The sequence below is a fragment of the Calidris pugnax genome, unplaced genomic scaffold, assembly GCF_001431845.1.
Source record: "Calidris pugnax isolate Ruff unplaced genomic scaffold, ASM143184v1 scaffold125, whole genome shotgun sequence".
NCBI classification, from domain to species: domain Eukaryota; kingdom Metazoa; phylum Chordata; class Aves; order Charadriiformes; family Scolopacidae; genus Calidris; species Calidris pugnax.
This window is the reverse complement of record NW_015090906.1, coordinates 1,267,397-1,371,619: the sequence shown is the minus strand read 5'-3', so window position 1 is coordinate 1,371,619 and position 104,223 is coordinate 1,267,397. Positions and strand designations below refer to the sequence as shown.

Genomic DNA, 104,223 nt, shown 5'->3' with positions numbered 1-104,223 from the left:
AGCTCTGTGAGGGTCCAGCTGCTCAGTGTCAGAGCCAGTGTGCTCAGTGATGGAACCCCCCAGCCATTAAATGCCACACACGCCGGGAGAGGATTTTTACTAAAAAATGGATTCTGGAACGGCGGTGCTGGTGTCACACAAATAACATACTTGATATTCAGAGTTGAGTTAAGAGAATACCTTTGAGTAGAGCTAAAGAATGTTGCTTCGTTAGGGTTGTGTGTGGTAATGACTTATTTTAGAAAACAACCATTTAATTAATGCATAACTTACTGTTCTTTACCTAATTTTCTTGAAATACTTAGTGTTGCTTTTTAAATCTAAATATTTACTAAAATGGGCACTAAAGAAGATTCATACAGTGATGTTATTTTTTAAAATATTTTTCATGGGTCTGGCTAAAATATAAAAGTGAATATTGCATGTGGTTCTGATCTGCCATGTCACACGGGGTACAGTGGAGTTAAAAAAACACTTGGGAAAAGGCACCAGGGAGAGATATCATTAGGTAGATATTAATGTATAGAAAGAGATATTAATGTATAAAAAGAGATCCTAAAAAAATAAGGATTCTTTGCCATGAAATATGCCAAATGTCTTTTAAGTCTTCATCTCTGGAAAAAAGTGGATAAGCAATGGATAGTCACTTTTTCTTTGTACTGTAAGAGGGAAGGGGCAGTCGATGGTATTATTAAGCAGCACCTGTAACTCAAAGTTTCTGAATAAATGATTGATACAGGGGAAGAGGGAAATACAGAATGATATTTCCCCCAAAGAAGGGCTCCTGTCAGAGCTGAGGTGTGAGGACAGATCATTTCCTAGGCTGAGCAGCCGTGGGCACACGGTTTCTACTGCTCCTCATCTTCCCCTCTCACCGGTTCTTGTTGAGACTTTACAAGTCTGCAGTGGCTAAAAGGTTCATTAATAATTCTCTTGAGAAGTTTCTGAGGGAACACTGCTACACATGAGAGCAAAGTTGCACTGAAATGGAACAGAATTGGAAGGAACTGTAAGCTGATTCTCTTCTGAATCTCTCTGGTGGATATTGTGACTTAACGTCAGAAAAATTGTGCATTATTTATGACCCTTGCCTGACCGTGTGAAAGGTGGTGATGAAGTAATTTAATGTGGCCTGATTGAATATTAAACTTGTAAAATGTGTCCTTACCCAAACTTTTTTTTCTTTAAGGTTCCAACTTGAGAGATGTGGAAAGTTTGATCACCTGGTAGTTCTAGTTTCTTAATTTTCATCTGAATTTTCAACATTTTGGGTTATTTTAAGCTTTCAATATCTTCAGCTAGGAGAAATTTTTCAGGTATTAGCTGAAGGACAACTTAAATTTCAAAAAGTAATCTTTTTATAATGCTGTGGCTCCAAAAGGGTGATGTGGCAGAGTGTTTCTGTGCTGAGATGGTTTTCTAGAATATACACTTAGGCAGTGCAGCAGAGGTGGTGTATGAAGTGGAATCACCCTGTTTGAGTTGTGTACAGTTGGGAGTTGACACCTTGGTGACATTGCACCAGTAGGTGAGTTGGCAGAGTTCAGCATCTTAAGGACGTGTTTGTTTTGTTAAGAAATGGTTTAATCCTAAACTTTTGTGCTCTTAAATGGAGTCCAAGAGTTACCGGCCTCTGTGGACCAGCAGCATCTTTCATGTGGTCTTCAAAATTAAACTTCTGGGGAAAACGTGACAGTTGAAGCACTGACAGGAGTAAACAACCAGGGAGAAGATGCTTCTTCCGTGTGTGTTGACGTTGAGTGTTCACATGGTTTCACAAAAATATTGGAAGTGAAAAGCTACACAGGTTTTTCATGCTGCCTTCAAAATTACAGATTTTAACACAGCAGCCTTCTTTTGTGAGGAGATAACGGTCTTTGTTTTGATGATACCTGTACTGGGTTATACGTGTTTGAAGAGTTATGAGAAAGGCTCCTTATAGGTCAGAAACCTTTCAACAGACCTAGTATCTTCAGAGCCTCCTTCTTGAGGAGAGATGCTTGAGTGGCAATGCTATTAATTCTTTTTTCCCCGTTCAGGTACTTTGATGGAATTAGGTATCTCACCCATCGTGACGTCGGGTTTGATCATGCAGCTTCTTGCTGGAGCCAAGATCATTGAAGTTGGGGATACTCCAAAAGACAGAGCCTTGTTCAACGGAGCTCAGAAATGTAAGCGCTGTTCCGATTCAAAATTAATAAGCATGATTTTATTCTTGGGAAATTTGGCCTGCCTAAGTGATATTAGATGTGAGATTTCTTTGGTAGGAGATTTCAGCAGATTTTTTTTTTAAAGGATTTGCTTTCTCTCTTGTTTTAGTATTTGGGATGATTATTACCATTGGGCAAGCCATTGTGTATGTTATGACTGGAATGTATGGAGATCCTGCTGAAATGGGTGCTGGAATTTGTCTTCTTATTATAATTCAGGTTCGTAATGAGCTATTTTGTGTGTAACTGAGCCTGGGTAGATACAGTATAGCTGGAAGGAAAAATCCTTCTGTGACTGGTTGCCTTTTATTTATTTCTTTTTCATGCTATAAGGCATCATCCTTTATATCTGTCTGTCTATATGTGAGAAATTCTAAATATTCCATCCAGGAGGAGAAAGCTGGGAGAGATAATATCAAGAATGTTTCAGATAGGAGTGGCTGTTTGATTCAAAATACAGGAATTAGTAGACTTTGGAAGCAGTAGCTGCTGTTGGGCACCGTGGAGGACTTCTCACTAAAGGGCACGGGTGCCGCTTGGAGACACTGTGCTGTAGAGCAGAGCAGTTAAATGCACAAACTTAATAAAGAACTTTTTTTTCAAAGTAATGTGTTTGGTAGCGTCAGTGTTGGGCAGTCACAGGGCCCATTGCCAGGTGAGATGCGCAGGCGTTTGGACGTGAGAGGGCAAAAATACTGCATGAGGGATATTTAGATGAAAAACTTAACGATCACTCTCCAACGTGATGAAAATACCAAAGCAGGGAATTATTACGTGATTCTTGACTTGATTTATTCTTCTTTCTGCTCAGTTTTGTGTCTTTTCCCCGCAGCTGTTTGTTGCTGGTTTGATTGTGCTGCTGTTAGATGAGTTGCTCCAGAAAGGTTATGGCTTGGGGTCGGGTATTTCCCTCTTTATTGCTACCAATATCTGCGAGACCATTGTCTGGAAGGCTTTCAGTCCCACCACCATCAACACTGGCAGAGGTACGTCTGCGATCACAGTTAGTGATGGCATCTCCCAGTGGATGTAAACACAGAAACTATCAGATATTTATCAGATGACTCTTAAAAAAATGTTTTCATGTGTAATGATTAGATTCTAAAGTCAATTGTCCGATATTAAAGATGAGAATGTTTTCTGACTAACCTGAAGGTTAATAACCTACAAGTTTGCCTTGGCTGATGTGAATGGCAGTAGTTAAAATGGGACTTGAGGCCCCTTGGCTGATGATTTTTGGATTTCCAAACTGAAATAGTCTTGTTTTAGCATCATTCAGTCCATAGAAACAGAGAAAATAAGGAATTCTCTATGTTCAGAGAAGTTGTTTGTGGTCCAAGTGTTGTTTGTGGCTACAGGATACTTTTATAGATGGTGCCTCCAAATTATTTTCACCTAGTTTAGTTCTTCAGAGATGTTTATCTCTTAATTCCTCAGCCAATATTTGACAATGTCTGTTGTCCCCTCGAAATGCCAAGTTAAGACACAGCCTGTTTGCATCAAGAAGTTAACTAGTTTAATGCATACATTTGAAATCCTGACCCATGTTTTCAGTTTGCTTCCATTTTCACCTGATTTATAATAGTTCTGTCTGTTGCATTTTATTACTGCTTTTCTAAAGCTATTTTTACAATACAATAGACTATAAGCTATTTTTCTCCTCGTTTGATATTTCTTCCTTCCAATCAATCTCCTGCCAGCAGAAGAGAAAGAAAAAGAGTATTTTTTTTACCCTTTCTTTTTTTTAACCAGGAATAATGTTTTGATTGCTTATTCCATGTTCTGTAAGCTAAACTAGAATCCTCTATTGTGATACATTTGTTATAATAGATTTTATGTCCTATTGTCTCTGATTTTATGTTTCACTTTTAAACTTTCCAAAAGAATGATTTTTTTTTTAATGGTTTTTAATTTACAGTTTAACATTTCTTTTACTCGTTTGCTTCATGCAGGGACAGAGTTTGAGGGTGCTGTGATTGCATTATTTCACCTTCTGGCTACACGAACCGACAAAGTCCGGGCTTTGCGGGAGGCTTTTTACCGCCAGAATTTGCCCAATCTCATGAATCTGATCGCGACAGTATTCGTCTTTGCTGTGGTCATATATTTTCAGGTAAAACCAGAAATTCCTCAAAGTAGCTCTGCAGCTGCCTAGGTAATAGCTGTGGAAAAATGCAGAAGTGAAACTAGAGTAACCCAAGTTGCTCAGCTTTGAGGAAGGAACTCTTTTTTTATTGCAATATTTATTAACGTAGCTCTGTGAGGGTACAGCTGCTCCGTGTCAGAGCCAGTGTGCTCAGTGATGTAACCTCACAGCCATTAAATGCCGCACGCGCTGGGAGAGGATTTTTACTAAAAAATGGATTCTGGGACTGTGGTGTTGGTGTCACACAAATAACATACTTGATATTCAGAGCTGAGTTAAGAGAATACCTTTGGGTAGAGCTAAAGAATGTTGCTTCGTTAGGGTTGTATGTGGTACAGATTTATTTTAGAAAACAACCATTTAATTCATGCATAACTTACTGGTTTTTTCCTAATTTTCTTGAAATACTTAGTGTTGCTTTTTAAATCTAAATATTTACTAAAATGGGCACTAAAGAAGATTCATACAGTGATATTATTTTTTTAAATATTTTTCATGGGTCTGGCTAAAATGTAATCTTTACTATTATCATTATTATTATTATTTTAAGCTGTTGAGTCAGAGTGCTGGCAAAAAAAGTTGGAATTATCTGGTTTTCAAGTCCACGTGGCTTTTCTTGAGTCTCCTCAGCTGGGAGCCTGCCCCAGAAACCAGGTGCCTTGGGCACAAAATTACACAAAAACTGGCTGCTTAAGTTAAAAGCCATTAAAGGTTTTTATCAAACCCAATGCTATAAAGTGTATTTTAGAGGTGAGAGATAGCAGATGAGAGATAATATTTATGTAAAAAGAACGTAATGCAACTAAGCAGGAACCTTTATAAATCCTTAAAGTTTGTAATTCAGAGTGTAGCAGAAAGCCTTTGGGTTTTAGTGCCTTGGACCTTGCGCCCCTTGTTTATCTGGCAAAAACCCTCTGGTCAGGAATCACCTTTAGGCATCCCGAAGGACGTGTTTGTTTTGTTAAGAAATGGTTTAATCCTAAACTTTTGTGCTCTTAAATGGAGTCCAAGAGTTACCGGCCTCTGTGGACCAGCAGCATCTTTCATGTGGTCTTCAAAATTAAACTTCTGGGGAAAACGTGACAGTTGAAGCACTGACAGGAGTAAACAACCAGGGAGAAGATGCTTCTTCTGTGTGTGTTGACGTTGAGTGTTCACATGGTTTCACAAAAATATTGGAAGTGAAAAGCTACACAGGTTTTTCATGCTGCCTTCAAAATTACAGATTTTAACACAGCAGCCTTCTTTTGTGAGGAGATAACGGTCTTTGTTTTGATGATACCTGTACTGGGTTATATGTTTGAAGAGTTATGAGAAAGGCTCCTTATAGGTCAGAAACCTTTCAACAGACCTAGTATCTTCAGAGCCTCCTTCTTGAGGAGAGATGCTTGAGTGGCAATGCTATTAATTCTTTTTTTCCCGTTCAGGTACTTTGATGGAATTAGGTATCTCACCCATCGTGACGTCTGGTTTGATCATGCAGCTTCTTGCTGGAGCCAAGATCATTGAAGTTGGGGATACTCCAAAAGACAGAGCCTTGTTCAACGGAGCTCAGAAATGTAAGCGCTGTTCCGATTCAAAATTAATAAGCATGATTTTATTCTTGGGAAATTTGGCCTGCCTAAGTGATATTAGATGTGAGATTTCTTTGGTAGGAGATTTCAGCAGATTTTTTTTTTAAAGGATTTGCTTTCTCTCTTGTTTTAGTATTTGGGATGATTATTACCATTGGGCAAGCCATTGTGTATGTTATGACTGGAATGTATGGAGATCCTGCTGAAATGGGTGCTGGAATTTGTCTTCTTATTATAATTCAGGTTCGTAATGAGCTATTTTGTGTGTAACTGAGCCTGGGTAGATACAGTATAGCTGGAAGGAAAAATCCTTCTGTGACTGGTTGCCTTTTATTTATTTCTTTTTCATGCTATAAGGCATCATCCTTTATATCTGTCTGTCTATATGTGAGAAATTCTAAATATTCCATCCAGGAGGAGAAAGCTGGGAGAGATAATATCAAGAATGTTTCAGATAGGAGTGGCTGTTTGATTCAAAATACAGGAATTAGTAGACTTTGGAAGCAGTAGCTGCTGTTGGGCACCGTGGAGGACTTCTCACTAAAGGGCACGGGTGCCGCTTGGAGACACTGTGCTGTAGAGCAGAGCAGTTAAATGCACAAACTTAATAAAGAACTTTTTTTTCAAAGTAATGTGTTTGGTAGCGTCAGTGTTGGGCAGTCACAGGGCCCATTGCCAGGTGAGATGCGCAGGCGTTTGGACGTGAGAGGGCAAAAATACTGCATGAGGGATATTTAGATGAAAAACTTAACGATCACTCTCCAACGTGATGAAAATACCAAAGCAGGGAATTATTACGTGATTCTTGACTTGATTTATTCTTCTTTCTGCTCAGTTTTGTGTCTTTTCCCCGCAGCTGTTTGTTGCTGGTTTGATTGTGCTGCTGTTAGATGAGTTGCTCCAGAAAGGTTATGGCTTGGGGTCGGGTATTTCCCTCTTTATTGCTACCAACATCTGCGAGACCATTGTCTGGAAGGCTTTCAGTCCCACCACCATCAACACTGGCAGAGGTACGTCTGCGATCACAGTTAGTGATGGCATCTCCCAGTGGATGTAAACACAGAAACTATCAGATATTTATCAGATGACTCTTAAAAAAATGTTTTCATGTGTAATGATTAGCTTCTAAAGTCAGTTGTCTGACATTAAAGATGAAAATGTTTTCTGACTAACCTGAAGGTTAATAACCTACAAGTTTGCCTTGGCTGATGTGAATGGCAGTAGTTAAAATGGGACTTGAGGCCCCTTGGCTGATGATTTTTGGATTTCCAAACTGAAATAGTCTTGTTTTAGCATCATTTAGTCCATGGAAACAGAGAAAATAAGGAATTCTGTATGTTCAGAGCAGTTGTTTGTGGTCCAACTGTTGTTTGTGGCTACAGGATACTTTTATAGTTGGTGCCTCCAAATTATTTTCAGCAAGTTTAGTTCTTCAGAGATGTTTATTTCTTAATTCCTCAGCCAATCTTTGACAATGTCTGTTGTCCCCTCGAAATACCAAGTTAAGACACAGCCTGTTTGCATCAAGAAGTTAACTAGTTTAATGCATACATTTGAAATCCTGACCCATGTTTTCAGTTTGCTTTCATTTTCACCTGATTTATAATAGATTTTTTTAATATATATATATAAAATAGTTCATTACTGCTTTTCTAAAGCTATTTTTACAATACAATAGACTATAAGCTATTTTTCTCCTCGTTTGATATTTCTTCCTTCCAATCAATCTCCTGCCAGCAGAAGAGAAAGAAAAAGAGTATTTTTTTTACCCTTTCTTTTTTTTAACCAGGAATAATGTTTTGATTGCTTATTCCATGTTCTGTAAGCTAAACTAGAATCCTCTATTGTGATACATTTGTTATAATAGATTTTATGTCCTATTGTCTCTGATTTTATGTTTCACTTTTAAACTTTCCAAAAGAATGATTTTTTTTTTAATGGTTTTTAATTTACAGTTTAACATTTCTTTTACTCGTTTGCTTCATGCAGGGACAGAGTTTGAGGGTGCTGTGATTGCATTATTTCACCTTCTGGCTACACGAACCGACAAAGTCCGGGCTTTGCGGGAGGCTTTTTACCGCCAGAATTTGCCCAATCTCATGAATCTGATCGCGACAGTATTCGTCTTTGCTGTGGTCATATATTTTCAGGTAAAACCAGAAATTCCTCAAAGTAGCTCTGCAGCTGCCTAGGTAATAGCTGTGGAAAAATGCAGAAGTGAAACTAGAGTAACCCAAGTTGCTCAGCTTTGAGGAAGGAACTCTTTTTTTATTGCAATATTTATTAACGTAGCTCTGTGAGGGTACAGCTGCTCCGTGTCAGAGCCAGTGTGCTCAGTGATGTAACCTCACAGCCATTAAATGCCGCACGCGCTGGGAGAGGATTTTTACTAAAAAATGGATTCTGGGACTGTGGTGTTGGTGTCACACAAATAACATACTTGATATTCAGAGCTGAGTTAAGAGAATACCTTTGGGTAGAGCTAAAGAATGTTGCTTCGTTAGGGTTGTATGTGGTACAGATTTATTTTAGAAAACAACCATTTAATTCATGCATAACTTACTGGTTTTTTCCTAATTTTCTTGAAATACTTAGTGTTGCTTTTTAAATCTAAGTATTTACTAAAATGGGCACTAAAGAAGATTCATACAGTGATGTTATTTTTTAAAATATTTTTCATGGGTCTGGCTAAAATATAATCTTTACTATTATCATTATTATTATTATTATTTTAAGCTCTTGAGTCAAAGTGCTGGCAAAAAAAAATGGAATTATCTGGTTTTCAAGTCCATGTGGCTTTTCTTGGGTCTCCTCAGCTGGGAGCCTGCCCCAGAAACCAGGTGCCTGGGCACAAAATTACACAAAAACTGGCTGCTTAAGTTAAAAGTTTTTATCAAACCCGATGCTATAAAGTGTATTTTAGAGGTATATCATGTAGCAGATGAGAGATAGTATTTATGTAAAAAGAATGTAATGCAACTAAGCAGGAATCCTTCTAAATCCTTAAAGTTTGTAATTCAGGCCGTAGCAGAAAGCCTTTGGGTTTTAGTGCCTTGGACCTTGCGCCCCTTGTTTATCTGGCAAAAACCCTCTGGTCAGGAATCACCTTTAGGCATCCCGGGAATACCTGCTGCCTTGGGGATAAACCTGCTGCTTCTGTGTTCTTTCCCCTAGGGATTCCGTGTTGATTTACCCATCAAGTCCGCCCGGTACCGGGGGCAGTACAGCAGCTACCCCATCAAGCTCTTCTACACCTCCAACATCCCCATCATCCTGCAGTCGGCCTTAGTTTCCAACCTCTACGTCATTTCCCAGATGTTGTCTGTTCGGTTCAGCGGCAACTTCTTGGTGAATTTACTAGGGCAGTGGGCGGTAAGTGTCGTACTTTTTTAACTGCATAAATCCATTTGGATTATGTGTTATTTCATTGGGAAACTCTGGTATTTATGCCGAGTGGCTGAGGGAGCTGGGGGTGTTCAGCCTGGAGAAAAGGAGGCTGAGGGGAGACCTTATTGCTCTCTACAACTACCTGAAAGGAGGGTGTAGAGAGGCAGGACGTTGGTCTCTTCTCCCAAGTCACAGGTGATAGGACAAGAGGAAATGGCCTCAAGTTGCACCAGGGGAGGTTCAGATTGGATATTAGGAAAAATTTTTACACTGAAAGGGTTATCAAACCTTGGGATGGGCTGCCCAGGGAAGTGGTTGAGGCACCATCCCCGGAGGTATTTAAAAGACAGGCTGACATCGTGCTTAGTGACATGGTTTAGTGATGGGTTTTTATCAGAGTTGGGTCGATGGTTGGACTAGATGATCTTAAAGGTCCCTTCCAACCCAGACAGTTCTGATTCTGTGATTCTATTTAAGCAGCAGAAGATGGGAATGCTTACTTTCTAACATCTGGATATAAAAGCTGTTCTAAACATTGAAGAGGAATTCCTCTGGAAATAGGAGATAGGAACGCGAGACATCTGTGAGAAATAATTAATTGCCTTTTTCTCCCCTCTCACAGGACGTCAGTGGCGGTGGCCCTGCTCGCTCGTACCCCGTTGGTGGCCTGTGCTACTACTTGTCCCCTCCAGAATCCATGGGTGCAATATTTGAGGATCCTGTCCATGTGATAGTTTATATCATATTCATGTTGGGATCCTGTGCGTTCTTCTCAAAGACTTGGATTGAGGTGTCCGGTTCCTCAGCAAAAGACGTAGGTGTTCTGATAAACGTCCCTACATATTTCCAAACGCTGCCCTTAATTAAGAGCTGACTGGTTCCTAACTAATCAGTCATTGCTCTGATTAAATAGCGGGTGACTATGAAACGCGGCAGCAGTTGTCAGAAAATGCTGGTTTTTGCAGGTTGCCAAGCAACTCAAGGAGCAGCAAATGGTGATGAGAGGCCACAGGGACACTTCCATGGTTCACGAGCTCAACAGGTAAGGGAAGGCTGGCTCCTGGCGGGGCTGGGGGGTGGGAGTGCTGGGAGTGCTGGGGGGTGTCAAACACAGCAGACATTCTGAGAAAAATCTGAGACCCGTTTCCAGCACAAATACCAAGATTCCTCCCATTCAGCTCCTTTCCTAGGAACACAGAAGATGTTTATAGCAGTAGGTAAGAGATGAACCGGCTGAGTCTTTTGTTTAAGCGACATAATGAGGAAATTTGGGATGAGTCCCCTCCATGTTTGTAAAAGGAAGATACCTTGATTTTTCCCAGGTGTTGAATTTACCGTTACTGAACTAAGATGACACTACAAAAGCAGTATTTTATGCAGTAGGCAAAGCCTGAAAGGTAGATTCATCCCTACATATTTAAATCAAAGCAGTTCTTCTTGGTCCTGCGGAGGCTACAGAGCATGCATAGATATAAAACTGTTATAATTTCAATTGCAAAGCTTTGCCAGTGCTGAGTTATTCACACAGTTTTCCAATCAGTGAATATTTCTCTTAGTTTCTTCTTGATACAAACATGGAAGATGGGGAGAGCTAATGGGAGAGCTGCATTGCAACGCCAGCTTTGTTGCTCCATATTGTAGCTGGTTGTTTTAATAGTTGATGTATTGTCAGAATCCTTGGGTGAAAATTCCTGGTTATGAATCCCTTGTTGTTGTTGTTGGCACAGGTACATCCCTACAGCAGCTGCCTTTGGTGGTTTGTGCATCGGTGCCCTGTCGGTCCTGGCTGACTTTCTGGGAGCCATCGGGTCGGGCACCGGCATCCTGCTCGCCGTCACTATTATTTATCAGTATTTTGAAATCTTTGTAAAAGAACAGGCTGAGGTTGGAGGAGTAGGTGCATTATTTTTCTAGATGTCCAAATATTTCATGGTTTGTGTGAAAGGGAAAGTATTTTGACGACACGTGTCATTTAGTCCAATAACGCTATTTCCTTTTGACTTGTTTTAAAGTGCTCCATGTCCCATGACTGTAATGGGCACCGAGCGATGCCCGTGCGCAGCGTTAGTACCAGCTGCCTTAAGAATAAAGTTTACATTCTCTTGTTTAAGTATTATCTAGTGTTGCCTGTAATGCTGGAAACCAATTCATCTACCTTGCTGTTCAGACACTCCAGGGAGATGGGAAAACGGAGCAGTTGGATAGAGGTAAACATTTTTGCACACAGCATTAAAGCATTAAAATTATTTCCCTGTCCTTAATAGGAAAAGAAAAAAAAAAAAAAAAAAATCTTGAGTTCCGATTGCCACGTGCCGATGTTCTCGACAAAATTTATTTGTAGCCTGTATTTTACATTCAGTTTTTTATACTTTTTTTTGTTTTTAACTGGCATTTCCCCATCACTGAGCTCGGCGCTCCTTGTTCCTTTGTGCTGTCTCCACCCTCTGAGCTCTGAGGGTGGGAGGGTGAAGGTTTTACCGGGCACCGATTCTCCTCTCGCCCCTGAAGCGGTTCCGTGGTGGGTTTGCTGCATGGGGGGCCCTGGGCACCCCCGGGACACAGCCCGGTACCCGCTGTCGCGCTCACCAGTCAGCCCAGTCGTTTTTTGTTTCAACACGTACTTGTGAGAAATCTTGAGTTCCGATTGCCACGTGCCGATGTTCTCGACAAAATTTATTTGTAGCCTGTATTTTACATTCAGTTTTTTATACTTTTTTTTGTTTTTAACTGGCATTTCCCCATCACTGAGCTCGGCGCTCCTTGTTCCTTTGTGCTGTCTCCACCCTCTGAGCTCTGAGGGTGGGAGGGTGAAGGTTTTACCGGGCACCGATTCTCCTCTCGCCCCTGAAGCGGTTCCGTGGTGGGTTTGCTGCATGGGGGGCCCTGGGCACCCCCGGGACACAGCCCGGTACCCGCTGTCGCGCTCACCAGTCAGCCCAGTCGTTTTTTGTTTCAACACGTACTTGTGCAAACTGTGCCACTGAAACTCCATCTCCACTTTGCTTTGGTGAGTCCCGAGAAGGAGGCCTGGTTCCTCGATGGGCGTTGGGAGGAGGGAACGGGGAGGGGGAACGAGGAGTTCCTGCTGAAAATTTATTTATGTTGTCGCGCTTTCCAGCGGCAATGTAACAACTGTAAACGGTAGACAATAAACTTATTTAATTAAGCTCTCTCCTGTGTCTTGTCTGTGCAAGATGTAATTCATATGCAAATTTTGATCGCTTCTGACATGCTTTGTTAGTGAGGTAGGTCACAGAATCAAAGGATGATATGGGTTTGGAAGGATGATCTGGAGATCATCTAGTCCAACCCTCCTGCCAAAAGAGGTCCACCCAGAGCAGGTTGCACAGGAATGTGTCCAGAGAAGGAGACTCCACCACCTCCCTGGGCAGCACGGTGAGCTCTGTCACCCTCAAAGTGAAGAAGTTCCTCCTCATGTTTAGGTGGAACTTCTTATGTTCCAGTTTGTGCCCATTTCCTCTTGTTCTGTCCCCGGGCACCACTGAAAAAAGACTGGCCCCATCCTCCTGACACCCTCCCTTTAATTATTTATAGGTGTTGATCAGATTCCCCCTCAGTCTTCTCCAGATTAAAAAGCCCCAAGTCCCTCAGCCTCTCCTCATAAGGGAGATGCTCCAGGCCCCTCATCATCTTTGTAGCCCTCTGCTGTCCCCTCTCCAGCAGTTCCCTGTCCTTCTGGAACTGGGGAGCCCAGAACTGGTCCCAGTGCTCCAGATGGGGCCTCCCCAGGGCAGAGCAGAGGGGCAGGATGACCTCTGGAAGGCTCTTTTTTTTAATCTTTATCCTTTCCAGAATGTAATTCTGATCAGTTTTTAACAGCCTGAATTAAAGAACAAATCTCAAGGTTCTTCTCCTTAAAAATCATTGAGCTTTTCCACTCAGCTGTAATCAATGGCTCTTTCCCTTCAATTTCACACTTCGATCTTTTCTGTCTTCTCTCATGTTTTGCTTGAAAGTAACTCTGTGTGGTTGGTGAAGGTAAGAAAATCTTCAGCAAGCTTTCTGCTTCATGGCTGGGCTGGAAAAGTCTTTTTAATGATGCGTGCTCACCCAAATTCATTTCAGAGCAAGGCTCTGACATTAGTACATGGTTATTGCAGCTCTTAGACCCTAACCTTTAAGCAGTGGTGGTTGGTTACGGTAGCAGAAGCTGTGGACTGGCTGCAGATACCCTGCAGGGCTGTTTGGTGAAAGACATACCTAGATGTGATGAGAGCTGTGTCCTACACCCTCTGGTGCACACCAGCGGAGGGCTTGTCGTTCTGTCATCATCCTCCTCCTCACAGTCATTATTTTCTTAGATCAAACAAACCCATTCTCACTTTTCCGGATAGTTTAGCTGGGGCTGAGAGAAGGCAGCAACACCTTCAGGTCTAAATCACAAAAGGAAGCTCCTGGGGCTGCTGTTCCAAACCCTGCAGCCTGGGCACGCACCACACACCCTGTCCCTCGGCACCTCTCGCTGCTCCTGCCATGGAAAACGTCCTGCAGTTCTTCAAACGCTGCTGCTTGTGAAGGAGAGAAAAGAGGGCTCTTCCTGCCGGCCTCGGCTCGTTACACACCTCGTTACACGGCCTCCCTCCGCTGAGATGTGAGTGCAATGACAAATACAGTGAGAAACGGGCCACTCTGAAAATTAAGCAGCGTTTTTATTATGATTATTCTGTCAGGACTTGATAGACCGAGCAGTCAGAAGAAATGCTTTTTGATAGTTACATAATTCCAGATAAAAATATCAGAATCATTCCTACAAATGCTTTTTTTTTTCCTTGCTCTACAAGTAGAGCAGAGGACCTTTGTTACAAGAAGAGTTAGACTTCTAAGCCATCTGAATTAGGCAGTTTTCAACTCGATTTCTCCTCGTCCGGTTCTAGAACTTCATGAAAGGGACTTGGAGCGGTTTTTCTGCCGCACGCTTCAGGGCCAAGGCGTAAGTGTAGACCCTGGCATCCACTGCAATGTGCTCTTCTGCTATGAGTTCTGAAAATTAAAAAAAATAAATCAATGATGAGATGTTGTTAGAACTTCTCTACGGAAATGTAAGTCCTTTACTAAAACGAAGCATTCCAGGTGACTTTTTAATGCTAACACCTAATGCTGTCACGAACTGAGACCTGGCCAAGTCTCTCTCAGCTTTTTGCTGGAGGTGATGCAGTATTTTGGGATGAGAAATGCTGTGAGGAGCTACGAGGTGAGAAGCTAAAGGTTTCTTGAAGCTCATTTTTTATGTCAGAAAGCTCTTACCGTCAATCCTTTGCAGCAGGTCGTTCTTCGGAAGTGAAATAACTTCCACAAATTCTAAGAGAGAAGAAAAATAAATGTATGCACCTTAAAATTAGTGACCAGTAGAGGAAGTAAATCGACTTCAGCGTCCTGTTTCTTACAGTTCAGAAGGGGAAACAAACTGGCTTAATGCTCATCACCATCCCAAAGCTGGGAGCCTTCATGGATCGCCACAAAGGCCAATTAAATGGGGGAAGGCAGTGACCAGGGTAATTAAAAAACAGGTTTGGCAGAAAGAGCTGGGGAAAACGGTGTAACTGACAGTTATGGGGGATAGTAATCCTGAGAGACCTCCCTCCTGAGTGTGGAAAATACACTGCTGAAGGGGACTTGGGGTTGGCTTATATTGTACAGGGATGGATTGATTGTAGATGTGTTTGAAAACCCAAAGAGCACTCAGAGAAATGAGTTTGTCCCTGATGAATGTGTGCTGGCTCACACTGCCCCTGTCCCTCTGCATCCCCTGGCTTTGGGGCTCCATCCACAGCTGTGGCGTATTCGGTCATTTGTATCATCTCCTCAGGTACCGGGGCCATGGGGACAATACCTGAAGTGACAATGCCCCTCAGGAATTTCCACCTCTAAGCTAAAGCCAATCTCATGCGTGTATAATTAGGGTCAGGATATTAACCAAACCCAAATAAAAAAAACAGTTTGAACTGACATTTTCTAAGTAAAACTTGCCATGCAGAGATCACACTTGACCTTACTGTCACTCTGAGCCAGCTACGTAACGTACCTCCGTCATCTGTAATGAAAACCAAAGAAGCAGTAAGTTAAGGATTTTGAAATACATGTGAGTTTACAACTCAAAAGCATCTTGATAGGTGACTGATTGATTGACACTAATTACTCCCAGCTCCAAGCCACAAATAAGAGGAATTTCTAGGTTCACAGTGCTTATGGCCCCCACTGAAGTTTGGCACCTAAATTTCTCATTCTGGGCGTGCCAGCACCGGACACAACATCCAGGCCTCCCCAGTGAATTTAGCAAAGAAACAGGGCTCTGCTCATCTAGAGTGATTTGAAGGACGTATGGCATCTAAGTCAGCTGGGAGCAAAGAGACTCAGTGGTAGGGATAGTTCTTTTAAACCCCGTCTGTCATTATTTTTAAATATTTTAAAATTTTTAAATAAATGCTACAAATTTTTAAATAAATAGTACAAAACTCACCGAGTTTTTGCTTGGGTCTTGTATTCTCAGCATCATCTCCGTTAATGGTGACGCTCACGATGTGTGTCGAGCTGTTTGACAACCCTGGGTCCAAGCAGAGAGCTGCCAACAAGGACAGGAAGAGGGTTATTTTTCAAAAGCAGAACTCGGGGACCTTGATATTTTAACAAAAGCCGTCACAGAAATATACCTGATACAACAGGAGAACATATATTTGGCGTATATTCATGCTGGAAGACTTGTGCAAAGTTTGCTTTCACAAGTTCTTAAAAGTAATGTTTCTGTAAGATTCCTCCTAAAACTTGTTTTCAGCGCCAAGGTTTGCTTTCCATTCCATAGACTGAAGACTAAACTGTAACCTATATATACTTATATATATATATTTACATACCTTATAGACTTTCTCAGCCCATTACAGTCTAATTCTGCCCTCACCAGTCTCCATCTCTCAGTCCCCAGCAAACATCTGTACCCAAGATGTCCCAGTCTCAGCTGTAATGACCTTTACTTGAAATCCTATGCAAGTTCCTCACCTTTCTGCCCACCTTCTCACATTTTCTTTATGGTTCTCCTTTTGCCTCCATTTTGCTTTATGTAGGAAGCACTGGATTGGCAACGGCCACATTCCAAAGGATCTCTGGATTTACTCCAGTTATTCTCTCCTTCCTCCCTTCTGGTTGGAGAACCCGTGTACTGTCACCTCCCCACGGCTGACGTGAAGGTGGCCTCTGCTCAGACTGCATCATGCAGCTGGTTTTTCTCCCTAAGTTCATGGATGTTGTTCACATTAATTTAGCAATTTAGACTTTTATACTAAAATGCTAAATCCCAGCTTGAGTAGTTCAGTTTTGTGTAAAGTATCTTAACTGCAAAGTTTTCCCCTACAGACATCAAGCTGTTGCTCTGGCCCTGTGTGTTTAACAGGAGCTCAGGCTCATTGGGATAGTGCTCCCTGCTGACCTGTAGACTTTTCTGCATAGATTTTTCCTGGAGTTTAGAGCATTTTAGACATTTAGAGTACCCATCAAAGACAGAATTAGTTTGGAAAAATAAAATGAAAAAAAAAAGAGCAAAGACCTGGAGTACATTCAACGACTTCCCCCTTGTACCCGGTTTCTTCCTCCAGCTCTCGCAAGGCAGCGCTTTCCGCAGTCTCATTTTCCTCAATGAGGCCTGGGAGAGAAATATTATACAAGAACCATTTACAAACCATCACCACTTACCCCCCGTGCCCATCCTGAGGTCTAAGCCAGCTTTACAAATGAGGTGAAACATTGTGTCACTGCCCTATTTCTACAGAGGGATAAATGGAGGCATCCAGAGGGATTCCAGCTGCAGGCTTCATCACGCTGCTGCCCATGTCTTCAGCTGGTTATCCACGGAAGCGTGTGGCCTTTCCCAGGAAATGACATTGATTTTCTCATGAGGGAAAGAAGCCAAATGCTTCAGCTCTTACAGAAAGGAGGTGTGGAGGGAAATGCAATATTCTACCAGCAGGTCACTCTGCAAAATGCCTCCAATCTGCTAAAAGCAACTATGTTTATTTTGTATTCTTCATTATCAAATACTCCTATTTCTGAATAGCACACTGAGCTAACAGAGCTCACCGCAATCTTCTGGTTAGAGCTACTTCATCAACCGTGACACTCTGAGCACATCTAAAGACACATTTCAGTCACTCACCTGCAGGAAATTCCAGGCAATAGCCGTTAATTGGGGGCCGGAACTGTTTCACCAGGACGATGCAGTCGTAGTGCAGAGTCCTCTGTAGCACCGCTATCACTGCTACACCTACACACAGCCAGGGAAGACACAAGGACATAGAATCTGAGTAGAACAGAAAGTGAGTATTTAGTGCTAGATCTGGAAAGGAAGCCAAGCGGTGTTACTCTGAGCATTAAATGTTTAGATGCCTCCTCCAGAATCCTGAGCGATGAGTTTAAGCTCCTTATATCTTGCATAATGAGAGATAAAAGCCCAAAATGGGGTCTTCAAAATACCCCAGCAAACGAGAGGCACATGTACCAAGCAAGACCGAGCCTCAGCTCACCAATCCCTAGGGAAGGGGGCTCTTGCCTGCGGAGACCGTTTGAAGTCATATGGAATCCCCTCCTACACTCCTTTCACAGCTAAACCATGTCCCTCTTTTGCCCAAAGAGAAGTGTATCCCTTGCCCCTACCAGCAGACCCAATTCACCCGTCTGTGAGCTGCTCTCTATCAGGGCAACCATCACATCTTTGAAATCGCTCCGTCGTTCTAAAGTGAATACAATGATCTTGGTAAAAAAACACTCCTTCCAGGGAGGCTCTGGTTCTTCAGCCCTGAAGTCAGCATTCCATTAGCCCGCGCTTGCTCAGGGGCACAGCAACCTCTGCTGAGCTATTTGTTCTGCATCCTCATCCATCCAGAAACGGACGGGCTCTAACGCTGCGCTGAGTTTATGAGAAGAACTCTCACAGGAAAAAAATCAAAGTGAAAAAAAAAGTCACCAATGTCTTACCATCAGCTGAAACGCCCTTCTTGTTGCCAGTACGCTTTACAGTTTCCCAAGTTCTGTTTAACACAGTGAAAAGAACAAATGAATACATTAAAAGGAACAATATCTACTTGTAAGTCTTCTTCTACCCTTGCTTAAAAGCAAAATATACCATCACACAGTGAGGCCCAGTAAGAAGGCAGCTGGCCTTAGACAAGCCCTGGCATGTGCTGGCACTATAAAATGTCTGTAGTAGAATTTTGTTTTGCCTACCTAAAGGAAGGAGAGAGAAAGACATAAATGATTGGCACAGAACAGACAAGTCTTATAAAAGCGATTCTGGAAAAGCGCAAAATAAAGCAATTTATATATTAAACACGTCAGATTTTGAAAGACAGTTTTGTAACAAGACCATGCGCATTCTATCTTCTATCTTGCTTTTGCATAAGGTTTATAGTGAAAGTCACTGTGAACTCTCAGCTCGGTTACTGCTGCAGATGAGGAGCACAAAGGCAAGGAAGAGGAAAGCTTCTCTCGCAAAATAAGCAATGGGATGAGTAAAAAACAAAAATCCACCAGCAGTAGAAATCCTTTCACAAAAGCTCCAATCTTTGCTATTTTTTAGAAGGCTACTTTGCTGATGAACTGGGAGGCACTAGAGAAAGCAAACAGTACAGAATCTAATAGATTAAGGGGGGGAAGTAAAGCCGTGGTGTCACATCTAGATAAATACAGCAAAACTGAAGCACAGAGAAGAACCGAACGGGTGTGACAATATACAACAGGCCAGTAACTTGTCAGTAGTATGCAAGATCCAGCACCATCAGCAGGGAAAAAAGCCCTTAATGAAGAAGCAGAAAAGCCACAATGAATTCTCTGATCATCACGGTCTATTTGCAGAATTAGAACTTGCTTCTGCGCAGCCTCTTGACAAGGGACAGAAACTAGTAAGTAAACCAGGGTCCAATGCCCAAGAGACTTGGGAGCCAAACTTGAGCCCACGCGCTGGTCCAGCTGCCAGAGCAAGACTTTTTTTTTTTTCCTCTGAACAGTACGAACTATAAAGGAATTGCACAATGAAGAGATCTCATCTGGTGTTGAGCAATAGGTTTGTAACACTCACATTCTCCAGCCTGGGGCTGGCCCGCACAACTGGGAACCATTACAGGAATCTGAAATGCCAGAGGGCAATTACCTGGTTTTACCAAAGGGATCAGTGTAAGTTGTTTCTTCAAGCTTCAACCATTTTCTTTCTACGATTACCTAAAATAAAGAATTCTTTGTTATACACATTATAAGATCAATCCCAAAGAGGTTTGGGGCTTAAGGAGAGAAACAACACAACTATTTTTGGATTCTTTTGAAGACAAAATCTCAGCATCAGAATACATGCAGGACTGTGCAACAACATTCCTGTAGCTAATATGGAAAAAAAAATACATTTACTCCTAGTCCTTGAATAGGAATAGAAATTAAGTCCTTTTCTTAACTTGACTTTTATAATCAAGTTTCAATGAATTCAGTGGAAAATCCTCATCTTTTCAGAAGGATTTTACAAAGGTCATGTTTCAGCAGAGAAAGAAAAAGGGGGCACTGGTCTGCCCGGACTTTAGCTACGCTGGTGATCGCGAGCACCCACTTATCAGAGGGCACGGCCTAACATCTAAACATGCAAGACCAAAAACCAAACTATTTTGAAACTTTTCTTGCCAGGATGTCAGGCTGTGCCCTTGTGTAAACTGCTGTTTTCTGTAACTGCGAGCAGTGATACATACCTGCCCTTTTTAGGAGAGCTGCTGATTGAGTGCTTGGCATTAACATTATTACAAAATGTCTATTCTGAGCTAAATGACTTTATTTTCCCCGTGATGTTTCCTCATCTTTTACGTAATTACTTTAAAAGAGAAAAATCCCTAGGTATTAGCCCAGCAGTTCACTTCTTTTAATGTAACTTGTATTTTAAGCTTTGCTAAAGGTATAGGCAGACAAGAAGCTCGTCTCCAAAATTTTGTATCAAGTTGGCCATAGGTCTGACCACAGAAATCAGAAATAATCAGCAAGATAATCAAATTACTTCCTATTGTCTAACGAGACACGCTGCTGACAGCAACAGAACAAGCATAAGCAAGGGGAAAAGAGGATCTGGGAGAAAACCCACAACATTAAATTGTAGCAAAGGATGAAGTCCGAGAGGCCATTCATGTAGTTGGACACTACAATCCTCTGACACAGGACAAGGGCCCGTGTGGCCGTGTAGATCTTGAAATTAACAGTGAGAGACTCACCAACTAAAAAAAGAACAGAGAAATGAAATGTACTATATGATGCAGCTATAACTGGAGTACAGAAGCGCAGTCCAGCATCAGCTGGAGGCAGAAGGCAAATCAGAAGCGATTCAGGTGTCCAGTAAATTATAACTGAGCTGGATGAACTCATGTAATTCTTAAAATGTGTTCTTCAGAACAATTCTTTGGATAGGCATTTGAAATGACAATCGCACTCCTATGGCTGTAAACACAGCTTGTAATCACAGTTTTGGCATTTATTTTGGAAAGTATATTTCCACATAAGAGGAATTGGCAAAGGAGAGCTATGTGTTCTGAAAGGGGCTTTCTAATGGCTCTGTGGTCACAAAGCCAGAAAAGAGAAGGAAAGAAGAAGATGAACTATATTATGCTGATTGGGGGTTGGACAAGATGCTCTCCAGAGGTCCCTTCCAACCCCATGTGATTCTATGATTACAGGTACAAGAAGTAATTCCCTTTGGAAGCATTCAGGTGTATTTAAAATAGCTTTGCATCCACTCCTAGATCAGTGCAGAACTAAGGCACAGGAAGATTCAAAATGGAAACAGATGAAAATCGTGTTCCATTGGTTATTCAAGGAGAGGAATAAATATACTTCAGTTAAGTAAACACAGCCAGACATTTTGTGTTAATGAATTTTTTTTAAACATCACAGAGAACACAAAGGATTAGATTATTGATCGTGGTCCCTTACTGCTGCAGCATTCAACCGAACTGGCAGATCAGATCATTACCCCTGTCATCAAGTTACCATTTGCTAAGAAGAAAGGGGAAAATGGTTGAAATTAGAACCATACCATGGTCCCCAGGAATCCTGGAGGAAAAAGAGATCCCTAGTTTGTAAGAAATTAGACCTATTCAAGCTCCAAAAAGACAAAATTAAAAAAAAAAAAAGAAAAAAGAAATAAGTAGGTTTTAAGTGTACAAAACAAACCACCTCACACAAAGTGTCTTATTTTAATCAGATATTCTTAAGTTTTTGGCCTCTACTGTCACGGAGCAATAATTAAAAAGTACTACAGGTCATGTAGCATAAATATTTACAATGGAAGTGTTCCACAATCCTCTAAAGTTAAGTCAAACCCTTGCTGCTAACAGCCTGCAGGGTGAGAAAACAGAAAGTTGTCACGTTTCCCTAGAAAAAACTGAGAATTTTGTCACCTGCCTTGTCGGATGCGCAATTAAAACCTGTGGAAGCTGGCCCAGAAGTGTAACTTCTGCTTTGCTAAATCCTCTACTTAGGGCCTCAGGACACTTTGCAGGATGTGTTGCACTTACCATACTCAGTTTTAGAATGATTTATTTTTATTCCTTTACCTATTACTTTGATGGGCAAATAATATCTGCTTTTGCTTACAGCAGCCTGACTGTGGGTTCCCAGAAGCAGGAAGAAGGAAGTAAGATCAGCTGCTACTTTCATGAAAGAAGATATTCCAACATCAGACCATGTAGTTACTGAAGAGTCACAGAACCACTTTCAATATAAGGGCCATTGGCAGAGGCACGGTAAATACTCTCCCACATTAATCCCACAAAATGACTGAAAAAACTAAGTAGCTTAAAATATGTAAACTCTAGTTACAAGTTTCCAAGGACACCAAAGAGTAAAACATTCCAAAGGAGAAGGACTAATAGGTCTTAATAGAAAACCCCAAAAGCTTACAAAAATTAACTTCTTTATGCTTGAGAAATATTCATAGTAAAAAAACCCCAAGGGGAAAAGTCATAAATATACCCCAATAATGTGAGTCTCTTCTTTCTGACAAAGTTTTGTGCCTTGAAATTGAAAGAAATTACAAGACTATGTTCATTTCAAGGAAAGAACACTGGATAAAAGAAACTACACGTGTGCTATAACAGCGTTGATGCTGTTTCCAAACCTGCCTTTAGCACCATTCATTTAAAAGAGAATAGAAACAATATTTAGTAGTTTAAATTAGGGTGCAAGCGCTCCTAATAAGCACCCAGAAGTAACTCCAAATTCCCTCCTCAGGACTGAGTATTTTCTGATTCTGTGAGCGCAATATTTTTTGAAAAAAATCTTACCACTTCCTTACTAATGTCTTTAGAACAGCAATTACCTAAATTCAAACTCTTTCAGAAAGCATCAAAGAAGGTACAATCCTAAATGTTAAGGTAACCCTCAGTGGTTCATCCTAAAGGAAAGGAAACAAGGCTGAGCTTCATGATCCACTCGTTTCCACAGTCTCTCGGAGGTATCAGCATTATTTCTGAACATTGAAATCGGCTTGAACAGACAATACAAGAAACAACTGCAAAATTCTAAAACAAAAGCAGCTTAAAATAGTGCAACACTGTAGACTTCTCTCTCCCCATAGATACTTCGTATGATTATTTCAACAAAGAGAAATGTCACCTATTTTAAACTCTCTGACCATCAGGAAGAAGTATTTTGTCTATTGAACAGATTTTACAAATGTACAGCATCTATAGCATTTCTTACTCTGCACCCACAAGCATTCTGACCAGTCTCAAGTAATTGTTATTTAACAATTAAACATGTATCAAACCCCAAGCATGCTATACCTCTTCTTTAAGGACGAATTGTCTAGCAGTTTTTGGAACTTCTGTGGATGTCTCAGCTGCCATTTTCAGGAATGTCAGGCTCTTCCCCCTCCTGTGCAAAGTCCAGATTACTATGAAACAAAGTCAATATTTGCTTTCAGAGTAAAGTTAAAAGGTTCACTTCTGCATTGTAAATTAACAAATAAAACTTTCTGGAGAAAGTCAGGGCATGTGATGGCAAGTGCCATTCACATTTTCAGCTTCACCTGATGGTTTCAGAGTCAAACAATTCAAAGGAGAAGCGGAAGTTTGGGTCAAATCCTTGACTTACATAGATGTAACAGCCCTATCAGCTGCTGAGTAGCTGTGCTGGCTGAAGACACCCTCCAAAACTATTCAAAGGGCAGACACACACAGGGACAGAATTGATCTAATTTAGTCAAATCGTTTCATTCTGATCTGGGTGAAGTGTTCTGTCAACACAGCGTTACCACAACAGGACTACGGACTCCGCTGTGAAAGTGGAAAAAAATCTTGCATTAAGCAGAGTTCGGGGGTAAAAATGACCCACTACTGAGAAAGAACCAGAACTAGAAACTACCTCCACCTTACACACATCACAAATAAACAAGTAAATGACTCAATCCTTCTCCCAAAAAAACAAGGTCAAAAAGTCACCCCTGTGTTGCAAGTCTAGGTGGCACGTGGAGGTAGCGTGACCAAAGCACGTCAGTCTCTCCTACTGGGAAGGAGGTGGCTAACACCATGCGAAAGGCAACTGAACTCTTAGCATTGATGGTCATAAACTTTCCATAAAGTCAACAGGAATCTTTCCGTTGACTTCAAATGGGATTTCAGTAAGGCTCTGGGGGGGTCTCCAGCAATGAACAGTACCAGAAGTGTGTGATCACCTTCCCTGTTGTACTCAGTTTTGGCACTTTCATTTTTTACTTCACCTTTATCCTTTTATGGTAACATCTGCTGCACCTTTGTGAAACATGTAAGAACATGCACCAACATGAGCTTCCTTACATATAAGATTTGCATTTAATTCCACAAAGTAGTTAAGAGGAATAGGTAGTACAAAATATTTCTGCTCGTCAGCAGGATCAAATCTAACTTCCTCCAATAAAAATCCATAAATCCATTTCCTAAAAATGTACACAGTGCAGGCTCTTTCTTAAGTCTTAAAACAGTCTTGTTGGATGAAATAGGTTACAGTGATCAATCATTCCAATTATCTTTCTGTAACAAATCCTAAAAAGGAACCCTGACTTATTAAATACAGTTCTGTTCTTTTAAAACCTGTTACATCATCCTTTCTTGAAGCAATGAAGCTCCATCTTAAAACCACATAGGTTTACTATCCACCTTATTACTACTTGATGAAAAACTGTTCTAGAATCTCACTTATCTTCCATTTTCTATCCCCCATTAGTTCAGTTAGCCGTTACCCATTTGCTCTTGAGCCAGCAATGTCTCAAACTCTTTTCACTTAGGACTGGAGAATGGCATGGCATCTTGCGGTGCCTCTAAAATACAAGATCAGGCTTTCCATCAAACTCATGCAAAAGAAGCACAGCCCAGCTCAGCAGTTCCAAGAGGTTCCTGGTCATCCAGAGGAAACAGCAAAGGAGGCTCTGTGTGATACCCGAAGTATCCAGCTTTAAAAATGTAAAACCCTCACATACCTAGTTACAAGAAATTCACCTCCTATGTTTGGAAAGAATTGCAACCTTTTTGACTGACAATATAAACATATCAAGAGTGTAGATGGTGAACCATATCCTTGTTAAACTTTGGTTTGGGTTATTTTTTGATCAGGCTGACTAAGTCTTCCTCTTCTATTCTCCCCTCACAGGAAATCCTGTTCCATTGATCATACTAATCCTTCCACATGAGCTTGCAAGTATCAGTGTATCTTTCTCAAACACGGATTACCACAATTGAACCCTAAATCCCACAAGCAGCTCTAGTAATGGTTTGTACAAGGGCATTAAACTTACCTATAGCAGTTACAAGTACATACTAGAACCTCATCTCACAGTGAAGCTCTTCTCAACGTAGCTTGCTCTCTTCTGCAGCAGAGAGATTCGAGGGTGGCTTGCGACTTAAAATAACAAAAAATTACACAGCTTCAGTGGTTACAATGATCACTAAAATCTAAAATAGGTGAAAACGAGAAGTCTATCTCAGCTTCTGCAGTTTCCAACTCCTCCACAAGTGGGTGCAATAACTCTATGTATGAGCGACATTTTCAAAAGTTCCACCAAAAAGTAATTTTTTCCAAATTCCGCTGACTGTACTGAAGCGAGAAGTTCTGCTGTTAGAAAGCTGAAGTATCTTTTGGTGAAACGGAGGCTGCCATTCTGGTATCTCACATTACTCACACTGCCAAGGGTGGCAACACCTTTTCTTCATAAGATTAGCTGCAACTGAAAATTAAACTTGACACTACAATGTTAGGTCTCTCAAGCCCCATGTTAGGTTTCAGAATAGACCTTGTCTCGCAGCCCTCAGACAGAAAAGTTCTTCCATCTCATAAAATTACCACAGCATCATTGGAGTTTAAAAATGCAACGCAGCTCCCACAGCAGCCTGGGAACCCAACTACTCGACTTAACGATTGCATACTCAGGCCTGAAAAAGGAATACCATTTATATAAGGTGTAACTTTATTCCTGTTGCTTATTCTTTTATTGTACGGCTTTCTTTTCAAGGCAACGTCCAACCTTTCTACAGTTTCCAAACTATCCTTCCCAGGAGTTAAAATCCTAAGCCAACTGAGGCCTGTGAATCAGCTTAGAGCGCTACCAAGCTACCGGGGCTTTACATTAAACTATCCAAGTCACGATAGATGGATTAGCTTCTCTAAATCGCTTCTCAAAAGGTATTCTCTGATCCAAACTACACATCCCAGCTGAGAGCGACCAGATTTAATGGAAGCTCAGCAATGGTGTCCTAAGCCAAGCTCAAGATAAAATAAAATAGCAGGTTTCTAATGAAGAGTGTGCAAAATGGACACCGGCAGTGGTTTATGCACAATTTAACCAACAGCACGCTGAGATAGGCGTCCTGAAGACAAACATCACTAAAAGCTCCTAAGTCACTTTAAACTTGTTACCACCAGTCAGCATGCTTGCATTTCACAGAACTGTATGATCACCCGATTGAAAGGGACCTTTAAGATCATGGAGTCCAACCAACACTGCCAAAACCACCACTAAACCACGTCCCTCAGCACATCTGCCCGTCCTTTAAATACCTCCAGGGATGGTGATTCCACCATTTCCCCAGGCAGACTGTTCCAATGTTTGACAACACTTTTGGTGAATTTTTATTTTTTTTTTCTTCCTAAAATCCAATCTCAACCTTCCCTGACATAACTGGAGGTCATGACCAGATAGTTCCCTCTCCTTTGTGAAGTGGAAAGCCCAGAACTAGACACACTACTCCAAATGTGGCCTCACCAGGGCACGGTAGAGGAGGAGGATGACCTCCCTCGACCTGCTGGCCATACTCTTTTCAATGCGCTCCAGCAGACCACTGGCTTTCTTAGCCACAAGAACACATCGTTGCCCCATGGACAACTTCTTGTCCACCTGGGACTCCCAGATCCCTCTGCAGAGTTGCCTTCCAGAAGGTCAACCCCTAACCTGCACCAGTGCATGGAAACCCTACACAAGCACATGCAAAGCAAGAAAGGAAAGCCCGCTAGGCGGGGAAAAAACACCTCCAGCTCCTTTAAAACCACCCGTGTTCTCCAGGTAACCGCCTAGGAACGTCCCCCCCCGCCCCGGCTCAGGCCACGCACACGTACGAGGCCGGGAGAGCGGTCCGGCAGCTGAGGGGAGGCGCTGCCGCGGGTGGGTGAGGTGAGATCGGGGACGACCGGGACCGAGGAGCGTTGAGGCGTCGGTGTCTGAGGTGAGCTGAGGCGAGGGGACCGTGTGCAGCGCTGAGGCGGGGCCGTGTAGCGCCGCGCCGTGCCGTGTGCAGCGCCGATGGCGGGCCGGGTGGCACCGAGAGCTGAGGGAACTAAGGTTCCGAGCGGAGCGGGAGCTTCCGGGAGCGGTGTAGCGGGGTGGGGGTAAACGGGCCGCACCGGGGTCGAGTGAGGGGGAGGATGAAGAAGGAGCAGGTGGTTCGCTGCCAGTTCTCCGTGTGGTACCCGCTCTTCAAGGCCGTCACCATCCGCAGGTGAGGGGAGGGGTTTGGGGCTGGGGGTGGCTGGGCCCTGGCGGTGTGGGGCTGGGCTGGATGTAGGCCTAGGCCGGGAAAAGCAGGGTGTGTGGAGGGGTGTAGGTGTGTGGGGGGGTGCTGGGCTGGGTTGGAAATGGGTTTGGGTGAGATTAAGGGGACCTGTGTGGTACAGAGCTGGGATGGAGGTGAGGAAGGCTTGACCAAACTGGAGTTCCAGGAGTTGGGGGCTCCTTCCTACACCCTGAGGGGGTGTTTTGGGCAGGCCAGGCACCCCTGCCCTCCTGGTGGGACTGATAGCCACATCATTGTTCATCCCACTTGGTTGCTCAAAGCAACTGAGGCTGAACCCACCTAAACCAAGTGGCTGACTTCATCTTTCTATGTGTTTCTGGGAGGTATAGCAAATTCTGCAGTCTCTAAGGTGCTGCTGCACGTCATCACGAGATGTTTGGGAGAACTGCTGGTAACTCGGGAAAGTCAAGCTCAGGATAGTTGGTCTGTTGGATCAAAAAGTGCTGACAGCAGACTTTAGTAATCAAAGCATTTAATATTTTATGGCTTTTAGTGTTTGACACGTGTGTATTTTTTGTAAGTTTAGTAATAGTCCTGTGTTTTCAGAACATTTGGGTGGTATAGGCATATTTTGGTTTGTATATTACAAGGGAAACATTTAGTTAAAGCAACATCTTGTCTTCTTCCGCTGGCTGGACATGCCAGTTCTTTGAATGTCTCAGAGCTTTGAAGGAGTGGGGTATTTTTGTGCATTTCATGTAAAATTTTTGCGTCTTTCTCCTCTACTTCACTGGAGGGAAAACGGGCATTGCTTTTTGGGAAGGGATGAGAGGAGAGAAAAAGAAATAGATTTTTTCATAGATACTGTTATTGAGGTATGTTTATTAAAAAAAACCCACAAATTATTTCTGTTTAACTCTTTTTATTATTTTAACAAGTAATATTAATATAAATTATTAAAGAAATTCTCATGTTTCTTCCAGTGTCATACTTCCCCTGCCAGACAATGTGAAAGAATATTTGCTGGATGATGGAACGCTTGTGGTTTCTGGAAGGTAAAGAGTGTTTTCCTCCCTCCCTCTAAGTATTAATGCAGTTTTATGTTCACAGTTCTATTTTGTATACACATATTATATTTTACATAATGAGTTTTTAAAATTTGACCAGTCTGGCTGTAGTAAACCTCACGCTATATGAACATGTGAATGGGCTGAGTGTTGCTGTTAGTAAAAGGACTTGCTGGTGCCTGATGCAGATCCTAAAATACATGTAATACTTTTCATTCTAAACCAAGTGGAGACAGTTCCTTCATTTTTTCTCCACCTTTCCTTGTGAAATCTACAAGTCTCTGGGGTGCACAGCCTGCTGGTTTGTGTGTGGTTGCTGTTATATGGGTAGCTCCAGCTCAGAGGCTTTCCTGTCCCATGCCATTCACTTGCCTGCTGCCTTATCCAGGGGTGAAGTGACACTACCTGAGTTTAATTCTCAATAAGATACTGTATATGTAAAATCCTAGTAAAGACTGAGTTTGACTTATCATTTGCATACATATAATCCATGCGTATGATAAGGGTGAATGTCCTGTATGTATACCTATGCCAAGATTTTGGATATGGGTAGCTCCAGCTCAGAGGCTTTCCTGTCCCATGCCATTCACTTGCCTGCTGCCTTATCCAGGGGTGAAGTGACACTACCTGAGTTTAATTCTCAATAAGATACTGTATATGTAAAATCCTAGTAAAGACTGGAAGGTAAAGAGTGTTTTCCTCCCTCCCTCTAAGTATTAATGCAGTTTTATGTTCACAGTTCTATTTTGTATACACATATTATATTTTACATAATGAGTTTTTAAAATTTGACCAGTCTGGCTGTAGTAAACCTCACGCTATATGAACATGTGAATGGGCTGAGTGTTGCTGTTAGTAAAAGGACTTGCTGGTGCCTGATGCAGATCCTAAAATACATGTAATACTTTTCATTCTAAACCAAGTGGAGACAGTTCCTTCATTTTTTCTCCACCTTTCCTTGTGAAATCTACAAGTCTCTGGGGTGCACAGCCTGCTGGTTTGTGTGTGGTTGCTGTTATATGGGTAGCTCCAGCTCAGAGGCTTTCCTGTCCCATGCCATTCACTTGTCTGCTGCCTTATCCAGGGGTGAAGTCATACTACCTGAGTTTAATTCTCAATAACATAAGCTATATGTAAAATCCTAGTAATGATTGAGTTTGACTTATCATTTGCATACATATAATCCATGCGTATGATAAGGGTGAATGTCCTGTATGTATACCTATGCCAAGATTTTGGATGGAGAAGAATGAGGTGAATAGATAGGAAAAACAGTCTTTATTCTTTGCTTTCTGCTTAGAATCTCATTGTATGGCTTCCTTATAAATGATAGATTATTGCATGCATACGTCTTGTTAATGATCAGAAATCAGTCCACACTCCATCATTTCCTAACCAGTAGTTTGCATCTCACAGAGCAACCAATTATGCTGTGAGAGTAAGGGAGTTATGTCTAAATTCTGAGGAATAAATTTATATAAAATTGAAGCTGTTTCTACACCTTATGAAGACGAAAGGTCTTTTTAAATTTAATTTTTTTTTTTAAATTAAAGATATATAGAAAATTGGAATTGTTTTTTAAACCATTTTGGATAAGAGACAATATTCTCACCTGCTCCTGCAGAATTGTGCAACGTATTTTAGCAGCAGCCACTTGTTTTTTAATAAGCTTTCAGAAAAGCTGAAACTGAGGGTTTGATGTTACAGCTGTGTCATACAAACAATTTCTGCTGTTTTCAATGGAGTAGTGGACAGCTGTATAATTGACTTTAATTATATTTTTTTTAAGATGTTTTCAATTTAAAATTCCTTTTAGAAACCAATTTTTCTCTGAGTTGAACTTTATTAGCTAGAAGTGAATGTGATCTTGTAGTCAAGGCCAAGATTGCTTTTAATCTGCAGTCAGATATCTGACCTCTAGATCTCAAAAACTGAGTTGGTATTTTAATCCCTATGGAAGTGCATTAAGGAGCTGCAGAGACTTGGCTTGTTAAGCGTTGATTTTTGTCAGGGTTGCACATTTGAACTTACCCTGTTTGCAATGCTGACTTGTTGTGAATAATAATCTTTTCCAAGAGTTTGGTCTTCTCCTTTCAGATCTTCACACTTAGTTATATTGGCTAAAGAACTTGAAAAACGACCTAAAATTTCAAGGCAATATTTGCAGTCAAGTGCTTTCTCCCAGATATGTTAGTGTCACAACAGCGGATTTCATACGTGCAGAAAAAGAAACTTTTCAGGAAGAAGATAATGACTATGTATTCATAATAAGTAGGATCTTCTTTTCTGTGTGTGGACATTTTCTTTTCGGAACCAGAAATTCACAGGTCAATGTCTGAAACCCACAATTTACAAATTTTTACTTGGAAAAGGAGTATGGAGGTAGAGCACAATTTAAATGGAACTTTTTTCTTTTTTTTAAAGTTTGTTTAATTTGTGCTTCTGTCAGAGCACAGTAAAGTTGGAAAATAATAATTAATGGGGTGCTGAAAAGCTTCAGTCATGGCATTTTCAGAACAGAAAGTGATCTGCTAATTTGAAAGCAGCAAAGTGTTTTGGGAAGGGCCCAAGTCTAATGTCAGGGGATTCAGCCTTCAGTTTTCTATGCTGGCTCACTGATTTTTCTCTGCCAGGGTTTTTGAGTCTTAATCCCCTTACGAAACTGACAGCTGGTAGATGCTGTGGAAATGTAATGTACATGGTCAAGTAAAACTCCAGTGTTTAATTTTTTTTCATGCTAATTTTTTGTTTTAGAGATGATCCACCGAGTCACGCTCAGGAGAGGAGCGACGATGCAGAGGAAATACAGGTCAGTTTACGATGCGACTTAATGCCAAGTATCTTGAGAACAATATGAACATGTAACCTTTTCTGCATAATTTATAGGTGAGGAGAGTAGTTCACAAAAACAATAATCTCTGGTAGTTGCCTTGAAAAACTTAAAAACTTTATTTATACTGTGACATTAGGGAAGGTTTAAAGTGTTTCTATGTTCTTTCACAGAAGAATTTTTTTACTGTTATTTCTTGGTAATTGCATTTGTAATAATGAGTAGGGAATGTTGAAGGATGTTGCAATTGAACTTAATGCTGTTTCATGCCCTGAAAAATTAGAAGCCAGAGTATATTTGGAGGAGTTATTTCAAGAAACAATGAACTTTTCTGAGGCCATAATAGCTCAGAAGAGTATTCTAGAAGAAAAAGGCTGGAAAATGTAAGCACGAGGTGTCAGGGGGTAGAAAAAGGTGAAAAAGAAATAAAAGTGAAACTAATGGATCATGGGTGTAAGGATGAAAACTCTGGAGCTGGAGACAAGCTTTAGACAGGGAAGACTGAGTTCTGAAATGTCCAAGTTTGTGATATAAATCACAATTAAAATATTGTCTTTTATCCGTACTTGAGAATGGTACTTCTGATGAATATATAGTATTTTTCCTGTCTTAATCCAATTATTAAGGTTGTAAATTATGGTGATGTCATGCTACAGGAGCTCCAGGGCAATCATTTAATCAACATGTTGTAGGAAGGCATATTAATTCTGATGTTTTCATAAATTATAAAGGATGTCTCAGGAAACCAGTAACCTTTGATTTGTTCTTATTTTTAACAGTGGTCGGATGATGAGAACACTACAACACTTAAGGTAAAAGCCTAACGTGGGTTTGTCAGCAGTATCCTTTCCACAACCTTGTGATGTTGCCAGTTAGAGATATTTGTCGCTGTGTTTAACGTTTTTCAGACCATTCTGGAGGGATGGCAGTACACTTGTCTGTAACTTTAAAAAACTCTTGCTGGCTTTATTTTATTTAACTAAGAAGAAAATACTTTTCTTTATCCGCAACAATCACACACGTGTCAGACTATAGGAAGTGAACTGAAGTATGGCTCTAAATATAGCTGTCTTTCATTTTCACCACTCTGAATATCCCAATTACTTAATCAGACTGGATGCAGAAGAAGCGAAGCCCCTGCAGCTCAATTTTCACAGCTCTTCTCTTACACCTATGACATTATTTCCTCCAAAGTACATACTTTATTAGCTAGAAGTGAATGTGATCTTGTAGTCAAGGCCAAGATTGCTTTTAATCTGCAGTCAGATATCTGACCTCTAGATCTCAAAAACTGAGTTGGTATTTTAATCCCTATGGAAGTGCATTAAGGAGCTGCAGAGACTTGGCTTGTTAAGCGTTGATTTTTGTCAGGGTTGCACATTTGAACTTACCCTGTTTGCAATGCTGACTTGTTGTGAATAATAATCTTTTCCAAGAGTTTGGTCTTCTCCTTTCAGATCTTCACACTTAGTTATATTGGCTAAAGAACTTGAAAAACGACCTAAAATTTCAAGGCAATATTTGCAGTCAAGTGCTTTCTCCCAGATATGTTAGTGTCACAACAGCGGATTTCATACGTGCAGAAAAAGAAACTTTTCAGGAAGAAGATAATGACTATGTATTCATAATAAGTAGGATCTTCTTTTCTGTGTGTGGACATTTTCTTTTCGGAACCAGAAATTCACAGGTCAATGTCTGAAACCCACAATTTACAAATTTTTACTTGGAAAAGGAGTATGGAGGTAGAGCACAATTTAAATGGAACTTTTTTCTTTTTTTTAAAGTTTGTTTAATTTGTGCTTCTGTCAGAGCACAGTAAAGTTGGAAAATAATAATTAATGGGGTGCTGAAAAGCTTCAGTCATGGCATTTTCAGAACAGAAAGTGATCTGCTAATTTGAAAGCAGCAAAGTGTTTTGGGAAGGGCCCAAGTCTAATGTCAGGGGATTCAGCCTTCAGTTTTCTATGCTGGCTCACTGATTTTTCTCTGCCAGGGTTTTTGAGTCTTAATCCCCTTACGAAACTGACAGCTGGTAGATGCTGTGGAAATGTAATGTACATGGTCAAGTAAAACTCCAGTGTTTAATTTTTTTTCATGCTAATTTTTTGTTTTAGAGATGATCCACCGAGTCACGCTCAGGAGAGGAGCGACGATGCAGAGGAAATACAGGTCAGTTTACGATGCGACTTAATGCCAAGTATCTTGAGAACAATATGAACATGTAACCTTTTCTGCATAATTTATAGGTGAGGAGAGTAGTTCACAAAAACAATAATCTCTGGTAGTTGCCTTGAAAAACTTAAAAACTTTATTTATACTGTGACATTAGGGAAGGTTTAAAGTGTTTCTATGTTCTTTCACAGAAGAATTTTTTTACTGTTATTTCTTGGTAATTGCATTTGTAATAATGAGTAGGGAATGTTGAAGGATGTTGCAATTGAACTTAATGCTGTTTCATGCCCTGAAAAATTAGAAGCCAGAGTATATTTGGAGGAGTTATTTCAAGAAACAATGAACTTTTCTGAGGCCATAATAGCTCAGAAGAGTATTCTAGAAGAAAAAGGCTGGAAAATGTAAGCACGAGGTGTCAGGGGGTAGAAAAAGGTGAAAAAGAAATAAAAGTGAAACTAATGGATCATGGGTGTAAGGATGAAAACTCTGGAGCTGGAGACAAGCTTTAGACAGGGAAGACTGAGTTCTGAAATGTCCAAGTTTGTGATATAAATCACAATTAAAATATTGTCTTTTATCCGTACTTGAGAATGGTACTTCTGATGAATATATAGTATTTTTCCTGTCTTAATCCAATTATTAAGGTTGTAAATTATGGTGATGTCATGCTACAGGAGCTCCAGGGCAATCATTTAATCAACATGTTGTAGGAAGGCATATTAATTCTGATGTTTTCATAAATTATAAAGGATGTCTCAGGAAACCAGTAACCTTTGATTTGTTCTTATTTTTAACAGTGGTCGGATGATGAGAACACTACAACACTTAAGGTAAAAGCCTAACGTGGGTTTGTCAGCAGTATCCTTTCCACAACCTTGTGATGTTGCCAGTTAGAGATATTTGTCGCTGTGTTTAACGTTTTTCAGACCATTCTGGAGGGATGGCAGTACACTTGTCTGTAACTTTAAAAAACTCTTGCTGGCTTTATTTTATTTAACTAAGAAGAAAATACTTTTCTTTATCCGCAACAATCACACACGTGTCAGACTATAGGAAGTGAACTGAAGTATGGCTCTAAATATAGCTGTCTTTCATTTTCACCACTCTGAATATCCCAATTACTTAATCAGACTGGATGCAGAAGAAGCGAAGCCCCTGCAGCTCAATTTTCACAGCTCTTCTCTTACACCTATGACATTATTTCCTCCAAAGTACATTTCTTCCCTCTTTTTTTTTTTTTCCCCCCCTTCTCCTGTCTTTATGCTGCCCTTTCAACGTGCCTTGCTTAGAATCAGGATCATGATGGATACAAACCAGGCTCCCATCATCTTTTTTACATCTTTTTGGAAACTTGCTGTTGCTCTATCATTGTCAGAGTTAATATACTCACTTCACTTGTCTGCTGTTGATACTGTTCCTTCAGTCCTGTTGGCTCCCGAATGTTCAACATCGTGTTGTATCGCTCATGTTGGAATAGGTGCTCACAGCCCTGCTTTGAGTTGTGCATGTGCCAGCATGGAATTTATAGCCTACATTTAAAAACTAATACATGCCAAATCTGTGCACATCAATAGTTTCAGTTCAGATATCTCAGCTTTGATAAAGTAGATGCATTAGATTGTAAATTATACGGAACAAGGATTTTAGTATGTATCTTACCTTCTGTGAAGCTCGTGTTAATGTTGCTATAATATCAGACTTTTGGATCGGGTTTCATTATAATGTACAACACGGTAAGGAAATACATAGTCAAGAGGTCTGATGCCCATCAGAAGGGTATAGGGCGAGTGATTTCCATTTAGCTGGGGAAGTATTGTGTACTGTGTATGGATGGCAGCTTTACAGCTCTTTACTGTCTCATAAATTTGGTAGAGGATTACTCTGAAGACTCCATCCATGGCAAATCTGCTTTCTTTACCTGAAACTAAGGACTACTTTGAGGCCAGTGAGTGAATGGAAATAATCTTCTGTGCTTTTAAGTGTTGCCTGTTAACACTTTGACAGTGATGAGGAGAGTGAAGGAACAGCCTGCGTAGAACGCAGAAGGGTGGAGAGCTTCATTTGGAGTTGCCACAAGAGATGAGAATGGATAAGTAGCGATGTGGAAATTGAACAGGGAGAGACACGAGGGAACATAATGTGTATAGAATAGTGGGACAGGCTGGAAACGTGGTTCTGCACTCGCTGTCAGCCTAGGGCATTTGTATCTTGCTAATGATAAATCCCAGGTTAATTCTCTATTGGTTTCTTAGCTCAAGGAGCAGTAAGGTGGGCTGTGATTGTGATTATTCTGAGTTGATGACCCACCTGAGTTACCTTGTCCCTTCTTTATTCTGAAGAAGAATTATACATTATAGAAAATTCTGTGTTTAAAAAAACATGCATTAATATCGATGGTTGCAAAACCAGGCATTCAGAACTTAGGAAATGTTAGAATCTAGCTTGGTTTTGCAGCCTTAAAACCTCTTGTGTATATTTCTTCTCTAGTATTAAGCAAATGACATGATGGTAACATTTCCCCGGGGGGGCTTAGCATGTGGTGGTATTACATACATAGTATTACTCCTGACTTCTGTCAAAACAAGAGGAGATTGGATCAGAATGCAGTGGATGAAGAGTTTTATTTCTTGCAGGAACAATTTCTAGAATTGACTGAAGCTCTAAAAATAAAGTAAAACAAGATAAGTGCTTTTCCAGTTTTTCAAGTGTAGTTTCCCATGAAGACTAGGAAACCTACTAAGGAAAGATTCGGAATGTTTGAACTGCAGCCTAAGCCACTGCGCTAAAATGTGAGAGGGTTTTTCAAAGTGTCTGCATTTGGAGGGGCTGCAGAAGGAGGATGGCAAAATGGATGAACTTTTTGTCATCATTTGTGTGGTTTTGAGGGCTTTGTTTTAGAGACATCGACTATCTTTACCCAACAACTTATCTTTAAGTCTTTGAATTGAGTTTAAAAATTCTCAGGCAGAAATAGTATTCTTATATCCTTTTTGCGATAAATCCTATTATATGAAGGTGTTGTTTTAGAGACATCGACTATCTTTACCCAACAACTTATCTTTAAGTCTTTGAATTGAGTTTAAAAATTCTCAGGCAGAAATAGTGTTCTTATATCCTTTTTGCGATAAATCCTATTATATGATCCTAAAGATATGATATATATCTTTGATATAGCCCTGAAAGCCTTTCATATTATTTTAAAGGTCCGCAATCTGGTTTGTTTTTTTTCTGTTGCACCACATTCAGAGTGGAGTTTACAGCATCCTGAGAAGGTGTTTTCCCCCTATCTTTTGTTTACATATTGACAAGTTTTTCTAGTTCAACCCATTCCTTTGCAGTGTATCTTCTATTTGATTAAATATATTATTAAGGAGCTACTTCAAGAGCTGATTAGTTAAAGTATTACTAACAACATTTCATAAAACTAAGGCTTAAGTGAGGAGCTGTCACTCAAATTGCCTGTTTTATTTATTTACTTTTGCTCTTTTACTGTACTCCTAAATGCAACTAAGCAGTTATTACAAAACAGAACTGGTCTCTTGCTACCTTTTAATACTTTGACAGAATGCTACAATATTTGTATTTTAGGTTTTTTAAAGAGGTGCTTAATTCTAAACAAACTGGTTTTGAAAGTTTATTTTTAAATCCGCTTGGATCTTATTTGTATACAATAATCTACCATCAGGTATAAAACAACAGGTCTGTGTTTAAGGTCTGTTTATTTGACTTGCACGTTTGCTAGCTGTTGCAGCTTTCATGATGAACGTTATGAAGTTTTGTTTTCCCTTAAAGTTTGTGAAATCTTGCTAGTAATGAGAGCGAGCACTGGAAATGTATTTTCAATTTTCTCTGATTGAAAGAATGTCAGAGTTGATTCTTTAGTTATTTCTAAAAATACATTATTTTTGTGGGGTTCCACTGGAAATGTATTTTCAATTTTCTCTGATTAAAAGAATGTCAGAGTTGATTCTTAACTTATTTATTTCTACAAATACGTTATTTTTGTGGGGTTCTTGGTTCCTGATTTTGGACACGTTTATTCTTTCTACAATATGTATTTCTAATGGTATTTAGAAAATGGCTACACTTCACTATTAAATGTATTGAAATGGGGTTATTTTTGTTTTTTGTTCAGGCACCAGAATTTCCTGAGTTCACAGCTAAAGTGCAAGAAGCAATAAGTTCCTTGGGTGGTAGTGTTTTTCCTAAACTTAACTGGAGTGCTCCGAGGGTAAGAATGCTGACTCCCAAAACTTGTAACTGATGTTATCACAAGGATTTTTTTAGTTAGTTTTATCTTAATGCGTTGGGAAGTAGAAGATGCTAGTGGTTCTGATGAAAGAAGAGGTGATGGATATCAGTGAAGGGTTTTATCTTAATGCGTTGGGAAGTAGAAGACACTAGTGGTTCTGATGAAAGAAGAGGTGATAAATGAGATATCAGTGAAGTATGATACAGCAAATTGTTCTGGTGGATTAGAGCTGGCTGGTGGGCTGTTTGATGGGGCTGATGCAAGACAGCACTGTTTTTCTTACATAAAACCCTGTATTCTTGTCACAGATAACAGTATGATGATCAGACTCTTCTCATTTAGGATACTAGTTGAAAATGTTGCCTGGGATAAAGATTAAAATCCCCACATTTAAAAAAAAAAATAAAATCCAAAACCAAGTAAACTTCCCTCCAGTATGATGATCAGACTCTTCTCATTTAGGATACTAGTTGAAAATGTTGCCTGGGATAAAGATTGAAATCCCCACACTTAAAAAAAAAATAAATCCAAAACCGAATAAACTTCCCTCTGGTTATTTTTTAGGTACTTTATCTATGCCTTAAGGATGAATGCACCCAAATGTTTTATGTTGTATTCTCAAGGGAAGCTTGTGTTCAATCAAGCGTTCCAAGAAAGTGCCTGGAAGCAGTAAAGCAAAACCTTTGTCTTTTAAATGGATTTGCTCTGCTTTTCACAGAGTATTTATAAGAAAAGCAGTAACTGTTGTGTCTCTTGTTACAGCTAATGAAGTTTTCCTCAAAATAAAAAAAAAAATTTCTGCATGTATTTCAAATGTTGCATAATATTTAGATTGATCTGCAGCTTGCATTCCCTCCTGCTGATAAAGGTGCATTTTTGGATAATCTTTTTTTTTGTTTGTTTGTTTAGGATGCCTACTGGATAGCAATGAACAGCTCTCTGAAATGCAAAGCTCTCAGTGACATCTTCCTCCTCTTCAAGAGTTCAGACTTCATTACGCGTGACCTCACTCAGCCGTAAGTAGATTTCTAGCAGACAATCTTATTTATACCCAGTCAAAAAAAAAAAACCCTACCCCTCAGAGGGTAACTCTTCAGTTCTTTTGAAAAATCTTACTTTTTACTGTACAGTAACAACAATCTTATTTATACCCAGTCAAAAAAAAACCCCACCCCTTGGAGGGTAACTTTCCAGTTCTTTTGAAAGATCTTACTTTTTACTGTACAGTAATGAAAAAAAAAAAACCCTACCCCTCAGAGGGTAACTCTTCAGTTCTTTTGAAAAATCTTACTTTTTACTGTACAGTAACAATAAATACCTGATACAAAAATGCATATTCATGTTTGAAAGTTGTTCAGGTGCAGTTATCAGTTGTTCTTTGAAGCTCCCCTTACCCCTTCCCTCCTCCTTTGTCTCCCTCCACCGTGCAAAAATAAATGCCAGATCCAATTTAGCACAGAGAATCGCGAGGCAATTTATCTTCACTGTTACTTACTGTGAGAGTCTTTCCCAGTAAACCAGAATTGTTTACCTTCCTTCAGTCAAAAAACAGAGGAGCAGCCTCCATTTAATTCTTATATTAATTCACTTGATTTTAATATGCAAACGAGTAAAAAGCAAAACAGGAAGATATTATATTAAGGTAGTACATATAAAATTCCACTGTGACTAAGACCGTTTTTATCGAGTTGCTTTTTGGAGGAAGTGATGTTTTAATCTTGGGGGTTTTTTGCCTTCCCACCCCTCTTGGCATTTACTTGTTGTTACCCACTGTATTGTTGCCACTTCTCATGGTAACAGCATGACATTACCGTGTCCCTTTCAAATTTTCAAGCTGTTGAAGTTTGCGTGGTTGCCTGGAAAATGCCTGAGACTACTACTAACATATTCCTAAAGCTCCTTCTGAACCTAGTTCTTGTAGCACTTGAACAAATGCACTCCAGGAACTGTGACTAGGGATAATAGTTGTGGATAAAGCTACAAAAACAAGGTGCTTGAGGTTTATTTTATCTGCTCACATGAAGAGAGTACTTAATTGTATGCGAACAACTTTCTCCTGTAGCACCTGCATCTAAGTCTTGTTACTCATTTCTGAAATACAGCCTCTTTCTGAAAGAAAATAAAATTATTGGAATTTAATGTTCTTGTTACTGTTATTGCTAGCTTTTTTTTCAGAAAAGAGGAATGTCAAAGCAAAAGGGCAATGCATGGCTTGGTACCCAAGAGATTATTTTCCAGTAATTATTCAATGCTTATTTATATTACTGCAGTATTTAGGAGACTCAAATCATATGCAGGGCACTTGTGCTACGTGCTTTGTAGAAGATTACAAAGCATAATAGTCCTGTGTTAAGTAGCTTATGACCCCATAAGAATTGTCTTGTCTAAAATTGCATTAATGCTGTGTAACTGCTGCCTCTTTTTTTTTAATTTTTTTTTTTTTAATTCCTGCAACTTTAATAACACTCTTTACCCCCAGTTTGTTGGTACATTAAAAAATGACAGGTAGCAACATCCTCATCCTTATCTCTGCATTTATGGAGTGCTACCAATGCTGTCAGTCCAATTTTGGTGGTAGGGTTTACATTGTGTCTAACCTACAGTGTTATGAGGTGCAAGGGAAGAGACTGAGAAGGAGGGGAGATGATGTTGGAGTCAGAAGACTGTTTGAAAAATGTGTTGGACTATAGGGAAATAATTGTAAGCATTGAGAAATCATGATTCTGGAATCATAGAGAATGAAAGGGATGGAGGAGATGAAAAACCTATAGTTTACATTTCAGAGATGAGTAAATAGTGATTCTCAGAAGAATTTGGTGCCTTAATCAAGAAGTTTTTCTTCTCCTGGTTTCCCCTGATGGGAGGCTGGGTGACTTGCCCAGGTGTCTTGAGGATGGCTTGCTCAGAGCGTTGAGCGCTGAAATTTAATGTATCCTTTGTTGGAACTGCTTTCAGGGTTGAGTCTTGTGGGTCTGAAAAGAACTGTACACTTTGTATCATCCCTCTGTGAATATTAAATAATATTGTTCTTGTATTGTAAAAAGAGGTTATAAAGAGGTTCAGCAAAAGGTACCCTGAGCTCCTTGGAGAATTCCTATTTGGTTTACCACTTTTTAATGAGTTTGGGACACAGTCAATCAGTGCATTTTCTGTCAGGTTTTATCTTGTATCAGGTAAAGGTAGTGTCTTAGCTCTTCACCTTGCCCTCTGCAGACAGCGCTGACTTCGAGGTAGAGGCAAGGAATGCCTTGTAGCTCCTACGTTGTGAGATTTCACAGCATGGGTGTTAACTTGAACCATCAGTAATTTCACCTTAAGTTCACACCAGACTAAGGACAGTGGTGGCTGGGCAACCTGTAGCAGCCACACTCTCATCTGCTGACCCTGCTGGGGGAGAATAGCCTCTAGCAGAAAGGCAACACCTCAAATCACAGTAGTCCAGTCCATTTAGACTCCTTTTCCAGTGCAATAAGAACATGCGCACCGCCAGATCACACAGCTCAGCTAGTGAGTGGTAAATAAGCAAACCTTGTGACATGATGGTGGGATCATCACCTAATCAAAAGTTAAGTTTTATTCAAGAAGTGTTGTGTTTATTTCCCTTCCTATAAAATCTAATCTAATATTGGTATAAACTTGGGTTATGGGCTTTGTTGTTTTGATAAGGCAAAGTTAATATGGGCAGTGGAACCTCGTGGTTTCCATGACTTTGGATGGAAGTTGTACTTAAGACTAGGGGAATATGTGTAATGTGTAAAATCACTCTGGTCTCTATATATCTTATATTTTGTGAATATGTTGATATTGATTGAATACTTGATTAAAGCATGTATTATTTTCTGGTCTGTGCATGGTATTTCTAAATTACTAAGTTATTTGTACGAAATGGCCCCACTCAAACAGTGAAACGATTATTGCTGAATCAGAACAGTAGTCTTCCTTAATTATACGATTGATTAGCTGCCAGTACCCTAGTCCTTAGCAAGCAGAAATCAAAAATGTAGCAGGCATAAGAACCAGAAGTGCTGAACAAATGAAAATTGGATACGTAATACATCCAGATCCCTCAGAAGGGCTACTCAGAGGGAGGATAAGTGCACTATATTTCTACTTCTTTCATTAATACTCAATATGGTGTAAAAGTTACTTGCCCTGTGTAAGTAACAGCTAAAATGTAATATACTTTTTTGTGTGTGTGTTTTGTTTTCTGCTCAGTTGTTTTAACTGGGTCATAATATGGAAGAGACTTTCCAATGGCAATGTGAAGATCTGTTTCTTAATCCATTTTTGCCAGTGGTGTGGGACTTAAGGCAAATCACTTTCTTTGCCTCTTCCTTCCTCTCCCATTTCCTATCTGCTTATCTGGTATCAATCTATATATTGTTCACGTTGGGGAACTGCCCTTGCTGTAATTCTGAACTGTCTCAAGTTCTGAGAGAACTTCAGGTGTGTAATACTTCAATACAAACCATTGAAATATATGGCCTTACTGCAAGTATGCTGAGCATAGAATCATAGAATGGGTAGAGTTGGAAGGGACCTTAAAGATCATCAAGTTCCAACCCCCCTGCAACGGGCAGAGACACCTGACTAGATAAGCATGGCTAGATAAGCTTTGACTATTTTAAATATTTGCATTCTTTCATGATGTTGACATTTTGTTTGGCTGGAAAGTTCAGAATGAGTTAACGTTCCTCCTTGTTAATTTTGTATAAATTAACAAAGACTTCAGAGCAACGCACTTGTTAATGCAGTCAATGTTGTTTCTGCTTCAAAGCATTGCATTTTACTTAGCTGAGTTCACAAAAAAACTCGTGGGCGGTGTGATCTTCAACTTTTCAGGTTTTAATGTAGGCTTTCAGAAACCTAGTGTTGTGGCTGTGATAAATATCCCTTTCTAATTGGGATTTCTGCTAAGTGATTAAAACTCCTCTTTTGAACAAAAATCCTTTTAAAGCCCTGTTGAGTGTATTAGTTCAGAACAGTTTTCTTCCTTATTGTTAGAATGTGTGGACTGTGTTTTGTTAAGACCTGATTTCCACCGTGAGACTGGTATAACTATTAGCAACAGTTCTAATGATATGATAAGGCACTTTCAATTATAAGATAAGCTTGTTCTATCATGCTAGTTAATGAATCATGGAAATTTTGTCAAACTTTGGAGATTGTTCTTCTTCTACAGGGCAATACTGGATATTTTAAATCTGCAGATGCTACTGTTGGGATTTTGAACGCTGAAGTGTTCTTAGTTTTCCAGTTGTTTAATAACCCTAGCGATGAAATAAGAAGTCAACGTGTTGAAAAGCAACCAAACACAGAGAACAGCTTTTGCAGGGATTGCCCTTCGAGTTATAATAAGGGGACAGTAAGAGTCATTTGCAAGAATAGCTGTTTTCTGATGGGCACTTAAGTGTTGTAAACTGGTTTTCAGTATTTTATTGGACCAGGTGGTGCTATAGTCCTGTTCATTCCTGAAAACTTTGAGAAAGGAAAAGTCTCATGATGTATTAATGTGCAAAACACAAAGGAACATGAGGGGAGATGCAATTTTTTTTATTTAGGTTTTTATAAGAGGGTTTGATTAAAATAGAAGTGCCTGTTTCCAAGAACAATTGAGAAAATCTGCTCTTGAATGAGGTTTAGCCCATCAGGCTCATGAGCACATTGTGGACTTTAAAACCTAGCTGATGTTTCAGTCCTTTTTGGTTTTTTAAATAGCATTCTGACTACATTTTTGATACCAGACTTAATAGTTCAAAATATTGAATTACAAATTATAAAGAAATTATAAAGTTTTTCTGTTATGTGGAGGAGTAGCAGCCTGTGTTCTCCTGACAGAATGTAGGAGGCAGTGTTGGCTCATAAAGATGTGACTGCACTCAGGATACCTTTTGCAAGACCAGTAGCTGTTGGTTTAGGCTTTAGAATAACCTATTTCAAGGTAGACAGTTCCACATGAGACTATGTGGAAAATGAGGCCTTTGATATTTTTTCTTTTTTTTTTTTTTTGGTTTTACTCACATCCCATTTTTGCTAGCAATTTACAGTGTAGTACAAGATCCTCTTTTGAATGGTGCATGAATTTCCTATTTCTATAGTCCTTAATGTTCCAGCAAGGTGCAGCATTCAAGAAATAAAGTTGCAGTTCAAAGGCTGTTAGAAGTTTTACCTTTTTTTTTTTTTTTTTTTTTTTTTTAATTAAGGTTTAAAAATAAACTTTTTTTTTTTTTTTTTTTTTAATTTTATTAAGGTTTAAAAATAAACTATGAGATGGTAGCAAGTGTACCTGTCGTGTCAGGTACAGAATAACTTTTACAATTCTTATTATGTCCACAATATTTTATTATCCACAGAATAATCTCAGTGATTTGCAAATGGGTTCATCGCTCTCTTGGCAGGATAAGTACTGGAGGTCTTACAAACCTTCGTAAATTGCTTTTTTCAGTGTTGAAAACTGAACTGCATAATGGCTTTAGGTGGTGTGTCCTGTTGTCAGGTGTATGCATTCAGAGATTAACATACAGCTGCTACACAGAAAGAGACCTTGATCCTTCTGTTCTTGACATCCAAGTATAAATCTGTAAAGAAGCTGACCCCTGCACAAGGACTATTAGCACTAGAATTTAATTCCTTCACCCTTAGAAGTATTCAAAATGACAGTTTTCAAAGGCTTCATAAAAGAGAGCCCAGATATCTCACAATTTTGGGGTCCTGAAGTCTTTCTGATTGTTCTTTCAGGTACCTCCAAACCTGAATTGGATGCATGTTAAAGAAATCCTGTGTAGCCTTCTGCCTCTGATTGTAATAGGCTAATTCAGCTGGGTCTGAAAAATGAATGCTACAATCAATTGGGAAAAAATAGAATATTGCAACTACCTCAAGTTGCCTAAAATTTACCCCCCAAAAAAGGGGTGATAGTAATGTCCCATTGTTGACAAAACCTTACGATACTGTTTAGAAGGAAAATGAGACTACAAAAACCTGAGTTTATTTTGTCTTTTGCTGTGTTCTCCCATTTTTTCCTCATTTGTACTCAGTTCTGTGTCATTAAGGTCAAGCAAAAACCAGTGTTACTGCGTCTTGCAGTGTTTTTGTCTGTACTCATCATTTTACCTCTTTGCTTGATCTGGCAGCAATACCTGAGCGGTCCGTGTGGCTTGGGGTGGCACCCAAGGATTTAGTTTTCTGACTTGCAAGGAAATTTATCTTTCCCTACCATAACTCTCACCCAAAAGGGGTGAGGGTTGAGCGAGGAACAGTTTTGATTGTTCATAAGGGTGTTTTTTTTGACTGCTGGAAAAGACCACATGTTATTGGAATGAAGCAGATTGCAGGTACCCCCGTGTCAGGTATGAAGTCTGTGAGAGGTAATACAGGTCCCAGTGTGCAGAGACTATAAACTCCATGTGCTGGACCTCAGCTGCCTTTTTATAGATAGTTTATGATTGGTTTGGTGTGGGATATTTTCTTGAGCATGGTAGGCATATATGCTAGCAAGGGAGGAATTTTGAGACTAGCAAAACTGCAAGCCCTCATTGAGTTTGTTTCTATTGCTTTGACAGATCTTAAATTGTGGGGAATATAAACTGTAGTTGATGGATGTTATCTGTTTACATAGGCTTACAGATATATACGATCTGTTTGATTACAGTGCTTTTGGGAAGCGTGCCTGCTATCGCCCTTCTCTTCTGCGTGTAGTGGATATTCAAGTCTAAACTAAACCGTGTGGAATTTATTTCTGCTGGCTGCATGCTGAATGAACTCTTACAATAGCTCTTCGCTTCAAACCGAAGGCCGGGCAGCCCCGTCTTACAAACGCAATGCTTATATTAGAGATGTTAAACTTTTGGATTGCTTAACTAAGTTCAGTGCCAAAGGGAGATAGTATAAATGTTGCCATTTAAGACTATTGCTCAGCAGTGACCCTTTACACAGTTCTGTGCATCCCAGTAGTTTGTTGCCAATAAGGTCAGGGAGTAGACTTGGAAAGAAAATGCGTGTTCTTTTGCTAATTCCCTTTTGAAAGTGACAGGATTTACTGCAAGGTTTGCTGTAAAACAACAAAAAGATACATAGAAGTTGTTTTGGGTGTAGCTGCCTCCATTCTTTCTAGCTCCTGAGAGGTGGCACGCAGTCAGCTACCCACAAGGGGCACAACCTTGACATCTGCTTGCAGTTATGGAAATAGTTTTGTTTATTCCCACTCTCAAGAGATTTTTAAGAGTATTTCTTAAGGCTCTTAATTTAGAAAGATACCGTGCTGTGGAATCGGAAGTGCTGAGTGGCGCTGGTTTGCATCCTTTATTCATGGAAATGAACTGCTGTAAGGCATGGTGATGTGTCTCTGTTGTGTGGTTTAGGAAGTTAAACATTAAAAGTACTAGGGAAAACATGCTGCAGTGAAACTGGATTAGATTGCTCGAGTTTATCTGGTTTTTTGAGAATCCAGTTATGCCAACATAACAATAAAGAGGAAAGGAGCAGCACTGTTGATTCAAACAAAAAAACATCAACAATGAATAAACACGTTTTAGCCATGTCACTTCAAATGGAAGTGCTTCCAAATAACACTGGACGAAAAGAGGAGAATTTTTTTTTCCTTCCTTCCTCCCCCCAAATAATTGTCAAGAGGAGGTTTGTTAATGAGGTATTGGATTGTACATCTTGGAGATAATTTAACAGTAGCTTTTGTGATTCACAGTTTAGGGTTATTTTTCTCACTATAGCTAAAATATTATATGTAAAAACAGATCTTGATGCCTGTGCCTTACTTTTCCAGATTTATTCACTGTACTGATGATTCCCCTGATCCTTCCTTGAACTATGAGGTAAGTCTCTTTGCATGAGTTCTAGGTAATTTCAATTAATAGCTCGCAGGCAGGCTGCCATTTGTGCTTGGGTGGTTGCCCATAACATTTGGTTTATTTGTTTTAATTGTGTTGCTTGGGCAGCGTGGGGAAGCCTGGTTAAGCGCTACAGGTCATAAGGAGTTCATTTAATTACACATCAGAGATGAGCTAAAGTTCAGACTTTTGGAGCTTCCTTACAGTTTCCTCTCATGTCTCTCAGGTTTTGCTGCGAGCTTCCTTACAGTTTCCTCTCATGTCTCCTCTCAGGTTTTGCCAGGAAGGACCAGTTCAGTAGCTGAAAGTCATATATTCTTGATAGTGTGGTGCTTGTGAATATCACACCTGGGGTTACTAAGAGAGAAGCTGGGGATGTCCTGAACTCAAATGGTCTATGGTGTCTCGTTTCATATGCTCGTTACCAGATTAAAATGTTAAGTTAGCAACGTAGATACTAACTGCTTTAAACTGTTCATATGATGCTATCGCTTCTAGGGTAGCATCTAGTCGTGCCTCTAATAATAATTTTTATGTAAATATAACATTTGTCATCCTCCTGCAGACTTGAAGAGCTTTAGAGAAGTGAGTGAACCCTGGTTTGTTTGGGTTTGTTTTTTTTTTTAAGCACTGCCTTAATGTACTTTAAAAATACACGACATCTGAAAGCGGAAACAAAGAGTTTCATGTTTACACTGTAGTTAGGAACGTCACCTTTGATTACTGAGGTTTTTCTGCTGTGGTTGGTAGGAGTTGGGAGTTTCCAGTACCCATGAGCAGTAATTGAGGCCCTCAAAATAATGGATCCATCCGGATACTTCAGCTTAGGAAATACAGAAACTTGAGAAAGTGCCAGAGATATGTTTTAATTACCAGGCAGCATGTCCTATTGACTATAATAGTTTGGTTACTATTTCTATCCCATGTCCTTATTTTAACTGATTTGCTCCTTCAAAGGCGTCATAGAATTCTGCTTGGGTGTATACCAGAATAGAGGTTGATTTGGTTAAATTTAATTCTGCTCATCAGCTCTTTTGACTAGAAGAGAGCAACTTTCTGCCAATTCCATGACACATTTGTTGTGTTGTACAGCAGGAGTTTTTGCTTTCCGTGCTTTATCATTAATGCAACTTTGAAGTTGTTTCCTAAATGATTTCACAGCTATAAATGCTGTACAAAGTGGAAGATCATAAGGTAATTTAAGGTGGGAAGGGGCCTGAGGAGGTCTCTAGTCCATTCCCCTGCTCAGAGCTGGGTGAGCGATGAGATCAAATCGGGTTGCTTGACATTTTATCAAATCTGGTCTGAAAACCTCAGAGGATGGAGGCTGCAAAACCTCTGTGAGGGAGCTGTTCCGATGCTTGACAGTCCTTGTGGTGAAAAAGTTTCTTCTTGCATCCAGTCTGAAGCTTTCTGCTTTAAACTAGTTTGGACTAGATGCTCCTTAAAGTTATGGCTGCAAAACCTCTGTGAGGGAGCTGTTCCAATGCTTGACAGTCCTTGTAGTGAAAAAGTTTCTTCTTACGTCCAGTCTGAAGCTTTCTGCTCTAAACTAGCTTGGACTAGATGCTCCTTAAAGTTGTCTTCCAACCAAAAGCATTCTGTGATTCTATGAAATTAATATTAAGTCTAATTGCTTTGAAGGATTTGCTAAGATGATTATGTGAACTGCAGATTAAGATCGTTTTGTTTTCTTGTATCAGGAGTAACTTCAGAGGGCATCTCATTACAGCAGAACTGTAGACCTGCAGACAAAAAGTTTCCTGTTACCTTTCTGAAACAATACTTAGTCGGTTTTTTTTCCCCCTCTGTAGCTTGTTCTTCGCAAATGGTGTGAACTAATCCCTGGTGCAGAATTCAGATGCTTTGTCAAGGAAAACAAGCTCATAGGTAAGAATTTTCTTAAAGATAAAATTATTAGGTGAAGCTCATAGGAGTTTCTCTGATTCCTTGAATCGGAGCTAAATCTGAAGACAGTTCTTTGTTATCACACTTCATTTCTGGAATTAATGGTTTCTTCTTTCTGTAATTTAAAACGTGCCATGCCACATTTCTGTTTCCACTGTATTTGAAAGCCTGACAGCTCTGCATACTCAATAATACAGTGGGAATATTCTTAATTCTAATTGCTAACTCAGAAACTTCACCCTAAGGCTGTTTTGTAGGTGACTCTCTTATATTCAGGAGCAAATGGCATCCTAGCCAGCTTGCAGAATGAATACAGAGGCAGTTGGAAATTATGCTGATAAAATGTGACCACGTGTGGATATTATATGCAGGAAGCTGGGGAGGTCAGAACGTGTCCACGGGTTTATGAGGTGTCTGAGCTCTAATTCTGTTCGGTGTAGCTGAGTCAGAAAACCTGTTGATCTGTTACTCTGGTTCAGAAAACTAAATGTAAAATATTTCAAGTGGCACTGAACAGGTAGGGTAATGACAGTGTGCAAAGAGCTGGTGGGTCCATTGGGAGACCTCTGACAGCTGGAGGACAGGCAGATTGTGCTAAAGCATGTATTTTAGGCAGCTCTAGGGTAAATTTAGCTGAATTATACTCCTATAGATATATTGACTATTCTCTGCTGATTATAACAGGAGCTTAGACATCTAGTGCATATACAGGTGTTTGAATTGAGGGGTTTATTTTCAAGCTAAATACTATTCTGGAGTTTGAATTTGGGTTTTCTGTGGTCTACTATGGAATCTTTAAAGATGAACAGGAAACGTAAATAGCACAGGATTGATGCACATTTGTCCTTAACAAGATTGAGTCATTCTGTCTAAACTCTTCCAACAAGGAAATGTTATAGCAGTGACATAGCAGAGCTCTAATCCACACTTTATAGGAAGGAAGGTAATTTTTTTCACTTGAAAATAAACTCAAGTTTGCTCCTTTTGTCTGTTTTGTACCTACATATGCACAAACACCAAGATGCATATATACAACCGGTCTGTCCAGGATTCCTTGTGATAATATGGAAGTGAAGGGATAGTAACTAGCTACTCCTGGTTGTTTCTCCTGCCTTCTCAGCATGATGACTCTGTGCTTGGTTTGGATGTGGCTTTTTGTACCTGTTTGGAGCTGTCAGCAATTTGTCCTCTCTGTTCTATCCTGGCTCTGTGAATCACTGGGAACGAACTCGCTGTTCTTGGTTTCCTGGTCTGGGTGTCCTATTGAGCTGTTCCTTCTGGTGCTTCCACACTCATCTTCTCATTCTCTCTCCGTTCATGCTGTTAGAGTTCTCTGTAGCAAAGTTTATCTTGCTAACAGCAGAGATTCTGCATTAAGCTGCTACTGTTTAATGAGTACTGACATAGCTTTTTGAAGGGGAAGGAGCTGAATCCTGCCCTGTTATGTGCTGCTGGAACACTGCAACGGCCAGAGATCTGCATCTCTGTAATAACCTCTAAAACATTTGAATATAGATGTATTACAGAATATATATAGTGATATTTACTTTCAAATACTACACAAATATAAAGTATTTGTGCACTGCCTAATTAAACACTCTCCATTCCATTACTAAGTTCTTAAACCTACTAGATCTACCAGTATGTGGAGGTTTTTTTTAGCTAACACTCCGGCTGCATTTCTGAGGATAGTTCAACATTTTTCACAATATGTTCCGTGATATTTACTTTCAAATACTACACAAATATGAAGTATTTGTGCACTGCTTAATTAAACACTCTCCGTTCCATTACTAAGTTCTTAAACCTAGTAGATCTACCAGTATGTGGAGGTTTTTTTAGCCAACACTCTGGCTGCATTTCTGAGGACAGTTCAACATTTTTCACAATATGTTCCAATGCTCTTAGAATTAATAAGCCTGTCAGTCAAGTTAAAGAGAGATATTGCACAGTGTAGTGAATGATTTTCCAGTTACGCATCTGCATCCCCTGAGATGCCACCATCTCTCAGTTTATGTTTTTATACCTGAGTTAAGCTTTGCGGTGGTATTAATAATTCAAACTTCCACTGACATCATAAACTTTATATAAACTTTTTTAAAAAGCACATGTTTGGAGGTAGTCAGCATTGTCTAATAGTAAAACTTAATTTCTCTGTTTTATACGTGGTTAAAACAGCAAACTGCCATTATTGGTGCATCTTTCATGGAGGATTCTGGCTTTTTCTTCCCCAAAATATCATGATTTACTCCTTCTGCTTTGAAGGGGCAGGTCTTGATTTGATGTTGTCCAGCAGGGTGTGGCAGTGGCTTATTTGACATATTCTGTATGAGAACTGTCACTTAAGATGCATGCAAGTGTGTAATCCTGTTGATGTCAACTTAAACTATTGTCTTGTAGACAAACAAATATCTGAAATTAAGAGCTTGTGATGTAGCTGGAATAGTTTATCTCATGTCAGATATGCAAGACAGCCCTTTAGGATGGCTAATGGAAGAAATAAGGTACTCGACTGTATGCAATCCCATTGATTTTAGGATGTAAGGTTTCAGCTGTAGTGCTGTATCAAGCAGGTATGCTTTATTCCATGCTTAAAAAGTCATTTAAATGAGAATCTGTATGGTACGCTGGGATCTATCACCTTTGTTAATGTGCAAGCCTGGCCTCTACTTCTTTGATTTCATGGTTCCAAATTCTGGTCCCTACATCTGATGTGCAGAACAGAAAAGGTTTTTGACCATGGGGAATAAAACTGAAAGGAAAAGGCAGGAACTGGAAGCTTAAATGCAGGCAAAGGTTCCTTCTGAAATTCACTTGAAAAGAGTCAAAGGGTGTACATAAAAAATGAGGTTCACAAAATGTAGGGCAGAACCGTTCAAGGAAGAAAATCCAAATGGAAGTGCTTGAAGCATTGGAGAATAAAGCTGAACAGTAAGTAATTCTTAATGGTTGAAACTTGGGAGAACCCCGTTTTCTGAAATACAGGTAACATGCATGACTGATAACTGCATTTTGTCTGGTTGGGTTTTTTGCATGCTTAACACTCTTCATAATCAACTAAAATTATTTACAGGTATATCACAGAGGGACTACACTCAATACTACGATCATATCTCTACGCAACATGAGGAGATCTGTAGATCAATACAGGAGTTTTTCAAGAAGCACATACAGTATAAATTCTTGGATGAAGACTGTAAGTATCTTAAGGCTTCAATTAGCAAGGGGGGCATGGGGGAGGAAAGGAGAATGTTTATGAAGATTTTAAAATACTTATCGCACACATAGTTACAAAGACTTAAAAACAGAAATGAAGGGTTTGCCTCTTTGAAGTTCTTTTGCAGAGTACTGGGAGGTTTGAAAGTGCAAGGGCTTGCAGGGCAAAATCCTCAGAAATGAGACCTGTCCTCCTGCCCCCTTGCTGTTGGCTGAGCCAGGCTCGTTTCCTCCACAGCGCACTGAGTTGCAACATGCTAAATTCCAGTTTCCTGCTGGAGATCAGTGGAAAAACATCATAAATAATGGCATCTCCAATATTTTAAGTCTGTAGATATGCATCTCTCTCTTCATAGCTGTTGCTTTCACAGGACTTGGTTCTTTTTAACTTGGGAGAGTCTTATACCACTCGTGGCTAGAGCATGCAGAGCAATGTAGTTTTTGAAGAACTATAAAATCGGGAACAAAAAAACCCTGAAGGAATAGGCTGGAATTTCTCAGAAAAACACAATGAATGAGTGAAAGATCCCTTCAGGAGGCATAATGATTTTTTTTTTTTTTAAGACATTTTCCCCTTATATGTGTTTTTAATTAAGAAAAAATCTACACCTGAAAAGTGAGGAAGGAAAAGCTTAACAAAAGACATTCAGTAGTAAGAATGCTTGTTTATAAAGATATTGTCAGATGTTTGCTGCTAAATTATTGATGTACTCCTTGAAGAAAGGATCCGTAAGTTTCTTTTCAAGAAGTTATAATAATTTCTCCGAGAATATTGATGCACAGCAGTTCAGCTGCTGAAACTTTTGAATAAAGGCCATGCATGGTATTTGATACACCGAAGCAGACCAAGTAAATTGTCTTGTTCTTTAAACGTGGAGTCCTTTGCAAATCTTATTGGAAATGGTTTCCTGACATGGTTTAGTGAGAATTGAATAGTGCTCTGTGGTGGTGGGTGAGCAGGAGTGGAGGAAAATATGATGAAGAAATTAAATCGGGTCTGGCATGGGCCAAAACTCAGTTTAGTGAAGTACGTAAACATAAGAATTTTCTGCCAGCTGTATTGTCTTCTGTAAAGCTTTGAATATTTAACCTGTGGGTGAGTTTCTAACATGGTTAATTGTTTTGCTGAGCCACAAAAGCGGGCAAATAGATCTGTCCTGTCTGACTTGGGGAGGCCTTATTGTTCTCTACAACTGCCTGAAAGGAGGTTGTAGCCAGGTGGGGCTCAGTCTCTTCTCCCAAGTAACAAGCATTGACAAGAGGTAACAGCCTCAAATTGCACCAGGGGAGGTTTAGGGTGGATATTAGGGAAAATTTTTTCACTGGAAGGGTTGTTAACCAGGGAAGTGGTGGAATCACCATCCCTGGAGGTATTTAAAAGGCGTGTAGATGTTGTGCGAAGGGACATGGTTCAGTGGTGGACTTGGCAGTGCTAGGTTAAGGGTTGGACTTGATCTTAGGGGTCTTTCCAACCTAAACGATTCTATGACTTGCTGAAAAAGATACCTTCTAATGCCAGTCTTACTTATATTAAAATTTTTAATAATTTGACTCCGCAGGGTTTCTTTATTTCAGTCTAGAGAAGTTCTCAAGGATCACTCCTTAGAGAAGTTCTCAAGGATCACTCCTTAGAGAAGACTATTAGTCTGGAGATCAGTATGTGAACGTAGCCCTAATGTTTTGAAGTAAGATCAGTCATATAGATCTGACATTCTGATTACTGTCTTAATTTTCCTCTGTGTTTCAAAGTAATTTTAGCTGGTATGTAATCAACTGATAGATAAGAATTCGGGGCACTATTTTTGGAAATTGATGCCTAGATTTAAGCTCTGAAACTGCTGTCTGCTGAACTGAAAGGTCTGAAGTGTAATCTTATGTAAAGGACATAAAACTGTGCCATCTGAGTTACCTTCTGGGAAAGGAGGTTTCAGGGTGACCTCTCCTGGGTTGGCGGTTTGTTAACCTTTTTGTTCTTAGGCACTAAATGCTGGTGACTTGTCATTCTGCAGAGAAATGCCATGCAGAAAATGTTTTCTGTTTGTATTTTTTTTTTACCACCCTTCATTCATCCCCCAGCTTGATCCACTGTCTTGTAGCATATGTGTTGTGAACAGTAAAAATCTGGGTTTGCTTGTTTGTTTGCTTTGAAAAGGAAAGGTATTACAGCTTTTTTCCTGACTTCTTGTTTCGTTGGGGATTTTGATGCTGTTTGCTCTGCTTTTTCCAGTTGGTCTGGTAGCATCTCCAGATGGAAGAGTTGAGTCAGAGCAGCTGAAGCATTGTAGAGTCAGAGCAGTAGGATAACAGATGGGTGAATGCTTTATAAATACTTCTAAATGATGGTAGAACCTTCTAAATGCCTTTCATAAGAGCCCAGTAAGAACAGTATTGTGGAGATACTGATACTTACTGTAGAGTTGAGCCTTGGCTTGCCCTTCATATGAAGCAGTTGCTGATAAAGGCTTATTACAGTCTCACTGGCACATGACACTCCTGCTCTGAGGTGGTCCCTAAGAAGAGGGAACAGTTCATTTTTCTTCTCAGTTCAGTGTTTGTGAGTGTCCCAAGCCAGTCACCAATGTGCAGTCAGTCTTAACGGGGACATAAATTCCTCTAAATGCCATTGGCTTCAATGATTGCCGTAGGCTTGCTTTAAGCTGACAGGCTTCATTTTGCAATAAAGCTCAGATGCAAGTTTTCCATTAATAAAATATGACTAATGACAGCTCACAGTACAGGCAACAGGTTCAGTTGAACAGCTGGAGAAGAAACTTAGGGTTGCTGTGCTCCTCTTTACATTGATGACAGCCACCGAGGGCTTGTCTTCTCGAGAGAAACAGCACTTAATTCTGGAGTGATATTTTAAATTGACGTAACTGAGGTTGTGCAAAAAGGCTGTGTGGATTTTTAGCATATATGGTCAAAACCAGTTACGTGATTGGCTTTGGTGCTGTTGAGTTGTGGTTTGCCCTTAGCCCAGCCAACTTCACATGAAATGTTAGATTAAGCTGGTGAGTAGCTTTACATGCATGAAGGTGATCCATCAACATCCCTGTTCCTGACGGGCAGCTTCCTGAGAAGTTCCTGAGGCTCAAGTGTTCTTCAGTCATATCCTGAGTTTAGTTTATCCCCACATGTATTGGGAAACCTCTAAGCTGAAATATTCCCTTCCTTATTAGTGAAGGAAGTGACAAGACAGCATTTGTCTGTGTTTTTTCTAAATCTGGCTTTTCTTTTTCTTTCTTTCTGCTAAACTGGTACAACTTCTGCATGTAGTCATGCCTGAATACCTATCTGTCTATTTTCCTAGCTGAATAGAAAGACAAAGATTTGTTTAACCGTAGAGAACAGGAGCTAATAGAAAGATGCATGTACAAAGATTCACGCTTAATTAAGTCAAGGGGAGGGACAACCATGGAGCAAGGCAGATTTGCGTCAGACAACGAGTAGCAAAGGGTCTGTTTGAAAGAGTTGTTAATCAGCAGTAGGTGTGTGGTATCTGCTCTGGGTTACATTAAACATAGCCATTTCACTGCCACCTCCTCCTCAGCGCCCAGCGACCCCTTTGTTCCCACAACCTGTTTGTCTTGTTACGTGCTGAAGTCCTCATCTCCATGAAGCAGGAACTTTCTCTTATTAAATGTTTGTGCAAAGCCCTGGCACGGTGGAGACTTGATCCTCCCTTGAAATTTCTCCTGTAAACCAAAGAGTGGTAATGTCAAAGATAAGCTTCTCTTTGGGTGTTTGTCCATGTGAGTTTATCAAATGTTCTTCACTGGGGGTGGGGGGGAGGGGATCAACAGAAAAAAACCAGTATTAAATGGTAAAACTGGGCAGCCAATCTCTCAGTGCATTAACAGTAATTCTTGAAATGTTTTAAATCCCTCTTGGAAACGAACCTAATTCTGGCTTGCAGTTCTTGAGGCATATTGACTTTACAGTTTATGCTGCGTACACAAGTATCTATTCAGATTTAGATCTCCTATTCTATTCAGATTCACATCTTCTGTGAAATTATATATCTTTTGAGATTAACATATGTTTCTTTTCTCCCTTTCAGTTGTATTTGATGTGTACAGAGACAGCAGGGTAAGTGAACAATAGGTTCTATATGATTGTTTATTCTGTGGAAGCAAATAATAGCTTCATCTTCTTAGAACTCATCCTGGCAAAAAAAAAACCCCAAACCAACCAAACAAAAATCATAAACAAAACCCTACTTGATGTTATCATTCTGTTCCCCAGGTCTTTTTCTATGTGAGATGCTGTCTGCAGGAGGATAATAATAGGATTAGGGGTGTAAAAACGTCTGTGCTGGTGATGTAATTATTTAGTAAATATCTTCCAGAGTAGTCTGTCTTCAAACACATAACTTTGGCTTCAGCTGCAATTCTGTCAGTTCTTGGAATCTACTGGAAGCAATTTAGTTTTCATTATGACACGGGGAGTCTTTGCTGAAATAATTTAGAATAGAACAGAACCATTTCAGTTGGAAGGGATCTACAACAATCATCTAGTCCAACTGCCTGACCAATTCAGGGCTGACCAAAAATTAAAGCATGTTATTAAGGGCACTGTCCAAATCCTTCATAAACACTGACAGGCTTGGGGCATTTTCTTTTAAGATAGGCACTTAATAACGTGCAACATTACTAAATTGTTTTAGCAGAGCACTACGTGTTGCTAAGGTTCCCTCTGCATAGTGCTTACTCTGAGCGCTTTTGACAGAAATGTATCTGGACGTTCAGCAGGAATGGTTGTGATATTTCAAAAAATAAGGTGGGGATGATATTTCTCTCACTAAAAAAAAAAAATAATTTGGGCAATTTTTATTAAAAAAATTGTTCCTTGGGCTTTTTTTTTCCCCTGTAATGTTTTCCCTTATAGCATCTGAACTTCTCAAAATGAATCATTAATAGATTATCCATGTGAGGTTTGAAAAAGATAACTTCATATGTGGAAGTCTAGGGTCCAAAGGGATGGTTGTCAAATGAGTATATGAATGTGGCATTCCCAGTTTGTGACAGATAGAAGCTATTTTTTTTCTTTTCAAACTGCTCCAGCTGTGTGTGGTTGTGAGTTCTCCGATCAGAACCCTGAACATCCAGATAGGGACAGAGTGGGGAGAAATGTCCCATCTGAACTTCAGGCCCCCCTGTCAGTTAGTCACCTTGACCTCTCCTAGTGTCAATGGAGAGAAATAGGTCAGATGAATTGTGCATGGAAGGCACATGTGTATTGTTTTAAAAGCAGCTGCAACCAAAAATGCATTCTGCAGCCTTCAATCTCACAACCTGATTTTGGGAATCACGTTAGTGCATAGAAAGTAAGTCTTTGTTTTAGCTTAAATTCTTTCCAAATATTAAACCGGAAATGGAAAAAAAAATGGCTGTATACTTTTCCTGCATACATGAGTCTTACTGTTTGACTTGTTTACAGTTAGGGGCTGGAGAAGGTCTTTATTTGTGTTGAGTACTTGTAGTAAGTTCTGATTCTAGCTTTGAATGTTGCTAAAGTATCTTGTAATTCTGTAACAGTCAATTCTGTAATCAATCAGTTTACAAAACAGAAACTGAACAGGAATGTGTGTCATGTGGAAAACAACTGTTGTGCTCTTACTCAGCACAACTTTTAGCGTACTTATCTAAAATCAGGCTACAGGCTAAAAACAGCTGTGCTGAACGGTAATGAAAATGACCTGCCCAGGTTCAGATCTTCAGACTTCAGGATGCTCTTGGGCAAAATGAGGAGCAACACTTCAGTGTTGAAGCAGGTCCTGCCATTGGGAACTCTGCCTCCCAGCTGAGGCATGAAGAGGCATTATTCAAGTGAAAGGTTTCAGCCTGTGTAATCTCAAATGAGCAGTGTTTCTTCTTCTGTCAAGATAAAATATATCTGTTTGTAGATATCTCTTGCTGCCTTCTACCCTCAGGTCTTGTAAACTGCTAGATAGCCCTTTGTGTGTCAGATCCTCCTCCTTTCACACATACTTTTGTGGTTTTGCAACTGTATTATTCATCGCTCCTTTGTATGTGAGTTACAGGCAGCTAAAGAATATTGAGTGTTGCTGAGTGTGATTAATTTCCAGAGCCCGTGCTCCTCCTCGGGCTGGTTGCACGGCAACCTCACCTACAGAATGAGAGAAATGTCCAGTGTCTGCTTATTTTAAATTATTTCAACCCTGAATACTCAGCTTGGAGAAGCTCATTCTTTGGTATGGTTGTGAATGGGAGCAGCCCCTTCCCCAAGTAACTGAAGCGAGCAATTTTGGTTACTTGAGAGGCTGCACGGAGCAGGCTGCCACAGGTTGGAGGGTGACATAGAAGCAGCGATGGCAGGGTGGAGAGCAAGCTTTTATGTGTCTGCTTTTCCTGTTACGCTGTCTTTACCCAGCTCATCTGAGCGAGTGCCTGACTTTGCAGACAAGTCATCTTTTTAAGGAAGAAACACTGTCACACAGTCTTCTTGATGATGTAGAGACCCAGTCCCGAGGGGGTTATGTTGCAGGACTGGTAGCCTGTTTTCATTTGGATCCACTCCTTTTTTTATTTTTTTATTATTTTTTTTTTTTAGCTGCTAGCAGTTCACAATTGTTGTGCAACAGCTGATGAGAATCAGCTCTGCTGTTGCTCTTTGGGTATCTCCCAGGTATTAACAACTTGTGACCGTGTTCAAGGCGAGTCACTGTGGTAAGACAAAGAAAGGTGGTGAGTGGCTCCAGAGCAGCCTCACAGCTGCAACCAGTTAACCTGCAAACCCGTGCTTGTGTCTCTGCCTTGTGAGCATTGTCACCGGGCATGGAGGTGCAGCTGGAGCGAGGGGGATGTAACAGTTCTGTTTGCATTTTATCTATCTTTTAACTTCCTTTAAACAGTCTTTGTCATCGACGCTTCCTTTCAGCAGCACGTTGCCTAATGCTTTAGTAAAACAAAGCGTGAAGTTGACATGATACAGTGAATCTGTTGGTTCCCGTATTAGGATGAGGAAAAAAATAAATAAATTATGTAATACAGGTTGGTGGGTTTTCTTTCCCCTGCAGATATGCACAACTTTGCTTTCCTGGCTTGTGCATTTCTGTCCTCTCATATGACAAAGATTATTAATATCAGAATGTGGCAGATAAATAGTTTTACTGCTGCTCTTTAGATACTCAGTGTAAGTCGCCTGAAACTACATTTAAATCATGACATGGCGACAAAGATTATTAATATCAGAATGTGGCAGATAAATAGTTTTACTACCACTCTTTAATACTCAGTGTAAGTCACCTGAAACTACATTTAAATCATGACATCGCATGTAAGACTTGAAAGAGCATTTAATCTTAAGAAAAGGCAGTTTGGTTACTGACCCAGAGTACACTCCCTTTAATGAGTCCTGAAAAGGGATATTTAGTTTGTTTTGCCATTTCCCATCAATTTGCAGCTACCAAAGCTCAGTGCAGATTTGAGACTGTCTCAAGGAAGCAGTTGATGTTGTGGATGGTGTACTGCTGTCTGCAGGGAGGGAGAAATACACAAAGCACAGGTGTTGCTTTCGGTAGCCTCAAAACCAATTTTCAGTTTTTTCCATTTCTTCTCTAGAGAAATGATCTTGAGTTCCTGTGAAAAAGCCGCGTTTCGCGTATTTGGGGTGAGGAGGAGTCTCTGTGAAAGCCTTTCATGGGGAAGTCCTTTGTTGAGCATAAACGTTTCTGATGCAAGGAAAGAGTCTCTGAACTGCTGAATGAACTTTGCCAGCCATTGCTTCTGTCTGGATTAAATTGGTTCATTAGCTTGTTTTTCTAGCGTGATAGAATGAATCTAAAATTACAGATTCCTCTTCCTGCTGCCTTGGAGCTAACAAGATGTCCCCATTAGCAAAAGTAAAACATCACTTATAATGAGAATTTGTGACTGCCTTTTGAAGAGGAGCAGAGATGGAAAATGATAGTAGAGCTTGCCCCTGCTCACTCTCTGCACTGCTGGTGTCAGTATTGATGCAGAGGTGTTGCAGCTGAGCCACACAGGTTTGTGCTTCTTCACCCTTCCAAAACAACTAAGAAACCACTCGGGTCTGTGTCCCCACAATTTGCAATTTCTTTTGTAGCCCTCTGATTTTTAGTACTGCTGTTGTGGTGCATTGGCTTCTTCAAATGCGCTCTGCGAGAGTTGTACCTCGTGGATGTGCCCCGAGAGAGAGACCTGTGAAAGCCTGTGTGCAACCACACGCTCACCGCTCAGGCTGCTGGCTCACCTCCAGTCTGCAAGTAATAGCATTGGTTTCATCTGTGCTGGGACTGCCCCTGCCTGCACGGGTAACTGGATCTGGATGATAACAGACCAGCCAGAGCATTTCTGTCCTCTGTTGTACAGGTTTCCATGCGTTCCCTATTCTGAAGTGCATCAGGGATTGCAGGGGGGGTGGCTGGGGTAGCGTGGGTGGGAGAGGAAGCCTCCATGTCACTCTGTGACTGAAGGCTTCAAAAGCATCCCTGTAAGTGAGGGACCAGATGGCTGTAGCGTAAATCGTGGAAGGTATTTGCTGTTTGTATCAAGATAGGGAAGATCTTTTAAAGAAAGAAGATCCTTCAGGAATGAGGGGAAGAAAGAGAAATGAAAATAAGTTAGTTTTGTGGTGTGGGGTTTTTTTGGGTTTTTTTTTTTTTTTTTCAGTAGCAGTGCAGTCTTCAGGCTTGGCTTCCAATTCCAGTTGATCTTTATAATAAACACAGTAAAACCCTTCAGTCCTGCTTATGTTACAGCAACCTTTTTTCTTTCCATAATTATAGATCTGATTTCTTCCAGATGTAAACCTTGTTTTGCAAATTCTTACTATCAGTTGTAGTCTTATTTCATTATAATTTATTATGTTTTGTTTTATTGGAATAGATGACACTTTCTGGGGTAAGAAAAGATGGCCCTGTGCTGGGGGTTATGTCTTGAGATGATTCAACGCAAACTATTTCTTGCTCCCCTACAGACATCTCTCTTAACTTTAATATGTCATGTTAGTTTCTCTTTTTCAGTTTCTTCAGTTGCTTTCAGTAGCTTTCATTTTTCAGTTATAAAACAGGCATGCAGTTGTGCACACTACCAGAACTGTTTGGAACACAAATGTGTTAAAGATGAGGCAGAAGAAACTAGTCTGGACTACTATTAATGACTATATTAAAAATGCCTTTAAGTTATTCTGTATTTATCTCTATCTGTGCAGCTCCTTTCAGCTTTCATGATGTCCAGTAGCATTTTGGCATGCAAGTGTGTAATCCTGTTGATGTCAACTTAAACTATTGTCTTGTAGACAAACAAATATCTGAAATTAAGAGCTTGTGATGTAGCTGGAATAGTTTATCTCATGTCAGATGTGCAAGACAGCCCTTTAGGATGGCTAATGGAAGAAATAAGGTACTCGACTGTATGCAATCCCATTGATTTTAGGATGTAAGGTTTCAGCTGTAGTGCTGTATCAAGCAGGTATGCTTTATTCCATGCTTAAAAAGTCATTTAAATGAGAATCTGTATGGTACGCTGGGATCTATCACCTTTGTTAATGTGCAAGCCTGGCCTCTACTTCTTTGATTTCATGGTTCCAAATTCTGGTCCCTACATCTGATGTGCAGAACAGAAAAGGTTTTTGACCATGGGGAATAAAACTGAAAGGAAAAGGCAGGAACTGGAAGCTTAAATGCAGGCAAAGGTTCCTTCTGAAATTCACTTGAAAAGAGTCAAAGGGTGTACATAAAAAATGAGGTTCACAAAATGTAGGGCAGAACCGTTCAAGGAAGAAAATCCAAATGGAAGTGCTTGAAGCATTGGAGAATAAAGCTGAACAGTAAGTAATTCTTAATGGTTGAAACTTGGGAGAACCCCGTTTTCTGAAATACAGGTAACATGCATGACTGATAACTGCATTTTGTCTGGTTGGGTTTTTTGCATGCTTAACACTCTTCATAATCAACTAAAATTATTTACAGGTATATCACAGAGGGACTACACTCAATACTACGATCATATCTCTACGCAACATGAGGAGATCTGTAGATCAATACAGGAGTTTTTCAAGAAGCACATACAGTATAAATTCTTGGATGAAGACTGTAAGTATCTTAAGGCTTCAATTAGCAAGGGGGGCATGGGGGAGGAAAGGAGAATGTTTATGAAGATTTTAAAATACTTATCGCACACATAGTTACAAAGACTTAAAAACAGAAATGAAGGGTTTGCCTCTTTGAAGTTCTTTTGCAGAGTACTGGGAGGTTTGAAAGTGCAAGGGCTTGCAGGGCAAAATCCTCAGAAATGAGACCTGTCCTCCTGCCCCCTTGCTGTTGGCTGAGCCAGGCTCGTTTCCTCCACAGCGCACTGAGTTGCAACATGCTAAATTCCAGTTTCCTGCTGGAGATCAGTGGAAAAACATCATAAATAATGGCATCTCCAATATTTTAAGTCTGTAGATATGCATCTCTCTCTTCATAGCTGTTGCTTTCACAGGACTTGGTTCTTTTTAACTTGGGAGAGTCTTATACCACTCGTGGCTAGAGCATGCAGAGCAATGTAGTTTTTGAAGAACTATAAAATCGGGAACAAAAAAACCCTGAAGGAATAGGCTGGAATTTCTCAGAAAAACACAATGAATGAGTGAAAGATCCCTTCAGGAGGCATAATGATTTTTTTTTTTTTTAAGACATTTTCCCCTTATATGTGTTTTTAATTAAGAAAAAATCTACACCTGAAAAGTGAGGAAGGAAAAGCTTAACAAAAGACATTCAGTAGTAAGAATGCTTGTTTATAAAGATATTGTCAGATGTTTGCTGCTAAATTATTGATGTACTCCTTGAAGAAAGGATCCGTAAGTTTCTTTTCAAGAAGTTATAATAATTTCTCCGAGAATATTGATGCACAGCAGTTCAGCTGCTGAAACTTTTGAATAAAGGCCATGCATGGTATTTGATACACCGAAGCAGACCAAGTAAATTGTCTTGTTCTTTAAACGTGGAGTCCTTTGCAAATCTTATTGGAAATGGTTTCCTGACATGGTTTAGTGAGAATTGAATAGTGCTCTGTGGTGGTGGGTGAGCAGGAGTGGAGGAAAATATGATGAAGAAATTAAATCGGGTCTGGCATGGGCCAAAACTCAGTTTAGTGAAGTACGTAAACATAAGAATTTTCTGCCAGCTGTATTGTCTTCTGTAAAGCTTTGAATATTTAACCTGTGGGTGAGTTTCTAACATGGTTAATTGTTTTGCTGAGCCACAAAAGCGGGCAAATAGATCTGTCCTGTCTGACTTGGGGAGGCCTTATTGTTCTCTACAACTGCCTGAAAGGAGGTTGTAGCCAGGTGGGGCTCAGTCTCTTCTCCCAAGTAACAAGCATTGACAAGAGGTAACAGCCTCAAATTGCACCAGGGGAGGTTTAGGGTGGATATTAGGGAAAATTTTTTCACTGGAAGGGTTGTTAACCAGGGAAGTGGTGGAATCACCATCCCTGGAGGTATTTAAAAGGCGTGTAGATGTTGTGCGAAGGGACATGGTTCAGTGGTGGACTTGGCAGTGCTAGGTTAAGGGTTGGACTTGATCTTAGGGGTCTTTCCAACCTAAACGATTCTATGACTTGCTGAAAAAGATACCTTCTAATGCCAGTCTTACTTATATTAAAATTTTTAATAATTTGACTCCGCAGGGTTTCTTTATTTCAGTCTAGAGAAGTTCTCAAGGATCACTCCTTAGAGAAGTTCTCAAGGATCACTCCTTAGAGAAGACTATTAGTCTGGAGATCAGTATGTGAACGTAGCCCTAATGTTTTGAAGTAAGATCAGTCATATAGATCTGACATTCTGATTACTGTCTTAATTTTCCTCTGTGTTTCAAAGTAATTTTAGCTGGTATGTAATCAACTGATAGATAAGAATTCGGGGCACTATTTTTGGAAATTGATGCCTAGATTTAAGCTCTGAAACTGCTGTCTGCTGAACTGAAAGGTCTGAAGTGTAATCTTATGTAAAGGACATAAAACTGTGCCATCTGAGTTACCTTCTGGGAAAGGAGGTTTCAGGGTGACCTCTCCTGGGTTGGCGGTTTGTTAACCTTTTTGTTCTTAGGCACTAAATGCTGGTGACTTGTCATTCTGCAGAGAAATGCCATGCAGAAAATGTTTTCTGTTTGTATTTTTTTTTTACCACCCTTCATTCATCCCCCAGCTTGATCCACTGTCTTGTAGCATATGTGTTGTGAACAGTAAAAATCTGGGTTTGCTTGTTTGTTTGCTTTGAAAAGGAAAGGTATTACAGCTTTTTTCCTGACTTCTTGTTTCGTTGGGGATTTTGATGCTGTTTGCTCTGCTTTTTCCAGTTGGTCTGGTAGCATCTCCAGATGGAAGAGTTGAGTCAGAGCAGCTGAAGCATTGTAGAGTCAGAGCAGTAGGATAACAGATGGGTGAATGCTTTATAAATACTTCTAAATGATGGTAGAACCTTCTAAATGCCTTTCATAAGAGCCCAGTAAGAACAGTATTGTGGAGATACTGATACTTACTGTAGAGTTGAGCCTTGGCTTGCCCTTCATATGAAGCAGTTGCTGATAAAGGCTTATTACAGTCTCACTGGCACATGACACTCCTGCTCTGAGGTGGTCCCTAAGAAGAGGGAACAGTTCATTTTTCTTCTCAGTTCAGTGTTTGTGAGTGTCCCAAGCCAGTCACCAATGTGCAGTCAGTCTTAACGGGGACATAAATTCCTCTAAATGCCATTGGCTTCAATGATTGCCGTAGGCTTGCTTTAAGCTGACAGGCTTCATTTTGCAATAAAGCTCAGATGCAAGTTTTCCATTAATAAAATATGACTAATGACAGCTCACAGTACAGGCAACAGGTTCAGTTGAACAGCTGGAGAAGAAACTTAGGGTTGCTGTGCTCCTCTTTACATTGATGACAGCCACCGAGGGCTTGTCTTCTCGAGAGAAACAGCACTTAATTCTGGAGTGATATTTTAAATTGACGTAACTGAGGTTGTGCAAAAAGGCTGTGTGGATTTTTAGCATATATGGTCAAAACCAGTTACGTGATTGGCTTTGGTGCTGTTGAGTTGTGGTTTGCCCTTAGCCCAGCCAACTTCACATGAAATGTTAGATTAAGCTGGTGAGTAGCTTTACATGCATGAAGGTGATCCATCAACATCCCTGTTCCTGACGGGCAGCTTCCTGAGAAGTTCCTGAGGCTCAAGTGTTCTTCAGTCATATCCTGAGTTTAGTTTATCCCCACATGTATTGGGAAACCTCTAAGCTGAAATATTCCCTTCCTTATTAGTGAAGGAAGTGACAAGACAGCATTTGTCTGTGTTTTTTCTAAATCTGGCTTTTCTTTTTCTTTCTTTCTGCTAAACTGGTACAACTTCTGCATGTAGTCATGCCTGAATACCTATCTGTCTATTTTCCTAGCTGAATAGAAAGACAAAGATTTGTTTAACCGTAGAGAACAGGAGCTAATAGAAAGATGCATGTACAAAGATTCACGCTTAATTAAGTCAAGGGGAGGGACAACCATGGAGCAAGGCAGATTTGCGTCAGACAACGAGTAGCAAAGGGTCTGTTTGAAAGAGTTGTTAATCAGCAGTAGGTGTGTGGTATCTGCTCTGGGTTACATTAAACATAGCCATTTCACTGCCACCTCCTCCTCAGCGCCCAGCGACCCCTTTGTTCCCACAACCTGTTTGTCTTGTTACGTGCTGAAGTCCTCATCTCCATGAAGCAGGAACTTTCTCTTATTAAATGTTTGTGCAAAGCCCTGGCACGGTGGAGACTTGATCCTCCCTTGAAATTTCTCCTGTAAACCAAAGAGTGGTAATGTCAAAGATAAGCTTCTCTTTGGGTGTTTGTCCATGTGAGTTTATCAAATGTTCTTCACTGGGGGTGGGGGGGAGGGGATCAACAGAAAAAAACCAGTATTAAATGGTAAAACTGGGCAGCCAATCTCTCAGTGCATTAACAGTAATTCTTGAAATGTTTTAAATCCCTCTTGGAAACGAACCTAATTCTGGCTTGCAGTTCTTGAGGCATATTGACTTTACAGTTTATGCTGCGTACACAAGTATCTATTCAGATTTAGATCTCCTATTCTATTCAGATTCACATCTTCTGTGAAATTATATATCTTTTGAGATTAACATATGTTTCTTTTCTCCCTTTCAGTTGTATTTGATGTGTACAGAGACAGCAGGGTAAGTGAACAATAGGTTCTATATGATTGTTTATTCTGTGGAAGCAAATAATAGCTTCATCTTCTTAGAACTCATCCTGGCAAAAAAAAAACCCCAAACCAACCAAACAAAAATCATAAACAAAACCCTACTTGATGTTATCATTCTGTTCCCCAGGTCTTTTTCTATGTGAGATGCTGTCTGCAGGAGGATAATAATAGGATTAGGGGTGTAAAAACGTCTGTGCTGGTGATGTAATTATTTAGTAAATATCTTCCAGAGTAGTCTGTCTTCAAACACATAACTTTGGCTTCAGCTGCAATTCTGTCAGTTCTTGGAATCTACTGGAAGCAATTTAGTTTTCATTATGACACGGGGAGTCTTTGCTGAAATAATTTAGAATAGAACAGAACCATTTCAGTTGGAAGGGATCTACAACAATCATCTAGTCCAACTGCCTGACCAATTCAGGGCTGACCAAAAATTAAAGCATGTTATTAAGGGCACTGTCCAAATCCTTCATAAACACTGACAGGCTTGGGGCATTTTCTTTTAAGATAGGCACTTAATAACGTGCAACATTACTAAATTGTTTTAGCAGAGCACTACGTGTTGCTAAGGTTCCCTCTGCATAGTGCTTACTCTGAGCGCTTTTGACAGAAATGTATCTGGACGTTCAGCAGGAATGGTTGTGATATTTCAAAAAATAAGGTGGGGATGATATTTCTCTCACTAAAAAAAAAAAATAATTTGGGCAATTTTTATTAAAAAAATTGTTCCTTGGGCTTTTTTTTTCCCCTGTAATGTTTTCCCTTATAGCATCTGAACTTCTCAAAATGAATCATTAATAGATTATCCATGTGAGGTTTGAAAAAGATAACTTCATATGTGGAAGTCTAGGGTCCAAAGGGATGGTTGTCAAATGAGTATATGAATGTGGCATTCCCAGTTTGTGACAGATAGAAGCTATTTTTTTTCTTTTCAAACTGCTCCAGCTGTGTGTGGTTGTGAGTTCTCCGATCAGAACCCTGAACATCCAGATAGGGACAGAGTGGGGAGAAATGTCCCATCTGAACTTCAGGCCCCCCTGTCAGTTAGTCACCTTGACCTCTCCTAGTGTCAATGGAGAGAAATAGGTCAGATGAATTGTGCATGGAAGGCACATGTGTATTGTTTTAAAAGCAGCTGCAACCAAAAATGCATTCTGCAGCCTTCAATCTCACAACCTGATTTTGGGAATCACGTTAGTGCATAGAAAGTAAGTCTTTGTTTTAGCTTAAATTCTTTCCAAATATTAAACCGGAAATGGAAAAAAAAATGGCTGTATACTTTTCCTGCATACATGAGTCTTACTGTTTGACTTGTTTACAGTTAGGGGCTGGAGAAGGTCTTTATTTGTGTTGAGTACTTGTAGTAAGTTCTGATTCTAGCTTTGAATGTTGCTAAAGTATCTTGTAATTCTGTAACAGTCAATTCTGTAATCAATCAGTTTACAAAACAGAAACTGAACAGGAATGTGTGTCATGTGGAAAACAACTGTTGTGCTCTTACTCAGCACAACTTTTAGCGTACTTATCTAAAATCAGGCTACAGGCTAAAAACAGCTGTGCTGAACGGTAATGAAAATGACCTGCCCAGGTTCAGATCTTCAGACTTCAGGATGCTCTTGGGCAAAATGAGGAGCAACACTTCAGTGTTGAAGCAGGTCCTGCCATTGGGAACTCTGCCTCCCAGCTGAGGCATGAAGAGGCATTATTCAAGTGAAAGGTTTCAGCCTGTGTAATCTCAAATGAGCAGTGTTTCTTCTTCTGTCAAGATAAAATATATCTGTTTGTAGATATCTCTTGCTGCCTTCTACCCTCAGGTCTTGTAAACTGCTAGATAGCCCTTTGTGTGTCAGATCCTCCTCCTTTCACACATACTTTTGTGGTTTTGCAACTGTATTATTCATCGCTCCTTTGTATGTGAGTTACAGGCAGCTAAAGAATATTGAGTGTTGCTGAGTGTGATTAATTTCCAGAGCCCGTGCTCCTCCTCGGGCTGGTTGCACGGCAACCTCACCTACAGAATGAGAGAAATGTCCAGTGTCTGCTTATTTTAAATTATTTCAACCCTGAATACTCAGCTTGGAGAAGCTCATTCTTTGGTATGGTTGTGAATGGGAGCAGCCCCTTCCCCAAGTAACTGAAGCGAGCAATTTTGGTTACTTGAGAGGCTGCACGGAGCAGGCTGCCACAGGTTGGAGGGTGACATAGAAGCAGCGATGGCAGGGTGGAGAGCAAGCTTTTATGTGTCTGCTTTTCCTGTTACGCTGTCTTTACCCAGCTCATCTGAGCGAGTGCCTGACTTTGCAGACAAGTCATCTTTTTAAGGAAGAAACACTGTCACACAGTCTTCTTGATGATGTAGAGACCCAGTCCCGAGGGGGTTATGTTGCAGGACTGGTAGCCTGTTTTCATTTGGATCCACTCCTTTTTTTATTTTTTTATTATTTTTTTTTTTTAGCTGCTAGCAGTTCACAATTGTTGTGCAACAGCTGATGAGAATCAGCTCTGCTGTTGCTCTTTGGGTATCTCCCAGGTATTAACAACTTGTGACCGTGTTCAAGGCGAGTCACTGTGGTAAGACAAAGAAAGGTGGTGAGTGGCTCCAGAGCAGCCTCACAGCTGCAACCAGTTAACCTGCAAACCCGTGCTTGTGTCTCTGCCTTGTGAGCATTGTCACCGGGCATGGAGGTGCAGCTGGAGTGAGGGGGATGTAACAGTTCTGTTTGCATTTTATCTATCTTTTAACTTCCTTTAAACAGTCTTTGTCATCGACGCTTCCTTTCAGCAGCACGTTGCCTAATGCTTTAGTAAAACAAAGCGTGAAGTTGACATGATACAGTGAATCTGTTGGTTCCCGTAGTAGGATGAGGAAAAAATTAAATAAATTATGTAATACAGGTTGGTGGGTTTTCTTTCCCCTGCAGATATGCTCAACTTTGCTTTCCTGGCTTGTGCATTTCTGTCCTCTCATATGACAAAGATTATTAATATCAGAATGTGGCAGATAAATAGTTTTACTGCTGCTCTTTAGATACTCAGTGTAAGTCGCCTGAAACTACATTTAAATCATGACATGGCGTGTAAGACTTGAAAGAGCATTTAATCTTAAGAAAAGGCAGTTTGGTTACTGACCCAGAGTACACTCCCTTTAATGAGTCCTGAAAAGGGATATTTAGTTTGTTTTGCCATTTCCCATCAATTTGCAGCTACCAAAGCTCAGTGCAGATTTGAGACTGTCTCAAGGAAGCAGTTGATGTTGTGGATGGTGTACTGCTGTCTGCAGGGAGGGAGAAATACACAAAGCACAGGTGTTGCTTTCGGTAGCCTCAAAACCAATTTTCAGTTTTTTCCATTTCTTCTCTAGAGAAATGATCTTGAGTTCCTGTGAAAAAGCCGCGTTTCGCGTATTTGGGGTGAGGAGGAGTCTCTGTGAAAGCCTTTCATGGGGAAGTCCTTTGTTGAGCATAAACGTTTCTGATGCAAGGAAAGAGTCTCTGAACTGCTGAATGAACTTTGCCAGCCATTGCTTCTGTCTGGATTAAATTGGTTCATTAGCTTGTTTTTCTAGCGTGATAGAATGAATCTAAAATTACAGATTCCTCTTCCTGCTGCCTTGGAGCTAACAAGATGTCCCCATTAGCAAAAGTAAAACATCACTTATAATGAGAATTTGTGACTGCCTTTTGAAGAGGAGCAGAGATGGAAAATGATAGTAGAGCTTGCCCCTGCTCACTCTCTGCACTGCTGGTGTCAGTATTGATGCAGAGGTGTTGCAGCTGAGCCACACAGGTTTGTGCTTCTTCACCCTTCCAAAAACAACTAAGAAACCACTCGGGTCTGTGTCCCCACAATTTGCAATTTCTTTTGTAGCCCTCTGATTTTTAGTACTGCTGTTGTGGTGCATTGGCTTCTTCAAATGCGCTCTGCGAGAGTTGTACCTCGTGGATGTGCCCCGAGAGAGAGACCTGTGAAAGCCTGTGTGCAACCACATGCTCACCGCTCAGGCTGCTGGCTCACCTCCAGTCTGCAAGTAATAGCATTGGTTTCATCTGTGCTGGGACTGCCCCTGCCTGCACGGGTAACTGGATCTGGATGATAACAGACCAGCCAGAGCATTTCTGTCCTCTGTTGTACAGGTTTCCATGCGTTCCCTATTCTGAAGTGCATCAGGGATTGCAGGGGGGGTGGCTGGGGTAGCGTGGGTGGGAGAGGAAGCCTCCATGTCACTCTGTGACTGAAGGCTTCAAAAGCATCCCTGTAAGTGAGGGACCAGATGGCTGTAGCGTAAATCGTGGAAGGTATTTGCTGTTTGTATCAAGATAGGGAAGATCTTTTAAAGAAAGAAGATCCTTCAGGAATGAGGGGAAGAAAGAGAAATGAAAATAAGTTAGTTTTGTGGTGTGGGGTTTTTTTGGGTTTTTTTTTTTTTTTTTTCAGTAGCAGTGCAGTCTTCAGGCTTGGCTTCCAATTCCAGTTGATCTTTATAATAAACACAGTAAAACCCTTCAGTCCTGCTTATGTTACAGCAACCTTTTTTCTTTCCATAATTATAGATCTGATTTCTTCCAGATGTAAACCTTGTTTTGCAAATTCTTACTATCAGTTGTAGTCTTATTTCATTATAATTTATTATGTTTTGTTTTATTGGAATAGATGACACTTTCTGGGGTAAGAAAAGATGGCCCTGTGCTGGGGGTTATGTCTTGAGATGATTCAACGCAAACTATTTCTTGCTCCCCTACAGACATCTCTCTTAACTTTAATATGTCATGTTAGTTTCTCTTTTTCAGTTTCTTCAGTTGCTTTCAGTAGCTTTCATTTTTCAGTTATAAAACAGGCATGCAGTTGTGCACACTACCAGAACTGTTTGGAACACAAATGTGTTAAAGATGAGGCAGAAGAAACTAGTCTGGACTACTATTAATGACTATATTAAAAATGCCTTTAAGTTATTCTGTATTTATCTCTATCTGTGCAGCTCCTTTCAGCTTTCATGATGTCCAGTAGCATTTTGTAGATGCAGCTCTGTATTTTTAGAGTTCCTTCCAAGACCAAGAATAGCAATTCTTGCAGACTGCTGAATGTGCAGCTGTGTTGAGGTGGCTTTTGATGGAAAGCAAAATCCCTGTTTGGGTGGAGTTTTTTGTTTGGGTTCTGGTGGTTCCCCCTCCATTCCTTGTTCATGCTGTTTGGGGATCTTGGGGGACCATGGGGATTAGATAGAGCTTCTGTGGTCTCATCTAAAAGCACCTTGCATAGAACTGAAATCAGTTCATTTGAGCTCTTTCTGGTATTCTGTTTTTTAAAAAAAATAAAATAAATTAGTAAGTCATAGCTTGCTTTGTTTTAAACCTGTGTCTAATGTAAAAGATGTTAGAATATTTTAAGTGCTTAAAACCGGGTGATAGTAATTTTGACATCTTTTTATCTGAGGACCAAGCATACTCCAGTAATATATGTGTATTTGGATTTTTTTTTCCTTTTCTGAATTTTTGTTTTAATTCTGTGGCTTGTTTTAATTCTGCTGTTGTTCCATTGCAGGGTAAGATCTGGTTAATAGATTTTAACCCGTTTGGCGAAGTAACAGACTCCTTGCTCTTCACATGGGAAGAACTGACCTCCGGGAAAAACTTGAAGGAAGACCAGAGCGAAGGGGAAGCAACAGAACAGGTACAGCCCTGTGCTGAGGGAGGCTGGCTACCAGATCAACAGGCCTTATGGCCTTTTTCTGTGGTTATTTTTTTTCTTTCTTTTTTTTTGTTATAATCAAATTGTGATTGTGGGGGTGTTGGTCGACTGTCGGCTGAACATGAGCCAGCAGTGTGCCCAGGTGGCCAAGAAGGCCAACAGCATCCTGGCCTGTATCAGGAACAGCGTGGCGAGTAGGGCCTGAGAGGTGATTGTCCCCCTGTACTCGGCACTGGTGAGGCCTCACCTTGAGTACTGTGTCCAGTTTTGGGCCCCCTAACATAAAAAAGACATTGAGGTGCTGGAGCGGGTCCAGAGAAGGGCGACAAAGATGGTGAGGGGTCTGGAGAACAAGTCTTATGAGGAGAGGCTGAGGGAGCTGGGGTTGTTCAGCCTGGAGAAGAGGAGGCTGAGGGGAGACCTTATTGCTCTCTACAACTACCTGAAAGGAGGGTGTAGAGAGGTGGGGGTCGGTCTCTTTTCTCAAGTCACAGGTGAAAGGACGAGAGGAAATGGCCTCAATTTGCGCCAGGGTAGGTTCAGGCTGGATATTAGGAAAAATTTTTTCACTGAAAGGGTTATCAGGCATTGGAATGGGCTGCCCAGGGAGGTGGTTGAGGCACCATCCCTGGAGGTGTTCAAAAGACGGGTTGATGTAGTGCTGGGAGGTATGGTTTAGTGATGATGCTCCTTGTTTGTTGTGTGGGTGTCTATTTTTGTCAGTTAGGTTGACGGTTGGACAAGATGATCTTTAAGGTCCCTTCCAACCTAGAAGATTCTGTGATTCTGTGATGAAAATCCCATTGAAGTAAATGGATGTCCTTAACTCATGAAATGTAAACTATTTGTAAGTGGAATCTACCTTATTAGAGAGTAGTTAACCTCAACAGGTATTGCATGCTGGGTTTAGATGCCTGCAAGGGAATTTCCATTTCAAACCAGTACCATATCACAGCTTTGACCACATTGCGAAGAAGATGCCCTGAAACTTGATTTTTCTGTGCTCTTTTCAATTTCTCATAAAATCTGTTACTTTTCTATTTAATCACCTAAAGTTCTGCTTTGTTCTGTCATCCGGTTTCCCAGAGCTCCAGATTGATGTTTGGGGGCAGGCAAAAAGGAGCTTAACTTCTGTCTCTTCCTCATATCGAAATACCCTCAGGGAAGCCTTGTCCTCTGGTTGAACTCCCTGGACTTGCAGAGCAGGGCTTTTCTATCCCTCTTCCAAGCTGCACTGCCTTTGTAAAAACAAATAACTTCCCGTTAATACAGAGAGGGAGGAATAGTCTTTATTTGTACTCCAGCTTGGTTTTCTTCACTGTGTATTTGAGACCGAGTCCTCACATCTTAATGAGTCCTTGAACAGCTGGATAGAAGATATAATGTAAGATTTTACTTGATCTTGGGAAATGCTTGGCAGTTGGCTGAGGAGAGATGGCTAGTCAGATAGCATGGGCTTTTCTTCATTTTCTCACCATTAAATTGCATTAGAAGTAACTGAAATGAGGTGCTTTATTGAGCTGATTTTAACATTTGAGGCTGGCTTTAGTTCTGTCGCCGTTTTCAGCAGACATTGAAAGGGAAATACACCACTCTGTGGGGTAACATTCCTGCCGTTTTCTCTTAGTCTCACCGCGTGGTTATTGTTGTATGAAAATCCGTTCAACGAGCCTTCCTGCTAAAAGCTGTCTCTCCTTTGTTAAAACACACTCCTGATTCTTGAGCTGTCCCTGGGACACACGAATTTTGTTTTAAGGGTTTCTCTTTGCTCAGTGCCAGACGCTTTACACAGCTTTCCTTGGCATAAGCCTGAATGAAGAGCAGACCAGCTTGTCCTCATGCTTCAGCTTACATCCCGTCACGGAATCTGATGTGAAGTCACTGGACTTCTGTCTTTAAAACAAAGCTGCCTATTGCCATACAGTGGGCAATTATGTTGCGTGTCGGTGTGTTAAATTGAAAAATATATCAAGTTGCCCAAAACCTTTTGCTACAATTGAGTGTTTAGAGGGTTTTTTTTTTTTGATATTTTATAGAGGTATTTATTCCTTCAATGAGTAAATCAGTTGGAAACCTTAGATCGTAATTTTGGTTATGTTATATTTGCAAATATGGGTTTAAACAAGGAATCTGTGAAGACAAGTTTAGAGATTCTATCGTAAAAATTATCATAGAATCATAGAATAGTTTGGGTTGGAAGGGACCTTTAAAAGTCGTCTAGTCCAACCCCCTTGCAATGAGCAGGGGCATCTTCAACTATATCCGGTTGGTCAGAGTCTCGTCCAACCAGACCTTGAATGTTTCCAGGGAATGGGGCATTTCCACCTTTCTGGGCAATCTGGGCCACTGTTTCATCACCCTCAGGATAAAAAATTTCTTCCTTACATCTAGTCTAAATCTACCCTCTTTTAGTTGAAAGCCAGAACCCATTGTCCTGTCACAACAGGCCCTGGTAAAAAATCTGTCCCCATCTTGCCTTTAGGCTCCCTTTAAGTACTGAAGGTACTCCCCAGAGCCTGCTCCTTTCCAGACTGAATAACCCCAGTTCTCTCAGCCTGTCCTCGTAGCAGAGGTGCTCCAGCCCTCTGATGATCTTCATGGCCTCCTCTGGACCTGCTCCAACAGGTCCACGTCTTTCCTGTGCTGGGGGCTCCAGAGCTTCCAGATGGGTTCTCACCAGAGCAGAGGGGCAGAATTACCTCCCCTGACCTGCTGCCTTCAGCCTCTTGGAGGGAGGATACAGGATCCTCTTGAGTTTTTCTTGGTGGTTGTTCTCATTTCTCTCTCAGGGAGGGCAGAGCATGGTTCCACCAATCTATCTCTTTCTCAGACTCCCTGATGCTCCTTAACCATCCTATTTCCTGCTGTAGCTCTGCCACCAGGCTGAGCAGATGGTCCACCTGGTCACACCTCACACTGCTGCTCTCACTGCTCCATCTGGTACCAGTGAAAGGCTCTGGTGCTCCCTGCAGCCCCAGGCCTGGGTGGCTGCATGTTCTTGTGGCAGCTCTGTCTGGGTTTCCACATCCTTTCTGCCAAGAGCAGATGACATGACTTTCTGTCAGGTGGATACCATAGTTGTATTCCTTCTGAGAGGGTGACGACCACCAATTTTTAAATTTTATTTTATTTTTCCTTTAAAGATTTTCTTTATCCTCATATTTTTATAGATACTAGTGCCCAAGTTCCTTATAGCCCCATTATTACAGCAGTGTTATAAGTGTATGTATATTAAATGCATTAATAAATGATACATAGTAGGAACTTTAAAGTGAGGGAATGACTGCCTTCAGCTGACTGTTATTAACATTTTAACTTTTTGCTCTTAAGTCGGCAGAGATTTTAATAAGAAAGGTACAATTTTTAGAAGGCGCAGGTTTAGTTGAATGAATGCCAAATAAACTTATTGGCAAAGTGGCTCAGGCAATGTCACAGAGGAGTTCAAGAAATGTTGGAAGCTTCATTCACATATGCTATTCTTGTCTTATCCAATATTTTTCCCAAAGGACTATCCGGTTTTCCGTTGTACAAACAGTAAAGTTACTGTCCAGCCCAGTCCATACCTGAGTTACCGACTGCCGAAAGATTTTGTGGACCTTTCTACAGGAGAGGATGTTCACAAATTAATCGACTTTCTTAAACTGGTAAGAAGTAGTAAAAAAACCTTCTAACCTTCCATGTCTGTGAAATGGGAACATCAAAGTGCCTGGAATTGTGCCTTTGTAGTTAACATAGGTTATACAATTACAGAAAAAGTAATGTATGAAGCCATCATACAATGTATTGTTGGCTTGATTTTATATATAGATATATATATTTATTTTTTTTAGGTCATGAAGAGCAAGCTTTCATACTGATCTCACTTTTTTATCTTGGGGGGAAGCAATGAATGAAGTTTGACAAATCTTACTGAAGGACCTACTGTTTTCTTTCTTAAAATACAAATAAAATATAAATGTAGTCTAAATGGAAATGTATTTTTTTAATTACTGAAGCTAACACTTTTAAGAACTTTTTAAAAGATAGAAGGTAAGTATATTAGGAAAAAACCTTAAACGCTTGGTCCTTTTTCAATTCAGTTTCTTAGTTCCTTTGATAAGTGACACGAAAACTTGAGATCTCTGTGAGCCAGAGTGGGGAGGGCAGTTTGCCTTCGTCTTGACCAGTGACTTCTGCCGCTGCCATTGTGTTTTCTGGTTCTCATCTAGTCTATTGGCTAATATACAGGGCCAATGTTGTTCTTTACTGGAAATAAAATCCTAAAGTTTGGGATGGGGGAGAGGGTTATGTTGCTTTGTTCTGTCTGCTGGAAATATTATTATACTCTTACCGTTCAAAAAATGGCTTAGAAATGCAGTCATTGTCTAATATCCATTGTATCTGGAAACACTTGTCATGTTTTATTAGTGCTCTTATTTCAGATAACTGTGTCCTAACATTGTGAATTCTCCTGTTCTGTTGACAGAAAAGAAATCAGCAAGATGATGACTGAGGTATCAAGAAGCATTACGCTGAATTACAAGCAAGAAAAGTGGCAGAAGCTATATTTATCATAACTATTAAGCTATTGATTTAAAGAAAACCTGCTTTTTATAGTCAACGAAAGAACTGAAGAGCTGTTCATCCTGTGTGTCGGTTGGTTTATATAAAAGTGTAGAAAAGTGTTTTCAGGGAACTGTAAAAGGTCAGGGTGAGTTCTCACTGGATTCCAGGTTAAATGCAACTTTTCCATGGTGCAGGCAACAATCTGAGTGCAACTGAACGACTGCTTTCCCATGTCATAATGTGAAGGTTGATGCCATTGAAGTTTGCCATCGGACTTTTCTGTGATAAATATGACAACATTTAATGCTTGTGCAGTTAAAACATCGAGCATTTTCTGAATTCAGGCACAGTCTTACTTAAAATATAGTATAGTCACAAGGAAAGAAAGGAATGTACATTTTTTTTTCTGTAGTAAGCTTTTAAAATTGTAAAATAACTTTGTTTTGGGAGCACTTCTCATTCTTCCTTGATGTAAAAAAAGAAGAAAAAAAAGTGGAGAAAGTATGGGTTTTTTCTATGTTATGCAGGCTACTACTTCATTTCGGAGAACAGCTGTAGCAGACTACTTAAGGCTTGAAAAAATTGCTTTTCAGAAATTTGAAATTCTGAAAGCATTTCAAGTAAAGTAGTATTTTCACAGGAGCTAAAGCTATGAAATTTGTTAAACTTCACCAAATTTCATTTCTTTTTTGTAGTAAAGCTTTCTTGAAACTTACTTTTTAACATCATTGCATACCAGACATCAGCTTTCCTATAAATAGTTAAAGATAACATCAACCTGTAATTTTATATGTGGACTCAGTCTTGTTTCTTTTGTATCATGTCTCTTCACTTTGAAATGATTACTCTTTCAGCTTGTAAAATTCTGTATTCATTTGGTACGTCTTCATGTTCTTTGTATAAAAGGAAGCTTGACTAAATTTGGGGAAACAGAAGCTCTTGTTACTGTTTGCTGTTATTGTAGGGGGTGGGAGGGCAATTTCAGACGAAGAACCAACTACCTTGGATATAGGGGTTTGTGTGGCATCAGTAGTTTGCTCACAGTGTGCATAATTCCCATGAAATTAAGGGATGTGTGGAGGTGTTCATCACCTCTGGAAATTGGTTCCTACTTTGAACCAGTTATGTGATACTTTGTGTGTGTGTATATAAAGCTGTTCAAGTTTCTTTGCCTTGCTTTTGCTGGCAAATTGATACGGTGCTCGGTTACAATCTCTTCTTAAATGTTAAATCTGAGCTTAGATGTTAAATTATTACTTACTCTCTTTATTTGGCTTCAGTTTTGAACGAATGCTTACTCTGGTTAAAGATTATGCAAATCAAGAATCCAGTTCTACCCAATACATTGATGGAACATCACAGATAACTCCTGGAGTCTGAGACTACATGATCTGCCCTACACTTCTGAAGCAGTGGAATCTCCTTCTCAATAGCTTTTTGTACACAAATGAGATGATCGTTAGCTCAGGGTTGGGCTACACCTAATCACAGAATCCTGCCATAGTGCAGGTCTTTGGATGAGTTTTCCTCACTCTTATCAGAGAGATTATTTGAGTATAAATGTCTCTAAATCAGGTAGGAACTTCAAAATGTAAAAAAGCTTTCATTTTTCTTATGGCTTCTAGCCATAGTTTAAACTATTGTGGTGATCTAACCACACTTCCTTTACACAGATAACGCCCTGGAACTTCCAGCAGCTTCATAAATGCTTCTGAACGACAGATTATTGTCTTTAAAAGAAATACTGAGTCTTGGGTTAAAGCTGTGAGAGAGTTTCCTACATTTTTTTTTTGTGGTCACCACTAATTAGTTTACCATTATCACAGCTTTCTGTGCTGGATATTCACCAGAATTTATATGGTATTGGGACCAGCTTGATGAGACCCTGTACACTCTAGGGTGTCCCTTTAGGTGAGTGGGCTGGCGTGGTGGCCTTTGAACAGTCTTTTACGCTGGCACAGGTTGCCCAGAGAGGTGGTAGATGCCCCATACCTGGAAACATTCAAGGTCTGAGCAAGCGGATCTAGTTGCAGATGTCCCTGCTCATTGCAGGGGGTTGGACTAGACAAAACCATTAAAGGTCCCTTCCAATTCAAACTATTCTTTAATTCTATGACTTTATTATTTATCCTGCAAATGGTGTTGCCAAGTGCACTGACTATCTGCTCCTGTCTCCTACGCAGTGCCCTATGGCACAGCCCACCCCTTCATCCCCCGTCAGTTTCAACAGCTTTTTAACATACTCAAAGACTTCTCTTTATAAGTGAATTGAAAGTTTGGTTTTCTGCCCTATGATTTGCTAAGAGATGAGCAATCTGAATCAATGGTCTGCTCAGCCGAGCTACCAAATACTGACAACTAACTTTATTTTGGAATTGAGGGAACTTACGCCACTTCCTATGGGCTTTGTCTTAATGAAGACTATAAAAGGTAGCAGAGCACAAATACTAGTCCCACGTTCAGGTTCTAATACAGGAGTCCTCACTATCAAAATCTGTCCTACGTAGTCAGATTTCCCAAAATACACCATATCCTTAAAATTAAATAGATACTTTGTTTACTTTGGTGCTTTCTCCAACTTTAGGCCACCAGATGTTGATTTTTTTTCCTTTGCCTGCTAAAGATTCCTCTTCAAAATGAGTTTTCATTCCATATGACTTTTTGATCTGCGAGGGTAATTAACAAATATGTTCCTCTTGGTGAGGAGAGGAAGCTAATGTTGATACAATAAAAATGCTTCAGATAAGTTTTAAAATGAATAGTATATGACAGTGTTTTAATTCTATTTCAGGTCATCATAAAATCGGTTTCTGCCTCTAGACATCATGCAGAAATTTGAAGATACAAAATTCCAGTTGTTCAGGTCCTTGTTCGTGTGATTCAATGATATGGTCACCACTTGCTGAGTAAGAGCTAACTATATGCTATATATTCTTTGTTATATGCCTAAAACATTATATAAAGATACTCATAACCTCACCTAGATAACGAACAGAAGTTTTAGAGGGATGTAGCATGCAGTTGTTTCATAGGGATCATACTCTTGCCAAATTTTTAAGAAGTCTGGCTGTGTCTAAAGTGTAGTGAGGCTCAGTTCTTGGACCACAGTTGTGCCAGGAGCGCCAAAGAAAAGTCTCCCTTGTTTCACAGCCAACACTTGCAATTCCAGTTGTTCAGGTCCTTGTTCGTGTGATTCAATGATATGGTCACCACTTGCTGAGTAAGAGCTAACTATATGCTATATATTCTTTGTTATATGCCTAAAACATTATATAAAGATACTCATAACCTCACCTAGATAACGAACAGAAGTTTTAGAGGGATGTAGCATGCAGTTGTTTCATAGGGATCATACTCTTGCCAAATTTTTAAGAAGTCTGGCTGTGTCTAAAGTGTAGTGAGGCTCAGTTCTTGGACCACAGTTGTGCCAGGAGCACCAAAGAAAAGTCTCTGTTGTTTCACAGCCAACACTTGTGATATTTAATCTCCCAGATGCATAGTGAGGATCAGAATTCCGGTAACCCCATCAGTAATAGTTATTAACGTGTACTGGCTTAGTTCAGGTTTTGGTATAATGCTCCTCTGCTTTTGGGCTGCAGACTGTCTGTACTGTTTGTATTCCTTTGACTCCTGTTTCTTCAGACTCCTTCTGACTGTTGTCCTCATCATTCTGTGTTTGTATTCCTTTGACTCCTGTTTCTTCACTGTTGTCCTCATCGTTCTTAACTCACCACTCTAATTTTTGGGTGAATGGTAAGAAAGATTTTGAGTGGTGCTTTAGAATATCTGAAAAAAAAACCACCAAAAACCACCTTAAAAGCGGCCAGCTCTGAGTCTCAGTAGATGGAATACCACTTGTTGGAATTTGGTCATAGTGTATGGCTTGTAAAATCCTCATGTCTGCATCTGATGGTCTTAGATAGAAATTTCATATATATTACTCGTGTTGCTGATGTCCAGGATGCAGTGCTGGCCACAAAAAAAGATACCCAGTGAGATGCTGTTCAAATGTCCACGCTGCATCTGATGGTCTTAGATAGAAATTTCACGTATCTCACTTGTGTTGCTAATGTCCAGGATGCAGTGCTGACCAGAAAAAAGATACCCAGTGAGATGCTCTTCAAATGTCCACATAAGCAACATAGACTATTAGACTAAACTGTCATGGTTTCAGGCTTTCAAGAGAGCATTGCTAGATGAAAAGATTCCAAAATACATCGTTGGTAGCATGGAGATGGGTAATAGCATGGCACAGACCTGTGTAAAAATACATCTGGTACCTTTGTGCACAACTGAATTAGTTTAGCTTTCACAAACTGTCCCAAAACTGCAATGTCAAATAGCTGGAGAAGACCAAGGGGAATCTGTCAGTGAGTGTAAATGAGCAAATCAACCTGACAACTGGTAAATAATTTCAACCTTAGAGGCCAAGGTTACATCTAGATAGCAAATCTATCACTTCAATAAATAATACTGAACTAAAATACATATTGTTGGCTAAGAGAAAGTGGGCCTTTAAGTGTAATACTGAGGCAGACCATAGTGCTTTTGATTCATGATGGATGTGGTGGTGCTGGTATTTAGAGGCTTAATAAATCTGTCTTAACAACAGAAGTTTGCCTGGATATTCCATTAACAGTGTCTTTCTTTCTGTTTGAATTTCATGACCACTGCCAAGAGAAATTCTCCAACTTGTGGTCATCCTGAAATTATATAGAATTAAAATAAGACTCGTTGCCGTAACTGGGCTATTTTGTGCAGACCTGAGGCTTTCTCAGAGGTATGGAGTCCTTAAGCAGTAATGTTTGATTATATATATGTTTGGGTTTTTAATAGTAATAAAGACATTGGTGCTCTAAGTAAGAGTGGGGTGTTTTGTGGGGGGGAGAAGAGGAGGTCTGCCATATTTCTGTGGGAATTGGTGCTCTAAGTAAGAGTGGGGTGTTTTGCGGGGGGAGAAGAGGGGGTCTGCCATATTTCTGTGGGAAAACTATTGTAGCAATGTACTCCCTGGAGAGTGTTTTGTCTGCTCTAAGGTCCTCTTATCAGCTGACCTGCCTTCTTCCAGTGATGTGTTTTGGCAGATGGTAGGGAAAAGTTGGTTGTCTGGTCAGTCAAAAATACTGATTTCTCAGAAACTTTCTCCATGGAAGTGTGCTAGTTACAAATAACCTTTCAGAAGAGATTTGTGACTCCTAAACAGCATTTCTAGCCAAGAGAAACAAAACAATCAATGTTTGTTATTTCTAGCCTGTAGGGCTCAAATCCACATGGTAGAGAGGGTTGAAATTTTGGGTCGTCTTAGCTTCTGCTGTGAAACACTGTGTCCTGACAGACTGATGTATTTCATTGATGTGAATGAATTATTCAGGGGAGCTGGGACAGGAGGCAGGAGAGACAATGGAACAACATGTTAAGCTAAAATGTCTGTACACTGGTGTGAGGAATACGCTGGAGGAACTTCATGTCAATCTGCGTCAAAAATGGTTGATGGGCATCGCAGAGACTTTGGGAGTTAAACTGCAGCACTGAAACAGAGACTTGTGGTTCAGGAAGGGCTGGAGGCACGAAGCAGAACGTTAACAGCGTTTGTATTTCCAAGGCTTGGGAATCCTAGAATGGTTAGGGTTGGCAGGGACCATAAAGATCATCTAGTTCCAACCCCCCTGCTATGGGCAGGGACACTTCCCACCAGACCAGGTTGCTCAAAGCCCCATCCAGCCTGGCCTTGAACCCCTCCAGGGATGGGGCTTCCATGGCTTTTCTGGGCAACCTGTTCCTGTGCCTCACCAACTTCATAATGATTTTTTTTTTCTTTAATGTCAATCTAACACTACTCTCTTTCAGTTTAAAACTGCTGCCCCTGTCACTACAGGCCTTGGTAAAAAGTCTCTCTCCATCTTTCTTTATGCCCCATTTAAGTTTTGAAAGACCACAATAAGATCTTCTTGGAGCCTTCTCCAGGCTGAACAACCCCAACTCTCTCAGCCTGTCCTCACAGCAGAGGTGCTCCAGCCCTCTGATAGTGTTTGTGGCCTCCTCTGGACTCACTCCAACACGTCCACAGCAGAGGTGCTCCAGCCCTCTGATTGTGTTTGTGGCCTCTGGACTCGCTCCAACAGGTTCATGTCATTTTTATGTTGGGGGCCCCAGAGCTGGACACAGTTCTCCAGGTGGGGTCTCACCAGAGTGGAGCAGAGGGGCAGAATCCCCTCCCTTGTCCTGCTGGCCACGCTGCTGGGGATGCAGCCCAGGATGCGGTTGGCTTTCTGGGCTGTGAGCACCCATTGCTGGCTCATGCCCAATTTTTCATCCACCAGTATCCCCAAACACTGAAGTCTGGTGGAAATGGAAAGTATTTACTACTTTGGTATCTGTTGGGAAATTACCCAACATGGGAGGACTTGAAAAGACAGAATTAATGGATTTTTTTTTTTTCCCCCCCAGAGGACAGGAGTTTTGTTCAGAAGGTACAGGATGGTGCTCTGGGGTTGTCTGCTCTGGATTAACAGTCAGGCTTATTAGAAGTGGTGCAAAATCTTGAAGTCAGAGATAATTCAAGTGAAAGTGTCTGTGGAGCTGGTGTTTGGTGCTCTTGAGAGGGTCCCTTTGGGAGGTGGTGGGTGGGATAAATGAAGAGAGGTGCTTCTTTTAACGGCCCAGCAGCAATCTCCTAATGTGAAGGAAAAAATGGCATAGCAAGGACATGTAAGGATCAATCAAAACAAAACTGCAGAAATTGGAAGGAAAGGCACATGATTAAGTGTGAAAAGATGAGGAGATGGAGAAAAAAATGATGGATGATTCAGAGAAAACTGATGCATTTAATGTTTTCTTTGCCTCACTATATCCTTTTTACAAGCAAGAGAAGGAAAAGAACTAAATTACCACAATGTAGCAGAAAAATTGCACTTGGAATAGTTACTGGTATATAGCCAGAGAGGTATTTTGAGTGGGACTGCTATACATTTTGTTGTAGGGCCTGTATTTTTCCACAACTTAATTAACGAGTGGAGCAGTGAAATGAATAGCCCGCATAAAAATCTGCGGTTGCCACCGACTTGAGAATACACGCAGGCACTTTCCAGGGCTGTATCAGACTTTGAAATGGCTGTAATACAGAGGGGAAAAATGGCCTGAAATAACAGAAAGAAATTTGATAAAGGTGAGCACAGAGTGCTGCAGTTAGAAGGAGAAATCATCCGTTCGAGCACAAAGTGGGGAAAGAGCTGGCAGAGCCAGCAGTGCAGTGGGAGTGGGTAAGTTACAGCAGAGACCATTAAACGCGAGGCGATAATAAGCTGCTGGGGGAGGAAAAAGGCAGGTGTCATTCTGGGCGAGCAGGAGAGAGGGGTGGAAGAATGGAGAGAGATGATTTTGTTTGATGTGGGGATGGTGTACTGCGGCGTGTCGTTTTAGGCACAATATTGCAAGAAATACATTGGTCATTGGGGAGCAGCTGAAGATTGAATGATGGAATTGTAGGAGATGGTTGAGGGTAGAAAGGCTCTACAGAGGGATCTGGAGAGGCCAGATTGATTGGTGTGAGAATTAACAAGGTGTATTAGGTTAGCATGGCAAGGTTTTGGTAGCAGGGGGGTACAGGAGTGGCTTCTGTGAGAAGCTGCTGGAAGCTTTCCCCGTGTCTGACAGAGCTGATGCCAGCTGGCTCCAAGACAGACCTTCTACCGACCAAGGCCGAGCCCATCAGTGATGGTGGCAGCACCTCTGGGATAACATAGTTAAGAAGGGAAGGAAAAAACCCTGCACCACAGCAACAGTGGCCGGAGAACAAAGGAGTGACAATATGTAAGAGGAGACAGTGGCTTCTGTGAGAAGCTGCTGGAAGCTTTCCCCGTGTCTGACAGAGCTGATGCCAGCTGGCTCCAAGACAGACCTTCTACCGACCAAGGCCGAGCCCATCAGTGATGGTGGCAGCACCTCTGGGATAACATAGTTAAGAAGGGAAGGAAAAAACCCTGCACCACAGCAACAGTGGCCGGAGAACAAAGGAGTGACAATATGTAAGAGGAGACAAACAGCTCTGCAGACACCAAGGTCAGTGAAGAAGGAGGGGGAGGAGGTGCTCCAGGCATCAGAGCAGAGATTCCCCTGATGGTGAAGACCATGGTGAGGCAAGTTGGAGTCCCTGGAGGTCCGTGGTGGAACAGAGATCCACCTGCAGCCTGTGGAGGACCCCATGCCAGAGCAAGTGGATGCCCGAAGGAGGCTATGACCCCATGGAGATCCTGCTCTGGAGCAGGCTCCTGATAGGACCTGTGGAGAGAGGACCTCAAGCTGGAGCCACTAAGCTTTATGAACAGGACAAACAGAGCAGGAGGTGGCTGCGAGGACTTCTTGTCACAGCAAGACTTTGGATGATGTCCTCTGCTCACAGGAGCCCTGGGGAGGGAGCATGGTTTGCAGAAGGAGTGCCCGAGCCCGGTGCTGAAGGGGGTCTCCCTCGGTCCTAGAGGGAAGGGCCACACTGGACTCCTCCAAGCCAAGAGCACTGACAACGTTGCCCTCAGCTACTGAGCTACCTGGCTGCTTGTGGCACAGCAGTAGAAGCTCCTGGTCAAGGCCAGGCTGTGACCTAACTCTTGACCTTGCCGTGGTGACGCCGGGACCCTGCTGCACAGGGTCACAGGGAGGGAGCCCAGCAGGCTGTCCCACTGTGCCCAGGCCCATGGCCACCACGGGCAGGGCTGTTCTTGCAGCACGAAGCCAGCGTGGGTGCCCCGGATCCCCTGGAGCTGACGCTTTTTAGCAATATCTACATTCAGTAAAAGTGGAGTTTTCTCCTTGATCTGTGTTCTGTGTCCTGTGTGTGCTGGTCTCTGCCTGGGAGCCTTGACCTGCAGCTGTGCTGTCAGCAATGGCGTGTATGCTCACACCACGGGCTTGGCAGAGCCCAGAGGGTTGGTTGGTTGGTTGCCCAAGCACTAGCCTGGGTCACAGTGCAAGGCACGTTCAGCTGTGGCCTCCTGGCCACTCAGCCTCAGGGATGTGCTGAGAGCTGCCCTTAAATCGACAGTTTATGGGATAGTTCATTGTTACCACAAGAAAACATGATTGATTAGAGAAGGCAAAATCCGAATCCTTCAGTGTGGGACTAGATGCTGAGCAATTTGTTGTTTCTAAAAGGATAACACATGGCAAAGATGAGCACGGAGAGATCTCAGGGGAAAAAAATATTCTGATCCCAGCCCTAAGGCAAGTGACGAGGGAAGTCTGGGGAACCTGCAGGAATAATATTGCTCACGCTCAGCCTTACTTGAGACCCTTCCTCACTCTATTTCCTCAAGATGTGGTGAAAATTTCGGCCTTATCCAGTGCGAAAACGCCCCTCCAACTTCAAATCTTACCTGTGGGAACCACCTGCTCTTTCAGAGTTGTATCTGTGCTTGAGTTCACCCATTTCAGATGGAAGCCCTTGGTGTTGCCCTGTGTGCACGTGGCTGCCACCATCTCCTTTGGGAATGTGGTGGCCCTGCCCTTCTCAGCATGTGGGGACGAAGAGGAGGGGGAATTCAGCTCCAGCACAGGGGTTGGGTTTGGGGTTTTGCCCTTTTCCAGGAGGTGATGGTCCACACTAAATAGTGAAGTCAGCCAGAATCTGGGAATAGCAGCAAGTCTCTCATAGAAACTCTTTGACTGGTGTCGCTGAGCTGCAGAAAGACCTGGTGGGCTTGATGATAGATTTTGATTTCCTGGAGATAGGTTTTTCTCTCTAATCTCACTGCAAGGGGAAGAAACCTCATCTGCTGTCTTTTGTACTCACATACATCTGGGAAAGGGATAGCAGCTCTTTTGCAGAGGACACATAGAATGGGATCAGGCACATAAAAGGGAAGGATGTGTAGTGTTGGAAGCCCTCTGTCTCAAAGGGTTTACTTTGCAGGATTGGGTGGGTTTTGGTGAATACTCTTAGTAAGGAACAAAACAAAGGCAGCATTAATACTATTTGCTGGTAACTTTTAATTGTAGAAAATAATGTGTGGTGATGCTCTGTGTGGGTATGTTTATTGCTCAAATCCTCTCCATTTTTAACCTAATTTGATCAAGAGCTTTCTTGAAAATATCGAATGCCATGAAAATAGCTAGATGGAGAGAAGGGCAAGAGCGAGATGCTCTGAAACCCCCCTCCTGAAGGAAAGGCTGCAGCAGGGGTTTCTCTAACAGTCAGTAGTGAATCTGTGAGAAAAACCTATCACCAACATCCCGAGGGCAGGAAAACCTTCAGCCTGAGTTTCTTTTGTCAGTCACTGGAGAACCCAGCCCCAAGAGCCAAGTCTGGGCAAGGCTGGCCTGTCTTCTCCCACCTGGAGGATAGATTGCTTCTGAGTTTGAGTCAGAAATGCTAGACTGTCAAAGAACTTTGGTTAATCTAGACACTTTCAACTTGCTTTTGAGGACCTTTTTCCATAAAAAAGGACTTGAAAATAAGTGCTAATGAGTGCTAATTGCTGCTTTTTTACCACTTTTTTACCACATGGCTCTAAGCAGTGATTGATGACTCTGTGTTCCATCTTAGAGTTGTGAGATTTATTGGGTTAGCCGTTAGGGAAGTGAAGTGGATTTCTGAACAAAATACCTGACATCTTAAATGTCTTGACAGTCAGTAAAAGAGCCACCTTTTACTTCTCTCTCCCCAGATCATGCTCAGCGTGCTTCCCTCTGCTTTAGGGAGAAGGACCTTTTCCATAAACCCGTGAACATCCAAGACCCTCACTGAACACACCACGTGCATTGAAGGGAGAAAGCAGAGCCCTGCCCAAGGGTGGTGGCTGCTCCACGCTGGGTGCTCAGGGTGCAGCACAGGACCTGGTCTGTCATATTTGAGCACCTGGTTCTCATTTTTCTTATTCAGCCTGAGATTCTTGTAGGTATGGAAACTGTTACTCCACTTGATGTTAATTTCCTAAGCAAAAAATTATCTGCTTCTCTTTAATATGGACACATAATTTCTTAACATCAATTATGTTGTTTTAATACATATAGCAAAGATAATTCTCCTTAATTATTACCTTGAGCACATGGCTGCAGATGCTGTTTACATATTATTTTTTTTTCCAGCAGGAAATCTGCATTAGTCCTAAATATTGAAGTGTTTTTCATTATCGAGGGTGCTAATAAGTTATTCAGCCTACACCTTTCATGTGTCAGGAGATAAGGGCTGTGGTGACTTCATGGTTGCAAAGCCCTCTTTAAAATTAACGTAGGGGAAAAATAGGACCCAGCCCTGAAATAAATGAACTGGAGTCATTCCAGACACCTGCAACCGCCACGTGTAACCATCAGTCTTGTGGCTGACATTTATAGCTGGAGAAACTGGTTTGTTTGGAATGGCATTAACCAGCTCCTGGGAACCTCTGAAGCCTGAGAAGAGTGTTGTGTGCTGCTGCCGGTGATACATTTTCTTCTGAGGTTTCTTCAGCAAGGACTTCTGGCTGCAAAAGGTCCTCCCTGGGCAGGAGGTTCTCCCTTGTGCCCTGTGGCCATCACAGGGATGTCCGTCACGAACAGGATCTTCCCCAAGTGGTCTTCTCCCATCCATCCTGAAGCTGGAAAGAGAGTGGGGAAGGGAAGGAGGCATGTTGGCAGGACAAGTGTGTCACACTGAGATTCATGGAAACCAGAGGCTTTCAGCCCTTCTCAGTTCACAGAAGCTTCTGCAGCAGAAGTGCAGAAGCTTGGATGGGAAATCTGTGCTGCTTGCCTTCATCACCTCTTACAGACACCTAAGTATGCACCCATGACCTCCAGGGACTCCACGGTGATGGGCTGAAAAGCACAACTACACAGTGCTCCTTCTTCTGTGGTAACCCATTACAGGAGTCAGGACTTCCAGTACACGCCTTGCACCCAGGCTGTGCAGGCAGAGGATCTTTGCGGGGAAGAACTGCAGGACTAAGCATCTCTTATGGAAGAAGGACCAGAAGAAGCTGAATTAGATGGTAATACAAATAAACACAGTCAATTTTTCTGCCAGCAGTAGGAAACCAGTCTGGTTTCCAAAGGCTTCACATCCCCTGTGTCCACAGAGGCTCCCTGACATCCCTCCCATGTGCCCTCTTCATCCTCAGACTTCTCTCTTGTGTTCCTCGGCCATGGCCAAGGCAAGACACGACCTCCCAGGGCTTTGACATAAAAAAAAAAAATTAAAAGGAAGCAGAAAATGTGCCTTATTGCTTATATACTTGTAATCATGTGTCTCTAGGGTAGCGTAAGGTGACTCTTTGTTCCAGCTTGAGTGTTTTAGCTGTGCTTTGGGTATGTGGGTGGAGATGCTTTATGAATGTGTGTTTAGCTTCATGCACAGGTATGCAAGAGCATGTTTCTTAAACAGAGGAATCCCAGGAAACACAGAGAGATTGCAGCTGCCCTGCCCCGGAGCACCCAAAAACCTCCGCAGAAACCTCACACCTTCTCCAAGATTCAGCCCCGAGGGAAAACGAGGAGAAGGGAGCAGAGTTACACGGTACCGTGCTCTGTGGTCATAATGAAAATTGCAATAATCTGATTTATTTCCAACAGCTGGTCGGGCTGTCCGTGAGATGGAATCATCAAGTCTAAAGGCTCTGGGAACTGACCTGTCCTTGAGGCTCCTGGGTGCAGCACTCAAAGCAAAACCCAGCATGTTGGAGCTCCCCAACAGACTGCTCCTTGAAATTGGCTTTTAAGAGTCTAGCTTATTTTATTGAATATATAAGCCAAAAAAAAATCCCCAAAAAACAAAACCACCCCCAAAAAAGGCAAGAAAAGTGAGCAAGCAAAGTATATTGTCAGTCTAAATTGATAGGATGAGACCAAGGGATGGATTTGGCTCTCAGAACATCATCTGTGCTTGATCAGGCACAGTAGGTATGTGTGGAGCCAACTCCTGCTCTGGGCAGTGATGAGAGAGGAAGCCGAAGGAGCCAGAAAGCCCGATGCTCAGGTTACAGTAACGAAGGCCAGCTAAGCAATTAGCTACATCCCATCAGTCTGTCCTCTGCTGGAAGAGGCTGCTAAAGAAAATATGCTAAGGGGATGTGTTTTGAACCTCTTTCTGCAGCTTTTAACAGTCGGTATCAAGGCTCCTGGCTTGGACTGGCCCAGGGCCTGCCTGCAGGGTGTTTTTTTGGGAGGACATCAGAGTCTGGGTCTGAGGTTGCTCCACAGCAGGATGACTCCAGCATTTTGGACACCCCGCGTAGGTTTGTTGCTCCTGCAGAGTCAGGTGTGGGCTGAGCCCCTTGATGTGGGGCGTTGCGGCGTGGCCGCTCACATCAGAGCAAGGCAAACCACATCATCCTGGAGCAAAGCCGCACGCTTGGCACAGTCTGCTGCTCTGTGGCTTCCTCTTCAGCACCAAGCCTGTTTGCAAAGGTCTCAGGTGTATCATCAAACCAGTTTTTTACCTCTACCATTCCTGTCCCAGCTCCTGGAACATATTTGGGAACCAATAACTTAGCGCAGATATAAGCTATTCCCCAAAACAAACCAGGGGAAGCAGATAGATATTCCCTGCTGGCTGTTTCTAAGGTTTGTTTGAAGACTCTGCAAGTCCTTACAATTTCATCTTTGGCTTTTTCATGCTCCGAGGCTGCACACCTCCCTGCCCTCCTTCCCCCCCTTCCCGCCTTCATTCATTTCCTTCCACAGAACCATTTCCGTCCTCCAAATGTGAGCTTTATTAAATTGCATTCATAGCTCATTAGGGCCTGCCAATTCATCTAAGGGAGCACAAAAGCCAATATTCCTTGTGAAAAGCTATTAAAGCCAGAATGCTGAAGAAGAAAGGCACCCACAGGCCTGCTCACCGGCTTTGTGATGGGCTGCAGCAGAGAAGCCCACCTGAACATGACAGACTCCTTCATTTAGTGAAGCTTTGCACCAGCAAGCTGTGCAGACTGTGCAGGGCCAGATTCGTATGGGTCCTGAGCACCACTCTAGTGCAGAACTCCTTGAAGCACCTTTACAAAGCCACATTCTCACTTGTTTTTAAGGGATCTGCCAGTCCAAAGCACTGAGGGGGGTGACCGTAGGGTTTCTCGCTAGAAAACCAGGTTTGGGGCCGCAGAAGGTGCCCAGGACCTGGACCAAGGTCTCAGCTTGGGATGCAACAATCTGTGGGGTCTTAATATTTCCCACAAACTTAAATCTTGGTATCAAAAGATGGGTTTGCACTCCCAGACATCCTGCCAGGGCAATTCTGCCTCCATCTCCCTCTTTCCCACCTCCATGACGCCTTTAGTGTAAGGTCTCCAGCTTGGGCATTGCATGGGGACAACCCATACTGTGGTCTTCTGGTGTGCCCAGGGCACATGGTCCCATGTGGGATGAGGCGGGGGGGTGCTCAGTTTGCCCACCCCTGGTCTGGCAGCACATCCTCACCGCAGGGAGAAATCACAGCACAGCACTCATAGCAGAGAGGGCCCATCAGCAGATTGTGGAAGTGGAGATTTCAGTTGCAGCTGGAATCATAGAATCATAGAATGGTTTGGGTTGGAAGGGACCTTAGAGATCATGGTATTCCAACCCCCCTGCCGTGGGCAGGGACACCTCCCACTAGACCAGGTTGCTCCAAGCCCCATCCAGCCTGGCCTTGAACACCTCCAAAGGTGGGGCAGCCACAGCTTCTCTGGGGAACCTGTTCCAGTGTCTCACCACCCTCAGAGGAAAGAATTTCTTCCTAATATCTAAATCTCCCCTCTTCCAATTTAAAACTGTTACCCCTTGTCCTGTCACTACACTTCCTGACAAAAAGTCCCTCTCAGGCTCTCCTGTAGCTCCCTTCAGATACTGGAAGGCTGCTATGAGGTCTCCCTGGAGCTTTCTCTTCTCCAGGCTGAACAACCCCAACTCTCTTAGCCTGTCTTCATAGGAGAGGTGCTCCATCCCTCTGATCATCTTTGTGGCCCTCTGCTGGACCCGTTCCAACAGGTTCATGTCCTTCCTGTGTTGAGGATTCCAGAGCTGGACACAGTACTCCAGGTGGGGTCTCAGGAGCGCAGAGTAGAGGAGTAAATGCAGAGTAGAGGAGTAAAGAGTAGAGCTGAGAGTTCGCAAACTCGCTCCCAGCTTTTATAGCAGCATGAAAGTTTTCAGATGAGTGTGGGTTTTTTGTCCTCATGATATAAATGAACATAAGTATAATGACGTTGTACCGTTGCGCAAGTTGTACTACGTCTCTCTCTGAATAAGGCCTATATCACTAAAGCCATCACAGGTTTTAGATACTCGGAATCCAATAACTTTTTTAATAAAAGCTTCTAATATAACAGCTATTTCTGCATCAGTCCGTCTGGAGGCTGCCTCAGTTATGGTCCTCGAGCTACTAAAGCTTCATCATTCCTGAGTTCCTAAAGCAGCTGGAAAACTTGACGGGAGCTAGAAAGAAGTATTATTCTTTGTCGGGCAAAAACCCATCACAGTTTCCTGGGGCTGCAGGGATGTTAGTTCCGGAGCTCTGGGTACGCAGCATGTCTTGATGAGTGCATGGCCAGCTCCGGCAGCCTCGTCGCTGTCAGGGAGTAGGTTGTGGGGTTTTGTCATTTTATTGACCCTGCTGTGAGAGCTGGGCACCCAGGAGAAAGGGAAAAAAACAGCTTTTTGACTTTGCAGTCAAGAATGTAAGAAACGAGTCATTAATTCACATTTTCAGTTGTGCTGGGAAAGAGGGAAGAACCAATGTTTTCTTATGGTGAGATGAATAAATTGTTATTTTATGCATTGGGAGAGAGCTGCCAACAGGCCTTTAGACTTTCTGCCTAAGCAGGAATAGTTGTCCTTTCATTTCAGCCACAAAAGTGGAAACAAATGTGCTTCTTATCACATCTCTTCTCTCATTCAAACAAAAATACAAACCCAAAGAACCACATTCTCTGCTGATAGAAATCAGCACAGCTCCAAACTTACGCTGTCTGAGATGCTGACCACAGCTTTACGGGCAGAAGTGATTCAAAGAGTAGTGCTGGGGCTCTTTTACCAGAGTGGGGAAGGTGCAGGAGCTGTGGTTTTGGGAAACAACTCACGTTTCTCTCTGTGCCACCTGGGGCAGCTTTCCATGCAAACCAGGGCTTTTGCGTAAAACGATGTACCTTAGGGATGCCTTAACCCTCCCACCGAGCTGCTAAGCAATCTGAAGCAACGTGAAACAAACTCCGTGCTGCATTCAAACAACCTGCTTAGGATCCATCACTTCCCCACCTGGCCCTGGCATCCCCTCTGCTGATGCTGATCCCCGACTGCTTTCTTTTGGTGCCAATGCACGGTCAGGGTGACACTGGGACCATAGCTGTTTGCTCATGCTTTCAATTTATCTATGTAAAATTGAAAAAAAACCCAATAATTCCCTTATTATTATTTATGTGCAATGCCATCTGCCTTCTAAAAAAAGCCCGTTGTCCCTATCTTTCCTCCTTCTTTTATGTGCTGGTCAAAAAGGTGATGCTTTTCCCCCAAGGCGTTTCCAGGCTGAGACAGGGGACAGCAGGACATACTCAGCTGTGAAATTAGTCTTGTAGCAGTTGCAGCACAGGGGGCCAGGGGGCCTGGAGGCAGGATTTGGAGGCAGCAGGATTTGGGAATGGTTTTTGGGAGCATCCCTCCTGCGGGATAGGCAGGGCAAGGGAAAACAAGTGCTTGGCTTCTCAATTCAGCACGGGGCACATCAGATGGAAAACCAGGCTGTGTGAGAGCCCTTCTGCAGCAAAGATACTTCCTTGGCTCCAGCTTCGTTTTGCCAAGGCTGGAAACAGCCCGACCAAAGAAACTCATAAAGGTGAAAAAGTGCGATACTAGAGAAGGAGGGAAATGGGTAGAAAAGTCTTCCTGTTAAAGCTGCTTGTGGCAGTGTGACTTCTGCTCCCAAAGCCCTCAACGGCAGGACAGCAAAGGTGAAAGCTTTTGAAAGGGTGACAGGGTATCTGCAGAGCTGTGCATCACCAGTCACTGGTCAGCAATGGAAGAAATGCTGGATTCTTTCCTAAGAACAGTATTTTCTTACTAGATTTTAACTGCCTTTCACAAAATGTGGCTTATTCATATACAATGCCAGTAGGTAAAGAGTAGCACTGATTCTCAATATCCCTAAAATTTCCCTTTATTTAGGTCCCTGCGCTTCTACAAATTCCCCCGTGGCAAACTGGGAGTAGCTGTGTTTCCACTGACAGTTGAATCCTCCACTGGAGTTTTACCAGGATCACCCTGTGTCGACCTCAAACTGATGTTGGAGAAGGGATGATGATGGTGACGTGCCACCTTCACGCTTGTCGGTCGCCGCTTGGCACTTTGAACGCTGAGGTAGGGAACCATCAGGCACAGTTGGATGAGATCAGGAAATTTTGATGTGAAGTTGCCCTGTATTAAACTGGCATGAAAACTGCCTCGGCCACCAGTCTGTCTGCTCTGGTTGCTGCCTTGGCTTTGGGGAAGCAAACGCCCTGGGATTGCCACAAATAAGCCCTGTGTATCCACTTAAGGAGAAGTTGGCAGTACAGCATCAGGAGCAATTGAATCTTCCTATATTTTTCATTCTCAGCTTCTTTTCCTATCCGATAACCCAAAGTCTGTTATAATTACTAGATTATGTATATAATACTGTAAGGAGAAGTGGTCCCAAACTGATACCTACAAGATCTGCCCCTGAATCAGCAGCTCGTACACCCGTTCTTTCCCAATCACAGCCACCCTATAGGAGTTTTTAAATAAAAAATACTCCCTAAAAGGAAAATACTCCCACTCTTCATACACCTGCCTGCCCACATGGCTATCAGCCTGGCTTTTCCAAATGATCCCAGACTCCCCTTAAGGAGAAGGCAAAGAGACCTTGTTGCTTTTTTTCTTAGGGCAGTATGGAGGTGGATGGGGGGAGGAATAGTAAGAGAAATGCAGAAAAGAGAGAAAAGAAGAGGAAACAGCCCTTTATTCCCCCTGTAGCATATACTCTGCAGACAGCCATTCTCAGGCAAACAGGAGCTTTTCTTCTGGCTGGGAGGTGATTTTTAAGGAGAGCAAGGCATCGTGCGTGTTAGTGGAGGAAGAAGCGGCGCGGAGCAGGGGGATGGGAAGCAGTGGTGGGGCGGATGGGGTCGGATGGGGTTGTTGTGCTGGGAGGTAACAGGAAAAATAAATGAGCCTGTGCTGGGTCGAAAAACACCACAGCCGTGGCTATTACAGGCTTGCTGGTGTGGTGGTTCCTGGAAGAGAGCTGTTTGTCTGAACAGCCGTCCTGCGCGCTCTAGCCCGTGACAAACACAGAGCAACCCAGGGTACAAGAAGACCCATGTCACTGTGCTATAATAAGACACGTGGCATCAAGAACAGTATTACCCCTTCCAGGAGAACGGCAGGCATTTCTGGAATAGCCCTTTTCACTAACTAAAGAAGCTCTTGTTGGAAAAAAAAAAACCCTGCTGAAATCTTAATTTTCCCATTTGATGCATAAATTCAGCATCAAATAGGCTGGGTCAGGCAGACTCTTCCCATCCGCCTTCTGATGCAAATAATCAAGGCTTTAAGGAAAAGGCAGTACTGCTCAGGTATTAGCACGGGGTCTGGTTACGATTTGTTCTCATGTGAGCTATGATTTTCAGTTCATTACCTTCGCTAGATCCACTTTGCTTTAACAGTCTGAAACTGCCTGAGCATTGGCAGTACTGGAAACCATCCACCTGTCTAACCTGCCCTGATGGTGGTGGGCAAGGGGACAAGAATCCAGTTGGCCTTTTAGGTGTGCAGCAAGGGAGGTTTTTGGATGGGTCACCTTTGATGCCATCAAGAGGTGAAGTGCTGAGCCAGCAGCTCAGCTTTGCTTCTCAGTGAACGCTGAACAATGGACACCTCCATCCCCTTGGTAGGTGTTTGAGGTGGAGTGGATGGACCTAAGCAAGACAGCAAGCTCAGAGGTGGTGTGTGTATTTGAAGGCTGAAGGTAGACGAGATGAGTCCAGGTCTTTGTCAAGGGCTTCTAGGGGGAGTTGCATGGTGTTTTTTCCAGGCCTTTATCCACAATACAACTGCCCCGTTGAACCACACTGGAGAGGAGCAATGGCCTTGTCTGCACAGTGGGTGCACCCAAAACCTAAGGGTGAAAGTGGATGCTGCATGCACAATCTTCAACAAGTCTCAATCTTTCTGGACAGTCCCTGCAATACTTGGTGAGGCTTGTCTGTTTTCCCAAGTTAGCAGAAGGTTGGAAGCAGCTGTGGAAGGGCAGGAAGAGCTCAGGCTAACTCTAAGGCTTTGCTCACACTAGTGAAGTCATCTGGCCATAGACCCGTGACTGTTTGTGTTACAGTACCTCTGCCAGATCAGTAAACTCTTCTGTCACCTCCTTGCCATTTGACCCTGGCCCAGGGTTCTTAGTTAAGGCTAATTAAGACTGTAAAAAACAGTTGTATAACATGCCTGTGGTGCACACAATCCAGCTGGGTAAGGAGGTATAGCATTTCCAAGGGTCTGCATGCTGCAGTCTGGTGCATCATTGGTCTTGAAATAAAAAGAACACGAGCATGGCAGTTTACATGGGAGCTACACTGGTGGACACCATCACTTTTCTCTATTTTTTAAAAATATAAAATCATTGCAATGGCATTGGGTTTGCACAGGTAGGCCTGGCAAGTTTGCCCTAATAGTTACTAGGATTTTTAGGACAACTGGATTGTTAACAATCAATGCTCAACCTGTTCATTGACTTCTGAGCATGGGAATGAATCAACTCATACCAGTGTTGCAAAAAAACCTGAAGCTGACGGGCTCTGATACTTGAAGAAGTTGGACAGTTGAGGTTCATGCTTTGGTTGTACTACAGAACATCTGCCAGAGTCCTTTCAGAAGGGACACTATCACTCAGCTGGTTGAAGTCTTACTATGGAGATGGGACAAGACTTGCTCTGGAGCAGTCAAGCTCTAAATTGTGGTTGAACAGGGATAAAGCAAAGGCCATGTAGGGCAAAAAATATTTTTGTTCAGGGAGTGAATTTACATGGAAATGCTCAACGAGGAAGATGGTGGTGCATAATGTAAAACCTCACACTAGCTGGTGTTTTCCTGCCTGCAGAGCCCTGATTAGATCTTATCTGAGCACAAGCGGCACAACCAGTGGGCACTGGAAACACGTGGACACAGCAAAACAGCGTGGTCCAACTCAAAAAGTGACTCATGGGAAGAAAAAGTGGCTGTGCTGGGAGATGCAGTGTGTGGAGAAAAGCCAAAAGCAGTGACTTGGTTCGGGAGAAGAAGGAATGAGGGTGCTGCTAGAAGGTGTCACTCATGGGCATAGCAATGTGGTGGGAACACGGATTGAATGCTTTGTCTGGCAGATACTTTTGGGGCAATGGCAGCCTGGGGGTTGTGGGGAGCTGGCAGGAGGTTGCTCCTGCCCGATCATACCTGGCTTTTTCCGAATTGTTGCTTTTGTGCTCATTTTCCATGAGCTCTGGCTCACCTCTCCTGCACAGAGCCAGGAGGCTCCAACTATGGAGCCTCACAGGCACATCACACAAACCGTGGGGAGACATGGGGCACTGCTTAATTAGTCTCTGGTCCAAACTATTATCAAACCTGAGTGAGACTGGAGGAGCACCTGGTGAGTGATGCACAGCTCCTGAGCTGTTTCTCCCACCAGGCTTTTGTTTTAGTTGAAGACATTGACCTACTTTTGGGTGCTGAATTGTAGGTGTCTGTGAAGGGTTGTTTTAAGGTGTATGAGTTTCAATGAGACTCAAACCAATTAAATCACACCAGTGACATGGATGATCAGGCCAACAACGGCTTCTCTGCACCTCAGTTTCCCCCTCTATACTGAGGAGGATGATGGTGCTTATCAAACAGCACGCAGCAAGGATAAATCAAAACAGGAGCCTTGATGGCAAATAGGACAGAGATCGCTGTGTTCCAGCAGAAATCACTGCAAAGTCGAGGTGAGGAGCCTCTTTTGCCAGCTGCTGGGGTCTGATGCCACCGTAGAGCAGATTGTCACAGCAGTCTCTGCTCGTAGTCCTGTGCATGTGTGGGAGGCGAGGGAAGGCAAGACAAGAAGAGCCCATGAAGGGCCCATAATTGGCCTGAGAGAAGGTTTGGCAGCTTAATGGTGAAGGGAAAAATGGATTTTGCTAAATGAAAGGTGTAGAGTTCGGTGAAGCACCCTGGCTTTCCTTGCTTTCTCTGCCGATGCAAATGCAATTAAGGGAGAGTGCCTAAAATATGACATTCAATTAAATAAGTTTTCAAAGGGCACAAACTGAACTTCAGTTCCACCAGAAAAAGCTACCTGCGTTGTGGCAGAAGGCTTAGATACGCCCGTTTGATTAAACACCACGTAACAACCTTTGTGGGGCTGTACCTTTCATATCAATTAGATGAAAGCACATTTTCCCAGCTGAGTTATAGAGCTCTGAAAGATGAGATTCGACCTTCTACTAAAATCCTTCCCATCTCCACCAAACTCTGCATCACTCACCTTCTGGAGATCTTTTCACAGTCTGCTCACATCCCAGCAGACATGAATTTGGACAGCTGGAAGAATTACACTGGCTGTCTGGTGGCCTGAAAGTCGGGAACTCCAGTTAAACTTTCCAAAAAATATCTGCTTTTGCTAAACACTGGCAACTTCTGTTTTCAGCTCTGGCAGTGAATGATACTTTTGGCTAAAACTGCAAAATTGGACCCTTTCTTTGCTTGGCAACTCATCCGGTAATTTTGTTGTGTAAATGGAGCATGGATTGCAAAGAGCAGAGGGCACTGATCTAGCCCTTGGGCAACTTCGGCTCAACTCCATCATTTGTTTGCTGGTGGGGCCTGTGCAGAGAGAGACAGTGTTTAAGCCTAGATCCAAAAGATCATCCCACTGCTCCACACCAACTTTGAATAATCCTGGTGTTGTGAACAGGATTATCACCTGCATTCGTTGCCCTCTATCAACCCAACTGGGTAAATGGAGCATGGATTGCAAAGAGCAGAGGGCACTGATCTAGCCCTTGGGCAACTTCGACTCAACTCCATCACTTGTTTGCTGGTGGGGCCTGTGCAGAGAGAGACAGTGTTTAAGCCTAGATCCAAAAGATCATCCCACTGCTCCACACCAACTTTGAATAATCCTGGTGTTGTGAACAGGATTATCACCTGCATTCATTGCCCTCTATCAACCCAACCAGTAGCTTCAGGTTCCCATATTTACCCTCTATGTAGGAAGAGCTGAGCTTGGAGCACAGCCTGGGGTAGTCTTGATGTCCCCGTTCTGAAGGAATGAAGCTCTGGTGCTTTTTCTAAAGCATCCAGTGAATTTGGGGGTTGTCTGCCAGGGAGCTCTGGGGCATGGCCCGAATCCAATGCAAAGGCATGTTTTATGTAAACAAAAGTTTAGATTTGAGCAAGCTCATGCTTACGTGAAATTCTACGTTTCCCTTCCAAGTAGGTGAGACCCATTTCTCCTTTAGGTTCTCTTCACCCATTAGCTTTTTTTTCCAACCCATGGAACCCCAAGCTTTTAATGGATCCCACCCTGGATTTGGGGATGTCCAGTTTCCCGTGGGCTGCTAAGGTCCACCCAGCTATTGCAGGGCTGGAAGAGGCCAGGATATGCCCAGCACCATTTCCTTCTCCTTCCTACCACTGCCCCTGCAATGCAACCCTGTTGCCAAGGAGCTGGTGCTAATGGCCCAAGTTTGCCTCATGCAGGCCCTCAGGGCATGAATAACATGATGGAGAGGAAAATGGGGTGAATAAATGTGATTTCAGGCTGTGTCAACTGCTTCCCAGCTTGCTGTCCAGTTAGCTGGGGATGCTGGTCCTCACCTGGGGCTTTCGCAGGGGGAAGGGGAGGAATGTATTCCCCAGCAGATCTCCCTGCTGGCAATAAGCCTTCCTTCTACACATGGAGATCTTTTTGTGGGAGATAAAAGTGCTGCCAACTTGATTTTTCCACTGCCTGCTCCAAGGCGTTCATTTGTTTTCTGGTAGCCAACACCTGGAGTGAAAGGCCAAGGGGACAATCTCAGCCTTCATTTCATAAAGGCAGCAAGTTCACGTAGAAAACCAGAATGGAGGGACTGCTCCAAATGTGTATTTCTGTGTCATATCATGGTTGAAAATAAAGATAATAATTTTAACCTGGAATCCTCTGATGCGTAAAAAGAAGTGGTAGGAAACCACTGAAAGGAGGCCCAAATAATGTGTTGGGACAAGGAATCTGCCCATCAAGAATGACTAAAACCCCTCAACTCTCATCTGGGTCGGTTTGGGCAGCAAAACTCAGCTCTGGCTGCTGTCTCATGTGCTCATCCCCTGCCGATGGCACAGCGATGCCTCTTGCAAGTGAGTGTAATGTCTGCCTGGGCTTAATGCGGCGGCTGCGGTTAATTAGCAAAGCTCCTTCTCTCTTCGTTATTCAGCAACGTTAATGTCTGTGGAAGGAAAGAACAAAATGAGCCAAGTTCATTCCAGTTTTGTGAGAAACACGGGAAAACAGCAATGTTCGCCAAATGGGAAAGAGAGAAAATGAAGAGATAAAAAAAAAATTAATTTCCAGCTTCTAAGAGGACTTTACCAATAACAATATAAAAGATAGCTGAGTGTTCTGCTTAAATGAAAAAAGTGATTACTTCACAGGCAAGTGAATGGCTTTCCATATCTTTTTTCCCTGCCTGTGTCACTTAATTTCTTTTTCCTCCACTCTTCACTTATTATTTGACTCCATTGATGTGGTGAGATGGTGCTGGAGGCTGTCGACATTTCTCCTGGGTGCAAGCAGGGGAGACATCCAGAATAAGTCACCTCCTTTGGAGGGGATGACTCTGTCACCCCTGGAAGTGAGTTGTGTTGATGCAACATCCTCGTGGCTCAGATAAGCACGTCAAGCTCAGGAAGATGAAAACTCATCGCAGATGTACAGCCTTAACAGTAATATTGCATGAAGCTAAGCAGTCGTGATCCGTCCTCAGGGTGAACACGGACCCAGTGCAAGTGTGGGCCGGGGTGGAGGGGCAGGAGAGGCTCTTCCACAGTGTCTGTCTTCATAGCTGCCACCACTGCCTGCTTCACAGCCAGTAGGATCTGGCCTCTACATGTTATTTTGAGGTTCACAAGCCCAGTTCAATGATGGATATGTCCATCAGATGAAAGAGCAGTGTCATGGGCAGCTAAACCAGTGGAGGCCGGTGTCCTTGCATCCTCTGTAGCCCCCCAATGGCCAGCAGTGACCGAGATTATAGGGTTTTTTTGTGTGTGTATGGTTGGACTTGGTGACCTCAGAGGTCCTTTCCAACCATGATGATTCTGTGATTGATTCTGTGACCTGTCTCTCCGGGAAGGGAAAACTGGATCTTTTCTCTCTCTACTATGCCTCCTCATTCACAGAAAGCTCCTCTTTCCTGCAGTGGTGTTATATGTGGTTGGAACTGGGGGTGGAGGAGACCAGCAGGCACGTGCACGGAGGTGGTGCAGAGAGGGTGTGATCAGATAAACCTCTCTTCCTCAGGGCACGGGCTGAAAACCCCATGTGCAGACCATAAGGTTGTAAAGTCAAGCTCTCAGGAGCTGGGAAACGCCAGAATTAAGCAGCCTGCACAGCCACAATTCGGGTCTTTGTGCGCAGTGGAGGCGATGCATCCTTTAATTATCTGATCACCTATCATTTGGGGTTATTTTAATCCGGTGAATTGCTCTAGGCCACATTAACACACGCGGTTCAAACCACACGCTGAATTCAGCATTCATTTCCTTGCGAGCGCCTCCATAACGCTTCAGCATCTGATCAATATTAATGCCTTTATCTTCACAGTGCTCCCGCGATATCACCAGCTGGTGAACCCAGGCACAAAGAGATTAAGGCCACGATGATCAAACGCGCCTGCTAATTTTGGGTGCTCAATTTGCAGCGCCGGGGATCTGATCTTCCAAAGCACTCGGCATCTCACGGCACTTGGTGTGCCCGAAGCACGGCTCCCGTTGACTTGTTCCTGACTCCCAGTGCAAATCCAGCCTAGGTGTCCTACAGGAGACACAACTACCTGAAAGGAGGGTGTAGAGAGATGGGGGTCGGTCTCTTTTCTCAAGTCACAGGCGACAGGACAAGAGGAAATGGCCTCAAGTTGTGCCAGGGGAGGTTCAGGCTGGATATTAGGAAAAATTTTTTCACTGAAAGGGTCATCAGACCTTGGAATGGGCTGCCCAGGGAGGTGGTTGAGGCACCATCCCTGGAGGTGTTCAAAAGACGGGCTGATGAAGTGCTGGGAGGTATGGTTTAGTGATGATGCTCCTTGTTTGTTGTGTGGGTGTCTATTTTTGTCAGTTAGGTTGACGGTTGGACAAGATGATCTTTAAGGTCCCTTCCAACCTAGAAGATTCTGTGATTCTGAGATCCTCATGGACACCTTCTTCTCTGTTACAGCTGAAGTCCCTATGCTACTGTTCATAGCAAGGGACAAATCTTGGGGGAAAAAACCCCAACCCCAATCCCAACCCCTAACCCATGTAAACCTGTATTATGATATGGAATTTGAAGTCTTTGGACAACTCATTTTTTTAATATTTTTTGCAGTTTTTGAGTCCTTACCTTGTCACATATTATGATATGGAATTTGAAGTCTTTGGGCAACTCCTTTTTTAATTTTTTTTGCAGTTTTTGAGTCCTTGCCTTGTCTCCTAATGTTTTTTCAATGCAAACTTTGTAGATGGAATGTCCCAACCCAGCACTCCTCCCAAAAACCAAGCGTGCAAAGCCCAATCAGCCAAACCAACCGGAGAAAGATCCAGTTCTCAATTTGACCAAACTTGGCTCATTGGTGAGGCTCAGCCCGTTGGATCCCAAGCCCAGACCCCCAACTCCACAGCTCAGGGAGCGAGAGAGGAGAGGTGTGGACAAGGTTTGTACCAGTCAGGCAGCTCTTTAAAGTCACGAGACATGTTTTGGTGGTGGTTTGACACCGGGAGCTTGGCAGCATGGGTCTCTGGAGCTCAACACCAGGAATTGAGTGAGGTGTGTGGTTTTTGCCCCTGGGAGCATCTCCTGTCCCTCACCCCTCTTTCCTGCCCATCTCTCATTTATTCCCCGCTCTCCTGTCCAGCTCCTGCTGGCTCTCCCATTACTCACATCCATCTTTACCATCATGTTACTCCTCTCTCTTCTTCGGCAGTGATAGTTCTTTCCCCCCTGCTACACTTGTGTGACAGTGATTTACAGCCCTGAGTTTAAAGATTTATTGCAACGCACACAAGGCACGGCAGACTCTAAGTGATGTGTTCAGCCTGGTTATTATTCTCTTAAATCCCAATTTTTCCATAGTGAAACAAGCTGCCTCTGCATCACATTGTCAGGACGTTTGTACTCTAACTTCCTAGCTTTATTCAAATGAGGGTAAAACCAGGGAAGAAAAGTCACAACCTGAAGAAGTTAGCTGCCATCTATGAACCTCATGAGTAATATAAGCACCCGGGGGCTTAACCAAGCACCAGATGGTCTTCAGGCAACTAATTGCAGGCTGAGGACCCACGTCTGTATCAGCACATGCTTATTGCAGTTTACAGACATGGTTAAAAACCCTCTGGCAATTTAAACTCCCTCCTCCCCAAAGAGCAGTGCGGGCAGCAGCCATCTATCATCTCTCCCTTACTTTTGTTTGTTTTTGGACAGTGTTTTAGCTATCTAAGATGGGCAAGGGCCTTAGGTCATCTTAAAGAGCTTAAACTGATCTAAGGCTTTAATGTGCTTAAGGGTGGCGTAAGGATGTTGATTATAATTAACCCGAAAAAGAAAACAAACCAACGTGTAAGACTTTCAGGCATGTTTTGTTGGGGGGGGGGGGATTTTTGTTTCTTCACGTGCATCCTCTTGATGTACAGACCAAGCTGAAGTCCCCGAGTCACAGAAAAGCCTTCGATTAGCTCAAAAGAGCATTGCTGTTGGCATCAGCTGCAGCAGACTCAGCCTGCTGTTGTGGACACCCTTGGAGCTAAGTTTGTCCTTTTCTGTACTGAACTTGCAGTGTCAAAACTAACCTGGAAAACACTGAAACCCAGCCATAAGCACTGGTTTCACCCGTGGTGAAAACCCAAAACCTGTGGTCCCCTACCAACGTGCGCCTTTCAAACTGTGGCTCTTTTTAGGCACTATCCGATGAAAGAAATAGCAGTGAACAAATTTTTAAAATAAGCAATTTTCTCATTTAAATAAGCATTGAAATTTCTCATTTAAAGTAAGCATTTTTTTTTAATCTTTTTAAAGTAAGCAGTTCTTGTCATAAGTAAATTTTCTCATGACTCAGCGTAATACTCCAAGGGATTTCCTCTGAATTTCCAAACAGGTCACCTTGGGTCAGAGACTGGAGCTACAACATTCCCACCCTTGAAAATTCCAAGAAATGCTGTGAATGCATGAAAAAAAGTGTGTTTGGGGGGAATGTTTATCGTGCTGGTCAGACCTGGCATCTAATAAAATTAAGATGGTAACTCATGCCACCAAATTTGAAGATTCCTTGCTTGGGGGTATCATTTCACCTTAGGGTTGTCCTAGAGGCTATGAAGCATCTGAGATGTTGAGGTTCTACACTCACAAATGGCAGTGTTGGTATCAGCATCCATGGGCTCAGAGTGGCACCAAATATCCTTGCTCCTGCCGTACTGTAGTTTGCGCAAATGGCAGTGTTGGTATCAGCATCCATGGGCTCAGAGTGGCACCAAGTATCATTGCTCCTGCTGTATTGTAGTTTGCTGTGAAAAACCACCTTCTTGGTAGGGTTGGCCCCATTTTTTTTTCTGTCATGAGCAGAAAAGCCACCGCCTGAGGTTGCTACGTGGTGGTAAAGGCAGCAGAGAACAGCTGTGTGCTCAAGTGTTGTTTGCTTTCCATTGGAGCTGCTCCGGCTCAGATGCTGGAGGTCGCTGCCCTGCAAACAGAATCACAGAATCTCAGAATAACATGGGGTTGGAAGGGAGCTCTGGGGATCATCTAGTCCAACCCCTGTGGACGTGGGGTTTTAAGGCCAAGCACAGACGTGGGGGTGGCTTGTCTGCTGGGCTTGGACCTGAGCAGCTGAGCGACCTGCACTTTTCTGCCATTCTTGCAGAAAAGCTTCAATAGCGCTGGTTTGTCATTGAAAAGGAAGATTATATTGTATGGCTCAGAAACAATGTCAGAAGAGAAGGCTGAGGGGGGATCTGATCAATGTTTATAAATACTTAACA

The 104,223-nt window shown here is 41.8% G+C and overlaps 3 protein-coding genes across 11 annotated transcripts in view; 2 read left to right on the top strand and 1 right to left on the bottom strand.

The window, feature by feature from the left end:
* Positions 1-11,627, top strand: part of SEC61A2 (Sec61 translocon alpha 2 subunit) — a 25,947-nt gene extending 14,320 nt beyond the window's left edge. For 2 of the 4 annotated variants that reach the window (XM_014949109.1, XM_014949110.1), the window contains 8 exons: positions 5,784-5,915; positions 6,064-6,173; positions 6,787-6,940; positions 7,920-8,080; positions 9,105-9,302; positions 9,940-10,131; positions 10,283-10,359; positions 11,045-11,627. In XM_014949109.1, the coding sequence (XP_014804595.1) occupies positions 5,784-5,915; positions 6,064-6,173; positions 6,787-6,940; positions 7,920-8,080; positions 9,105-9,302; positions 9,940-10,131; positions 10,283-10,359; positions 11,045-11,231 (1,211 nt within the window). In that variant the 3' untranslated portion in view covers positions 11,232-11,627. Of the gene's footprint in view, positions 1-1,974; positions 2,172-2,319; positions 2,430-3,042; positions 3,197-4,162; positions 4,324-5,783; positions 5,916-6,063; positions 6,174-6,786; positions 6,941-7,919; positions 8,081-9,104; positions 9,303-9,939; positions 10,132-10,282; positions 10,360-11,044 lie in introns of those variants that run through there. The other 2 variants (XM_014949111.1, XM_014949112.1) reach the window with 2 other exon arrangements.
* Positions 11,628-13,963: 2,336 nt separating this feature from the next.
* Positions 13,964-27,063, bottom strand: NUDT5 (nudix hydrolase 5). Of its 6 annotated transcripts, none has more exons than XM_014949085.1 (11): positions 26,925-27,063; positions 25,111-25,214; positions 23,126-23,235; positions 19,468-19,535; positions 18,297-18,349; positions 17,479-17,586; positions 16,873-16,968; positions 15,796-15,897; positions 15,361-15,369; positions 14,583-14,636; positions 13,964-14,318 (listed from the first exon to the last, which is right to left on the bottom strand). In XM_014949085.1, exons 3-11 carry the CDS (start codon positions 23,186-23,188, stop codon positions 14,209-14,211), a joined length of 663 nt encoding a protein of 220 aa, XP_014804571.1. In that variant the 5' UTR covers positions 23,189-23,235; positions 25,111-25,214; positions 26,925-27,063; the 3' UTR covers positions 13,964-14,208. The 6 variants fall into 6 exon arrangements, with proteins under 6 accessions (XP_014804571.1, XP_014804575.1, XP_014804573.1 ...); XM_014949089.1 differs by having other exon boundaries at positions 23,126-23,216; XM_014949087.1 differs by having other exon boundaries at positions 26,919-27,056.
* Positions 27,064-27,127: 64 nt separating this feature from the next.
* Positions 27,128-76,988, top strand: CDC123 (cell division cycle 123). Its single transcript, XM_014949092.1, has 13 exons — positions 27,128-27,304; positions 28,303-28,374; positions 31,141-31,195; positions 31,996-32,028; positions 37,524-37,619; positions 38,550-38,656; positions 46,420-46,468; positions 48,298-48,373; positions 51,465-51,587; positions 55,668-55,696; positions 71,362-71,490; positions 75,015-75,152; positions 75,974-76,988. The coding sequence occupies exons 1-13, from the start codon at positions 27,231-27,233 to the stop codon at positions 75,998-76,000; spliced, it is 1,008 nt and encodes a 335-aa protein (XP_014804578.1). The 5' UTR covers positions 27,128-27,230; the 3' UTR covers positions 76,001-76,988.
* Positions 76,989-104,223: the final 27,235 nt, after the last annotated feature.

Excerpts from the sequence above, each read along its gene's own strand:
- CDC123 (XM_014949092.1), top strand. The coding sequence starts at position 27,231 with ATGAAGAAGGAGCAGGTGGTTCGCTGCCAGTTCTCCGTGTGGTACCCG. Across the intron at positions 27,305-28,302 it reads AAGGCCGTCACCATCCGCAG|TGTCATACTTCCCCTGCCAG; the intron begins GTGAGGGGAGGG and ends TGTTTCTTCCAG. Across the intron at positions 75,153-75,973 it reads TAATCGACTTTCTTAAACTG|AAAAGAAATCAGCAAGATGA; the intron begins GTAAGAAGTAGT and ends TTCTGTTGACAG.
- NUDT5 (XM_014949085.1), bottom strand. The coding sequence starts at position 23,188 with ATGGCAGCTGAGACATCCACAGAAGTTCCAAAAACTGCTAGACAATTC. Across the intron at positions 19,536-23,125 it reads AATTCGTCCTTAAAGAAGAG|GTAATCGTAGAAAGAAAATG; the intron begins GTATAGCATGCT and ends TCTTTATTTTAG. Across the intron at positions 15,898-16,872 it reads AGTCGTTGAATGTACTCCAG|CTCTCTGCTTGGACCCAGGG; the intron begins GTCTTTGCTCTT and ends CCTTGTTGGCAG.